The following is a 144,179-nucleotide window of genomic DNA, read 5'->3' as shown; positions in this document are numbered from 1 at the left end:
AGGACGGGATGCAGTGCAGGCGGCGATCGATAAGCTCGTGGAAAAGCAGAAGGAGCAAATCGAGAAGGAAAGAAATGAGTCGCGCCGCTGATGATGTTAATGGTAATTACTTCATATTTGGAATTGAATTTGCTGTTCTTAATTGAATCTGGAATTGCTCCTATGCCATATTTCCAAATCAAATTACTTAAGGGTAGCAATTTTTGCCTTTTTTTTCCTTGAGCTGTTGTTGGTAGTTATCTATTTTTTGGGGAAATTGGGGATTAAATGGGATTTGTACGTTATAGGTTTCTTGTGTCTAGCTTGTGTATTTTAATGTTGTTCATATTACACAGAATAAAGGTTTTGAATTTGTTGTTTATTTGTATGTTGGGGAAACATGATTTGTGGAGCATATAATGCGAAGGTAGAAGCATAACCTTGAAATGGATGAGGAACAGATGGAATTGAAGCTCTTTGGGTATATCTGTTTAAAAACTTGTCTGAATCTTCGACAAGTAGTGGCCATATGAATATGGATGGCATATCAAGGTGTTCTTCAACCTTTTTGGTCCCCCTTAGAATAAGTCAACTTAGTTAGCAACTCCATCTTTACACAAGTCAGGGTTATAGAGAATGGAGAAAAAAACAGACAGGAAATGGCACAGTAATCTCTATGGAAGATTCATTACCTTAATGGTTTATGCATATGCCGGTGTGTAGGGGAAGTTTGTCACAGTTAATGCATTTGTTATTTCGTATATTTACTTGTAGATGATTGAGAACTTAGCCCAATCACATAACTAATGTTGTTTGTTCAGTACACTAATAGTGAATAAAGCTTGTGGTTCTGTCTACTGTCAAACCTTGCTAATTGACAAAAATCAAGTCTGCTATTTTATCCTTGCTAGCTAGGTGCATCAAGTCAATTTGTATCCAGTATTGTCACCGTCCATATCTTTTACTGTTAATATTAGATGAAAGAGTTGTTGATGCTAGTTTATCTTGTCTAAAAAGGTTTAATCTATAGAGAAGCTTAACTATTAGTGTTTCTTAATGACTAGATGTAATCATGAGCCCCATTCCAATTGAGATCCAGTTACTGAAAAGGTTGCATCTATTCCAATCTTTTTAAACTTACATTCATTATTTTTACTCCCTCACGATCTCGTCAAGTTTGACTAGTAAGCTCAGACGTGAAATTTGTAAATTTGAGCTGTAGACGATGCTTGGTTCTATCTGAGCGTGAGAAGCAAGTTGATGAAAATGTTATATGACAACTGAAATGTATTACTAGTTGTATATATCCATGCTTCTGGCTGTAGATATTAAAGTTGGATTCAAATCAAATAGCCTCAGATATGTCTTGATAATGGCTGCTTTTTTTCTATGCAACCATGAACCTTGAGAATAATAGATTATGCATATTAGCTAGAAAAGTTGTCTGATATGATCTTCAGGATCATAATATAACTAAGCAAGACCAATGTTATGACTCAATGACTGATACGCCTCCTCGAGTGCTACAAATGTATCTGTTATCTTTCTTAAGTAATACTTCTTGGAGAGAGGGTGGGTGTAAGAATCGGGTTTTAGGTTGTTTATATTCTATTTTTATGCAAATGGAGTACATGTTAAAGAAAGGAAGGAGGAGAGCAATTTGGATATATGAACACAATTAAATGCTCTAAATCTAATGCCTTATGAATTAGTATGGATTCATATGATGCTGGAGTGAATTCCTCAGCTTATGTAGTTTTTCTTCTCTCTGGTTTCCAGTTAAAAATTTGTATGAATTTGCAATCAGGTTTTATGCTTAGGAATGAAGAGGCCATGCCATATAATTGATAATCTCATTTTTTTCAGATGTAGAAGCCTTCTGAGTGTTCACCGTTTTCTTCAACATTAAAAGCGTGCCACCAACATAACATTGGTTAATTTGGATAACTGCGTATGGTTTAAATGTGAAGTTGTAATATTTTCCAATATTGTTAGGCATAGTTTGGTAACTTTATAAAATTATCCTAAGTTAAATTATATCCATATAAATTATCTTAATAAATGTGGTAGGCATTAAGAAATATCAGTATTATTTTTTATGTTGTTTGATAGAGTTTCTAAAATAATAGATTAAAATAGATAATGATAATAGTATCCTTTAATTAATTTTCATAATAATTAAGGTTATATTTAAAATTAGAGAAAAAGGTAGCCTCCATCTCCACGCAGCCTTCTTCTCCATTACTTCACTTTCTCAACTCTCCATTACTCATTCCATCACTGATCACTCCACATTTTAATTCCACTCATGAAGTAGGTCTCCATCTTTATATTTAATACTAATACTATGAATATACGCAACCTTGAGTGGTACAAAGTAATCAATGAAAGCTTAATTGGGAATGAAGAACTTTAATGGAGTTAGGGTTATAGATACAAATCCTAGAATCAATTAATATGGGCTTTTATAGCTATATTCCGTTTTATATTACCGCTAAACTTATTTTCATTAATATATTAATTTCATATTTCGATTCATAATTTAAATTGATGAATACATAAGTTTTAAAAATAAAGTACTGTTATGTGTGATGCTCCAAATATTTATGTTTCGATGTGGTGAATGAATCGGAAAAGTTCTATTAAGTATTTTCCATTTTTATTTTGACAATTTACTAGGGGTGAGCAAAAAAACCGGAAACCGAATATCCGAAGATTATATGAACTTCTTACTTTTGCGATCGTCCTTTCTTCTAGAATAAAAAAAAGAGTGAACTACGCAAATGGTTCATGAACTATGCCTTTTGCACACCAATGGTCCCTGAACTTTAAAAATATCGTGGGTAGTCCCTGAACTAAGGTGTAATCACATTTATGGTACTTTTTCACTATTCATCACAATTTTACACCCAAAATGCCCCCAAGGCATGAAGGGCATTTTGGGACTTTCATATCTAGGTATTGAATTTGATATTTTCTTTATCTAGTACTAAATATGATATTTTCTTATAGTTTGAGTACCTAAAATGGTATTATTCACTTCAAGTACCTAAAATGATATTATTCACTTCACTTTTTCAGCATTTCTTCTTTCTCTCTTTCTCTAAAAAAAAAAAAAATAATAGTACTATGAAATTATTAAATATATTAATTATAAAAATCAAAATTATAAATTTAATTATAAAATAATTTTCACAAAATTTAATTTTGATTGTGATTTGATTATTTTTTTAATATTAAAAATTAATTTTTTTAATTAAAACTAAGCATTAATTTTCGAAAAAATTAAGAATTTTCGTGAAAATTCTTAATTTTTGATGATATATTCTCTTGATCTATTATAAGTTTTGATGATGTATTCTCTTAATTAATTTTTTTAATTAAACTAACCATTAATTTTTGAAAAAATTAAGAATTTTCGCAAAATTAATTTTTAGGAAGTGAAAAATGAATAAGCTTACTTGCATGTAAAATGTGTTGAAGTCGTTGTAGCCATCCCTACATACATGGTAAAAGAAAATTTTGATGCTTGAGTACGAATGCATATACAAGGCTCATCAATCAGCAAGGTTATTAAGTTATGATTATATCCCAATTCCCATGGTAAAAAAACAGTTACAATCATAGATTCTTGGCCAAAAATAAAACTTCCATAATTTCCCAAAACATCAAATACTTTGTGAATTACAAGAGTTTTCCCTCCACACCCAACTGACAACAATCAATCTTCATGTGAGTGAACAATAATAGATCAAGAGAATATATCATCAAAAATTAAGAATTTTCGCAAAAATTAAGAAATTTTCAAAAATTAATGCTTAGTTTTAATTAAAAAAAATTAATTTTTAATATTAAAAAAATAATCAAATCACAATCAAAATTAAAATTTGCAAAAATTATTTTATAATTAAATTTATAATTTTGATTTTATAATTAATATATTTAATAATTTCATAGTATTATTTTTTATTTTTATTTTTAGAGAAAGAGAGAAAGAAGAAATGTTGAAAAAGTGAAGTGAATAATATCATTTTAGGTACTTCAAGTGAATAATACCATTTTAGGTACTCAAACTATAAGAAAATATCATATTTAGTACTAGATAAAGAAAATATCAAATTCAATACGTAGATATGAAAGTCCCAAAATGCCCTTCATGCCTTGAGGGCATTTTGGGTGTAAAATTGTGATAAATAGTGAAAAAGTACCATAAATGTGATTACACCTTAGTTCAGGGACTACCCACGATATTTTTAAAGTTAAGGGACCATTGGTGTGCAAAAGGCATAGTTCAGAGACCATTTGCGTAGTTCACTCAAAAAAAAATGATGTGTATTTATTAGGTCAGTGTTAATTCACAACCAAGAAGGTCAGTGTTATAAATTGTATAGGTAAAATAGGGCTTATTCACGACTAAGATGCATATGGTCATTTAAAGTCAATTGTAGGCGAAATAAGGCAATTTGGGAATAATGAGCTTCGTCATTGTCTATCATTATATTAACGGCTCTTTTTGGGATATCCCAAGGAATTTGGTAATTTCTTGAGCTACTTTTGCTTGTTTTGAGATTGGAGAAATCTTAGCATTGAGTTTAAAACATACTATCATGTAATTATAAATCATCTAATATTTATAATTTGAAGTTTGTACAATATTTAGAGTTTGCATTTTATTACTCTCCGAAAGGTAAATAATATAGGTATCAGTTCTGTTAGCATGGTACGTAGCAAATACATCATCACTTATTTAATCGATTATTTTCTCGGAGGGAGGGTTCCAAACTAAAGCATTACTTATATTTTATAAAATTCTTCATGCACCACCTATTTTACTCGCCGGATTAATATATTATTAAAATTTCTATAAACTAAGGAATTTTTCAGAAGGAACTTGGCAACACGATTTCGATTAATCGATTAATAATTATCATACCATTACAACTCTCGTTCTCTCCACACTCAAAATTAAATACTTTCAGAAGCTCTGAGAATTCCTGGTCGATCAAAATAAATACTATGGCATAGCAGACGAGAATTTATATCAATAATTCCGCATAGTACTGTCAAAATTTGAAATATACGATCCAGTAGTAAAAAATCCCTATAAGATTCTTGAGTAGGACAACTAGTCAAGTCATGTCAATCGAGATACTATTATTTATTTTTAATTTGTCTTACTATATATACACATGCAAGGAAACGAGTCAGTGAAAATGATAAATATTGATAAAATTGAATATGTCATTTGATCATGGATAAGTGACGGGTGATTTCTTTTTCATTATTTTAATTGATATCTAATATTTCTAATATTGTTATTGCTGAACTTTATGTACTACTCCATCTGTCTCATAGTAGATGTCACACTTGGGAATTAGCACGAGATTTTAGGAGGTGTTGTTTTATGTGTTAAATGGAAAGAGAAAATAATATATTTATATTAATGTGAGAGAGAACTTTTTTCTAAAAAGGAAAGGTAACATCTTTTGTGGGACAAACTAAAAAGGAAAGTGTGACATCTATGATGGGACATGTGAGTATAAAAAAGGGCGATGACTGCATTATGTCATTTGGATGAAAGCTTGCTTCACAGCAATGATTGTACCGTTTGTTGTTACCTTAAATACATGACTAAAATCACCTTCATCTATCTTATTAGTAAAAGCAAAGTTATTTGTCGTAGCAATTCACCCTAACTCATAGTTCCATCACTTCACTCAATATATATACACTCACAATGAAGTGATTCCCTCAAAATGTAAATAAATGCAAATTTCAAATATTTATATTTTTGGTTTTGAGAGTCGGTGTTGAACCACCAACTCATACTTAGTTAATTTCAAATATTTTTTTAGTAATAAGAAACAATGTATTGTACTAATATCAAACTGTAAAGTTTAGGAACCATATTTTTTTAAAGAGCACACAAATGTTCAAGTTCAAATCTTTTTATGTAAATGTTGCTCCCCATCCCAAAAAAATTGTCACTTATTTTCATTTCCCTCTATCCTATAAAATTTATCATCTTTCACTTTAGTATTATCACTTTTGGTAGTGGACCACACATTATATTAACTCATTACAATTTCGGAGAACGTAAGTTAGAGATGTGAACGAACAAGAGATAAATGATTTTTACTTTAATAAATTTTAAAAAAAATCTCAAAACGAGATAGAAATGAATTACTATTATACTTTAGTAATGAGTAAGACTACAATATCATAAAACTCTTCTAAATAGATTTCATATCAGACAAATATATTTATAAATAATTATGTTATTTAGGATAGATAAAAAAATGAAATAGTATGTTTCCATATGCCTTCCTAACAATGTTCCTATTGTTAAATACCACACAATAGAATAATCCAAATCTATTGAGATCGAGATCAACGTTACAAATATAAAATATGTATATGGCTTGAACTAAAAGCAGAACGAAAGGAATAAAACAAGCGGAAATAAAAGTGAAAATAATAAAATAAAACAGACTAACAGTAAATCGAGTCAATAAAAGTTTTCTTTTTAGATTGAGACTAATGAACTTCATATAGTTTCAAAACTGAGCAAACAATTATCCTAATGTTAATTTTTTTAAAAAAAAGAAGAATTGTTTAAAAACTTGGAAAAATTTGCGGATTTGTGTTCACTAAATTTTACACTTATTTATATAGAGAAAACTTCAATACTTATCAATTCAAAACACCTTATAAAATGAATCGAAAATTAACAGAAGAGGAAAGACCAAAGGCCTTTTCTTTATTTACAAAAATCACTGTCTAAATAAATGTGTTATTAATTTAAGATGACTATGTTTCTAACATACATAGAGTGAATAATTAGCATTTCACAAATAGTGACAGAACTATGATTTGACGCCGCATCCACATAAAATGTTAAAAATAAAATTAAACATTAATAATACTCCATATATTAAATTTTAATGTTTCTATTCTGATTTTATGAGACATATTTGGTGACCTATTCGACGAGTAATACATATTATTAATAATAAAATAACAACAAAACTTTTATATTTATTTATAAATACTAAAATTGCTAATTTTTTATTTTATTTTATTTTATTTTTTCACACATTACGAAGGGCATATCCACCTATGGGCCTCCAATCGTTACGTGGCATTGCCCCTGAATTAGATATAATTATGTGTATTTAATACTCCATGTTACAAGAAATTGCAGAGTGAGTAATTGTGAAAAGAGCATCTTGAGCTCCAGCAAAATTGTGCACACCATTTAATGACTAGCTGCAAATTGTTTCAAAATAAATACTACAATGTACTATATTTTGGTCCAACTCAAGAGGAGGAAATGATCCTCGAAATTATTTTGGTTGGTAGACTCACCTCTCAAAATTAAAGGAAATAATGAGCACAGGTACTCTTTTCTGAACTTTCCCTTGCTAATTCATTAATTAAAATTCCATCCCTACCTACATCATTTATGCAAATTCAATCAAACTTTTTAACTTTTAGTATTTTAATTTAGTTTACAATTTCTACTAAATTTAGTTGACGATGTGATGATATAATATTAATTGGTAGGATATCTGGTGTGATGACATTGTCTAACAAATGTGATGACATTATATAACTGATATGATGATCTTGTATAACTGGAATAATGACAGTATATAACATGTGTGATCTAAATTAGGAGTAAGGTTAAATTTAGAATTTGTGATTATTAACTTGCAACATTAACCACATCTTGTTGTCGAGATAATATTACCCATGTGACATTGAATGAGTCCGAGATCTACATCTATGAATTGAAAGGTCATAATGACCAACTCTGCAATTAGTTGTTAGAATCAATAGGTCCTCAAATTGTTCATTTGAAAAAACTGAAACTCTTCTTATTAGATGATCATGATACTTCCTGAAACTGGAAATTCTTGATCAATGGAGGAACGCCCTTTTAGTTCAATAAGATACCAAAGTGGATGATTGACTCATTTCATACTAGATACGAGGATGGATATGCACAGTATTAAACATTTGCCATCCAAAATTAGATTCCTCTATCTTATACTTATTCCCTTTTTCTCTCTTATCTCCAATTTAAATCAATACTCCAATTATTTATTTTTCTTTTTTATACTGTTAAGTTTATTTTAAAATTTATATCATCTACAATTAAGACTTGGTTGTGAAAGAAACGAGAATTATATAACACACTAATACATAGGGTTAATTCATTAAAAAACTTATCTTTTAAGGACACAAAAATCGAGATGTAATTACTTCCGTTGAATTTTTTTAAAAATAACAATAATTTAGGACGCAAAAGAAAGCGTTCCAAAATAAAGGACAAATTACCTTAATCTTTTGCTTTTTTAGGACGTTTTCATTTGTATCCTTTAATTTAAATTGGGACACTAACAATAATGATACTTTTGAAGCGTTTGTAGCATATTTAGAAACACTATTAGCGTCCTCAATTGTATTAAAAAAATGTACTTAACATGTTTTATTGTTGTGGTGATTGCCTATAAAATAATGAAGTTTGATAAAATTTCAGTTTTTCTTACCTTTAAGAATTTGATGACAAATAACAAAGTTTCTAAAATTCGCTATTATTTCCATTTGATCAATTATGTTTTATTTTGTTTTTTATAAATATTTTTTAGATCCAAAACGTTGTCGTTTAGTCATTCACTTTGTTACTTCAATACCCATATGTCATTATTTATTAACATCATCAAAAATTAAAATTTACACATATGCACCAATTTAAAAACATAGTTTAAAATTTTATTTAATACCCATCCCTTTGATTAATATCTAAACATCTAATTATTTCGTAACTAATGCGACTACATTCGCGCGCAAAGGGTGAGCTCCAGTGCACTTAAACTTTGTTCTACATTATTCTATTGTGGTCACCAATATATATCTATTAATATTCCCTTAACAAAACTTTTTTTACATCAGCTGGTAATAAATATACGTTTCCTTATCAATAAATCCAAAATAGGGAATAAATTTATATCAATATTAATTGAAATAGAAATACGTGTATTTTTATTTCCTTTTTTTGAATTGAGTGATCACAAATTATTCACATGAGAATCTAAGAATTTAAATTTGTACTACTTTTTACCTAAAATATAGAATACATTCCAACGGAGCGATGCATAAACAATTTGAATTCGGACCTCAAACATAAATTTTTAACAAACGAAGTTCGAAAATTTGTTTCAATCACAAGTATTACTCCTAATAATATTACTTTTACATGCATTTCTATTAAAGATCATAGTTGAGTTTCATGCTTGTGAGTATGATGTAATGTTTGGTAATCTCTACAAAACTGAAAAAGTTCAAAAAAATTAGGAATCTGTCCGTCCGATAAAAATATGCATGCTTTCCACTTTCGTACATATCATACTTTAACTACATTTTCCCTCTTCTCTCATGTTTTATCCATTGTGTGTTAATTTATGTGTCATTTTAAACACGTATATTTTTATAAGACGGATGAAGTACTATAGAATTATGACCAGCTATACTTAAGGAGTTCATAGAGAAAAACTAAATGAAAACTGAACTCCAAAGGTACTAACTAACAAAATGTTTAGATGATAGAGTTAAGACAAACAATATGAAAAGGAGTCGTTGTTCGCTCGATTTCTGGTTGATGGTTGTAGTCAATACCCGAACCAATCCCCCTTGCAGATTAATGAAAAATCCTGCAAATTTCGCCGTCTTCATTAATCAGCAAGGATTCAATTTGAGGTGCGTTCTTGACTTCTTCCCTTCTCTCTGTAAAATACAAGTTTGTTAGAAATTATGAAGATGCAGATTAACTGTTCGATGAAATGCTTGAAAAAGATGACAACTTTACCAGCAACGTTTTTGGTCACGCAGCGTCATTTAGGAGAGCGGATTTGATCCTTTCAACCGTGCATTTGATGAGGCTGTTGACGGTGGCGACGGAGCCCAGAGAGAGCTTCGCGGTGGGGACGGAATCGACCAATATCTGGAAGGCGACGGTTAGCAACGAGCCGACTTCAGTGATTCCCCCGGTTTGGTGATCGCCACCGTCAGGTAGTATGGCGAACCCAGATGGCAGGAGGGCTACGTAGTCGGGATCTCCACCGCTCAACACGAGGTTCATCGCTATGATGTCCACGGGAGCGTAGATCACGTAGGAGCCCGTGGCGTCGCTGCAGCTCTCCTGCAGTATCAGCATATTGCTCTGGCTCGAGTTGGCGCTCTGCATTCGTATTTTGGATGGTTAACGCTTTGAGCAACGTTGAAACGAGAAAAACAAGCAACGTTGAAACGAGAAAAACAAGCAACGTTGAAACGAGAAAAACAAGCAACGTTGAAACGAGAAAAACAAGCAACGTTGATAAATCTTACGTTGACGCGAAGGAGAGAGACGGAGTTTCCTGGATCACGGCCGTTGGCAATGTGAGCCATTTCTTGAACAAGGCCACCATTTGAGAGAATATCCCACTTTTCAAGCAAGAAGAAGGCAATGTGTTTTAGGTGATAGGATAGTTCAATAGTTTATCTTTGATGAGAAGTTGAAGAAGTGATATCATACCTCATTTCGTGAATTCTCGTTGCGCAGGAACTCGAAGACTCGTTTTGGGGGCACAGGGAGCCAGAACGAGGTTGCAGCGCTGAGGACAATCCCTGGAGGTCTCCCCGGATCGTCCATGCTCTTCCTAGTCATCACTCTCACATCATCCGCTCCACTCCCCGAGAGCGTGGTCCACGTGTGTGCAGTCGAGGCGCCCACGCCGGTGCAGAAGCTCATCACCATCCTCTCAGCAAGCTTCAACATGCTCTTTCTCCCCTTTGGAGAAGATATCACTGCATCACATGGTAACACAATTAGTTTCTCTAAAACTCCAAAACATTTGATCATTTTCATTTTAATCTTTCTTGATAATTTCTCTGTACGTACCTCCTACATCCCCAGATGAAATGTTACTTGCCATCACACTAGCCAGTCGCTCACATTGCCGGTCTAGTATTGCCACCCATCTTCGGGCTCCAAAGGCAAGGCCGGAATTCACTAACAGTTTGTAGATATTATGCACTGCTCTATCATCAACCTCTACATGTTCAACCCATGTCACCTTGAAGAGAGTAGGAAAGCAAGCTTGTTAGGCTCAAATCAAAATCGGGTAAAATGGGAAGGAATCGCACGTACCTTTGAGTAGCCATTGGGCAATTCTTGGATCAAACAACCAGACGGCCTTCGCCTGCATTTTGATATGGTTGCAGGTCTTAAGTTATCCAAAGAGACATCCACCACTGCCCAAGTTCCATCGCCGTGTTGTTTGCAATATCTCACGAAGTGAGTCTCTCGAGTTGGGACCAACGGAGAAGGCACTTGGAACTCCGCAGTCATCTGAAATCAGAAGAAAAGATAAGATTTCTTGAAACATTTTCAAGTCATTTTATTCAGTAATATTTTGCCTCAAGTCCAATATTATCATACCACTTGCAAAGCTCCATTGTAGTTCCCTGCTACCCCAGTGGACAATATCTCCAGAGTCACTGCTCTAGAAACAATATTCGAAAACACACTCGACCATTGGTTCTGCAAACATAATACCAGACTTGGATCATAAAAACATTATGCAATTATCTATCTGGTTTAGATTTCAAAAAAATCATCACTTACTGTATCCATGAGGATCTCAACCAAGTTGATGTGGTTCATGATCACCACAGCCGACTCTCTCGAGGCTTCAGACTTCAATCCCAACGGCTTCGGCCCAATGCCTCGTGGGAACATCCTCACGTACTCGTCTTCATTCAACACATGTCCCATGCCATCGCTGTTCGGAAGCCATAAAGGCTCCCCAGTTTGGGCCATTCTGAGGAGTTCCTCCATGGCTGCCACAGCTAGCTCGATGATCATCGGCTTATCAGCCTCGGACGGTCCAGACACCAACCTCAGGAGATCAGAAGCTCCGAATATCTCCCCAGAAAAGCCCGTCGTTGTACCAAAACTGCTCACGCCAAGATCAACCGAACGAGACGCTCCTGATGAAATCGGAGGGTATGATTGCATTGGCTTTCCTACATACTTAGCAGCTAGCCCAGAAATCCTATCAATCTGTGAAGAGATTCATGCATAAAACACATTATTATTATCATCAAATTAATGCCAAATCCACCAACTCCTGTTGATGATTGACATTTAATTCAAGTAATTAAGTATCCATTTACACATTAACATTAATGAGTGGCCCCTCACTCTCTACCACAAGCTTTTATCAACATTAATTCCTTGAGCGAACACATTCAAGAGGACCATTCAATTCTCACCATGAAGTTAAACCGCGGACATTGTACAAAAGCTTTATTTCAACATTAATTTCCTGAACAAACACACTTAAAAATGACAATTCACCGAGAAATGTACGAATTTCAATAAACTCACCTCCTCCCTCAAGCGCACATTCTCGATCCTCAAGTGCTGCTCGTCGAACGGCATCTCTCCAACGGAGGCAGGCCCCCCACAGCTCGGGCATGCTGCGTTGCGGAGAGCCTCCTTGTACCTAATGTTTTCCGCTCGCAGCTTCTCGTTCTCGTTCCTCAGATGCGTATTCTCGTGCCTCTCGTGTTGTGACTGTGTTTAATTAATAACTCCACACCATTTCAGCCACACAAAAACATACATAGAGATAGAGAGAAATAGAGAAATGATAAAGATCATTACCTTCATTTGAGTTCGCTTATTTTGAAACCAAAACTTAACTTGCAATGGCTCTAACCCTAGTCGACGGCCGAGCTCCTTCCGCTGCTTATCATCTGGATGAGGGAACTCCTTGAAAAACCTAGCAACATATCACATACACACAATCACAAGAATTAGATAGATAAAAAAAAATTAACCTATTTTTTGTAAGAGATACATACGATTCCATTTCCTGGATCTGAAGCTGGGTGTGGCGGTGATAGCGCTTCTTCTTGTTGGGGTGGTCGTTGGGGTCTTCGTCATCGCCAGAGGCCGCCTCCATGTGGTTGGTGCCGGACTTGTTCTCGTAGCCGTCGTCTCGGATAAGGTCCAGCTCATTTTCTGGGGTTCCATTCCTCATTTCCAGTAAATGGTGGTGACTCTCAAACATATTTGATTGAAACATCTTTTTCTATATCAACTAAGCTTACTGAAATCCTTGCCAATTGTGGAAATAATTGAAATTAGAAAAAGATGGAATTTTGATTGAAAGATCGATGGAGAAATGAGCTAAGCTGTTAATAATGGCAGATCTTGGTATATTTTTAAATTTGCACGCTTGCAATTATAATCATATACAACTAGGAAAATAAATGGTTGACCTCTTGAGAGTTTATGGGAGTAAAAGGTGGTGATTTGACAGGGGAATTAATTCGAATTATGGATGCATAAATAAATACTACTCCATTACTTGGGAAAGTGAAGTTGAAGATTTTTTTGAACAATGTGAGGAGATGAAGAGAGAGTTAATTTACCAACCTTAACAACAAATGAGAGACGTGTTGGTTAATCTTCAACCATGTTCTTCAAAGCTTTAGCAAGGAAAACCCTATAGAGCTTTGTTCCTATCTCTCCCCTCTCTAGATATATAGTGAGATAAGGTCAAATGGGGTTTTGCATTTTATTAGTAGGATTTTATCTGTCAGTTTCAAAATAGCAAAGTTCCGGTTGGTTAATTATGTTTGGGCAATTGAGATAACATTGACTTTCGTCACTACTCTTTTTTGGGGTTTCTAACATAACTTTTTGAAGAACAAAAATTTAGAAAATTGGGAAAATTGAGGAGATTGACTTACTGTTTTAGAAGATGTTGATTTTGATAGCAAGAAGTAGTATAGCTAGGGTTAAAGGGTGGAAAGAAAAGGAGATGGTTTAAAGGTTTTTGATTGATGGTGGCGCCTTTCTTGTGAATAGAATTTAAGAAGAATAATTGGGATAGAGAGAGAGAGAGAGAGGTGAAGAAGAAAGGGGACCAAGTAGAGAAGAAATGGCAGCCCAAAGTTATTGCAGAGCGTGTAGAGAGGGTGCCAAGGCATTAATGGCGGGTAGAGAGATAGATAGAGATATTGAGAGACAATTAAATTTTTATTGCTGAGGAGAGAAAAGTGAACCGACTTCTTATCCCACTATCTTTAATAATCTCTTCTCCTACTCAATAAGTTTTTTTTTTCTTACAAAATGTGAACAAGATATTTCATTCTTTTTTCTTGAATTTTTGCCACTAGGGTTTCATACAATAGTATATGTGTACATTTATGCTTTGATAAACCAGGTTTATTAAGTTTTTTCAGTTCTCATTCACAGATTTTTTCTGTTTTTACAGCAACATCAGAAGAACTATACTAATAATTTTTACTGAAATTGTATGTAAATAATACTCCAGGCATTAATGACCAGGTATCACTTAATGGTATAACCGGTTTTGTAAATGTTCAAACATGGGGAAATTAAATTTTGATTACCACCACGTGGGAATACATTTAAACCAAAAATTGTAATTCACACACAATATAAACTCTAAATGTGAGTATATAAATTTCAGTCAGGTCATGTTGTGGCTATTAAAAATATAGGAACCGGCCATTTGAGTGATTCTCATCTGTACATAAATATATGGCGAATTATTAATGGTTTTTTAAGGTAATATATCAGTTTATTAATTTAGGCAGAAAAAAGGCTTCACAGAGAATGTGATGATCTAAGCACATAGAGATTTAAATTATTGTATTTAATTTGCGTGATGATATCAGTTTAGTATGTTGTACAATGGAATATTTTTTATGCTTAAGTAGTATTACATTGAAAAGAAAGAATATAATTAATTTTATTTTAGAAATAGATAGCATTTAAGTATGAATGATGCAATGAACCATATATAGTATAGGAATGGACGTTTTAGTAAGACTTAGCGTCTACAAATCATAGTCGTAGATACCCAAATAGGTTTTAATATTTAGGTGAACATACTTACATACCAGTAGTTTGCACCAAATAAGATAAAATATCCAACTAGAAATATTAAAATCAAGTACTCCCTCCGTCCCATGCTACTCGCACTTTTCATTTTAGGCCGTAAATTTGGGATTGATTTTTTTGTGTAATTAAAAAAGAATTTTAGGTGTAATGAGACATCACTTAATAAAAGAGCTCTTAACTTAAACTAACATATTAATTAAATGTATTAATTCTAACTTAAATTATAAATAGTGTAAGGACTTTGTGACGAGCCGAAAAGCAAACGTGCGAGTAGCACGAGACGGAGGGAGTACTATTTAAAACTTAAAATACAATGTAGAGGTGAACATAGGAGTTTGGGATGATACAATCTATAAATACAGTATGACTAATTCGAGTCCTTTTTTTTTCTACTAGTAGTTTTCCGTCAAAGTTCCTTCACTTTATATTGTAAAGTTAATAAATTCTTTATAATAAATAGTGATATAAATCTAAAATAACAATCGGAACACATAATTAAGCTCCTGGTATAAATTTTATATTGTATATTGTATCTCACTTTGATAGTTTTCATATTTAAGCTCCTGGTATAAATTAAATAATAAAACTTCAAACTAAATTTCATACTATATTAAACTCACATTAATTAAGGGTCAAGAATATACTAGGCAGATTAATGATACGAGTAAGACATTTTTAGAAACGAAATCTGATGTTCAAGACGGTCGGTCATTCTTTGCGTAGAACATTTATTATCTATCCTCATTAATTATTTAATACTCCATTTTATAGGAGTATAAAACACTTTTAGTGGTATAATATGTTTATACATAGGTGAGAATAGGGATGTCAATCGGGCCGGCCCATCGGGTTTCGGGCTGGCCTTACTCGGGTTGCGGGTCAATCGGGTGCAGGCTAATCGGGTTGTGAATTTGTTCGGGTTGTAAAAGGTCAACCCTAACCCTAAAAGCTCGGGTTTCGGGCTAGCCCAGCGGGTTAATCGGGTTGCTACCGATAAGATTAACATGCGATCCATCCAATAAATAATGATGAAAATTAGTTATATAAGATTGAAAGTTATTTTTTAGTTATCTATATTATAAAATTAATCAATGAAGTGTCGAATTATGAGTAAAAAGTAGAATAATAGAAATTTTATCGGGTTTTTAGGCCAGCCCATCGAGTTTTCGGGTTTGGCCCTAACAGGTCGCTGGTTAATCGGGTGCGGGCTAATCGAGTTTTAATTTTATCGGGCTACAAATTTCTAACCCTAACCCTATAAATTTGGCGGGCTATTCGGGCCAGCCCACGGGTTGCAGGCTACATTGACATCCCTATGTGAGAATATGAAGGAGTAATATAAAACTATAATATCTTATCCTCCCACCTTCTTTTACATCTATTTTTTGAGTGAATTATTTGAAATATTGGTTGATGTAATTTCTTCAATCTCAACAACAAACTAAAGATTGTTTCAGATGATGTGTAGTCATGTACCACTACATAATTCGAATCGTATAGTGTTAGTTTGGTTAATCAAATGTGTATATAAAATTGGAATCTTGAAGAGTAAATGAAATGAGGTGTGACAACTGAGACCATGCATTCATTACATACCTAAAGTGCTTAATTGGTTGGTGCTGACTTTCCCTTACCTTCTAGGAAGAAATATTATTTTTGTTTTAAACAGTATATCATTAAATATAGGACATTCTTTGTTTAATCATATATAGTCACAATGTATGAAGTAAGAGCAACGGTAAAATTTTGGAATACATGTTTATATTATCTGCAAATTAAAAAATTGTTAACTGTGTGGTGTTTATTCGTTTGTACTGTGCGAGCTTGTCGAATCACATAATGATATGAATGGCAATGGCTGATGGTACAAAGAATAAGAATTAAAAAGATTCTTTCTAAGTCCAATAATAAAAAAAAATTATCTTTTTCAACAAGAATAGAAATTAAAAGATACTCCCTCCTATTGGTCCCATGATTATATATTTTTTTATTTGTGCAAACCAAGTTGCATAAAATATGTGCCACTCAAATAAATGGACATCTTCCTTGGAACGGGGGAGTACTCTCTAAGTCCAATAATACAAAATTTATTGTTTTTTAATACAAATTTTAAGAAAGATAAAGAAATATGAGTTGCAAAATTAGTGGAATTAATACGCGTCTCATTTTTATGTAATATTAATTTTTTAATAAAATATGAATAAAATGAGTTGAAGAAACTTAAAGCCTATTTATAATAAAGTTAAATGAAATTTGTATTAACAGCCAAAATGACAAAATAATACTTGTATTAATGGATGAAACGAGTACTACATTTTTTTGTTAATTAAAACATAAAATATAAGCTTTATGTATGGTAGATGCTTATATAATATACTTAACAGTTATGTCTAATTAGGTGGTCTTTAGACTATCTTTTAGTATTGTGACTAGAAATTTGTTAAAATTTGAATTGTTTTAGTCTTCCAATAGGCACTGATTTTTGTAATTTTCAATGTTGTGAGACGATACATTATTGTTTTGTGGTTATTTGCAATATTTGTATCGAACAAAGTATTATAATAATTTATTTTATTTCATTTAAGTCAAGTTCTTTACAATGTCGATAAATGATTTATTGCAATCCTAAAAGAATACGAATTCGGTTGCCAAAATTATGATTAGAAAAGAATGATGAATGTTGTTCAAAACCTAATGTCTATTATTACCAAATATGCTCCTTCGGGAATTACCCTTTTGATGCTGATTGTTGGTAAGTGTCTCACTTTGGCTTCCTTAAATGAGACAATTCATCAGCTTAGAGGTCTCTGGACTATCTATGGGTATTGTGATGAAAATTTTGTTAAAATTTGAATTGTTTTAGCAACAAAATCCAACGAAATCCAACATCAATAGATTTATAGCAACAAAATCCAACGAAATCCAACAAAAAAAATACTATTTTTAAAATACTAAAAAATAATAATATTATAATATTATTTCTTAATGGGTAACACGCCCTGACACGAACACGGCACGAAATTTTCGTGTCCTTAACGGGTCGACCCGATAAGGATACGAACCCAATAAGTTTTGATCCAAATCCATTAATTTCGTGCGAATTTGTATCATGCCAAAAATTGTCAGCCCTAACTTAATGTCTATTATTACCAAACATGCTCCTCCAGTTTTCAGAGATAACTTCTGATGTTGATCAAGAAACATTTCTCAAGTTCTGTAACTATAATGATTTGTTGGTGAAGTGTCTCATTTTGGCTTCTTTAAATGTGACATTTCATCAAATAAGTGGAAAACCTTTTAACTGCAAAAGAGATTATTTGTATTATTGATATGTTCTTCGTTATGGACGATAGTGTTGCTTTGATGCATATTATTGATGTGTGTAAGCAATGACAAAGATGACATATGACATCAACAGAAAATGTCAACATGACGTTGTGTTGACATTTTCTGTTGACGTTATATGTCATCTGTTGACATCAAATCTTGAAATCTAATGGCCAGATCATAGTCTGAAGTAGTACAGTATATAGAGTTTATATTTGATTAAGTCCACATATACATATAAATTAAAACATAACCACATCAAATTTTTTATATGCATATTATAATTGTTTAATATATTATGTATATGTATAAATAGTTAACTTCCTGGTGACCAACACATGTGTGGTCTTGATCAAGATCTTGATGACATGTGTGGGGTCTTGCAAACAACATCTATGCAAGTACTTTTATCTAATTCCATAGTATGAGGCCTTCAATCCATAGTAAGAGGCCTTTAATTCCATAGTATGAGGCCTTCTCGACCAAAATTTTGAGTTGATTTTAATTCTGAATAATCCCCAACTACTTACCAAAATTACTTGTTTAAGTCCCACATTTAATTTGATTTTGTTTCTTGCGATGTATTGTTCTTCACTCTACAAGATTCTCATCTGATCTGATATAGGATATACAATGACAATGCATATATAGTGGTTGCTCGAGGCAAAGAATTTTATGAAAACTTTACAGTGTTAGGTTTGATGGTGGTTGGTTGTCTTCAATATGAGTTCCAGGATTTTAAATGAGCCTCTGATTAATTTCATGAATGAGCTCCTGGAATTTCCAGATTGATTCAGAGAGGGTTTAATTACTTAATTACCACATGAAATATATGCAACAATATAAATTTGAACTGAATTCTCAGCTCCATTAGAAATTAATTTTGATACATCGGTATCATTATTAATAAATACTCCATCCGTCCCATAATAGATGTCACACTTTCCTTTTTAGTTTGTCCTACAAAAGATGTCACATTTCCTTTTTTAAAAAAATTATCTCACATTAATATAAAAATATTATTTTCTCTTTCCACTTAACACACAAAACAACACCTCCTAAAGTTCCGTGTCAAACCTCAAGTGTGACATCTACTATGGGATGAAGGGAGTACTATATATAGAAGACTAAGGGAGGAAAAAGTAGAACAAGGGAATCACAAGTCCATATTGTTGAAGATCGTCGACTATTCATGTTCATTTAGATATGATCTGCTAGGATTTGTATTTTGGATCATTCTCAAAAAGTCTCAATGACTCAAAAAATTTCAAATTCATAGAGGATTTAGATATGGTATAAGTTTGCACCCAATTCGTATTTTAAGTTTTGCAAAATCTTACTATGTGTGTAGTGCTGCTCACACATTATTCGAGACATGTTAAACCAAAATTTATTTCAAAGATGCAACCAAAATTTCTTGGATTTCATCGCATGTGAAACTTTTACGTGATGAAACTAATTAAGTACATCATCTAATGGCCTAAACATAAACAATATATGCAGTGTTTAATTAAAACTCTCTTAAACACCACTCCCTACGACCTTCAATAACGTCTCAAAAAATTGGTACACACAAATCAATCAATGATTGTTTAGGCCATAAAGTAGTGGTATCACACTTATTTAAACTCAAATAAGTAAATGAAATACATGGGAAAGAAGACAAAAAAAGGCTTTTACCAATAAATAACTCGCAGATCCATCTATGTTATGACTAGTTTTTTTCTTTTGGCAGAGAGTGTTTTTTATTGAAGTCGTTATTGTAATGATAGATCTTTTAAAATTACTAAAATAGCGAGGTATAAAGTTTGCATAACACCACACCCCTTTTAATGTGAAACGAACTTAATTAGTAATTCTACTTGGTTAAATCTCGTAAACTAGAAATCTATCGGTCTCATAAAAATATAAATATTTGAGACGATATGAATTTTAATTTACAATTGGCAAATAATTAAAGAGGTTATAGAAAGAAAAAGTAATTACAATATTATTAATAGCGCACATGCCCATCTTATTAGAGAAAAATAAGTTATCAAAGATAGAAGTAATTAATTTTATGAGATGGTCCAAAAAAAAATAAATACTATATACTTTTGTGGGACAAAGCAGTATAATAATTTATTACTGAGATATTTATATGTTTTATTTTGGCCAAATTATTTCACTGCCTTATTTAATCGTCAATAAATCAATAAGTTCACCATGTTCATAAAAAATAATATAAAAATAATTAGAATTATCATTTTAATAATTTCTAATTACTCCTATATAGTATACTAGTACTCTACATTATTCTCTCTCACTTTACATTCTTTTCATTTTAACTATTTACCAACATTATTTTTACAAAATACGTGCGAAAAAAAAATGAGTCACTTAGACTAGGACAGGGGGAGTAGTAGTTACATGTAATGGTAAAACTTTAAAGTATGAAAATGTCCTTTGGGTAAAAAAATACTTCCTCTGTCCCACTCAAAATATTTATATTCTTGCGTGACACGAGATTTTATGTGGAATTATTAGATAGAATAAGTAGAGAAAAAAAATGTAGTTGAATATTTTAATGAGAAAATGAGAATAGAGATTTAATTTCAAATATAGAAATTAGACATTTTGAATGTGACAAACTAAAAAAGAAGATGAATATCTTGAATAGGACGGACGGAGCAAGTACCAAAGAGCAATGTTTAGGGACCAAAAAAATTCTCGCGAAGAAATAACGCTGCGCACAAAGAATTTCAGTATTTCACTAACCGTACGATTAGACTAAATTTCAGTTTTTACTACGATACAAATTTAGTTGAGAAAATATGCACACTAATCAAAATTTCGGAATTTACCCTACTCCACTAGTAAATTTTATGGTATTATTATTATCTTATCTTTAGGTAATGATTATTCCCAATTTCATGACGCATCAATCATAAACATTGACCCATATTCATATCTCCATTTCACATTAATATTTTACCCTCGGAAGAATCCATTCCCACTTTCCAACTTCATAGGAATTCACAACTATGTAAAACAAATTTCTTCAAGTAACCAAAAATGGTGGCTTTGTTGAATCTTGAAGATTAGATAACGTTCAAAACCCAAATTTTGAACGTTGCCAATCAAGATACGAATATGAGAAGCCAATCAATCTACAAGAAGGCTATATCCTTTCCCTCTGAAAAGTTCATATCAATAATGAAGTTTACCATTGGAATCTTTTGTCATCATTTCAATGAAATGTAACTAGTTCCTACTGAGATCAAATAGATGCAATAACTACATAAGTTTGATATGGTAAATTGGTAATTGGGAAAACAAATTTAAGCACTTGTTTACATTCTCACCTCAAACCAGCGAGCATGTTCCAGCAGTTGTAATGCTGCCATAAACAGGTTGTAAGAAGACACAAGATCAACTGTTGAGCACAACATGTGCTCAGTCAGCTCCTCAGCAACGTCCATTTCCAACGGCCTAGCGATCCACACTCTCATCAATTTGAGCATTTCCCCCTCAAATATTTTGTTCTATTTATAGAGAATCATATAATCCAGATAACAATGGATGTACTTGATCAACAGCAACCACGTCTGATTCAAAGGAATACGTTAAGGTAAAAAATTTGGCGCGCACTCAGCAGCTGGAGTAGCCACAGCTTCTCGGTGCTCCATAACTGCACCAATCCCCAATGCAACAAGACGGGTCAGGGCAGCCGCGGAGTCTAACAGTTATGTATTAATAAAATGCTCAAAAATCGGCAACATGTCTTCTGACTTGAATAGAGTTTGGAAATGTGCAATCAGATTATCGAATTTAGATTTGTACTCTGTTGGCTCAATAGGATCACGAACATAGGATTCACACTCAGAAACATTATCATTTCTCTGTTTTGTAGCTTAGCCTCCATTAACAAATAATAGTATAGATTGAATGTTGAAAATAAACTGGATTGGAGAAGTGAATGGGACACGCGCGAATCGCACCAAAAACCTAATTACTGCAGCAAAACCATAATACAGAGTTTCTCAGATACAGAAAGTTATAAACATTTTCACCATTAACAAGTCAGCAAGAAATAACACACCAAATCAGAAGAAAGGGAATATCAGGTTGTCAACTTGTCATTAGTCCTTTATAGATGAGAAATCAGCAAATTCAAAGAGAATCCCCAAACAATAACAATCCTGATTTTTAAAGCTGAAAATATGTAGTATTGTGTGTTTATATTGAAAAAATCTGAAACATAACCATGATCCAGAGTTTCTCAGATACAGAAAACAATATATATACATTTTCACCATTAAGAAGTTTACATAAATGATCATACACTAAATTAGAACAGGAAAGAAGGACAAAATCACACTGTTGCAGAGTTATATATAGATGAAAACTAAATCAGAAAATTCCTTGAAAAATCCCCCAAATCAATAATAAGCCTAGTGTTAAAGATTGAAATGTGTATTGTATGCATTTTTATACACATACGAACAAATTCAAGCACAGAGAAAGGACAACGCAACAATCGGTAACCTAATTGAATAATTTTAAAAATGACAGCCTGCATTTGCTTCATATCCATTGTTACAAGCATAATTGCAGATGAAGATATGAACGTACCATCGTTTCAGATATTGCAACACAAACAACGGAACTAACAAAGAGCAATTGATTATGAGATTTAGAATAGTGCAAAGAGAAAAACGAAACATGAAGAGAGAAGGATGAAAACCGAGAGTTGAAATAGTGGGAAGAGTGTTGCAGAGGGCGAGGAGGAGAGCAGGTTTGTACGCAGTCTGAGCTTGCGTGTGCGTCTTCACATTTTTATTTTATTTTATTTTAGTATTTTTCCCCTTTTTTATTATTTATATTTTTAGTGAAATTCAATTCACCCCACCGTTGAAATGTGCATATTAAATTATAATTTCCATGACAGCAGAGACTAAATTAAAACTCGAGGATTTAAATTTGGTAGAATAAACATTTCTATATTTTCTATTTTGGTGTTGTAGTTGAACAATGTTGTGTTGCAAATTTTGCCATGTTTTTAATGCAGAAAGTACATTAGTACTCCTATCCTTTCATAGTCACAAAATTGATGAATTGTACGATTGCAAACTAGAGATACATTTTATTTCGATATTATTTGCACATATATGGTCTTCAAATTTAAAAAATCCACACCTATCTAAATTTTGATGTACTACTGATAAAGAACTTTTGCACTTTAGATTTTTTTTAATCAAAATAATCTTCAGCTATGAAAGATTTTAGTAAATTTTCTTTACATGTCCCTCTTCTCTCCTCTTTAATTTTTTTACTTATTGTTCTCTCTTTTTTTATTTCCTTTTTCCTTTATTCCATCTGTTTCTAGTTTAGGGGAATATAGTTTTCCAAAATTGGGATTTTTTCCTTTAGATTTGCGGAATTGGTAAAAACTTGTAGCCTAAACTCATTTTAAAAAATGAATAGGCCAAACTCATTTCTAAAAACGCGTACGCATTTCGTCTACATGTTTTTCGAAATAAATTTTGACGGTACTACGTTTTATAGCCACGTAAATAAAACTTGAGCATAAAAAAGCATATTGACATGGCTGTTTAATTGGAAAAGGAAGGTACAGGTGTACGACTCGACTATCTTTAAGAAATTAGTGTTAAAGGTTAAAGTGAAAGATAAAATTAAAGAATAATTGATGTTTAAAGGTTAAAATGAAGATAGAATTAAAGGATTGATGCTTGTGTCGAGTAGATGGATGGATTCCTTCTCCAACACCCTATATAAAACTTGACCCAAAAAAAAGAGTAGAGAATCAATTATAATTAGCCATCTTTGTTATTTTACTGTGACCAAGTATTATACACCAAAAGAGGAAAATACGTTACACCTCTTGTTAACTAAAATTAACAGTAAGCCAACTACTTATTAATCAACAAATAGTGATAATAATTAGATTAAACACATGACATGATCGTTGGTGCAAATCTATGGGGATACAAAGATTGATGCGATCCATGCTTCTCCAAAACAAGGTTCGACAAGAGAAGCGACCGAATGGAATGGGCCGAAGTTTTGAGTGGGCTAAAACGAGTAGAAGAAATATATTTTGTGTGAAGTAGGGGTTGGGCCGAGGCCTGGTTGGGGAAGAGAGACTGTGACAATAGAGCCCATTGGGCTGTTTCTCATTTGGGTGGTTTTAGAAGAGAAGGTTAATGCTTAAATATTACTCTAACAGTAGTATTTGTTGGGTTACAAACCCATCCCACATCGGATGAGGGAGGGAAGTTGGAAGGTGTATATAATTCCTGTCCAACCCCAATTAGTTTGAGGCCTTTTGGGAGTGACCCAAAAACAAATCCGTGCGGGCTTGACCCAAAGCGGACAATATCAAAGTAATGTTGCAGTCGACGATCCTCACAAGTGGTATCAGAGCCCAGGTGGCTATGGGTTGTGCCTGGATGAGCCCCGGTTAGGGTCGGGCCCTGAAGGACTCAGAGTTAGAGTCGGGCCCAGGATGACCCAGGGGCCAGGGCTGGAACAACCCATGTTCGTGTCGACTGCGTTCCCGATGTGGTCTCGGTTTGAGGGGAGGTTTGTTGGGTTACAAACCCATCCCACATCGGATGAGGGAGGGAAGTTGGAAGGTGTATATAATTCATGTCCAACCCCAATTAGTTTGAGGCCTTTTGGGAGTAACCCAAAAACAAATCCGTGCGGGCTTGACCCAAAGCGGACAATATCAAACTAATGTTGCAGTCGACGATCCTAACAGTATTATCCTTAATCAAATGGTCAAGGTATCTCTGCCTTTGGGTATATGACAAACACGGATTTTGCATGTTTTTAAGGACTGGAGTTGACTTGTTTTAAATGTCATTCATGCAAATTATGTTCTTAAATTGCATATTTTATACAATTAGTATTTTTGACGTGTTTGTTGATAAATGATAGAAAAAGGTAGAAAAATGTGAAAAAAGGCCAAAGTGCAGCAGCGTCAGTTCAAGCCGATTTTTCCAGCAAATGTGAAGTCCTATCAGTGCTTAATGCATACCATTCTCTTCGTGAGACGTCACCACGGTTCGTGAACCGCCGGTTCACGGTTCGGAACCGGCGGTTCCGGTTCAAGAATTGGTGAAAGCTGAACCGGCTCGGCCAAGACCTCACGGTTCCGGTTCATGAACCGTGAACCGGTGGTTCACTTGAACCGGTTGAACCGTCGGTAGTTATCCGGTTCCGGGCCGGTTCGGGCGGTTCATCCGATTTTTTTTTTACATTGTAAATTGTAATTCAAGTTAAAAATGTAAAAAAACTTGCGTAAATAAAATTAGAATGAAGCGATGTACAAATGTAATTTTATTGATACAAATTACAACTTCAAAATTGCAAATTACAAGTTAAAATTTACGAATTACAACATAAAAATTAGAAATTACAACTTCAAAATTATAAATTACAAAAGACTTAAAGTCTTCATTAAAATTTACAAAATTACATATTCGAAATAAAGGGGAGAAAAAAGAAATAAAGGAAAAGGACTTGAGCTCAACTTAAATTTAAACTTAAATATAAAATTTAAGTTGAAATATAAGTTGAGATGCCTACGTATCCCCAATGCTCAATTGCATTTTGGAATCAAAGTCCACGTAGTTCTCTTACCTTGTTTACCTATTTGGCTTGATCGGAGGAATTGGCGCCTACTCTTCTTCGTCGGGGAAGTAGTCTTGGTCGGGTTGTACTACTTGATTGTCCCAATCCGGTTCTTGGTCTCTAATTTCGGCGGAGCACCAATCATCAAGTAACATGGTGGCTTCCATGTTTTGCCCGGTGAGTCTACTTTTTATGTCGTCCAAGACGTTGCCTCCAACACTAAAGGCGGACTCGACGGCGACAGTGGAAGCCGGAACCGAAAAGATCTCCTTGGCCATTGATGCAAGGATGGGAAAATCTTTCTCGTGTGATCCCCACCAATCTAGGACGTCGATTTGTTGGGGAACGGGACCTCCTTCTTCCTCATTGAATGAAAAGTGTGATTCAAAATATAAATCTAACTCACTTACCGAATGTGCCGTCCTTCCTCCGCTGCTAAAGCCGTATAGGTCCGCCAATTGGGATTGGGCGTCGGGGTCATCAACTTGGAAGAAGCCAAAGTTATGTGTTTGACGGGGGGGTCTAGGTCGAACTTGGTGGGTAGTGTTGTACTTGGCTTCGAAATCGTGAAAGAGAGCCCGCAAGTCGAACTCGAAATTTCTTTGGAGGCTTGGGATGTGGGGGAGGTTTATTTGGAATGTTTGGGCAAGGTTTATGTAGTTGTCGTCGTCCTCGTCAGTTTGCAAAGCTCGGAGTGGTTCAAGATCAATAGAAGCTAAATTGTTGTAATAAAATTCTAAAATTTTGAAAGTACCAACTAGTTTCCACTTTGGATCCAAAACTTTGGCAAGCAAAAAAACCGTTGGGATCTCATTGAAATACTTGAGCCATTTTTCAACCATGTAATATAAAACACGCATTAGCTCAAGATTGTTTGTGGAATTTTTCATTGCAGTTTTAAAACCAAGTGATATGATCATGCAATGTTCTAAAACACGAACGGATGTGCAATAATACATACCCGATAACTCAATAGTGGCATTTCGAAAACCTTTGAATAATTTAAATAAACTCATGCTTTGTTCCCAACAAGAAGACGTTAGATATAAATCATCAACAGGGTAAGTTCTATAAAAATCAACTAAATATTCTATATGCTCTAATGTAGATTGCAACATGTCATATGTAGAGTTTCATCTAGTAGACACGTCTAAAGTAAACTTTGTGTACCTTATTTTCTTCGAGTGGCAATACTTCTTCCACGCCTTGCCAATTTGAGGCTTCCAGTGGATTAAGGATACAGCTGTAGTAATAGGTTAAATATGTCTTTGCCATAAAGACAAAGCATCTTGTACACATAAGTTTAAAATATGACAAATACATCGTTGATGAAAATACTTACCACTTATCACCGGGGAGCAAGCCGCAATTAAATCGGATATACTTGCGGTGTTGGTGGTTGCGTTATCAAAATCAACTGAAAATATCTTGTTGCATAGCTCATACTCATTCAAAACTTGAATAATTAAAGAAGCAATTGCTTGTGCGGTGTGTGGGGAAGGAAATTGTCTAAAACCAATCAAACGTTTATTTAAAGACCAACTATTGTCTATAAAATGACAAGAAATACCCATGTAAGAATTTTGTTGGAAAGAATCTGTCCACACATCGGAGCAAATATTAACTTTGTGCCCCAAGGTGGATAGAAACTTTGCAATTTCCATTTTTTTATCAAAATACTGCCGGTTATTAGATCTTTGAGCAGTAGAGGGGGGAATTCTTTTTGCAGCAACATTAAAAGCTTGTTGCATATTCATTTCATATTTTCTGTCATTAAAAAAATTGAACGGCAAATGTTTCATTGCCGCCCATCTTACCATAGTATCGGTAACATTTTTGGGGTCATATTTAAATAGAGGCGTACCTGTTTGAGACGATGAGCCGGAAGGGAAGTTGATTTGGCTTTGGGACTTAGTATGCCCATATTTCACGGGGTGTTTTGACTTCAAATGGCGATGGAGAGTACCATATCCACCACCGACTCCAAATGGATAGACTTTATCGCAATAATTGCAATATGCTTTGAACTCACATGTCTCCACGGTAGTAGTGGTCGGATCATTAGGATTTGAAATTACAACCGGTACCTTCTTGTAATGTTTGGTGAAGATATCGGATTTCAACTTGGGAGGCATCTTCTTCTTTTGTCGTCCTGCGGAAGGAGGAGGAGCATCGGCCTCCTCATCATCATTTTCGCCTACATCGCCGGTGCTAGAAGGGGGGAATTGATGCGATCCATCATCGCCTTCGTCCGACGATAGATTCACATCATACTCGAACCGCGAAGCCGAATGTGAATGCCCCCTTTGTTGGTCGTCGTCGCCGAGGGCAAGTAACAAGGCCGCATTTCGATCTTCTTTCTCCTACGAGAATTATACGACTAAGTAAAAATACTAACATAAAAGTAAAACACATAGTCCATAGACACATATTTAATATAAATGAAATTAATACTAACATATAGAGAAATTTAATATAAATGAAATTAATACTAACATAATTGTAAACTTATAACATATAACATATTAAAACTTATAACATATTAAAACTTACTAACATATTAAAACTTAAAACATATTAAAACTTAAAACATATTAAAACTTACTAACTTATTAAAACTTATAACATATAACATAAAACATATTAAAACTTAGAAGTTTAGAACTTACTTGTACTCGAAGAGCGGCTCGCCTTCCCACCTCCTCCGCAACTTGTGCTCTAGTAGGGGCACGACGACGACGAGAGTCACTTTGATCTTGGGCAATTCCCTTGCCCCGATCACCACCACGACGAGATGAAGACATGATATTATGGAAATTGGAAGTAGAGAATAGAGAGTATTGTTTATGTGAATATGATAACGTGAACAAGAACAACGTGAGTAAATTATGAGTGCAAATAACGTAAACAACTTGAGAGAATGAGGATGGAGAATAGAGAAATTGAGATTGAGAGAGAAATTCTTATTAACACAAGAATGAGGTAAGTAGAAATGAAGAGGAGGAGGGTATTTATAGGGGAAACTTGTGATTAAAAAAAATAAAAAAAAAATCAAATTTTCAAAAATCACGGCGAAACCGCCGGTTTTCGGTGGAACCGGCGGTTTTGAGGACCGTTTGAAATTTCAAATTTTGAAAAATACGGCGGGAAACCGGCGGTTTTGTCGCCGGAACCGCCGGTTTTCGGTGGAACCGCCGGTTTTATCGGTGGAACCGGCGGTTTCCGTCCACGGTTTTAGTCAAAACCGGCGGCCGCGGGAGTGGTTTATGAAAAGGCTAGGGAGTAGGCCTGAAATTGTGTCGGAAACCGCCGAACCGCCGGTTCTGAACCGCCGGTTCCAGCGAAACCGGCGGTTCCGAACCGCCGGTTACGATTCGCCAAATATTGGAACCTGAACCGGCCCGTCGGAACCGGCGGTTCCGGTGCCGGTTCGAACCGCCGACGACGGTTCCGATTCCGGTTCGGAACCGCCGGTGACGGTTCCGGGCCGGTTCAGCCGGGCCGGTTCGGTTTGGTGATGTTAGACATCACCAAATCCGGCCGGCCACTTGGTTGGAACTTTGAGGCACGGCCCGCCCTATTAGGAACAAACATCTGATTTTAGAAAGTTAAACAAAAATTATTAATCCATGCGCTATTATCTCAAATTTAAGCATTTATTCACAAGAAAATTCAGTCCAAGGGAGACCAACTCACCCCAAAAAGTGCACCGTAATGTTGATTGTTTATAATATTATATTACTCCTTGGAATATTTCTTATGGCCAAAAAAGGTTCCAAAGAATTTCAAAATAACTTGAATTATCAAAATTATAAATTTATAGCGTAGTCAATTATAGCTCAGCCTAAATAGTCCATTTCAATAAAATCACAACAAATATAACTAAACATTTATACACCAACCTCTAGTCTAATACAATTTCAAAACTCATCACAAACGATTTCTTATCATATTTCTTATCATAGAGAGGTCTTATACATAGAGAGGTTCGTTAAATCCCTGCGTTATTTGCCCCGATACTAACTAACCGTCCTATACAATTTTCTTATCATATTTCTAGCTCGAACCAAGTGATTCGGCGTAGAAATGGTCATACTTACCATTCAAAGAGGTCTTATAATGAAGTAAGGATTATCCATTCATATATAAGAAAAAAAAACAAGATCACTGTTAAGTTGATTTGGGATAAGAATTGAGGATTTTAACACGCTCCTGCACGTGTGGGCTGTAATGTACATTGGACTTATTACACACTGTAGGGATCAGACTAGTTCGGATTCATTATTTACCAAGACCTCTTTGTTCTTCATACAAGAGAGCTCAGTCAAACTCTCAACCATGCGGCTGATTTAATCAAGATTACAAGCTAGCGTACAAGATATTATTATCTAGCTATTACAACTATAAATAGAAACCCTAGCTAGCTCCTTGATTCATAATAGCATGCACACTGAATATACTTGTTAGTAACACCAAACAAGATCCTCTCAGATCTAAAGAAATATCACAAGAAGAATAAGAGTCAAACAGAAAATCAGAATAGATCAAGGTGATGGCTCAACCACCTGCCTATAGAACCGATCTATTCACCAGAAATCAGACCCAAGGGAGCACCGTCGAATACAACCAGTGATTAACCTCACACCGTCGATATCAACACCACACTACTCCTTCACACCGGATCTAGAACCTCAGAACACAACCTCGCACCAGATCTCTCACACACAAAACCCTAGATCTCACAAACACACCAGCAACCGAAGTAGTTGTTTTCACCAGCAAAACCACCGGTCAATCACTCAAAGAAACCGTGATAAACCGAAGAGAAACTACCGGAGAAGTCATCGGAGAAGAAGAGAGAAGAGAGAAGAGAGAAGAGAGAAGAGAGAGAGAATTCACTGAATCGAGTGAGTAGAGAGAGAGAATAAAGTGGAAAGGTTGTCTCACACATAACAAACACACATCTCAATCCAACGGCCCCAAACCACAATCCGGGTGAGGATCCACGTGGCACAATCAAACGATAGAGAGGAAGAGATTTGGGCTCAGCCCAAATAATTCTGTATGGACCAGAATTAAATAACAGCCCAAATAAGGTCCACCAACAAATATTCAACACACACAAGAAACAAAGAGTTTATCATCGACTTAGCATACTCTAATATCATTCAGAAATAGGTCACTCACCCTCGAGAAGGCCTTATATGTGGTCGTTATCCAAAAATATTTATGGGGTATTTTTTTCTTTCTTAACCTAAAATCACACTCCAATTTTCGGTTAAATGAGATTTTAAAAACAATAATCCTCCATTCATTCCAATTTGGATAACATATAGGACCACTGTTGCGTATGTACTATTCATATATTCATAATTCATCAATGAAATATTTGCTTTCCAAATTGAATGAGAGCTCAAGCGGTTGACGTGAGTGACAGTAGGAATAAATGCACCTTCCTTAATTATAAAACATTGTTTCCACGAAGCAGAAAACCACAAACAGATTCACAAATACCACCAGAAATTATTTATTGGAGGATAACATCAATTAAAAGGCTTTAAAAAAATAAGTACCAAAGTATGTTGAAATCATTATAGCACCATAACGATCCAATGTAAGACGATTTTAGGTCAATTGATTTGGTTTAGATATTTTACACAACACTTTTTTGAGTAAATTTATCGTGAAAAATAGACTTGAGGCTTCCCATATCAACAAAATCGTATTGCTGTATTTAACTACACAAATATATTTGAATTAATAAAGAGTAAAAATATTCATTGTGTGACTTACAATATTGTTTTACCATCAATCCAAATTAAAAATATATTTTAATTTGTATCAGTTCTATTACCTCAAATATGGCTACTATCCCAATCTACCTAATATGACTATAATCCATCTGTACTATTCCAAAATAGCAATTTACCTCAAATTTTATTTAATTAATGCTTTCAATGTGTATTTATATTTTGGAATTTTATTAAATTAACGATTTAATTATTTACTGATATTTTGGAACTTTAAGTGGAGTAGTTGCTTTGCAACCAACCACAACAGTGATAGCGTTTTAGAGCATCCACAACCGTGCTCTTACCAGCGAGCACGGTTGTGGGCCCGGCGCCACTATTCCTGCCTGCTCTCTGACAAGAGCACAACACCCACAACTGTGCTCTTCCGCAAGGACGAGCACAATTCAATTTAAAATTCAATTAAACAAAAACATTTCCATAATATTAAAATTCATTAAAAAACCACAATAAATATTACAAATTACAAATAAAATAAAAAAGACATAATTAAAATCCTAAAAATTAAAAATTATATAATTAAACTCCTAAAAATTAAAAATTACATAATTAAAAGCTAAAAATACCCCCGTGGACGACTACTCATCCGGCGGCACTACCCCCAATTGTCTTTGGAGGCCCAATATCATGGCCTCGTGCGATCGAAGTTGTGAGGGGGTCATAGTGGACCTATCGGCCATATTGAGTTGGGCCAAAAGCTGCCACAACGAGTTGGTGGGGGGTGGAGGTGGCTCATATGGAACGGGAGCGGGAACTGGAGCATCGGCGGTTGCAGCCGTGGCTCGACGGCGGTTGGCCGCCGCCTTATTCCTTCCTTGCGGTCGGCGTTGGGAACCGCTCGGGCCGGCGTCGGGGCTACTCAAGTTAGCTCCGGCGAGTTGGCTAGCCACTTCTTCGGAGCCGGCGTCGGATAGGGATACCGACTTTGACCGTTTGGAGGAGCTGCTAGAGGAGGATGTTACGCCTCCCATATACTTCAGGTGCGTCCGCGTCTCCTGCCAAACGTTGAGGTACTTGAACGGCTTGTAGTTCATGGATTGGTAGGTGCTCATCGCGGCAGTGATGAAGTCGACCTCGTTCCGGCCGCTCCCCGCATTCCGCTCTTCCTGGAGGAAATAGCCATTAAACTTGCCAATTTCATCGTTGGCTCGGAAGATGGCGTTGCGCACCATACTCTCGTTGCGCTCGACTGTTCTCGACGGCCGGTTTTTATTGTACCGGCAAGCGATGCGCCACCAAAAGTGATCGCCGGATTGGTTCATGCCAACCATCGGATCTTCGGAGATTTCCAAGTACGCCTTGAACAATCTATCCATCTCCGTCGGAGTGTACGGTGTGCGAACACCGCGAGTAGGAGGAGTCGGAGTTTGGGAGGGGGCGGTCGGCCTAGGCTCCGGTGTCCACCCATATCGCCCTTCGGGGGCACCTTGGTCGTCGATTGGGTATGGCCGGTAGCCACCCGAACTTTGGGTTTGAGGAGGGGCTGAGTATTCCGCTTCCGGACTAGGAAACGGTGGTGAACCGAACCATTCGGGGTTCCAACCGGAGCCCGGGGGGTTATCGCCGTGGTCGGACATTGTTATGGTGTAGGAGTGGAAGAAAGATTGAGAATGGATATGGGAGAATGAAGATGAGAATGGATATGGGAGAATGAAGATGAGAATTGTGTAGTTTGGTGTGAATTTTTGGGTGTGAAAGTGGGGGTATTTATAGGCAGTGGCAGATCCAGGATTAAAAAACGGAGGGGGCGGAATAAAATAATAAAATATTAAATATAATACTTCAATATGTTTTTTTAGCAAAATGAAAGTCTATTACAATTCAAGTAGCTCTAGCATATGTTAACCGAGACAACTGATTTCTACGGGTATCCATATCTTGAAAACGTTTCAAGATTCTTTCATTAGAAACACTAGCAAAGATGGATCTTTCATTGTATACTACCAAACTGTCATTCAACCACGCATCTCCCATCCTATTCCGCAAGTCAGTCTTGACAAATTTCATTGCTGAAAATACTCTTTCAACAGATGCAGTCGCTACAGGTAAGATCAATACCAACTCAATCAGACGATAAACCAACGAAAAAACTTTATCTTTCTTGGTTTCAACAATCTTCTGAGATAGGCTAGCCAAATCTTCAATACCATTCAATCGTGCATCTCTTCTCACAACATCAACAAAAGTTTCAAGTTGTTTAAACAATTCAGTATGTTGAGTCGATGTGAAGTCCTTTGAGTAAAGAGTAACAAGATGAACAAGCTTATGAACATTAAAAGCAGCGAAATCATTTTTTTGATCGAGGCATGCCATACAACTTAGCAAGTCTGTGGATGCCTCAGAGAAATGATTTTCCATCTCTTGTGCAAGTAAGTCGACGACCTAATTGACACACAATAAAGATTAAATATCAAGATGATTCTAATTTAGTAAATGAATAAGATATTAAATTTCAAATTACCTGACAAAATATTTCAACGCGATAATGATGGTAGTTCTTGATGTTTGAACCATTCCTCTTACTAATCCGCTTTGGAGCATCATCATCCATGTTTGTTATTGAAATGTCATTTGCCCCACAAAAATCATTCACTTCTTGCAAGAAAGCATCCCATCCAAATTCTCGAAATGATCTCAAGCTTTCTTTCACATTCTCTATCAAGAAAATCGCATTTAAAATATCTTGGTCTCTTTGTTGCAAGGCACAAGACAATGGTTGAATAACCCCCAACAAATGTTTCATCAACATAAGGATGAATACAAATTCAAAAGTCTCCATTTTCTGTACGAGACCTACAGCTTTGCCCCTTGTTTCATATTCTTCTCCATCAACAAGTACGTTTTCAAGTACTTCGGTTACTGACTGCCACATGTTTGCAAGACGAATCACGGTGACATAATGAGATCCCCATCGAGTATCACATGGTCTCTTCAAAGAAGTTTCTTGATTTTGGCCTCTACCAGTACCGATTTCCCCATTCTCTATCATTTCAACTAGTCTATCGTGCTCAATTTGTCGAATCATATCAGCCCTTTTGCAAGAAGAACCACATGTTGTGACAATCGAGATAAGATAACTGAAAAAATCACAAACACATTGATTTTTCTTGCACACTGATATAAACGGGAAGTCCAAGGCCCGGGCTGACCCGACCACGACTCCCCTTAAGCTGCCCGGAAGGCCCGTCACGAGATCAATGAGACAAAGGCTTCGGGAAGGCGTTTCAAACTTCATTAGGAGGGGAATGGAGGAGGCAGATGGAATGCCCGGTCGGGCGAATCCACACCTCCAAAACGCCCGACCGGGCGTTTGTGCGCTGAGCATCGTCCACAGTCCAGAAAGTTCGCCCGACCGGGCGATTTCACCATCCCAGAACGCCCGACCGGGCGTTTGTGCGCTGAGCATCGTCCACAGTCCAGAAAGTTTGCCCGACCGGGCGATTTCACCATCCCAGAACGCCCGACCGGGCGTTTGAAGAAGCAGCGCCGAATCCAGAAAGTTCGCCCGACCGGGCGATTTCACTTTCCCAAAACGCCCGGCCGGGCGATTCAACTTTTACATCCGATTTTCCTTGTGTTTTTAGCCCTTTTCTTGGGTTTCCAACCCTAACTATAAATATCCTTTTTGTAAGACTTTAAGGGCAGACTTTGATGAATGTTATTATGAAGACTCCTTTGAGAGCATCTCCCATGTGAGATTTCTATCCAAATTCCTACATTGTAGGTTGCTTGTTTTATGTTCATTTGGCTAAATCAAGTATAGGTATGCATTTATGGTTGTGTAGTCATGAATGTGGAGCCAATGGAGTGTTTGCTTTGGGTGAAAGTAGCCTAGGGTTGCCCACATCTCTTTGTGGGAGGTCATAGGTCCTCAAAGAGGATTCCTCCTTCTTTACACTTTCTTCTCACCTTCTTTCTCTCCATCCAAAACCATTTTGAGTTTAGTTTTTGTGGCTAGCTCAACTTATCTTTACTTTATCTTTGAAAACACAAAAAAAATTGAAATCAAACACCGCTTTGGGTATTTCTTGGGCACATGGAAGGTTTCCCTCACAAGGAACCTTTATCATTTGGTATCTAGAGCCTAGGTGCCTACCAAGTGTTTGATTTTAAACCTCTATGAAATTTCATTTTCCTTGTTTTTCCTTATTTCTTTTGTTTTAGCCTTTGCTTGTTTATTGGTCAATTGTTGTAGGATTGAGCTGATTTTTGGTGTGCATGAACCTTGATATATGAACTATTGTCCTGAAAAATCTCAGCCAAAAATTCTATCATTTGATAGGTCAAATTAATGTGTGAAGTTGCTGCCCTGTTTTGTGCCCTAGTTTGACAGATTTGGGGAAAACGTAAAATCGAGGGTCTTCTCGAAAACCTGCTATATTGGGGATATTTTTCCCTCTTTCTAAACCCTTTAATCTTGTTATCTACCAAGTTTCATCAATTTTGGGGTTGGGTAGCCATATCAAAAAAATTTCCTAAAGATCAGCCAAGAGTTACATAAATTTTCAGCTCAACTAAGTTTGTTTGTTAGCTTCCTTAGGCATTGAACCTTACTTTCACATGCTTGATTGGCCTTACTTGCTTGGTTATATTGCCTATGTGTATACCTTGATTGATTTGTCTTAGCGCTTGCATTTTGGAAGTTGGATATTGAGAGTGAGTGAACCTAGCCCTCACTATATTCTAAGCCTTTTTCCGAGTGACATTGGTGAGTGAATTGGGGGTGGGATTACCAATTGGGAAGTGAGTTCTTACTAAAATCTCCCCTTCTTGTGTGTGTGAGTGTGGATTTTACTAACCCTTAGGACTAGATCCTAGTTTTTTTTTTATTTCTTATTGTAGGTACCATTGTGAATGCCACCTCGTACTAGATCCACCACGATGGGGGATCCGCAACCGGGTGCGAGCACGAGTCTTAGTGTGGCGGGGGATGAGTTGAAAAACTTGATGGAAAAAATTATGACGGATTTGAGGGATCTAAAAGAAGGCCAAACCACAATGCATGTCACTCAAGATGCTATGTTCGGGGATTTGAAGGAACTCAAGGTGAACCAAGCATCCATCCATGAAAACCAAACTTTTCTCCACGACGAGCTCAACGCTTTGAAGGCCGTGCGACTATCAAGGTCAAACACCCCTAGGAGCAATCACACACATCATGATGCCTCCGAGGGGAGTAATGGAGAGGAAGAGCCATATGGTTGGTACGATCATGGGGGGCGCGGGGGACAAGGAGGAGGACGGAATGGGAATAGGAATGGTAGGTTCGGGAACATGATGGGCGGAAGAGGAAATGGAAACATGGGGCACCATGGGTGGAATGGTAGGCATGGAAGATATAGAAACTATGAGGAGGAGATGGAGCCGCGGTATGATGATCCCACCAAGTCTATCAAGCACACATTTCCCAAGTTCCACGGCAAGTTTGATCCCGAGGCCTACTTGGAATGGGAGTCACAAATGAGCAAAATTTTCTCACTCCATAACTTTTTGGAAGGTGATAAGGTGAAGGTGGCAATAGCCGAGTTTCGTGGCAATGCGGATACATGGTGGAATGATACGATGAGGAGGAGAAGGATGGTTAGGGGAGGGGAAGTGGGTTCGTGGGCGGAGTTGTGTGAGCTCATGAGGACTACCTTTGTACCAAAGTCCTATTTCCTCCGACTTCGAGGGGAGTTTCAAGATTTGAAGCAAGGGACGAAGAGCGTAATGGAGTACTACTATGAACTCCTATCATTGATGAGCAAGGTAGGGGTGGAGGAGCGAGAAGAGGCGACTCAAGATCGATTTATCCATGGCCTTAACATCAACTTGAAGCACAAGGTGCAAGTGGAGGCATTGAGGGGAATTTCCTTGGACGAGGTGATTGGGTTTGCCGACACTTTTGAGAGGCAAAGTAAGGAGTTGGTTTCTAGCCGGGCTAAATGGGCGTCTAGCCAAACCGGAGGGACGGGGACTAGCAAGTGGAGTGCTCCCGGCAAGAAGGTGGAAAACATGGCCAATCCAAACACCCAAGGGAGGCCGATCGCGAAGGCTCTACCGGGTACTCAACCTATTAAAGCTATAGCCCCTATGGAAGACAAGAAGGTTCAATGTTTCAAGTGCAAGGGGTATGGCCATTATGCACGCGAGTGCCCAAACCAACGGGTAATGGTTATCGGGCAAGATGGTAGCGTGTATAGTGAGGAAGATGAAGAAGATGGGGAGGGTGTGGGCACTAAAGAAGTGAGCCCGGACACCGACATAGCTTTTTCTAGTGGCGAAGAAGAAGATACACCCTTAAGGGCTATGGTTGTACTCCGAATGCTCAATGTACAACCCAACCTTGAGGAGCATAAGGAGCAAAGGTGCAACATCTTTCATATGAAGTGTAAGGTGAAGTCCAAGACGTGCTTGGTCATCATAGATGGAGGGAGTTGTACAAATGTGGTGTGTGACCGGTTGGTGGCCAAGTTGGGATTGAAGGTACTTAAACACCCAAACCCCTACAAATTGCAATGGTTAGGGGACTCCGGAGAGTTGAGGGTGAAGGCTCAATGCAAAGTTCCATTGAAGATTGGAGAAGTTGAGGAAGACATCCTATGTGATATCATTCCTATGACGGCATGTCATGTTTTGCTAGGGAGGCCATGGGAGTTTGATAGAAGGGCCTACAAAAATGGCTTCACGAATGAGTATTTCTACATGCTCAACGGGTTGAAGGTTCGTTTGAAGCCATTGCTACCTAGTGCCGTGTTTGAGGCTAGCCAACATCTACAAAAGGAAAGAGAGAGAGATAGGGAAAAAAGGCTAGTAGAAGAATGTGAGCTAAAAAAGCCAAGTGAGAGTGGGGGTGGTGAGAGAAAAATAAAAGCGCCCAAAGGAGAGCACCCACAAACAAGAGGGGGAAAGGAATGTTTGATAGCTAGTAAAACCGACCTTGGGTGGGCACTAAACAATCACCCCTCCGTTCTCCTCGTGGTCCGTAAGGATTTGTGCTTAGCTACTAACCTTGACCCGTATCCTTTGATTGTCCAAAGTGTGTTGCAGGAATTTGAAGATGTATTCCCGGAAGAACTCCCGAGTGAACTCCCTCCCATGAGGGGGATCGAGCATCAAATTGACCTTTTGCCGGGATCATCACTCCCAAACCGGGCCGCATACAAGGCGAACCCCAAGGAGACACAAGAGCTACAAAGGCAAGTCGAGGAACTCCTTGCCAAAGGTCTAATTCGTGAATCTCTATCTCCTTGTGCCGTACCCGTCATTCTTGTACCTAAGAAGGACGGAAGTTGGAGGATGTGTGTAGATTGTAGGGCAATTAACAAAATCACCATCAAATATAGACACCCTATACCTAGGTTAGACGACATGTTAGAGGATCTTTGTGGCTCTATATGTTTTTCTAAAATTGATTTGGCTAGTGGATATCACCAAATTCGCATGAAAGAGGGAGATGAATGGAAAACCGCTTTCAAAACCAAATTTGGCTTATATGAATGGCTTGTGATGCCTTTTGGTTTGACTAATGCCCCTTCTACATTCATGCGTTTGATGAATCATGTACTTCGTCCTTTTATTGGGAAATTTGTGGTGGTATATTTTGATGATATCTTGATTTATAGTCGTAGTGTTGAAGAGCATGCTAGTCATCTTAGGAATGTGCTTGAAGTGTTGAGAATGCATACTTTATATGCCAAGTTGCCTAAATGCACTTTTTGTGTTGAGGAAGTTGTGTTTCTTGGTTTTGTTGTGGGAAAGGAAGGAGTGCGGGTAGATGAGGAAAAGGTGAAAGCCATTAGGGAATGGCCAACACCTAGGAATGTGAGTGAGGTTAGGTCCTTTCATGGCCTTGCTAGCTTCTATAGGAGGTTTGTTAGGGATTTTTCCACAAAAGCTTCACCCTTGAACCACCTTGTCAAAAAAAATGTTGAGTTTAAGTGGGGGGAGGAGCAAGAGAGAGCGTTTAGTACTTTGAAAAATGACCTCACGCATGCTCCCTTACTAGCACTCCCCAATTTTGATAAAACTTTTGAACTTGAGTGTGATGCAAGTGGTGTGGGGATCGGGGGAGTTCTCATGCAAGAGGGTAAGCCCATAGCTTACTTCTCGGAAAAACTAAATCAAGCCCAATTGAACTACCCCACATACGACAAGGAGTTGTATGCTATAGTCCGTTGCCTTGAGAATTGGCAACACTACTTGATGCACAAGGAGTTTGTGATACACACGGATCATGAGTCTATTAAGTTCTTAGGAGGTCAACATAAACTTGATAAAAGGCATGCTAAATGGAGTGTTTTCCTAGAGACTTTTCCCTATGTCATTAGGTACAAGAAGGGAAAGGACAATGTGGTTGCCGATGCTCTTTCTAGGAAGCCTTTTGAGACCTTGCATGATGGCACTTTACTTGTGAGTGATACCGTGTGTTTGAGAAAGCGTGTGCTTACTATGTGTGCCTCCAAATATGTTGGATTTGAGTTTATTAAAGACCTTTATGAGCATGATCATGACTTTTCTTCTATTTACGGAGCTTGTGAAAAAGGTGCTTTTGATAAATACTATAAGTTGGATGGCTATCTTTTTAGAGAGAATAGGTTGTGCATACCTTCATGCTCTTTGAGAAACTTGTTGATTAAGGAGGCTCACCTAGGGGGCCTAATGGGTCATTTTGGGTTGCTTAAAACTTTTGACATACTAAGTGAGCATTTCTTTTGGCCTTGCATGAAGAAGCATGTTGAAAAGTTTTGTAGTAGTTGCTTAGAGTGTAGGCAAGCCAAGTCTAAATCTAACAATTATGGTCTTTACACCCCTTTGCCTACTCCTACACATCCTTGGGTAGACTTGTCCATGGACTTTGTTCTAGGTCTCCCAATGTCTCCTCGGAAAAATGATAGCATCTTTGTGGTGGTGGATAGGTTTTCCAAAATGGCTCACTTCATTCCATGTCGGAAGACAAGTGATGCCAAATTCATTGCTAGTTTATTTTTCAAGGAGGTTGTAAGAATCCATGGGGTCCCGAGAACTATTGTAAGTGATAGAGACGTCAAATTTTTGAGTTTCTTTTGGAAAACGCTTTGGGGTAGGATGGGCACCAAACTTCTTTTCTCTACCACCGCACATCCCCAAACGGATGGTCAAACGGAAGTCGTAAACCGCTCATTGGGAACTCTTCTCCGTGCCTTGGTTTTTGAAAATAAAACTTCTTGGGAAGAATGTTTGCCTATAGCCGAATTTGCTTATAATAGGACCATACATTCCACCACCCAACAATCTCCTTTTGAGGTTGTCTATGGTTTCAATCCACTCACCCCGTTGGACTTGTCCACGGCCGATTTGCCTTTGTCTTATATGGTTGATGTAGGTGGGATGAAGAAGGCCAAGTTTGTACAAGACTTGCACACTCGAGTGCAAGAACGAATCCGCAAGATGGGGGAACAAGTAGCTCAAAGGGTGAACAAAGGGCGAAAGAAAATGTTGTTCAACCCCGGAGATTGGGTTTGGGTACACTTTCGGAAAATACGTTTTCCCGACAAAGCAAAATCCAAGCTTGCCCCGCGAGGGGATGGCCCATTTATGGTCCTAGAGCGTGTGAACGACAATGCCTACATCATTGATCTTCCCGGTGAGTATAACGTGAGTTGTACTTTTAATGTGGCTGACTTGAGCCCGTTTGATTTTGTAGGGGACGACCCAGATTTGAGGACAAATCCTTCTCAAGAGGGAGAGGATGATATAAACGGGAAGTCCAAGGCCCGGGCTGACCCGACCACGACTCCCCTTAAGCTGCCCGGAAGGCCCGTCACGAGATCAATGAGACAAAGGCTTCGGGAAGGCGTTTCAAACTTCATTAGGAGGGGAATGGAGGAGGCAGATGGAATGCCCGGTCGGGCGAATCCACACCTCCAAAACGCCCGACCGGGCGTTTGTGCGCTGAGCATCGTCCACAGTCCAGAAAGTTCGCCCGACCGGGCGATTTCACCATCCCAGAACGCCCGACCGGGCGTTTGTGCGCTGAGCATCGTCCACAGTCCAGAAAGTTTGCCCGACCGGGCGATTTCACCATCCCAGAACGCCCGACCGGGCGTTTGAAGAAGCAGCGCCGAATCCAGAAAGTTCGCCCGACCGGGCGATTTCACTTTCCCAAAACGCCCGGCCGGGCGATTCAACTTTTACATCCGATTTTCCTTGTGTTTTTAGCCCTTTTCTTGGGTTTCCAACCCTAACTATAAATATCCTTTTTGTAAGACTTTAAGGGCAGACTTTGATGAATGTTATTATGAAGACTCCTTTGAGAGCATCTCCCATGTGAGATTTCTATCCAAATTCCTACATTGTAGGTTGCTTGTTTTATGTTCATTTGGCTAAATCAAGTATAGGTATGCATTTATGGTTGTGTAGTCATGAATGTGGAGCCAATGGAGTGTTTGCTTTGGGTGAAAGTAGCCTAGGGTTGCCCACATCTCTTTGTGGGAGGTCATAGGTCCTCAAAGAGGATTCCTCCTTCTTTACACTTTCTTCTCACCTTCTTTCTCTCCATCCAAAACCATTTTGAGTTTAGTTTTTGTGGCTAGCTCAACTTATCTTTACTTTATCTTTGAAAACACAAAAAAAATTGAAATCAAACACCGCTTTGGGTATTTCTTGGGCACATGGAAGGTTTCCCTCACAAGGAACCTTTATCACACACGGCCACACATACCAATTGAAGTTGGTGGGCAAAACAATGGACATACCAAGCTGATGGATTTTCCTTTAAAATTAGTGCTTTCAATCCATTGCATTCACCTCGCATGTTTGATGCTCCATCGTATCCTTGGCCTCTCAATCTTGACAAAGATAACTTAAACTTAGCAAATACGGAGTCAGTTGCCTCTTTCAAACAAACTGATGTAGTTTTTTTGACATGAACCAAAGCTAAAAACCTTTCAATTATCTGGCCATCCTTGTTCACAAATCTTATGACAATTGCCATTTGCTCCTTTGTTGAGCAATCACGTGACTCATCAACTAGGATTGAAAAGTGTATGTCTCCAAGTTCTCCCAATATATCAAGTGTGGTTTCCACCGCACAAGCATTAGCCATATCTTTTTGGACTGATGGAGAAGTCATTTGGTTATTTCTAGGGGCATTTTTCAAAATCACTTTACCAACTTCATCATTCCTCAAACCATACCATTCTAATAACTCAAGAAAATTACCTTTGTTCAAAGACGTAGATGACTCGTCATATCCCCTATAAGGCAAAACTTGAATCAAAAGAAAATGAACTACATCAACAGTTGCAGTCAATCGAATTCGATATTCCTTTTCTTTTGTTGTCATACCTCTACTTACAACATAAGTCACACTTTGCCTTTGATTGACAAAATTTTCATATTCTATCCTTGCTTTGTTGTGTGCACTACTTTTATCCCCAACATGCGCCTTGAATTTTTCTAGTGCTTTTTTCCAATTAGAAAAACCACAACTAGTGAAGGCTTCATCTCCCGGTGCCACATAACCAAGCTTGAAAAGAAAACAGTAAAAGCAATATGCGGCATGTTTCGCTTCACTATATTCTAACCAATCATAATCTTTGTACCAAGCATCTATAAAACTCCTATTATCTTTTCCTTGATGCGTTTTTTGAAAAATATTACCCTTTGGTTGACAAGGGCCTTTTGTTACATATTCTCTACGAATACGATCCCGGATATTCACACCATATTCTGCAATTGGTTTTCGCAAACCAGGATCAGCCTTGATTTCACTTTCATTTATATCATCATTCTCCCTCAAATTTTCTTCAGCATTCTGTGCTTCTAGTTCTGGACAAGAATCCAAAATTCTTGGTCTTTTTCCAAAATATTTCTCCATACCTAATGAAACAAAAAAGGTATAATTATAAAATATTATAACAAAGTAACTATCATTTACTCACTTTATACTCTCCATGGGACCACACTTTGTCATTAGCATTTACCACATGCCACATGGAACCCACCCAATGTTTTATATATACACCACTAACCACTTCAGCACTTCTCATTTTATAGCCATTCCAAATTTCCAATCTCTTTAAAATTCAAATGCAGTTGTTGTATTTTTTTTCCTATTCCAAGTTTCAACTATGAGTTGCTGCTGCCTCTTTAATCTTCCAAGCTACTTTTTTTTCCTATTCCAAAAGGAAAATATTTAATCTTTCCTCAATGGCTAAATGCCTAAATCTACAAATTCAAAGACATGAATTTGAATTTTAAAACACAACACATCTTCAAATTTATGAAATTATGCATCTGGAATTTGAGAATGGTTGGGCTTCTTCTTGAGATGGAAATTGGAGAGGCAGCAGCCAGCAGTGGCGGACTTGTGGAGTTGTGGTTGTGGAGTCCGGAGGGTGGACGGCACGGAGGAAATCAGAGCTTCGCTGGGAGCAAACTCGTCACTCCCTCCGCCAGAGCGTATGGAATTTGGGGATTTCTTTAGGGCTGAAGTTTATTCATTATTATTATTTATTTATTAGAGTTTAATTTTATTGAAAAGGTAGGTACGATTGGGTTTTTAGTTCTTTTTTAATTGGGCTTGAGTTGAGTTTTAAAATTTTATTTCAATTGAGCTTGGGAGATAATGGTTATTTTTTTCGGTCAACTGGGCGACGTCGTAGACAAAGGAGGGGGAAGACCGCCTTCTCCTGCCCCCTGGATCAGCCACTGTTTATAGATGAAAATGTGTATTTTTGGGGGGAAAAAAATAAAAAAAAATTAAAAAGTGGTAAAAACGGTAATAAACGGATATATTTTTTTTGGGAAGTGAATTTTTCTTTATCGGTTTTTTTAATTAAAAACCGGTTTTTAATAAAAAAATTTCAAAGGCAACGGCTATGTCGTTGCCCAATCGCGTGCCGCCACGTCGCCAGCGGCGCGAGCACAGCGGCGGTGGAGCTTGTCCGTGCCAGCGTCACGGACGGACGAACGCTGTCTGTCCACCGCTGCGCATGCTCTTAATGCTCTGGCAGGATTTCTAGTACGAATTTCATACACAATTACTCATATTCAGAATATGGAGTTGCTCCATATTCATATCAAGATCCAAATAAAGTTTTTGGACTTAAAATACATAATAAAAAAAACTACTCTGCCAATTATGTTGATGGACATGTGCTGTGCTGCACGAATCAGATCTCATCAGTAGCGCAAATCTTTCTATTAATAAATCTATGTCTATTGGCCATCGTTTTCTCAAGAAAATAATTAATGATTCAACGAAAAAAGAGTAAGATATATGAAATAGAAACTGATACTGTATAGGAGTATAAATTTTCACGTAATTTTAATGTTTCCCATAGTTATTGATTTTTAATTGTTATTATGTGCTCATGGCTGGTTAAAATGGTAAACTAATATTCCCAATATCCACCAATAATTTTTTTATTATGTCATTTTTGTTCGTCCAATAATAAATGTCTTATTTGTTACTCCCCCATCCTCTAAATTTTGTCACAGTTTGACCGGACATGAGTTTTAAGAAATGTAATGGAAAGTGAGTTGAAAAAAGTTGGTAGGGTGTGGATCCTACTTTTAAAGTATTAGTTTTATAATAAAATGTGAGTGAGAATAAGTTAGTGGAATGTAGGGTCTACTACCAAAAATGGTAAAAAGTGAAATGTGACAAATTTTGTGGGACGGACGGAAATGGAAAAATGTGACAAAATTTCAGGGACGGATAGAGTATTATACTATTTTTTGTAATTGATCCCACATTTCACTAATTTTATTTCACTATAAAACTACTTATTCAACTAACATTTCCTATCCACTTTTTATTACTCCCAATCAAACTTGATTGGTCTTGTATTAGTGTACGGAATGAGTATTGTATTTGTAGAAGTGACGCAAACTAACTCAGTATTATTGGAGACAAATATTGACATAATTGAAGTATCCAAAACAATTATGAGTAGTTCACTTGATTTGGAGATAATTTTTAACTCAATATTATTGGAGAAAATGACATCACCAAATATCCAAAAAAATCGAGCGTTCACATATTTGGACTCATTTGCGAAATTTGAATTTTATGAAAAACTTATGTACTTAAGCACAATTACCGTAAGAAAATGAGTGGCCTTCGTTGTGGGAAAAAAGTGGTCGTCTCACTAAGGTGCATGCTAATTATTGACTTATTGTACATTGATGTACATAAGTGCCAAAAATTTTAATACCCAGAATACATGCAAAATCTTGAATGAGTTGAATTCATGAAATTAATCCCGTGAATGGGAATTTTTTTTTACTTCTGAATTTAGGTAAGACGCGACTTGGTTTAGCATCTTTAATGAGAGCATGAGACACGTACATATAAGAAACTTGTCTCTCCATACGACGCGAAAGCAACTCTCTGTCTTTCCTTTTATACCGCAATATTGCAGGTGAAGGGTTGGAAGAGAAAATGCTGACGTGACAAGGGTAAAATGGGGATATGCGGATTTAAAGGTATAGGCATTTCTTTTCGGCATGAAGATTAAAAAAAGATGTGTAATGTATTAAACAAAAATATAATAACGTAGAAGAGAGGAATAAGTAGAGACGATAAAGTAAGAGAGAGGGAAATGAAAGTGAGAAAAATTGTGTTGACTTTACTATAAAAGGAAATGACTTCATTACTATGCAATGTACCAAAATGATAAAATGACTCTACTACTATGGAACGGAGGGAGTAAGAGAGAACTAAAAATATTCAATTATTAAAAATTAAAGTTTTGCCTCTAGAGGGAATAGAGCCAAGGTGAGGCAGAAACTAACAATTAAATCTATTTCTCCAATCACTTAAATGAAAACATTTTGTTTTGGAAATGACGCGCTATCTACATTCGTCTTTCTTAAATACTCAAACACATAAATCCTTTTCATATTTCATCAACTTTGAGAATTTTTCCTGAAAATACACGACCAAACACGAAAACAAAAATTAATACTATATATATGGCATAACAAAGTATCGTATTCTAATTAAGACCTAGCTAAAAAGTTTAATTGGAAGTGTGACTGCTCGTGTTTTCAGAAGAACAAATATCAGAAATTCAAACTGCCGACAAGTTTGAGAATATCTTACATATTAAGGAAGGTAGTAGTAAAATCCAATGTTATTTTTGAAAAAACATATTGATTTCACAAATGTGTAGTAGAATTTTGTTTCCAAAAAGTATTGATGGAATCATGGGCCCAGGAATTAAATATAGGAAACTTGCAAAATCATAATAGTAGGATATTGGAATAAGTGACACTGAAGATAATATTTAATTAAAAATAAAAAGGTTAATTTAACTAGTTAAACATAAAATCAGTTATGGCAATTCCTTACTTTTAGCATTGAAATTATATAAGTTATGATATCTTAAATTTTTATCCTATTTTAATGTTAACAACTGTGTTTTTAGAAGACCAACATATACAAAACTTCATTTTTATCGTATTTTGATCACAATATGTTTTAATTATTACCATAGCTTTAATTAAATCAATATCCTCATAAATAAAATTCTTTTCGTAGCTCGAAATCTGTTGCTCACACAATAATGAGCAACGGCGATGTGCTAAAAAATCTTTCTTTCAACTCGTGAAGTTGTGATAATATTCGCTAAGAATTTTTTGAGTATGTGTGCTTGAATATTGATGTTGAGATCCTGCGTCTCTCTATCTCTCCCATCAATGACTCAACTCTTTCTCACTCTCTCTCTTCCTTGAGATCCGCCGTTTTGTCGATTATGCCACCATCCATAAGTTATATCTCACGATAATACTCCCTCCGTCCCCAAAGATTATGAGCTTTGGGTTCGACATGAGTTTTAATGCATTATTGGTAAAGTGAGAGAGAGATAGATAGAGAAAGTTTTTTAAGTATTGTTAGTGGAGAATTGATCACACCTCATTAGAGAGAAGAGAGTTTCCAAAATTGAAATGTTCATACTTTTTGGGAACGTACGAAAAAGAAAATAGTGCATACTCTTCAGGAACGGAAATAGTGCATACTCTTCAGGGACTGAGGGAGCATGAGTTTTCGATCTTGAAATCATGTACTAATAGTTAAATTATTGGAATGAAATCGTAAGTCATTGTCTAGGGTTTGGAGCTAGTTCAGGATCTAGGAGTTAAATTGTTTATCTTTTTTTCTAAAAAAAGGTAAAGTATGAATATTAGTATAAGGGCGCGTTATGGTGACACAAATTTTAAAGTGACAATATACCACCAACCTCATGCTGCCAGTGTGCGTTATGGTGACACCAATATTAAAGTGACAATGTACTACCAAACTCATGCTGCCACGTGACAGCACGAGACTGGTGGTACGTTGTAGCTTTAAGAAGGATTGTCACCTTAATACATCCCACGTGGCAGCATGAGGTTGGTAGTACATTGTCACTTTAAGAAAGATTGTACCTTAATACATCCATATCCGTTCCATGTTAATAGAGTTATTTTTCTATTTAGGAAAGTTCCAAGTTAATTGAGTAATTTCTATTTTTGGCAAAAAGTAATTCTCCCTTTTACTTTATTCTCTCTTCATCTCTCTTACTTTATTCTTTCTTACTTTTTTCACCAACCATTTAACACATTATTCTTAAACTCTGTGCTGAAAAGAAATGTCTCTATTAACAAAAAGAACGGGAAGGAGTGGTATATATTAATTGATTTGTAAAGTAATACTCCTATTGTAAGAATAGTATGGTAAATTAAATTGGCAACGGACCTAAAGGTGACTGCTACCATTATACTTTTGAAATGATGAATAATTTGTTTATCATTGGTATAGCATATAAGCTCTCCCTATAAATAAATAATTGGCTCCGGAACAACACAATAACATAATTAAAAAAAGATCCCATTGCTAGTTGAATCCTACCTTAGGAAAATCCTTAAATATCAATATCTTGCCGTACTTAACGTGTAATAAATATTTCAGGCCAGGTTAATAAATAACTAGCTATAGCAGGTAGAATAGAGATTAAAATACATTCACCCACCTCCTCTCTTCTCTTCTTTATAACCCCAACTCTCCTTAACCCCCACATTTCACTCCTCATACATCACCACCAATACTAAAACAAAATTACCAATGGACTTGATAGACATCCTTCTACTCTGCTTCTCCGCCCTATTCCTCCTCCTGTGGTGGCGGTACTGCTCCGCCACCACACGCGGAGAACCAAAAAATTTACCACCAGGGCAACCAGGGTGGCCCCTGGTGGGAAACCTATTCCAAGTCGTCCTCCACCGCCGCCCTTTCATCTTCATGGTGCGCGACTTACGCGCCAAATACGGCCCGATCTTCACCATGAAGATGGGCCAGAGAACCCTAGTCATCGTGACAAACTCCGACCTCATCCACGAGGCCCTCGTCAAAAAGGGCGAGCTCTTCGCGAGCCGCCCTCCCGACTCCCCCATCCGCCTTATCTTCAGCATGGGGAAATGCGCCATCAACTCGGCCGAGTACGGCCCCCTCTGGCGCTCCCTCCGCCGCAACTTTGTGACGGAGCTGATCAACCCGGCCCGGGTGAAGCAGTGCAGCTGGATCCGGAACTGGGCGGTGGAGTCCCACATGAAGCGGCTCGAGGAGGAGTCCGCCCGGGCCGGCCACGTGGAGGTGATGAGCCACTGTCGGCTCACCATGTGCAGCATCCTAATCTGCCTCTGCTTCGGCGTAAAAGTCTCCTACCGCCGCATCCGCCTCATCGAGGCCGTGCTGAAAGACGTCATGATGATGACCACGCCCAAGCTCCCGGACTTCCTCCCGCTGCTGATGCCGCTGTTCCGGCGCCAGGTGAGGGCCGCGCAGGAGCTGCGGCGGAAGCAGCTGGAGTGCCTGGTCCCGCTCATTCGGGACCGGAGGGATTTTGTGGAGAACGGCGGGAATGCGGCAGAGATGGCGAGCCCCAAGGGGGCCGCGTATATCGACTCGCTGTTCGGGTTGGAGGTGCCCGGGCGGGGGAGGCTCGGGGAGGAGGAGATGGTGACTTTGTGCTCGGAGGCGATTAACGCCGGCACCGACACCAGCGCCACTACTCTGGAGTGGGCTCTGCTGCATTTGGTTCAGAATCAGGAAATCCAAGAGAGGCTGTATAAGGAGATTGTGGGCTGCGTTGGGAAAAATGGAGTTGTGAGTGAAGCTGATGTTGAGAAAATGCCTTATCTTGGAGCCATTGTGAAGGAAACGTTTCGGCGTCATCCGCCTAGCCACTTTCTGCTTTCTCATGCAGGTGAAATATTTGTCTTTTTTATTATTATTAATTTTTAAGAAGACGTTTGATACCTAAAACGGTTTATGGGATGCAAGTTGCTAACCAGATTAATTTTGTGGAAGTATAATTAATGCATGATATGGGGTGTAGGCAGTTTGTCCCTCAAATTGGAATTGTTGTTGCACCAAATAAATAGATATAGGTGATGTGACAATAAAGACTTGTGTTTCTCATATATTGTTTGGTACCCATTGTGTGTTTTAGTATTTTACCAATATTAATTAGATTTCATTAATTACATCCAACTAGTTGTACTTATATTTATCTGGATCTTTACTTATATTTACTCAGAATTATTGTTCTGACTAAAAATTTAGTGATCCAGACATATTGTTACATGATATGTCCAGTCGATTAATATTATTACATTACTAAAAATATGTGACATTTGTGACACCAGTGACTAAGGAAATGGAGCTAGGCGGGTACATGATCCCGGTGAACGTGAACGTGGAGATCTACACGGCGTGGCTGACAGAGGACCCGGAGATGTGGGAGAGCCCAAGCGAATTCCGGCCGGAGAGGTTTCTAAAGGGGGAGGGCGTAGAGGTGGACATAACGGGGATGCGGGGTGTGAAGATGCTGCCATTCGGGGCGGGTCGGAGGATCTGCCCCGCGTGGAGCCTGGGGACGCTCCATGTCAACCTGCTGCTGGCGCTGATGGTCCATGCCTTCAAGTGGATCCCCATTCCGGATAACCCGCCTGACCCGGCGGAGACTTTCGCATTTACTGTGGTCATGAAGGATCCGCTCAAAGCCATAATTCTGGCCCGGACAAAGATTTGAATTCCTCATGCCACGTCATCCGGATCTCGATCTCTTTGATTGCTACTTGGTTTTTATTTGTTCTTTTTTTTTTTGCTCTATCAATGTTTGTTAGCTGGATCGTGAACCGTGGGGTGTATGATTTTGTGTAGAAAATTTTTGGAATCTCCTCTATGTTAACTTAAATTATGTTACTCCATAATATTTCCGTTCTATATGTCTACATTAATGTTAAAGTTATTAATTTTAGAGACTTTTTACATACTACATCTGTCCCCCAATATGTGTCCCACTTTGACCGGACCCGGGCTTTAGAAAATATGATAGAAAATGAGTTGAAAAAGCTAGTGGATTGTGGATCATACTTTCATATATTAGTTTTATAATAAAATATAGGTAAAAATGAGTTAGTGGAATGTATGGTCTACTACCAAAAAGAAGTAAAAAATTAAGTGGGACAATTAATATGAACTAACCAAAATGGAAAATGGGGACAGATAATGGGGGACGGGGTGAGTATTCCACTAAACATGCATGACCCAAAGCTTCACAAATTATACATGTACAAATACATAAAATGTACATGGGGTTGCAGCGGAAATTAGTTTGTAGGTTGAGCATTTTAAATATTTTTTATTAAATTAAAAATTATTTTATAACTAGTTTGTGGTATTATATTGATTATATTATTTGCAAATAAGTCAAGTCTCTATATTGGAAATTTTGTGATGTATCACAGATCACATAAATCACTCAATTACTAGTTTCTTTTAAAGAATATGAACATCATAACTCATATAAATCGGGACAATTTATCGTGAAAGACCGCAATATCACTCTCATGTTAAACTTATCATAGCTCAATAATGTGACACTTGGGTGACTATAGCATTGAGATAATGTAAAGTACTATATGTGATTAATTAGGCATTTTTTTATGTATTAAAAAGTGAGTTTTTCACAATCAATGAGATGGTGTGTTGGGTGGTGATAATTGGTCTGCGATTTTCTTTTTTCTACCCAGTTATTGAGCTCGTTGGTTTATTTCTCACACAATAATAGGTCTGAAGCCAAATGGTACTTGCATTGAAATTGAAAGAAACAATATAGAGGAGGTGTTTGATAAATAGGGGGGTCTGTCTGTGTAAAAGTTGAATCCCCACTAACCATTGCTATTCAATTTACCCAATGCAATTTAATCTTCCCATACCTAACCAACTTCCCCAACTGCAGGATTCTTATTATCTACTAGTATATTCTATCATATTTACTTTTTTCTAATTAAGAAATTATATCATTTACTATTTGGTTTTAATTACTAAAGGAAAAATGTTCATATCATAACTCTAAGCATTCATGTTTTGCGCCATATGTTCATATTAAAGTAATTGTTGTGGACCGAGTGTACGTGTCATGCATTTGATGATTCACAAATGTTGGATATCAGATAAAACTGAATGGCTAATTATGTGAAGAGTTAGAAATATTTTACCTACTATGTAAAGGTGGAAGTGGTTTTATAAGTTATATGCAATCAAGATTGAAGAAGCGATTAGAAGTTTTACGATTTACACTACAAATGTAAGCTTGCGGCAAAGAAGAATAATGAATGGTTTTTACATGCTAACGCGTGTATCGTCAAGTAAAATATATGTATGGTTGTTACAAATTTATGTACTATTATTCAGATGGCAATGACATATTCAGGAATTTTGACTACGGATTGAATTTTATGGCAAATAATTGCATGCTTAATAGTATATACTAAAATTAATATTCAAACATTTTTGTCAAATTTCTTGTTTTTCAAAACCCGAACTCTACCCGACTGTGCATATATAAGGACCTAGAGTTCAGTTCTACAAGTACCACATCATATTTTATACATCCTTACATCATTCTGAGAGTTCTATGAGTTGATAAAGGAAAAAACAAGACATTGATTTAAGGAAGACAGAAGTCAACAGAATTCTCTACAAAGACTTTTTAGTTTATTTTATGTTGAAGATGTATCTCGTGTAATGATTTTGGTTTATCTGTCTATTAATAGAAAATCGCTTTCCGATGTCTAAACCCCCTATGCAACGATGCTTGGACCAAGCCATTGAGGGTCGGGTCTCTGGCCGACGGCGCTGCGGCTTGTGGGCCAGTCGCCTTTGCCTTCCCTTTCCTCTTGGCCACTTTAGTGCCAATGGGACGACTCTCGGTTGACACTTCTGTGCCAAAACTCTCCTCTATAGGAGAGTTCAAGTCCACTGCATCTGCTCGTGTAGCTGCCGCCGGCACTGACCTTCGTCCTCTTCGGGTCAATGGTAGAGCCGTGCGTTCCCGGGGTACCCTCATCTTGGGTTTCCATGCCAGGCTGATAAACTTTGTCGCTATAGTTGGGATCTAGTGGCTTTGACAAATTTTGTAGAAGGTGGCTTGGAGAGCTGGAGTCATGGGTCTGCCACTAGACAGCATTAGGGGACCACCGGAGGCGGAACCGCCAGGGAACTCGGAGTTTCTTCGGAATTTGTTAGGTTTTAGAAATCATCGGGATTCATTTTTTGCTTTCTTGAGAAACATAAATGAGATGAGAAGAGATTGGAGTGAAAAGGTGGTGAAATGGAGTGAAAAAGAGGGTATTTATAGAGGAAAATATGAGAAAATATGTCGATAATCGAAGGATTCCTCCGGTGGAACGCCCTGCAATAGTGCCGATCGGCGCGCCCTATCTCAAGGGCGAGGTCGTCGGCGATTTTATCGTCCTATGTAGGGGTGGATCGGTATGGTATAGCGTACCAAGAATGTCATACCGCATACCGTACCGAAAACTGCGGTATGGCAAAATACCATACCGATACCATACCGAATTTTCAGTATACCGCAATTCGGTATACCAAAAATTCAGTATAGTTAATTTTTAATATCGTTACCTTACCGTTATTGTGGTATACCACACTTTTACGGCATACCGTAATACCATTATGCAAAAAAAATACTCCCTATGTCCCATAGTAGATGTCATACTTTCCTTTTAAGTTTGTCCCACAAAAGATGTCACATTTCCTTTTTAAAAAAAAGTTCCCTCTCACATTAATATAAATATATTATTTTCTCTCCCCACCTAATACACAAAACAACATTTCCTAAAATTCTGTGTCATTTCCCATGTGTGCCATCTATTATGGGACGAAGTGAGTATATTTTATACACAAAATGTTTAAAAGTAGGATTTTTGGAGATTTTTTCTTTTTTATTCTATTTTATATATAAATATATTAAATATAATATAGATAATATTTATATAGTTTTCAACATATACCGTATATCCGGTATACCACGGTATAGGAAAATTGATACTGTTACCGTACTGAAAATTGCGGTATACGGAAAATTAGTATTTTCTGTATTTTTTCAGTACGGTAAGTGCGGTATTTTGATATTTTTTTTCCCACCCCTAGTCCTGTGACGTGCTATAGCGCCAATAAATCTGCCGATCACATAGGGTGGATTTATCAGTGCTATTGTCGTATTACGAGTGCACTTATACTAACTCAATTCAAACCAAAATTTATCCATATTAATTTAATTTTCAAGTTACCACATCATATAATTTACATTATTATCACTTGAACAAAGTACAACAAAAGTAACATCCTAGATTTGTTACCATTCTTGACCAATTCTTAAGAGTTTAGAGTATGTACCCAATTCAATTGAAAGATTGTGACAGTTGCTATTAAGAATATTTATATCATTTGTCGTGCTTCATTTGATAATTGTGAAAGGTCATATATGCAACGTGTAAATTAGTCAATTAACCTGCAATTCTATCAAAGCGTATGTCAAGTGCCTCACCTTACGTGGTGTTTGTGTGCCAATCAAAGACACAATTTTTTATAAGTTGGATCAATATTCACTCTCCATTTTTTCTTTTGTTTATAGGAGTACTTAGAAGAAAAAACATTATATCAATTGAGTTGTACTTCAGTCCTATTTAACTAGTAATACTATTTCTTATATACAAACTCATGACAGCCAATATTTTGTACATTCTATATGGATATGTATATATGAGTTTTAATAATTTGTTGTATATTAAGTTATCATATTTCAAAGTTTTTGTGAATTTACATTTATATGTCATGGAGGATTTCAAGATGTTTATTATTTGAAATACTAGAGTTTAACCCATATTGAAATGCGATGGACTCATAGAATCAACTGACATTAGTGTATATATATTAGTATATACAAAAAACAATTAAAAAGTAGTAGCAAGGAAGAAACTACTTAAAAAACAAATTATAATTAGTTTTGAATCGAAATTATATATACTGTTAAAAATAAATTTGATTTTTGATTTTTCGGGTTTTATATACTATAACTGAACCATTAAATCAAAGTTTGCCAAAAAAATTAAATCTAATTAACGAAATCCAAAATCCAAAAAAGAATAAAATCATATTTAAAATTTAATTTGATTCAGACCTAATAGTATTCGTTATTCAATTTTTAAGTATTTTGCTCACCCTGCCATTGACTTACTATTTTTCTGGCTCTTATATATCCACAATTTATAACTTATAGTACAATAAATTTGTTCATATAAAATGTAAGTACAGTACTACTGCTACAGATACTATTCTCTCCGTCCCCTAAAAATAAGATTTTTGAAATAGCACGGGTTATAATATAAATTTTAAAAATAAGATAGATAGAAAGAAAAGTATGTTAGTAGAAAATTGGTTCCACCTCATAGAGAAAGGAAATTTCCTTATATAGAAAGTTTCTATTTTTAGGGAACGGACAAAAAATGAAAAAAATTCTATGAAGTATAAATTATAGTATTAAATTGAGTATAATTTTTGTATAGTTTCTAAATTTTATAATATTTTTTCATGTTTATAAAGAAATTTTCAATTGCTGATTTGTAGGCATCTTGATAAGTGGGATAGTTGGCTCAAGGATTTAAGACTACTTCATACCTTGCAGGCAGGCCTGCACTGACCATATATGTCAGTGGACCACATCCATTGGGTTCTTATTTCACCACTTTTAACACGAGATGTAATATCAGATTACAATATGCATACATATTTCAGCACTTGTAGTAAGTATCAAAGTAGAATATTTACATATAAATCAGCACGTTATATCGTATAGGATCAGCACACGACTCACTAAATGCACAGAACGACATACTACCAAGTCACACACACAACAATGATTGTCCTCGCCTTTTTAATCGAAATTACTTGTTAAATTTATTTTACATGTCCACATTTTTTTCACAGGCAACTTCTTCATCTGTCGTTACGGCCAAGTACTCGAGGGCTGTGACGACATCTTCGATCAGGGGTCGAGTGTCAGCTTCATCTTGCAGACACATCACCACCACAGCAAGGGCTTGAGACAGCCCCTTCAGGGGGAAAACCCCTTGTAGCAACGGATCAACTAGCAACGAGAACTTGTTTCGGTCCTTTAGTAGTGGTTTCGCCTAAAATTTCCACATTCAACCACGTTAGATGAGTTTGTCTTTGTCCCTTTCTAAGTTTTTAATTTACTGATAGGAAAGAATTTTGACTTAACCCAAGCAACTAGATTCTCCTCCTCAGGTGGCTTTTTGCTATCAATAGCTCTTCTTCCCGAAATGATCTCGAGAAGCACTACCCCGAAACTATAGACGTCTGACTTGGTCGTGAGCTTGCCCATCTGGGCATACTCCGGGGCAGAATAGCCATATGTCCCCATCACCCTTGTTGAGACCTCCTCTCTTTCCTCCGGCCCGAAACCCGACAGTTTAGGGTCGAATTCCCCATCTAATAGTATGTTGGACGCCTTGAAGTCCCGGAAAATAATGGGCGGGCATGCTGTATCGTGCAAGTACTCCAGCCCCCGAGCTGCACCCCTAGCTACCTTCATCCTAGTGAACCAATCCAATGCCTTCTTGTCCGGAGGTAAATCTGCATGCGAGAATCATCAAGAAACATACTCCATTTTGGAAACAAAAAAAACTGTTGACGGTGAGTTATATGATAGCTACCAAGAAGGTGATCTACTAAGGATCCATTTTGCATATACTCGTACACCAAAATCCTCTGTCGGCCATCAGCGCAGTATCCAATCAGGCTCACGAGGTTGGGGTGTTCAATGAGGCTCAATGCCAAGACCTCCGCGAGGAATTCTGTGTTGTCTTGATCCTTGTTACGATCAAGCTGCTTCACAGCCACTACCTGGGAGACGAAGCAGCATCAATCATTTAATGTGAGGATTTTGCTGAAAGAGAAGATAAGGGGCATACTTGCTTAGTTTTCTTGAGTGTAAACCCTCCCAAATCCTCCTTCGCCAACTAGCAGATCAGGATTGAAGTTCTCTGTCGCGGCCGCCAGTTCTTGGAAGGTGAATACCCTACCAGGAGCTACCATGCCATGCTTGGGCGGATCCTCTGCCATTTTCCTCAGCTTGTTAGCAGCTGTTCAGTTTCATCAAAAGCTTCAAATGAAGAGAAATTGAGGTTTTCATAACAAACAAAACATAAACTTTAGCTGTGATGGTGGTCCACGATTCCATCACAATCCTATATGAAAAATCATGACAAAAGTATGAGAATTTGCATCTATGATAGATACATGAATCTAACCAGCATTTAGCGTAACGGTTCTGGAAACAGCAGATGACAACGCATCCACGGCATTGTATTTGGTTGACTTGATCTGTTGGAGAGAACTTTTCGAAGCTTTAAGAACACTCCTCATCCTCATATTAGCTACTTCTTATCGTGTTATAAAACAGAATCTGTTTTCAGAATCAGCTCCTGATAATATCTAAAATGAACCCACCCTTCTTGAAGGATTCAACGATCATCACTAACGATGCAGATTGGTCTTCATTTTTTACCTTCTTTTGCTTATGAAATATGATGATCTAAAGATCAACACTTAAAAAGGGAAAGCTATTTATAGCAAATGACATGTAGCATGCCTTAAAAATAGGGACAGTTGAGAAAAAGATTGATCGGATATTAAAAGGAGAAAAATATAACCTCATGTTAGAACTTAATACATACCACGCTAAATTAGGTCGAGGGAGAGATGCTTAGGAGATGAAGTTGGATTCTCCATATCCAATTTCAAAAAATTGTCATCTATTTGGATAAATATAATTTTAAACCCTAAACCATAGCCATTTTATCAAAAATATCCTGAACAATACGAAGTTAAATTAAACACCAAATTATCGACTTCGCATAAAAATTACTATGCATCCATTTTTAAATTGGAAAATAAAACAAATCAAGATATTTGAGGCATAGAGCATTAGATTCCAAACATCCCACAATGCTGGATTATACATTTTAGTTTGTGTTTTGGTGTTATATACATTTGCAATGACAGTCTAAGTTCCATTGTTAACATAGACAGAATTACACACATCACCTGAAGACTGAAAAATGCAACCATAGCCAAGTAAAAGCAGTTTCCAATCTTTTATAATTTGAACAAACAAGAAACAGAGACGCAATATGAAAAATCCTATAAAAATCTAAAGTCCATGAAGAACACAAGCAAATTTATTAAACAAAACATTAAGGAACGGCCAAAATATCAAGTCAGATTCAATAGAAAAGGTAGTTGCAGAACTTGCATAAAACAATCATCTCAGACAACTAAAATTCATCTAATTAAGCTTATTGCTGAGATCAAATGATACGAGTTAACAGAAAAACGTATCTGCAACCATGCTTCTTGCTCTCTACTTAGCTAACCCTTCCTCAACCTCAGTCCACTTATCAGCATGCCTCGAGAACTTCTCCTTCATCGTCCCAATGATCTCCTTTGCCTCCTCTACCTTCCCAATGCTGATCAAACCATTCACAAGCAACTCCGTTGTTGCAATGCGAGGAACCCACCCTTTAGCAATGCATTCCTTAAAAATGTCCAATGCCGCATCAAAATCCTTCCCTTTGCATAAATACTGTGCCAAATAGAAGTAAGTCTCCGACCCCGGCTTCAATTTCCGATCGACCATCTCCTTGAACAAAGCCTTGGCCTCCTCCAATTTCTCCTCTTTGCAAAATCCGTAAATTAAATGGCCATATGTCATACAATTTGGTTTAATCTTCTTTTCCACAAGCTCCTCCAACAATTTCTTCGCCTCATCCGATTTTTTGAGCTTACACAAGCTCTGAATCTTAGCATTGTAGACGCCGAGCCCGTGCTTAACCCCAAACTTCTTCATCACCTCCGTAAGCTTCTCCAGGTCGCTCAGCTTCTCCTCCTTGTAGAAACCAGCAACCACAACGGAAAATGTGGTGGCGTTAGGCTGAATCCCCTTCCTCTCCATCTCCGCCAGAACAGAGTAAGCTGAATTCGAGCTGCCAGACTCGCAGAAGCCTTTCAAAACAGTGTTAAACGTGTCCAAATCCGGCTCAACCGAATACTTAGCAGGAAATTCCGAGAAAATCCTCTTCATCTCGCCATATTCTCTGGCCATGATACACGACATCAGCAGCGCGTTCAGAGATTTCACGGTATGCTCGACGCCGTGCTGAGGGATTTCGTCGAACAGCTTGATTGCGTCCTTGACAAGGCCAGATTGGCCGTAGAGAACGATGAAATGAGAAATAGAGCGCTCCGATTTGAGATCGGGGCGGGCTAGGCAATCGTTGATGAAGGAGCGGATACCTTCGTAGTAGTGCGATTTTTTGAGCTTGTTGATGGCCAGGGAGTAGGCGACGCGGTCGAGGTGCGTGTCGGGGGTGAGGGCGGCGGCGCGGCAAATGTCGAGGACGCGCTCTGGATTGCTCTCAAAGCGGAGGAGGGAGAGAGCGGCGCGCGATTTCTCTTTGCTGGTGAGGGGGGTTTTGGAGTCTGGGCTCAGGATCGAGGTGGAGAAGCGACGGGCGCGGTGGAGAAGCGGCGATGATCGGAGCTTGCTGCGTAACGCCATTGTTGATTTTGGTCTGGTTGAAGCCGAAAGAGAGTGTTAGGGTTTTAGGGTTTAGAGAGTGACGAAATGGAAGAACGGCTGTTATTTCAATTTCTGAGAGGAAACTGGAAAATGGGAAATAAAAAAGTCGAAAAATAAAAGAAATGGATCGGGAATTTGAACCCGACGTGAATCGAACACGCAACCTTCTGATCTGGAGTCAGACGCGCTACCATTGCGCCACGGATCCTTTGTGGGATTTTAACACTCTTATTTTTATATAATCAAAGTTATTCAAAAATAAAATACTGTATTATACAGGCGTAATATTATTCCCGCTATTTTTTATTGAAACTAGCAATGTTTTTTAGTGCATCTTTTGATGAATGATTTATCTCAAGAACAAATCATAAATCCTAAACCAATAATTTCACATATTAATAAATGAGATTAGATATTCCCCATTTTAGTGTATTTTTAAAAAATATGCACGCCTACTTTTAGATACTATCGCATCAACTTATTTTAATAATCTATTTACTCAAGTTATTCACAATTACATCACACATTATCCTTCTAAATTTCTATAGATATATCTAGGCGTGCACAAACCGAACCGAACCGCCGGTTCATAACCCGGAATCGGAACCGGCGGCGGCGGTTTGAACTGCCGGACGGTTCAGTTCAGGTTCACGATTTTCAGAAACCGGAACCGCCGGTTCAACGGTTCGAACCTCCGGTTCAAATAAAAACAAAATTTTATTTATTATTTATAAAAATTAATTTTTATATTTAAAAATTAATTTTCATAAAAAAATAAATACAAAAATTTCATGATATCCCATATTTATTTGTTGGGCATCTGAATTCTAAGAAGTCATTCTTGGTTGTTTCTCTTTTATAAAGACATCCTTGAATATTTTATGTTTCACTTTCGATGTATGACAAAATATGTTGAAGTATTTTCATTTATAACTATATGTTTAGATCATTCATTAATCATTTTCTAATGTAGGAGACAAAACTTTCTTTATTTTTTACATTTTATTATTTACTATTTTTATATTTATTTTTGTCATAATTTCTTTTCTAAGACAAATCTATAATTAATAATAGCATCAACTAGAATAGTTTAGTTATAATAGTTTAATTAAATTTGAATGTGGCATGTTGCTCATAATTTGTATATTTATAGAATGTGGACATGTTCAAATAATTGGATTTAAATGTAGGTATGTTACTCATTTTTCTAAATGCATTGATTAAAATGTGCAAAAAAACAACAATTAATATAATTTGTATAAGAATGATAAAAATAGACGATTAAAAAAGCAACCAATATTTAAACAACAATTAATATAATTTGTAATGTTGTAACTTGTAGCCTCGTTTAAATTTATATCAATAAAGTAATTTTCTTCGTGATTTTTTTAATTTTATTTAAGCACATTCATAGATAAATAAAGAAGAAAATGCAAAAAAAGAACCGCCGATCCGGCGGTTTTGAACCGTCGCCCGAACCAGCGGTTTTTTGAACCGAAACCGGAACCGCCTAAACCCTTGGCGGGCTTGTTTAGATTCATGATTTTTTTGATCCGTGAACTTCGGAACCGGCGGTTTTTTAACTGAGTGCATGCCTAGATATATTGTCTTAACCGACCATGAGAGATGTGACACTAATTTTATTTTAGAAACGTTTGTATTTGTATGGCGAAAGCTCTGGATAAGGACCACGTAGATATACTGTAGAACTATACAGATTGATCATTCTCTCTCTCTATCTCTCATCTAAATTCATACACATTTCTCTGTATTGAGTTATGCATTTCCCTTCCTCTTTCGCAATTCGATTTGATCTCCTTTTCTGATTGAAGAAGTGACAGTGAATCAGTGAGTGTACGCTCTTTACCACCCACCGATTTCCGTTAATTTTCTTCCGGCGGTGAGATGGCGCGGATGCTACTGAGCTCTGCGGCGATCGACGCCGGAGGAGTCGGAGAACTGTCCGCCTCCTGGTGGAACGAAATCAACGCCTCCGTACAATGGCAAGACGGAATATTCTTCACGCTTTGCGCTGTTTATGCCCTCCTTTCGTCCGTCGCCCTTGTGAGTCGATTGCATTTACTGTTTCGGCAACCTTACTTCTATATTGTATTCGTTTAGACAGCTGTTTGAATTTTTGTTTGAATTCGGTTTCTCCATTATCATGAGCTTTGGCAGCAGATGAATTCTAGTGTTTTTGGAGCAACTGAGCTCAGCTCATTTCATTCTTTAGTAATGTGGAGTTGTTATAATTATTTAGTAGTGTTCAGCTTTGATACACAGTAAGATGTTATATATGACTAATTTTGAGGGGCGTGGGTAGGAAATTCGTTGAAGGGGGCCGTGTTTTCCATATTTAGAGTTCGAGATTTTTAAAAGTCATTTGTCATGGGAAATAGTTGGTGGAAAGGGCTTGTGCTCTGCTAATTGGCGTAAAATACCAAATAGTTTGAGGGTGTTATAAGAAGAAAATAGAAAAAAGATGATTAGATGTTGGTTATTGTAGTAGAGTGGATTGGGCAAGATAAATTGTGATTATAATTGTGCTTTTATTATAGTTCAATCATGCACGCGATGGGGGCTTATGCTCTTGTTTAACTTATAAAATGGTTTAGGCTGGTCGAAGTAGTTTTCTGTCCCCTGCATATTCACGCTGTTCTCCACACCCCTTCCAAACCTGCTCATCTTCAACTCATCATCTTGACTTTTTTAAGCAACTCTTTCATCATACCTTTAACCGTTGTATAAGAACGGACCATTGTTTGGCAACAGTGTACAAATCTGTCAACATAAATAAAGTATGGCTAGATGTTGTAATGGAGCTTAGAATTTGTATCACGTTGCTTGCAAAAGTTACAACCTGAATTTATCTGTCAGAGGTTGTGACTGTCAGTCAATACCCTTTAGACAAAGGGTTAGTGAAAAGCGCTATGTAAAAGCACAATGGAAACAAGTTGAGGTGATTGAGTTACGACGTTGAAAGGAGGTATACAGTAGTTTCAAGATTCAGCAAGAAACTGTGAGATATAGTGGGTAAGTTTGTGTTTAAGCTATAATGAATGCTGTTAAAATTGACAGTTGAAACTGTTACATATTTTTTGGAGAAAGTCTACTTTTGTGAGAATGACTTGTTGCATGAAATGAATGTCTCTTACTGGGGTGCATTTACATTTGCAGATTCAATTGATAAGAATCGAATTAAGGGTGGCTGAATATGGATGGACTACTCAAAAGGTTTTCCACTTGATGAATTTTGTTGTAAATGGAGGTATTGGGAAAATAATCTCCGTGTCATTCTATCTATCGATTATCATTAGCTGCATTAATCGTTAAGCTACTCAATTGCAGTGCGTGCTGTTGTGTTTGGATTTCATAAGCAAGTATTTTTTCTGAATCCCAAGGTAAAATTGACTTCACTATCTGTTTATCTTATTCTTTAGTTCTAGATAAGGGTCTATTTCTCCAACTTAGAATCTTATTTTTGATTTTATGTCCTTGCTAGTAACTTACAGTGTCTTTAGCTACATTTTATATATTCAAAGGTAGGAGGAACCTTGATATTAAGAATGAGTCCCCAGGAACCTTTTTTGATAATGGAAATGCTATAGCAGAAACAAATGATATTTATTTAATACATGTATTTTATGATATTTCAGTTACCTTGTTCATATATTTCTAAGGATCTGTTCCGCCTGTATGTTTAGCTTTAGCTTTGTATTTATGTTTGTTGTCTTTCCTTGCACATGGTGTGATGTGCAGTTCTATTTAGTTAAGGATTAGTACATACTATAGGAATGTTGTTAATTAAAAATCAGAGTTTTATTTCCTCCTGAACTGCATTTGAGAAAGGTTTATTATTAGTCCCGCACTAGATAAGTTGCTGATGGACACTCTGTTTCCACTTAGTTGAAAGTATAAGGTGGTCAATTACGTGTATTCCTCCAGTGGGCATAGTCTACCTTTGCCTTGTGCACAGTTACTACTGAATTGCATTTGCTAAATAAACAGCATTATCGTGCAGACAGTTGCCGTATTAGTACCATTTTTAATTTTCTTTAGTTTATTTCTTATTTTCTCTCTTTGTTCATTATGAATCAGGCCCTAACTTTGGTACTCCTAGATCTTCCTGACCTGCTGTTCTTTTCTACATATACACTTCTTGTCCTTTTCTGGGCCGAAATATATCATCAGGTACACAAGCAGTGAAGTTAATTGAAATATCGTTCAACTGTTTTGGGCTGCTATAGTTTGTAAGAATTGTTGTTTACTTTAGATGCTTGAGAGTTCTGAATTCTGTTATGTGAGGTGAAGAATCAATGAAACCTTTGTCTCTGTAAATTGGTCAGGCTAGAAGCATGCCAACAGAGAAATTGAGAATCTTCTACATTTCTATCAATGGTGCAATCTACATAATACAGGTTAGTCAAAATTCACTGGCTTATATCTTACTTGCTGGTTGTATATGTCTGTGGTGTAAATACTGTCAAGAAAAACCAGCACCTTCTGTGTTTTGCATACAGTGCCTTTCCAGCCATCAACTGACTAAAACTTGAACTATCTTCCTCCTTTCGTCATCAGTTCGGTATCTGGCTGTACCTTGGATTAGATGAAAACGTCATTGTACAATTCATCAGAAAGATATTTATAGCAGGTTAATCTCCCTCCAGGTTTTTTGTTCAGTTGAAGGGTACCTTAACTAAAAAGGTTGAAGCCTTTGATTTATTAGGTTGCTTAAGACTGTCTTTTGATTCTAGTGGTAATTTCTGCTGATGTTTGTAGTGGTATCAGTCATAGCTGCTTTGGGCTTTGTAATATATGGAGGAAGGTGAACATAAAGTCTTCTTGCTCGCTGCTTATTGTATATAGCATAATTAATTTCTTCCAAATGATTTCCTGAAGTCTAATAACCGAACCTGTTTTCACTTTTGCACAAACTACATTTTTTTCTTTTTTCTTCTTCCAGGCTATTTTTCATGCTTAGACGCTTCCCCATTGAATCCAAAGGGAGGAGAAAGAAACTTCATGAGGTTTGTCCCTTTCCGTTGTATCTAACTGGAATACATTGTATAGTTGGTCTAGTTAGTCCATTGTAGGATATTCCTCTATCTAACAAGATTGGATTCAACGGTACATAAGGTTGTTGTGTCTCCTGGATCATATGATCTTCCCCCTCAAACATTGTTAGCTACCTATCTTAAAACTGAATAACACTTAAGCTATGTAGTCATATATATAGGGGTCAAGGGGAAACTTTTTCTTCTGCAGCAAGTGAATTTATCTGGACAATTATGATCTTTCAGATGAGTGGCACAAGGAACCGTTAAATGCCAATAAGCAAATATGAATTGCACTTGTCAATGACTCAATAGGATGTACTATTAGGTTTAACATCTGATTATTAAGTTTGATAATATTCCAAATATAGAAGGTCGGTCATTGGTTAGTGGTAACCCTCCTGCTTGAAATCTCTCTCTTTTTTTGTTACGAAATGATCTCGAAAATGAACCATTCAAAAGTGTTCCTAATATCTTCATCAAGATGTTATTACATAATAAGAGAATGAGTCTCAGTTTTAGTTTATGCTGTTATAATCATTGGGAAGTATGATGTACCTGATGTAATTCATCTTATCATCTTCGTTGAGTAAACGAGCCCAGCCTTCTCAATATTACCCATAGTATGTTATCTTTGCCCGGCAAAGATGTGAAGAATTCTAAAGGGCTTTCTACTAGTTTGGGTGTTATGTTTATATTCCTTCAATGTATAAGAGTTACAGGTTCTATTCACTTGCACGTCATCTTGACTATGGAATATGGTAGAAATTTAGGATCTGAAATATTTTGGTGACCCTTCAATGGTGAAGCAGTTTCCTCATTTCAGATTTTGTTGCATACAAATTTTGCTTGGTTCTAAAATAGAATTGTACTTAATTGTCTTTTTTTCATCTCATTGTAGTCTTAAATAGCTTATTTAATTTTACTCATTTAAATTGAAGTAGAGATCATGAATTTTTAGTTGTTATTCTTTAGAAACTAAAACATCGAGGATTGATCAACATGTCCAAGCTAATCATGTTTATTCTTGATTTCAACTTTTGCTTTGCAATAACTTGAATTCATTTTCAGGTTGGATCTGTTACAGCTATATGCTTCACTTGTTTTCTTCTAAGGTGCTTCATGGTAAGTTATCATCTTGAAGTTCGCTTTTCCTTTCCATGTAAAACTAAGAGCCTAATGTGTGTCTATGTATCTACTAAAGGGTGTCTCCATGAATCAAAATACATTTGTGCAACTACTTAATTTTATTCATCCGCTTAGTCTTTGTACTTTTCGTGTAAAATAATTCTCGTCATATATAAATGCATCCATGTCTGATATTGCATGGTTATTGTGGTGTGTTACCTACTTCTGCTCTGGCCTTGGTATTGTCTACTTAAAACTTATTACTTTCATGAAATGTGTTCTTGCTGTCGAAACATTTTTCTTTCTCTACTGTATATGAATGCGTCGAAATGTCTAATCTCAGATGATCTAAGAATTCACTTGCTAGTTTATGTGGTGATAACTTCTCTTTACAGTTGCATAACTTGATTTTCTATTTGAATGTGGTCTCTTTCACTGTAGGTATTGCTGTCGGCTTTCGATTCAGATGCATCATTGGACGTCATGTACCATCCAGTTCTGAATCTGATCTATTACATGGTACCAAAATTTCTCTAGGATGGCTTCATGTTGGCACTAGATGTATTCAAAGTTGTTCTAATGTACTTTATTCGCCAACAGCTCGTCGAGATCCTTCCTTCAGCTCTTGTCTTGTTCATTTTGCGCAAGCTACCGCCTAAAAGAATATCTGCTCAGTACCACGCTATCCACTGACGGCCTGAGACGCTCACAACATTCATGTCGTTGGTGGTGACATTTGGCTGAATCTGGTGCTACTGAAGACGAAGATGAAAATCAACGCCTTGAACGAGAAAAAGATGAAGGTGTGTCAAATATATTGGTTACATTTTGCGCTTTTTATCTCTAGTTTAGGATCTCTGTTGTCTTGTAGGAAATTATAGAAATAAGTTGAATGCTAGTGTATTGTTGTCGTAGTTATTATCCAATAAAAGCAAAACACAGAGCATCACATAAAGGTTTGTTGGTGTTATTCTGTATTGGTAAACCCTTACTTGAATTCAGTTTCAGATCACACCTCGATTTCGCTCTCTCTCACAATTAGAGTTCCGAAATTTCGTCCATTCAAGAGCCATGATTCTTAGGTCTCCCGGTCGGGTTTAACAGAATGGTTAGAGAGGAATGGAAGAAATTGGGCACAATCTGATGATGGACTTCACCAACTTATAAGGAGATGGAATAATCTGATTTTTGAAATATGGATTCTAGCAACAAGAAGCTCGAAGAAGATAAACTTCGAACTCAAAATAAAATTTGCGGGTGTGGTGATGAGATGGACCCAACTAAAACTCGTTGGAATCGAACATGCATTTGAATATGCACAAATATGAGCTTGTGGTGCCTGACCAGATCTTCCGCATAGGGAGTTTGATATTTGTCACATGATGCACCTGACCAGATCTTCCGCATCTTGAGAACAAGTTGATTCAAGTTTACTAGTAATCCATGCAAGGATAATTGAAAAGTTCCACATTAAGTTTTGAGACACTTGAACTATATTCTCGAGTCTTGGTTGCTTTGCATGCAATATCCTCAAGTACTTGAAGACTACTGTGACGCGAATTAGATCTCTAATTTGAGAAATTTATTTTCGCCAAGTATGATATGTTCATTGTTGGGATGATACTTTTTCGTGGAAGTCAATGAGACATAAAATAGACAAGGTAGATCTAGTATAGCTAAAGGTCAGTACCGGGATATCAAACACATGGAATAAGATTGCAACTGTCTATTATATACTAGGCGTCATATGCTATCTAGAGACACATGATTTTGGTTTGATTTATAAACAAGACAGAAAGAAATAAACAAATAACTCAAAATCATAGCATGTTTACCAAAAATTTCACAAAAGATGTTTAATACTCATAGACAAGTAAAACAACAAAAAGTGCTAGACACGAAGAAAAACAAAACAAAACCCAAGGTTGAATAATGCAGTCTTCAGTCTTCTCTTGCCTGGATTTGCAGAGCTCCGCTCCAATGGAAGATGAAAGAATAATATATGGAATATGGGATGGAAGAAGTATAGAGAGGGAGAGGATTGGAGGCTCTAAAATGGAAGAAGGTGTAGGGATGAAGAAGGATTAGAGGCTCTGAGATGAATATTACTATGAATTAGTTATATGGTATATATAGGCTTAAAAAAGATTTATAATTGGTAAAAAGTATCGAAAGATAGTAATTCGAATTCCTCAATTAATAGGAGAGATTTGACAATAATTTCTTTCCTTCCTTAATTTCTGCCTAATTTCCGCCAGCTTTTAACTGCACTGCGCGACATTCGTAGAATGACTATAACTTTCTCCACAGAACTCCGATTTAAATGTTCAAGTTACCCACGCGAAGCTCTTTTGAAGACGAAGAGAATGGTATGTATTAAGCACTGATTGGACTTCAAACTCGTTGGAAGATGGGCTCGAACAGAGACTGCTGCACCTTGGCCATTTTTGCACCTTTTTTTATCATTTTCTATCATTTATCAACAAACACGTCAAAATACCAAAATATATAATATACACAATTTAAGAACATAATTGGCATGATTGACATTTAAAATGACCCAATTCTTGACCTTAAAAACATGCAAAACCGTGTTTATCAACGTGTATAACATGATACATCATGAAATCCGAGTTTTTCTCTTTGAATGAAGAAGGGGAAGAAGTGATGATATCTTAATCTGAGGGAGAGAGTGGAGGTCCATGAAAAAAAAAGCGATTGAGAAGACTTGTGAGAGCAATAAATGGAGGCTTTCTTGAAAAAAGAGAAGAAACCATTGTCCACCCATCAATATGATCATGATTTCTATCTTTGAATGGTTGGAATCATTCCACTTGCTCACTCTCAACCCACTTTCGATTGTAGTAATTTGGTGTCTCACTCGATATATCATTTTCATTATACTACCAATTTATTGTTGCTTTTTTTAGATAAGATGGTATAGTAGATGATAAATTCTAAAATATGACATATAATTATTTTTAAATGTATTAACTATGATGTACTATTATATTTTAATTTATTTTATTGTTCTATAATAATGCAATTAACTTAATTAATATATAACCGTGATACATTGTGAATGAGCCAAAAATATTAGCTAGGAATTGATTTTTTTTCCTTTTTGCTTATTCTCACAGTTCCTAATATAATACTCTTTACATCTCTTGAAATATGAACTATTTCTATTTAAGTTTGTCTTTTAAATTATGAATCTTCAATTTTAAATATTTTTTTCTTTTTAATAAGGTGAAAGGGGGACGGAGGATGGAGGAAGTAAAGTTTTGCGTTTGCCCATCATGATAATATCCTTTTATCATCTATTTTTGGTAATTCAGTCACACACGTGTTCATATTGAATTTACACCCCCTTTTGTATATTTGATACATTCACATACATTAAGTTTTGTGAAAATTTGCTTAAACCTTCGCTTTTGTTTTTCTTTTGTACTGAACTTTCAAATAAGTCAATTATAGCTCTGGAAATTTGTTCAATTATCTAGAACACCAATATAAACATGGTTTAGTTTAGAGCTAATAAGTAGTTATTCTATAAAAATATTCGTTTCATGGTTTAGTTTAGAGCTAATAAGTAGTTATTCTATAAAAATATTCGTTTGATTGATGCATGAGCTTTATAAGACATGATATTAGAAATAGACCACTCATCCCTTAAAAGGTCTTATAAGGAGGAGGGTTATCCACACTTATATAGATTAGATGAGATCTTCACTAAGTCGATGTGGGACAGAATTTTTAGAGAATTTAACACATTATAAGACGAATAATTTAACGTAATACTCGACAATTTTTGTTGAGTATAATGAGAACAAATTTATCAGAAAAAGTAGTAGTATAAAATAGGAGTATTAAAAACTCACACAAACTATAATAAATCCTTACTAATTAACCATCGAACCCAGTTTGACTCCACACTGCATCTCGAACCCGGCTCAAGTCCCGCCCCTTGAGCGTTCGGCCCACGCCCTCGAACACCGAGTTGGCCGCCGTTTTTCGGCTACTCGCATACTGACGAGCAAGATACTCATGTGGCGGAACAACTTCCGAGTAATCAATCAATCCATCGTCCGAGTCGTGCAGCGACTCGACCGAGTCGACCCGGTATATCTTCGACCAATCCGGCACATTGACCGGGGCCGATGTCGCCACGTGGCGCCCACGTGGAGATTCCCCCATGTCCTCCCGCACCCTGATTTGGTGCACAATGCTAGGCGAAGATCCGTTGCTGACTCCGTCAAAGGCCAATGACAAGCCGCCAACCTGGCGCCCGCTAGTGCGAGGCGGCGCGTGGTGGCGCGTGTAGCCGCCGAAACCACCACAGCCGGCGCGTGAGATCCACGCGCCGTCGGAGGAGTGATTTTCCGAGCTGATCGCGTCGTCGATCATTGACCAAACCTCGTCTTCTTCTAATTCCGATGCACCGTTGACGGCTGCGCCGCCCTGATCGTAGCAGAAGCTTCCGAGAAACATCTCGCTGCGACTGCTCGTCAATTTTCTGCCCTTTGCCATTAGTCAAAATAACTAAACCAAAATCAAATCTTGATGCTTTTTTTGCCAAATTGATTGTCTAATCGATAGAATTGCTGTTGAGCTCGTCGGAATCTTTTTTTTTCCGGCGACTCAGAAAGCAAATCAGTGAGATTATATATTACTATATGTCTATATGAATGTGTGATTTTCTCCTATATACAGGGACTTGAGTGAGAAGGCTGCAATTGAATATATAACGTTTGATTGAAAGAGGAGACAGCGGCATTTCATTTGAATTTGGATTTCATTTTGTCCGAGTTTAATCAATGCCATAACCATAATAAGGACAAATCATGCATGGTAAGAAATTAAGAATGAGTAGAAGATCATAAAACTGTAAAATTATGAATTAATTATTCTAAACAAAAAGAAAAGATAAACTTGCCACTGGGAGTGATTGGAATCCACGACGGCAAGCCCATCGGTTACACGTGTATGAATGTTAAAATTTTGATCTATGTATAAAATTTAATTAATCATAAATTATAGTACTATTAGTAATTTTGGTGATACAGCTCTCACACAATCACACTCACGCACATTATATAATTTGAATGATGGAGGAACTATGTCTTACCAACTTAATTGTTTTATCAGGCGATGAAACATAACTTAATTGATAAGACGTTTCTCCTCCATCCACTAATTAGGTAATCTCAGGTTTTATATGAAAAAAATGAACCGGTTGTCATCAAATTAACTAATTTTACCTTAATTTAAAATTAATTAGTGTTTAATTATTAATTTAACTATTAACCATTATAACCGTTGTCGGCACATAAGTTTTTCTCTATAATTATGTAAGAATTACATCACATCACCTCAGATTCACCTCTACATAAATACTCCCTCCTTCCCACTTTAGGAGTCCCGGTTGAGTTTACCCAAGTTTCAAGAAATGTAAAAGAAAGTTGGTGAAAAAAGATATGGAAGGTGAGTCCTACTTTTTTATATTAATTTTATAATAAAATGTGAGTGAAAAAATGTTAGTGGAATGTATGGCCTAATACCATTTATGAAATATTTCAACCAGGACTTCTAAAGTGGGACACCCAGAAATGGTAAACCGGGACTCCTAAAATGGAACGGAGGGAGTAGTATTTTTAAAGGGGCAGTGCTCGAAGTAAATAGACTTTCATGGCTATAATGACTGGGAGAAGGATGGAAATATTATAAGCAAGAAAATTGATAAAAATCCCTTTTTGAGAGGAATATCCTATAGAAAAGGTACTGTAATAGATTTGAATTCCACTAAAAAATCTTTTAAAACTAATGGAGCTACTGTTATAGTGCTAATTTTTATCAAAGCAAATTGAAATAGATGTTGCGTAGACAGTGGAGTTTAAGATGTGGTGAGTTGAAAAAGATATGATTCTTTTTTACTTGGTCTACATTTCAAAATAATTTTTGCTATAAGTACCAAGTATACATAGCACTGAATTTTGAGTATTACTACTAATATTTTATCTGAATTAATTCTTCCTATTTAAAATAAGCAATAGTCTAAAAAAACATCCACTTCAATCCCTAATATCACTTAGTTCACTCTTATTTAAACACTCCTAGCTTCTAATCCATGATTTGAGTCTTTCTTTTGAAGCTCCAAATTCAGATTCAAATAATTTGAACATCATTTCAAATCGACAACGAGGTGATAGATAACATATAGAGAGATTCACATCATTTTATAAAATTTGGGAAATTGGATGTGTCCAATGGAGATAGGAACCATGTCACACTCCTTAACATTATGGTGAGTGCTGGATTGTTCTAGATGAACATATCATATAATTATCATGATTGAAAATTGGATGGCCTTGAAAACAACTTGTCTTCAATGAAATAATCGAAAGAGCTTATCATGTCAAGCTAAGGAGCAGCTACCTATCAAATCCAGAGGCCCCATCATCACTACACTGCTAAAACAAAATCCATCTCATTTTAGTTTTTGACACGATTTATCAACGTCTACATTCATTTTGATTTGTATAAAACCATATATTAATGCTCAAATATTATCCGTGACAACAAAATTGTTTCCTCTAAATGTCACGTCATCATAGAAAAAAAACACAATAAAACTAAATTTAAATTAGAGATCTTATAACTAATACTCTTTCTGTCCACCAATAATAAACTTTCCATTTGTTTTTTTTCAATTTTTGGTAATGGACTCGACATTCTACTACATTTCTTGCAATTCTGCCCCTTCGAAACTAATTGTGTTGCCTCTGCGGGCACTTTCTACTACATTTCTTAAAATCCGTGCTAGGGCAAAACTCCTCTTATATTGGTGGAGGGGGGAGTAAAATTTGCAAACTCTTCCACCTCGGAAAACAAGTAAATTTGCAAATATTATATGTGTATTTTCTTAGTTACATTAGTATGAGACCTTTCGAAAAATAATTAAAAAATAAATATGTGAGAGTTTCTTTAAAATTGATAATATCATACTAATATAAAGTTCGATTGTGCGTCATTGAACCCTCACAATTCTCTCATAAAATATGTTACTGTTATGTATGTGTGTGTTTGCGTACTCATTAACCCTGGAGAGTTTGGGAGTACTGTTTTTACAATTTAAAATTGATGTATTGTAGACTTGTTGTATTACAAAGAACGGAAGGCCAGTAAAAATCTAGAAATGAAAATAAATAAATCATGGACAAAGTTGGTCTTAAACGAGAGTAATCATGCAATGCTTAACTCACCTCTCGGATTAAAAAAGAAGCTAAACACTTAATTTACATTAATCAAATAAAGAATACTTCCTCGATTTCACTCTAAATGACACATTTTTTTTTATTTCCCACTCTAAATGACATACATTTGTAACAATAGAACATATTTTCTCTACTTTTTTCATCTCTTTTACTTTATCCTTTTCACTTTACTTACAAAAACACTACATAAAATCATGTGTCGAATAAGAAATGTTCCACTTAGAATGAGACTGAGACGGGGGAGTATAAAATATGGAGTGTATATTATTTCAAAAAAGATACTAAGATACTTATAAAATAACAAATCCAAAACATAAAACCATCCCTGAGTAAAAAAAACACATCCACTACAAAAATACTAATAGAAGTACATAAATCCTACAAAAAGTAGATAATTGTTCCTCTTATTTAGGCGACTTTCTCAAATCATATGCATAGGTTTCATCAATTGAGCTAATCTATCATCGTGATTGTTTTTTTTTTCAAAATATTGGACGTCTGTCCAACATCTATTTTTTGAATTATTAACACCATTTTCACTTCGCATATCCCTCTTTGTCCCTTCAAAAAAGATTTTATTTATTTTGATGTATTACACACTCACGCTATCAATCAAGATCACACACACGCTTGAAGAGAATTATATAGTTTTCTTATAGAGAGAAAATCAAAAGCTTTTATTGAGATGAATCAAGTGACTACGTTTTTTTTTAACTAAGCAGCTGCTATTAACTATTTATACAAGGCAAGAACAAGAAAGAGTGAATAAGTCTTCACTCAAGAATTGGTTACAACTGCTAAGTGTGACTTTAGCTCCAACGACTAGTAGCCGTTATAAACTGCCTTTTGAATCTGACTTCTTGCTCGAGTGAGATGCATTCCACAATACTTTCTCATGCACTTGCATGCTTCTTTATTCATCAATTCATAACAATCTCCACCTTGATGATAAACGAAGCATCTGATCAACATGTCACCAACTGCAATCCCACAAGCCTGCAACAGTATCTGAACTTCTCCTTGCTTAGGGCCTTAGTTAACATATCAGTGGGGTTGTGAGCCGTGTCAATCTTCAATAGCTTCACTCTCCCACATTCCACTTCGTCCCTTATGAAATGCAATCTGACATCTATGTGTTTACTACGCTCGTGAAACATCTGATGTCTTGCAAGACACAATGCCCCATTGCTGTCACAATGTATGGGAACTCCTTTCTGTTGTATCTCAAACTCATTCACAAGGCCTAGCAGCCATTTGCCTTCCTTCACAGCTGAGGTCAGTGCAATATATTCAGCCTCCGTGGTTGATAAAGCCACCACATTCTGCAAACTTGACTTCCAACATATAGCAGCTCCATAAAGAGTGAAAATATAACCTGTTTGTGATCTCCTGGTATCAATGCTTGCGGCATAATCTGAGTCACAATACCCTTGCAAAGCCTCTTCCTCAGCTCCACCTTGATTGGTGAATAGAATACCCAGCTTGCTTACACCTCCCAGATACCTTAAAGTCCATTTGAGAGCACTCCAGTGCTGTCTGCCATACGCTGTCATGTGTCTGCTTGTTGCACTTATTGCATGTGCAATATCAGGCCTTGTGCATATCATTAGGTACATCAAACTTCCAACAATATTCGAGTATGGAATAGCCTCCATTTCCTTCCTTTCCTCATCAGTATCAGCCTTTTGTTCTTTTGACAGCTTGAAGTGAATCCCAATTGGAGTAGCTGTGCTCTTCATGTTGCCTACTCTGAATTTCTTCAAGACTTTATCAATATACTCTGACTGGAACAGCCATAACTTGGTTCTGCCTTTGTCCCTGAGTATATCCATGCCAAGAATTCTCCTAGCAGATCCCAAATCCTTCATTTCAAACGTTGCCATCAACTGGCTCTTGACTCTCTTGATTTCATTCGGATCTGCCCCAGAAATAAGCATGTCGTCTACATATAGGAGAAGGTAGATAGGGGCCTTGTTTTTCTGCCTCTTGATGAAAACACAACTATCATACAAGGATCTGTCAAAACCCAACTTTGCCAAATTTTCACCAAACTTCAAATACCATTGGCGGCTGCTTTGTTTAAGACCATATATGCTTTTCTTGAGGAGACACACTTTCTCTTCAGATCCAGGGGCTTCAAAACCCTGTGGTTGTGCCATGTATATTGTTTCCTCAAGATCCCCGTTGAGAAAGGCTGTCTTTACATCTAATTGCTCCAAATCCCAACCTCTTCTTGCAGCTACTGCCATAAGGACCCTGATGGAGTTATGTTTCACAACTGGTGAATATACTTCATTGAAATCTACCCCCTCTTCTTGGTTGAACCCCTTTGCTACAAGCCTAGCTTTAAATCTCACTTTCTCTGTGGCTGCTGATTCTATTTTCTTTTTAAACACCCACTTACATCCAATGATTTTTCTAGATTTTACCTTCTCAACCAAGATCCAAGTCTTGTTGTTAATCAGAGACTCAAGCTCTTCTTTCATTGCTTGAACCCATTCATTCTTCTCAGGTCCACTGATAGCCTCATGAAAAGTGCTAGGCTCAGCATACTCCAGTTGCTCTGCCACATTTAGAGCATAGTACAACATCTCATAGTCCTCAAATCTTGCCGGTGGCTTACGATTGCTTCTTCTTGGCCTGTCCCGGCCTATCTGATACTCTGTTGGGGTGGTATCATGATGTTGCAGATCTTCATTCTCATCATCTAGCTCCCCTGTTACTCCATCGGTTTCAACATTTTCCTGACCCATTTCATCAGATGGTGCACTAAATACATCCATCTTGTCAGATCCATCATTCTCATTATCTTTGTTAAGAGCCTTCTGACTCAAAAGTGGCATTTCTTCTTCAATGAATACAACATCTCTGCTGACAATTATTTTCTGATTTTGAGGTTCAATACACCAGAGCCTATACCCCTTGACTCCCTTTTGATAGCCCAACATGATGCATCTCAAGGCTCTTGCACTTAGTTTGCCCTGTTTCATATGTGCAAAAGCCTTGCACCCAAAAGGCTTGAGCCTGGAGTAGTCAATCTTGGTCCCATACCATCTCACATCTGGTATAGAGCCTTTAATGGCTGAAGAGGGACACTTATTGATCAGATAAGCTGATGTGCTCACAGCCTCGGCCCAAAATTGCTTGCCTACACCAGATGATGACAGTAGGCATCTGACCCTTTCGAGGAGTGTGCGGTTCATTCTTTCTGCCACCCCATTTTGTTGGGGGTTGGCTGGAACAGTCCTATGCCTTGCAATCCCTTTCTCTTTGCAAAAGCCATCAAAGTCCTTTGACAAATACTCCAATCCATTGTCAGTTCTGAGTACCCGAGGATATGAACCTCTCTTATTTTTCATTTCTGTACACCAGTCTTTGAATGAGCTGAATGCCTCAGATTTCTCCTTCAATACAAACACCCATACTTTTCTAGAGTAGTCATCAATGATAGACATATAATATCTACCACCCCCTAGGCTCTTTACAGGTGAGGGACCCCATAGATCTGAGTGTACATAGTCTAGAGGTGAGGTAGAAGTATGAGATCCAGTTGGGAATGGCAACTTCTTTGACTTTCCCAACACAGTCTTCACACTTGGCCAATTTTTTCTGAGTATCTGCTTGAATCATCCCCTTCTTGACCAATTCTTTCAAAGTTCCCTCTGCCGGATGACCAAGCTTCAAATGCCAGGTCCTGAGATCATTAGAGATAACAGCATGAGACTCTTCTTGAATGACAGCAGCTTCAAGATAATACAAGCTACCCCTTCTGTGTCCCACCAACTTGAGCTGCTGCTTCTTGAAAACTTTCATTTCACCACCTTCAGACTGAAAACTATATCCCTTTTTTCTCCAGGGTACCTAGAGATACCAGGTTTCGTTTGACCTCAGGAATATATCTAACTTCAGATAATATCTTCATTGATCCATCATTGAGTCTGAGCTTGATGCTCCCAACTCCCTTTATCCTGCAGGCCTTGTTGTTACCCAATAAAACTGATCCCTCACATTCTTTGAGATCATAAAACCATTCCACATGTGGACATATATGGAATGAGCAACCAGAATCCAATATCCATGATCCTCTATCAAATTTATCAGTGACATTCATTACCTCAGCAGCTTCTTCACCATCACTGCTGACAAGATTTGTGTGTGGCTTACTTTCTGAGGCCATCTTCTTTTTCCAGCCATAACAATCCTTTTTTATGTGGCCGGGCTTTTTGCACCAATGACAGGATCTAGTCTCCTTGACTCCAGAGACATTATTCTTGGATTCTTCAGGCTTCTTGTAGAACTTCTTCTTGTTCCACTTCTTAACATTGAGGGACTCTGGTTGAGGCTCACCTTTCTTGGCACTGATTTTCTGTAATTCCTTAGCCATGAGAGCAGAGTAAACTTCATTATAGGAGATGGCTTTATCTCTCCCATAAAGAATAGCATCTCTCAATTGATCATGTGAATCAGGCAAGGCATTGAGCACCAAAATGGCCTTGTCTTCATCACTGATTTTTACATCTACCGCCTCAAGATCATCAATAGATTTACAGAAATCCTCAAGTTGCTCAACTATAGGTTTATCATCTGTAAAACTATACGAGTAAAGCCTTCTTTTCATATACAATCTATTGGCCAAGGACTTTGCCAAATAAACCTCATCAAGTTTCTTCAGAATACCTGATGCAGTAGTTTCCGCTTGAACTTCTCTCAATACCTTGTCTCCTAAACAAAGAATGACTGCGCTGTGAGCCTTCATCTGCATTTCATCCATCTTGGCTTGTGCTTTATCATCAAGCACCGGGACCTTGCCTTTTACCTCTGATTCAGCCGAAGTCAGAACTGCCGCAAGCCCTTGCTGCACAAGAACGGCTCTCATTTTCATCTTCCATAGCCCGTAGTCATTCTTCCCGGAGAACTTCTCTGCCTCAAGCCTTGCTGCCATCGTTTCCTTTCTTGATCGATCAATAGCACGTTCCCACAGACGGCGCCAATTGATGTATTACACACTCACGCTATCAATCAAGATCACACACACGCTTGAAGAGAATTATATAGTTTTCTTATAGAGAGAAAATCAAAAGCTTTTATTGAGATGAATCAAGTGACTACGTTTTTTTTTAACTAAGCAGCTGCTATTAACTATTTATACAAGGCAAGAACAAGAAAGAGTGAATAAGTCTTCACTCAAGAATTGGTTACAACTGCTAAGTGTGACTTTAGCTCCAACGGCTAGTAGCCGTTATAAACTGCCTTTTGAATCTGACTTCTTGCTCGAGTGAGATGCATTCCACAATACTTTCTCATGCACTTGCATGCTTCTTTATTCATCAATTCATAACATATTTATAAATAACATAATTTAAATGTGCACAATGCGCCAACTTTAATGCTAATGATTTCTGAGTCAAGTATTGCTTGTTTAGATCGAATATAATTGCAGTAAAATACACATTATAAAATTCTGATCGTTTTAATTTTGGCACGAGTTTAAAATGTGATGATTTTATTGGTTTCTATTTTTGGCTATACTGCTGTCAGTTGGTTGCATGTATATGTTTCTATCAATTTGGGCATAAATTGTAATCATGTGAAAATTACATAGATATATACAGTTAGTGTCATTTTTCCAATTTTATGAACAAAATATTACACGGACAAAAAGTTCATGTATAAAATAAAAAAAGGACCAAAATTAATTACTATGTTGGTATTACTTTAATAAGAAATGAAACGAGTGAAATTGCCGAAGATGTAAAACTTTTGTAATTGCTGTCAGTGTATCATATTTATAAGATTGTGATCAAAACTTACGACGCAATATTAAGTACGTATTTAACCATAAGTATGGCTTTTTACATGATATAAGATCAAAAATATGTCTCACTTTATCGTGTTATTATTGCTTTTAACACACAAGTTGAGTTTAGTTTAGTAATAGTCTCTATCAAAGTTCTTAGAGACTTTATTAAAGCAATATTAATCACACGCATTAAAATTGCATTTCACCTACAATTAACAAATTTCACTCTCACATTTACCTTTTTTCATCGCCACTTAACAGCTTACACTCATAACTTATGTCACTAAAATCGCTTTTCACTTAAAACTTTTCATGAAGTCATATTTCTTAATTTTTAAATTATTTTTTATTTCATGTAATTTGCAATTATACATATTTATATAATATTATGAAAATTATTAGAAAAATCACCGAATTTTGTCAATTTATGGTTAGTTTATTAACTTCAAAAAGTAACGAATCATACATATATTTTTTATAAAAGTAGGAGTAATAAATTAAAATATGAAACCATATGCATGGGTCCTACCATTCGTGCCCACACACGAGAAACATGACAGCCTAAGAGCATCCTTATCCGTGCTCTTGTCAGCGTAAGGATGTGGGCCCGGATCCACTTTTACTCCATGCTCTTAGGTAAGAGCACAACACTCACATCCGTACACTTCCGCAAGGACAAACTCAAGGGTCCCACCATTCTATTATTCAATTTAAATAAAAACATTTCCACAAAATTAAAATGCATTAAAAATATTCAGAATACTATTATAAATTATAAAAAAATTAAAAATTACATAATTAAAATCCTAAAAATTAAAAAATACATAATTAAAATCCTAAAAATTAAAAATTACATAATTAAATTCATAAAATTAAAAAACACACTACTTGTGGCCGAATTTCGTCCAAATGTGTTTGATTAGGTTTTCTTGTAGCTCAATATGGGCTCGGGTATCGCGCATTGTGTTCCTTGTTTCGATCCTCTCGCTCAAAATTAAAAGCACACCTCTCGCTCAAGGAGGGGCGGGGGTATTCGCGGTGACATAGGCTTCATAGGCGACACGATATTGTTCATAGTATTCTTGTTCTTCGCGCTCCGCTTCCGCAATGAGATTGGTGAAATCTATTCGAGAGGGTTTGAGTGAGAGAGGAAGATGTAGATAAGTTGTATGAAAAAATATGAATGAGAGATGAATGGGAGATGATTTGATGTGAAAAATGGATGATAAATGTGTGTATTTATAGATAATTTTGGGAATAAAAAAATAAAAAAAATTCCAGAAAAATGGAAAAAAAACTGCCATATTTTTGGGAATCTAAAAATAATTTTTTTTTTAAATTTTTGGTATTATTTTCAATTTAAAAAAAAAGAATTTCCAACGGAAATGTCGTTGGCTAATCAGATCGCGCTACGTCAGCTGCTCGCTGCCCAATCAGAACGCGCCAATCAGATGCATCGAGCAGCGCCGCGCTAGCGGCAAGAGCGCAGCGGCGAGCAGGCGATGCCGCGCAGCTGGCACGAACGGACCGGTGTCCACTCACCGCTGCGGATGCTTTAAACAGCCGCTTATTGAAAACAAATGGCTAGGGATGTCAATCGGGCCGGCCCATCAGGTTTCGGGCCGGCCCTACTCGGGTTGCGGGTCAATCGGGTGCGGGCTAATCGGGTTGTGAATTCTTTCGGGTTGTAAAAGTTCAACACTAACCCTAAAAGCTCGGGTTTTGGGCTAGCCCAACTGGTTAATCGAGTTGCTACCGATAAGATTAACATGCGAATAATCCAATAAAATGATGAAAATTAGTTATATTCATAAAATGTAAAATATTTAATTATGATAAATTTGATATATATGGTCAAACTCAATCATAAACATGATCAAATACTAATATTTGAGATATTTCGTGAAATTTTATTGCATGTTTTAGAAATTTAAATATTTTTTTAAGTGAATTTGAAGTTTTTAATTTATTTATTAATTATTATATTAATAAAAAATCAATATATAATTTGTATATTTAATATAAAATTGAAAGTTATTTTTTTAGTTATCTATATTATAAAATTAATCAATGAAGTGTCGAATTAAGAGTAAAAAATAGAATAATAGAAATTTTATCGGGTTTTCGGGTTTGGCCCTAACGGGTCGCGGGTTAATCGAGTGCGGGCTAATCGGGTTTTAATTTTATCGGGCTAGAAATCTACAGCCCTAACCCTATAAATTTAGCGGGCTATTCGGGTCAGTCCACGGATTACGGGCTATATTAACATCCCTACAAATGACCATTTATAGTAATATTTCCATGTCCCAATTTAGTTTGTTTTTATTTTATTTTATATTTACATGAAATTTAATTATTGTACTTAGAATCAAGATTAGAATCAGAATCTTACCTGCTGTGCATCGATTGATTCCCATGTGATCTCATTTTTAGCAGACGACATACTAATTAGTTTTCTGTCTTTGCACAACTGGTTTGGTGATCCAACTTTCTAATCAAGCTTTTTAATATTTTAGTTTTAATTAATTAATTAATGATATTTGCAATTTGCATTTCTTGTTTATAAGCAATAAACTACGTCGTAGTGTAAGTTTACGTCTCTTCCGGTATTTTGTTTTTGTAAAATTGAAGTCTCCCTATGTCATGAGCCAGAGTTTTTAAGAAAAAGATAACCAAATAAGAAATAAGATTAGCTTGACATTATCTTTAGTCACAAGTAAATTTGACAATCGAATGGCCCCGTTAACGATCGAGACTAGATGTGAGGTACAAGCCCATTGTCATGCTGTGAATGAAAATTTTGTTGTTCTTTAATTTATTATTTTATACTCTTATATTCGTCCTTTATATATGAAATCTTTTGAAATAATACGAGTTTTAACTTATAATTTGATTGTAGGGATTAGACCGTTCGGGATTCACTAATTATCGGGACCTCTTTTATTGATTGAGATATGAGATGGCTAATCTTAGAGATACAAGTCAGTTACAAACGTGGTGTCACTAATACATACTAACTCAGTACAAGATTTACAATCGAAAAGACCTAGACTAGTTTCAAGTGTATCACATCACTTGAGACTCCATCTCTTTCGATGTCCTGCACACTGAGTAAAGTAATTAGTAATAGAGACAAGATCCTGAAGGATCTAAGAACAAATCAGAACAGATTATATCAGAGAAACTGGCCACGGATGGCTTAGGTCACAGTAGTGACTGCACTAGGCCTCAGACCTCCCCAATCCTCACTGTAAGTCACAAAGGAGAGCACCGTTGAACGAACCACTCAGCCAGAGATCTGTGAAACCCTAGATCTCACCGGTCATCGCACACCACGACCATCTCAACAAGCGGACTTCCAAGCCTCAACTAGAACACGGCCTTGAACACAAGAAACCCTCACAAACACTCCAAGCACAACAAGGTAGGTCACACAAAAAGAACTGAACCCTAGGGTTTGAGAAGGAAACCGAAGAAGTTGCCTAACACTCAAACTACACCGATAGATCTCTTAAAAACTGAGAATCATCGGTGGAACCAAAAGCTTGAAGGAAATCACTGTCTAGATTCGTCGGAAAACTAGAGAGAAGGTAGAGAGAAGGCGGAGTAGTTTCTGAATGAGAGAGAGAGAGAGATGTATCGAATGAGTGAAGTGAAGAGTCGTCTCCTCACTTAACAAACACAACACAAATCCAACGGCTGGAGTGAAGGATCCGCATGGAGGTGCCAGGTGGCAACCATCCAACGAGTCTGGTAAGTAACCGGGCCAGCAATCGTTTGGGCCACAATATAATCACATGGGCTCAACAAATAATCATCCCAACCGATTAATATTAGAAGCCCAAAGCAAGTAGTCCAATATTCAACATTGGTAAAATAAGAGGAGATAAATTTTTTTTTTTGGAATATTGTTAGTAGATAATGAGCATATCTTATTAAAGAGAAATTTCTAATTTCAAGGAACATATCAAAATAGAAGTAGTTGTTATTTTTAAAGGACGAAGATACAATAGTAGTATGTATACTCGTGTAGTTATGCTACACGAAGAAATAAAATAAGATAAGTCACTACATGAGATTGAGAATATTCCACACACACTAAAAATAAACTAAAATGAGCCGACAGATCTAGGCGTTTTAATTCGTCCGCCGCCGGCTTATTGATACATAAATAACCGTAAATGTAGACATTATGTAGTCTAAAGAAATTAGTTATTTTGTAAATACCAATCAAATTTTAAAATTGAGATAGTAATTACAGCCTGGGTGCTTATCATTGTAATATTTTACAACCAAAATCATCATCTTTTGTCCCACCTTGTGAATCATGATTCAATTTTTAATAAGCATATCGTACGATTTTCAAGTTGATTTTATTAAATTTATCAATGCCAGAACCAACATAATAAGTTTGTTGTTATATCAAAGCTTTAATTTTTTTAAATATATTTCTAAATTCCCCTTCCTTTCTCACCACTTTCTGGCTCAACTTTTTTGCCAGCTATTTTTTTAACCTATATATCTCAAATGGAATTTGAACTTATATAATTTCGTTCCCTTGTTTGTATAATTTCAACATAATTTAATCAATGTGTCGTTTATTAACTACTAGGCACTTTAGTTTGTGTATAGATGATAGAATACACCCTTTTTTCTAGATTATCTATTATTCAGAAAAATACTTGTGAATTTCTAGAATAAAATAAAACAACTAAATATCATTTAAATCAAGAACTTGTAGTGCCATTTACATAATATATACAATAACATTTTCTATATAATTATATTTTAAATATCATGACACTATATAGTCGTAGATCGTACAAAACTTTAATTAAGATTAATTTCTTATTCATGAAGACAAAACATACTGTATTTGTTTTATTTCAATAGAGAGGACGGTGAAGATTAATTAGGTGAATTAGTTAGCAAGCAATTTCGATGGAGGAGCTTAAAAAGTTTAGTAGATTTATGGTCAAACAGTCAATTTTTATGTTTTGCAAGGCCAAGATTCTTACAACTGAACTGGTTATCATTATTGATTTTGTTACAATGTACTATAGTTATATTATTGTAAGTGGAAACTACCATTATTGGATGATTTGCAATAATTACACCCTAACCTTCGTCATGTCTGGAATTAAAAATGTAGAAAAATGAAAAAATAAAAAATTAAACGCCGTTGCCGGGGATCGAACCCGGGTCACCCGCGTGACAGGCGGGAATACTTACCACTATACTACAACGACTTGATGTTGTTTAGGATTGAATTATTGAATATAATCCAAAACCAAATTTGGAGTTTTTTCCTTTATGCATCAAAATGAATCCATGGATTTCACATGACAAAGAGGAGTTTTTTTTCGATCTAAGGAGAATCCTCCACAATTTAAATGCAAAAATATAAAGTTTTTTTTTTAAATTCAAAAATTTAAGTTGACTTATTGAAGTTTTGTTTTGGGCTACTAGGGTGTGTTTGTAACAACGGAAATGGTCCAATAAATTGAAAAAACGTCCTGTTTTTTGGGCATAAAAGTAATCCAAAATATTTCCGATCTCTCATCATGCCAATAAAAATTCGAATCATGATGCATCGAATATTATCTTTGTTGTTTCATAGCTGAAACATGACCTTTTCTTAATTTTACTAAATATTGGGAAAAAATTATAATTAAATAAAAAATATATTTTAAATTTATTAATAAAATTTTCATTAAAAATCTATGTACGCTAACGTTGGATTAATTAGCTCCAACAATCAACCACTAATTCAGAAATTAGAATATAAATAGAAATATAAAAATCAAATCCTAGTAATTAATCTACGCTGTCTTGGTGTAGTTGGTGTGCGTAAGTTATGATGTTTTAATTATTTATGTTTGAGACTTTGAGGTGTTGTAGACGTGGATGCCCCACAATTAGATTATTTATTGTCCTTCTTTTAGCTTAGGTTTTGGGTTTTGTTTGATTGTTGTTTAGATTATTTATTGTCCTTCTATTTCTGATGGATTGTTGATTGACTTGACACATCACGCGATAATGTATCCGGACTACTGATTTTTTTATTCACTTGAGTCATCATTGAAGGAATGAAGAACCATTATTAATCATATTAAAAAAAGATTTTATAATGGAGTGGATGATTTGATAGCAATTGGTTCAAATTTTCAAGAATTGAAAATTGATTTCCTACAACAAATTGTCAGCCAATACATGTTGGGCATAAACAAGAGAAATCCATGAGATTCGTGAAGCAATAATCCATACTAAAGTTCCAAAATATGAAAACTTCAATGCTTTTTTGCAGAACAAAATACAAGAGGGAGAGGGAGAGGGAGAGGGAGAGGGAGAGAGATTGATTGTTTATTCTTTAATAAGAGAAAATAAAGAACCATAATTAGAATATAGGTAGAGCCGTAGAGGCAATCTAAAATTATTTGGGTATAACGACACGATAAGATGAGATAAATATTTCATTGTCCAATTGTTCAATTAGATAAGTTCAATTTCATACGTCTAATGCATTCCTATTTGTATTTACTGACGTGGACTTAATTTTCTTAAGTGGTCAAAATATAACTGTTTGGTGCAAGTTTAAATGAAAATCCTAATTAAGAATTTGAGCATTTGAGCATCATATATATATTTTGGTTTTTCTTTAATTAATTATGCGAAAGTTTTCTGTCTTCTTCCTGAGCCAATACATTAAAATCTCTATTTGTAGAGATAATGTAAGTTCTTAGCAAATGATAAAAATGTAAGTTCTAAGCACTCAAAGGACGTCTAAGTTATGGTGTCAGAGCCTTTGCCCTAGCGGCAAGGAGCTTAGATATATTGTATGAGGTGCCGAGTTCAAACCCTCTTAACATCAGTTGTAATTTCCTCCATATAGGAGATAATTTTAAAAAAAAGTTATAGTGGTTGAAATGCAAATCACTTTATTTTTTACCAAAATCTTTCCAAAATTATAAAACAGTGACATTCAATCCGAAAGTAAGGTGTAAAGTAGAAACTTTATATAATGAGATTCAGTCTTAAAAAGCCACTAAGATGTAAAGATACAAACAAATCAAATGTTCAATATAGAAGTAAGACATAAAAAATGTAATACCATCTATGTTGGCGTTCAAAACTTGAAGATCATAATATTTTCTTGATATTAAATAAAATCCAACGTTTAGTCCAGAAATAAGACAAAAGTCTTCTTGATATTATTGATCATCAAAGCATCTCAATATAAATTTAAAGACCATCAACTGTTCTTAAAAATCAAACAAAATCCATACTTCAATCCATATTTAAGACAAAATCTTTTTGCGCGAATTCATTTGAACTGAACGCTTAACAAATACTCGAAGATCATTAAAATGTTTTCAAAAAGTCAATCCGAGAGATCATCAAGACGTACATCAAGTACACGTTGTTCAAGAAATCAAACAGAACTACCCAAGTTTATTTGCACTATCCCATTTATATAAAAAAAGTAAGTTCATTAGTTTTCTCTCATTTTTTAAGAAAAAGAAATTAAAAGTTGAAAAGCCATTTAAATAAACAAAAAAAGTAAAACCAATGTTTTAAAAACCGGACCGGCAAGCGAACCGGCGTCATTACTGATTCACTGGTTCAACCGGTTCACTGGTCGAACCATTGGTTGAACCGGAATACTGTTTATATATATATATATTTATTTATTTAGTAGTAAATAATAAAATTTAATCAAATGTTTTATCAATTAATATTATAATATTATACATTTAATAGTATTATTATAGAAAACAATTCTTGTACTAGTATATTAGAATATTTAATGACGTTAAGTTTAAATACAATAATACATTATAATACACAATATTAAAAACTAGTATTAAACTTTATGTGGTGTAGTGGTAGAATTGTTGGTAAGTTCACCGAGAGGTCTTGAGTTCGACCCCTATCAAGGCCAAAATTTTAGAATAAATTTTTTCCCAAAATTTTAGAATAAATTTTTTCCGGTTCCAGACCAGACCGGTCTGACCGGCCGATTTACCGGTCTGACCGGCCGATTTCGGCAGTTCATGGCGGTTGAACATGCCACTGGTATTATAGTGCTAACCGGACTGGACCACCTACTGGTTCGGGGTTGAATCGGTCGAACCGGCCGGTCCGGTCCGGTTTTTAAATCATTGAGTAAAACCGTGTATAAAACACTTCGCCAACAGCTAGCGAGATGTCAACTAGCAGTCTCTGAACTTTCTCATCTGCAAACAGCATTCCCTCTTTCCCCAATCAAATCCATTCAAATTTGCTTCCATCTCTTTATTCTCCACCTCCGAATCGATAGATACCAATTCTCGCTAATTCCCTTGAAATTCATCTCATAAAGTTGCAATCTTGTCTCGATCAATAACAAAAGCAAAACCCCCCAAAAATGGGCGGTTGTTTCAGCAAGAAAAACCACTCGAGCCCCGACACCAATGGCTACAGATCCACTGCAGGAGCCAACGCAGGGTACCAGCAAATCAACCACGATTACCAAAAACCGGCGGCGCACAACCAACCTCCGCCGCAGACGCATCACGCGCCGCCGCCTCCAGCTCCGCATAAACCCGCGCCTCAACCCGAGCCCGTAGCAGCGGCAGCAGCTCAGAGATTGGAGCCGAACAACATTCTGGGTAAGCCATTCGAGGATTTGAAGTCGAAATACTCGATTGGGAAGGAATTGGGGAGGGGCCAATTTGGGGTAACTTACATGTGCACTGAGATAGCGACGGGGCATAGCTACGCCTGCAAATCGATTCTGAAGAGGAAATTGGTGAGCAAGAGTGACAAGGAGGATATGAAGAGGGAGGTGCACATTATGCAGCATTTGAGTGGGCAGCACAACATTGTGGAGTTCAAGGGAGCTTTTGAGGATCGGCAGACAGTGCATCTCATCATGGAGGTGTGCCGTGGGGGTGAGCTTTTCGACAGCATTATCGCGCAGGGGCACTACTCAGAGAAGGCTGCCTCCGATCTCTGCCGGCAGATTGTGAATGTGGTGCAGAATTGCCATTTTATGGGGGTGATGCATAGGGATCTCAAGCCCGAGAATTTCTTGCTTTCGAGCAAGGATGACAAGGCAACGCTCAAGGCCACTGATTTTGGACTCTCTGTCTTCATTGAGGAGGGTTAGTTTGTAGTGTTTTGGTTTTTGAAATGGATAATTACTGGCTTGATGATGATAATATGTTTGCTTTTAGTATGAATCGTTGGGTTTCGATGTTCCATATCGAATAAGTAATGAATGTTTAACCAGCACGTGTGTAGGCTAGGTTTAATGGACTCTTCTAGCAATCTGGGTTAACCAGTTTGTTAATGATTCTAAGTAGTTCATAGTGGTGACTTTGTAGTGTTACGAGTCCCCAACATTGTGGGCCCGGGAAGTTTTACAAGGTTGTTATGCTCATATAATTTGTTCTCTGTAGTTTGAGAAGTGTTGATGGTAGGGCATTTTGATGGAAAAAGGCATTTAGGTGATGGTCTAATTGATATTAGTAGTTCTTGAAATAGTAAAGTTTCCTATTTCACTTTCACCTTAGATGAAAAACGGTTTCGAAGCTGATCAGGTTGATAGAAATGATACAGGGTTCCCTGTTAAATGTTTAAGTCAGGTTTGAATATGTGTGTAGATGATAACATAGATTGTTCACACCTGCTGATGAGTGGTATTGTTGTAGGAACTTTCATGCTGTTGCATCTTAAGTCTTAACAGCACTATCATCATAGAAGCTTAAAATAGATCTTTTAGCTATTAAGAAATTTAGATCAAAACACAACTTATAGAATCTCACGTAGCATATCAATACGAGTCCAGTCCGTGGTAGTTAATGGGAAAATCAACTTTTTTCAGTAATATAACTAATGTAAATGATTTGATGGTGAGCTGTGAAGCTTTTATAACTCTTTCAGAAGTCCTCTTGAAGACACATGGATTAAAATAGTGGTTTTGTAAGCTTAGCTGACTTGTCAAGAATCGATGATCTGCATTAATTACTCTATACTAAATAAGTTTCAGCCTTATAAAGCCAAAAAACAAATAACCAAATATACACCCAACATATTCCTAAATGATAAATATCCTTTATTTGCTAAAAATGACTTTTAACTAAAATCGAAATACTACAACCCCCCTCAAGCTGGACTGTACAAATCGTATGAGCTCAGCTTCTCTACATTTTTCCCAAAAAGTGGTTTGTGCAGGCCTTTAGTTTAACATACCATCAGCATGTTCAACTGGCACGTCGACAACACAAATAGTCCCATTTTCATTTTTTACTTTTATAAAATGGCTGTTGTCATGCACTGGATTGTGAAATAGCCACTTTGTTATCACAATACTGACACACTTTCAAAATAATCTTTAAGTTAGTTCTTCTAGCAACAACTTAAACCATATAACGTCACACACTCCGTGAGCTACTGACTTCAATTCGACTTGTGAACTACTCTGAGCCAGGACACCATAGCGTTTAAAAACACAATTTTTACATTAAATTGATGTAATTCCTACTCTTGTCATGTCCATCTTGACCAAAGTTTTACTTTTGCCTTAGAACCAGGTTCTGGATACCATGAAGCTAACGCGGAGGACAAATGACAACTTAAGAGACAATGACTTAAAAATTCAATTCCAACTGACTTAAAAAATAATCAGTGTTGCCAAAATCTATTGGCAATTATTTAAGGATTCCTTGTAAGCATCATTTGAGTGCACGTATATGATTTATTCCTTTTATCGAAGTCATCTACCTGACATTTAAGTATTTCCTTGCTTATGTTTCATTTACTCATGTCGATATCTTATATTTTGAGAACTAATTATTGTCAACTTGATGGCTAAATTTCAGGGAAGGTGTATCGTGATATTGTTGGTAGTGCGTACTATGTTGCCCCAGAAGTTCTGCGGCGAAGTTATGGAAAGGAGATAGATGTATGGAGCGCTGGTGTAATTTTGTACATCCTCCTTAGTGGTGTACCTCCATTTTGGGCAGGTTAGGCTAATTTACTTTCTCCATGAAGTACTCCTAAGTCATATCTGCCAGATTTCTTAGTGTCATGATCATCTGCTGCAGAGACTGAAAAAGGCATATTTGATGCTATACTAAATGAAGAAGTTGATTTTGACAGCCAACCTTGGCCTTCAATTTCAAGCAGTGCCAAAGATCTTGTTCGAAAAATGCTGAACAAGGACCCCCATAGAAGAATAACTTCTGCACAAGTACTTGGTACTCATCTCCTTCTCTTTCTAGTTATTGATGTATGTTTGTATATTTTCTGAACATCTTATATGTACTTTTATCATCTTTAAAATGAACTCTCACAGTATCTTTTCATTTTTGGTTTTGTTAATTGCTACTCCACTTTCTTTGCCGAACAAAAGCTTGATTTCCCACTTTTTATGATTTTATTGCAATTCAAACAAACCAGCCATTCATTAATCGGAGTCAGCTAGAACATGGTTTTGGAATCAACTCACTGTTAACCTAGCTGTAAATATGTTATAACAGCAGTATATAAGAAAAGGCCCTCATGAACAAACTCCTGTAAAGTGAAAAATAATTGGAGTCTATCTTGGGCCAAAACCTATACTAACATATTAACATAGCAACATTTGACTCAAATGACTTTACTGTTATTAATGCACGTTTGTGCTATTTTTAGTCAGTTTTGTTTTTTCAGAGTTTTTCACAGTTAAAAAGAATCTGAGATTTTGGTATTTTCTGTTACAAGTTCTTAGTGATGCGATTTTCATTTAATATGGAACCTCTATTGTCTTTTTTTTTTGTGTATAAAGAGCACCCTTGGATTAAGGGACAAGCTTCTGACAAGCCAATAGATAGTGCGGTACTCTCTAGGATGAAGCAGTTCAGGGCCATGAATAAGCTGAAGAAACTTGCGCTAAAGGTAATTCCATTCATGCTTTTATACTCCTATTTGGTATGAAGCATACAATTATTGGATGAGCCGTTTAGTGGTTTTAATAAAGAATCTTATTAGTTCACCGATAAAAATGGTTTAAAAGTTTTGAACAGCTAATTTTTGTCTAAAGCTATTGCCATTTTAGCCTAGTTGGTTAGCTGCAAGCCATTGTCAAGTGATAAGATTTGATCACAATGCGTTTTATTTGCAACTCTATTGGGAAGAATGTATTCATTTCTAACTATGGAATATTTTGATGGGATTTTCTGGTCAAGCATATATAATTGCATGTATAACTTTCTTTATGGCTATTCTCTTACCATCATCTATCGAATCTGAAACCTCCCCAGGTCATTGCTCAAAGTTTATCGGAAGAAGAAATTAAAGGTCTTAAAGCAATGTTCGCAAATATGGACACGGATAATAGCGGCACAATCACCTATGAAGAACTTAAAACTGGTTTGGCTCGTCTTGGTTCTAAACTGTCGGAAACAGAAGTGCAACAACTAATGGAAGCTGTAAGTATACACATCTCATTTGGGACAATTTCATCTAACACTGGGCTCGACTGTGTGGTACATTTAACAATTGATATTGGTAATGCCAGGCGGATGTAGATGGTAATGGGACTATCGACTACATTGAATTTATCACTGCTACAATGCACAGGCATAAGCTCGAACGAGATGAGCATTTGTTCAAAGCATTTCAGTTTTTTGATAAGGATAACAGCGGGTAAGATCTAATTTCTCTCTCTTTATTGCTATGCCTTAAGATCCAACTTTCTATTTTAGAAACTCTCGATTTTCTTGCCTCCATAATTGGGCTATGTAGGCCTTACATGCATTATCATTAACTAACTCGTCATTCTACTTAAAAATGCACCTCAGCTATATCACAATGGACGAACTAGAAACTGCTATGAAAGACTATGGCATGGGAGACGGAGCTACCATCAAAGAAATCATTTCGGAGGTGGATACCGATAATGTAAGTTAGTAATGTGTTCGGTACCTTTCATTTTATTTCAGAATACATATAGATGTTACATACGTTGGTACTTACAGGATGGGAAAATTAACTACGAGGAATTCTGTGCAATGATGAGAAGTGGAACGACACAACCAGTAAAGCTCTTCTAGAGGATCGAAATGGATGTTTGTTGTGCAGGTCATTTTCAAACTCGAAATATTTCTGCTGAGGATATGAGAGTGTTTGATAAGGGTTGCGGGACAACATTTCCTTCACAGGCGAGTGGTGAGATTTATGAGGCATTTTAGTTCGAAACTGAAACTTGTTTTTTTCAGATGAGCGATAATTTATGTTGTTCACTCTTTGTATAATGTTGATTTGTATGAGTAATTATGTGTTCGATGAAGATGATCTTCGTGGTGTGATCTTTTACTGTTTGGTGAAAAGATATGAAGTTTTCTTTCTTAAAAGAGATTGTTTGTGCCTCAACTTTGCATGTATGTTTTACAAATGCTATATTTGGTGAACTGCAGTAAAAAAATGATACCATGAAAATGAAAATGTTACAATTACTCATTTTATTCCAATTTATGCAGAATCTAACAGGAACATAGGCGAAACAATTACTCAGTTTATTCATCTCAGATGTTCCTAAAATCTAGAAACTGAAATTACAAACAAAAAACAAAGCTTTGTGTCTGCCTTTCTTGATAGTCACGGTTGCCGATATTCTATGAAAATCCGAGCAGAATAGAGACCCAGGGTACGGGAACGAAGTAACAGAAAAGAGAAATTCAGTTTTTATGGATGCATATAATGAGATATCAAAGGTACTTTTCCCAAGTTACGATTACTTACCTCAGTCTCTTCAAATGACTTTACTGTTTACAAGAGTTTACCCTCAAGAGTTGCGATAACCAATAAGTAAATAATCAAAACAAGAAGAAAATAGAGAGGAGATCCATTTAGTTTAAGTTATCCAATGGAATAACTTACTATAACAACCCCAAAATCACATGTCCAAGTTTATGCTAATACAAATATAACATCACCTACTTAATGTTGTTTATTTTGGAAGATGTGATTGAGATATACTCTCTTTGTTTACCGTTATGTGTCTCGCTTTGTTTACACATGTCGGGAATAAACTTGAAGTATCCAAGATCAAAGTTCAGATTTTTCAGTTTTATCTCAAGTATATAGCATGTAATTTCTGACATTTCTAGCATCAATAAAATTTGATTTGTAGATTGAGAAAAAGGAATCTATGCACATGACTCTTGCTGGAAATTGGTGGATACTTAATAGGAGAATTGTTTTGGAAGATGCTCTTGTTCTATGCTAGTACTTGCATCCTACAAAAAATATGATATTTCTGGGATGACACGGGATTTTAAAATAATTTATTTAATATGTTAACGGCCAAATTGGACTGACAATTGTAATAACATATTCATCTCAAATGGTTTGATCACTTCACACTGAACTCTCTTCTGAAATTTCACCACCACCAACTTTCATACCAAAGAAATGACAGTTTTTGGTGCTGTGCTTTCTCTTAGGATACAATTGACAATATTTTACGTTGTTCTCGTTTTAGCCTTGTTGGTCGCTCTCAACAAATCATTGAAGTCGTGCACAAGGAGTTGGAGCCATTGCAAAAAATTCTGGAAAGATTAGACAAGACGAGCCCGAGCAGGAGCAGGAGCAGGAGCAGGAGCAGGAGCAGGTGAATGGTTTGGATGGAAGGATCAAAGAGGCATTATGGAAATTTGAAGACTCACTGGAATACCTTCTCATTCAACACATTCCTTCACAATTTCAAAGTATTCCAGAGTTAGTCTCCATTGATCTCCAGAGTTTGAAAAATGATGTTGATTCCTTGGTCCAGACTCTCAAGGATATGGAGGAGGCGTACATTTATGAAGTAGAGAATATGGCTGAAGATGAACCTATTTCCTCAATAATAGGTTTTCATGGAACCAACTCAAAGATGATTGGATTATCAGACCAATTCCTACAAGTCAAGACCCATCTTATGGAACGCCAATTCAATCGCGTGTACGCGCTTTACGGAATGGCAGGTGTTGGGAAGACCACTCTTGATATGCAAATCTATGAAGATCCACTCTTGAGCTGGAGGACTACAATCCTTTAGCTTTAACTTGTGTCAGGCAATTACAACCAGGAGATCTTAATGCACTTGATGTTATTGTCTCTTCTTCTTATTATGAGAAACCGAAAACTATCAAATTTCGAAGGTTAGTCCTCCAACTGCACATCAAATCATGTCTTTGTCTTAACATATATTTCAAGATAGCTGTGAGATTTCAAATTCCAAGATAGACCGAATTTAAATTTTGATGTTATATAAGATCAAGTTAAGTGTTTGAGATTGCTATAACTTCCGAATATTAATGTAGTATCAATTACCAGGCATGAACGCACCAGGCGACAGAAATGGTGAGACACTACGTTTTGTATCAAAATCAGTCATTGTATTATTGGGTTGTTACATGAATTTAAGAACTGTAACTTAGTTTGGATTCTGTTGGGTATTACTATAAGCTGTGTAAATGATATTGGAATCAAAACTGTATTGGTTTAGAACAAGGAAAACATATGAATTAATGTTTCTTGTTCATTTTTAACATCTAATTCATTGCTGCAGGGAAGTTGAGGATATAGAAGAAGACTATGATTTTGAAGGTAGAGTACATGTGAATGTTGTGGAGCAATTAAGAGAATAGTAGCTTTGTACCAATGATCGTCTTTTAAATGCTTACTGCAAAATTGGAACTAATATTGTTGAGCATATAGGAAACGGTGATGATGAGGATACAAATGAGGAAGAGGATGATGGTGAATATACGTCTGATCTTGAGGATACAGAGGGTGAGGATTTTGATGAAGAAATTTCCAATCGAGGAGAGGATGATGGAGGTATTAGTATATATGTGAATGACGAGGAGCAATAGCTTTGTATAATGATCCATCTTTTAAATTTTTATTGAATTTTTTACTAATGTTGAGGATGTAGGCGATGGTGTTGATGAAGATACAAATGACGAGCCTGAGGAAGAGAATGATGGTGAATATACGTTTGATCATGAGGATACAAAGGACGAGGATTTTGATGAAGAAATTGCTAATCGAGGAGAGGATGATGAAGGTATTAGTATATATGTGAATCATGAGGAGAAATTATGATAGTGGCTTTGCATAATGATCATCTTTTAAATTTGGCACTTATCCATGAGGAATAATTTTGAAAGAAGAATGTGCATCGAGTTAATGAAACAGCTACAACAAGTCAAATCTAAGCAAGAAACCAGCTTCCACACCCCATAAAAACGAAAAAACAAAACAAAATTGCAGCAGCATAATTGAAAAGCAAAAAAATTAATAGTAACAACTTTTCAGCATTTCATCAAGTTTCACTGAACAAAGACACCAGAATTATTCGCACAGAAAATTAGTCATCAAACAATAAAATCAACATTATTCCCAAACTTCTCATGAAACAGTAAATTGACGCCCCATTATTCCAAAATTTTCAATAGAAATAATTAGTTAGCGGCAATAAACTAATCAAATCACCATGAAAATAAAGAGGAGATAAATTTATAGCTTCGCACCTTTTTCACTACCCTTAGCTACGGTATGGTGTTTCCCGGAAAATTGTGAAGAGAAAGAGAAATTCAATCTAGACTACCCTTAGCTACGCCTAGACTACTAGATTAAAGTAACAGAGAAGAGAAATTCAATCTTGTAGCACCCCGGAAAATTGTGACTTTTTATTTTTTATTTGATGTCTTTTTTTATTAATATGGATGTTGAATAAGAATTTCTTTTGTGGAAATTGAGTCTCTATGTATTTGAGTTAATTATGTAAAATTAGTTGTTGTGGGTTATGTGAGTTAATGTGATTAAGCTTCCAATGTGTGAATTAAATTAAGTGGGATCATGCATATCCTCCTAGCCATATTATTTGAAATTTTCGGCCCTCCTATCCATTGGAAATAATACTTTCTTTCTTGGATTTAATTAATTGCTTTGGGATATTTATCTAAATTAAATCCAAACCAAATTATCCCTATGCTATTCTACATAATTTTCGCCCATATGCCTTTCAATTACTTGTGGGATTAATTTATTTGTTACCTATTTTGTGGGAGTCTTTTCCTACAAGAAATTACCAATTTAAATCCTATTCCTATTTAATTGAGGATTTAAATATATTTTATTTAAAATACTCCCCTAGTACACGTCCCTTTTCCCTATTTTCACTCCACAATTTGTTTTATTTTTTATTTTTGTTTATTTAAGTGGAGAATTAATCCTAGAATATAAAAAGGGAGAAACCCAAACCCTAGCCCCATTATTTCAACGCCTTTTTCTCTCCCTCTCATCTCTCCCACACGTTTTTTCCTCTCTTCCTCTCCTTCTCCACCAATTCTTCACCAATCCTTTGTTCTTGCATCAATTTGGAGTTGGAAATTCAAGATTCATCGAAGAATCGCATCAATTATCTTTTCTACCGATTGTTTTTGAACAAGAAAGGTATATTTGAATTCTCTTTCTCATCTTTTCCATTGAATCCTCGTTCTTGATTCCCTCTTGCATATAGTGAGTGTAGGAATCATAGATCGCATAATTAATCGGTGGGAATTTATGTTTTGTTTGAGGAGATTTGTGAATATGCGATTTTGAATGAATATGTGTGAAGTTTGAATGATTCATTGGTGAATGATGTGTGATTATATGAGAACATGATTATGAGAACCTTTTTAAGTATGATTGTGTGTTATAAGCATGAAAAATTGTATTTGGATGATTGAGGAAGAAACCCTAATTTTGAATTTGTGAGCCTGAAATCTGTGACGTTCGAACAGCGGTTTCTGATGTGTAATTGACCTATCAAATGATCGAATTTTGATATGAAAATTTTACCGAGTAAACTTCAAGGTGTTTTCTATGTGGTGTGTAAATTTCAGCCTCTTTTGACGAAAGATGAATTTTTAATAAATTTTTGAAGTCGACTGCGCAATTCTGCCAGAAACTTGTATTCTTGCCTAGAAAGTTTCGTTTTCTATTTGACCGACCAAATGACCTCATTTTGATGTGAATTTTGAACTGGATGAAATTCGAAGTGTCTTCTGTGTTTTGTGAAAATTTCAGCCTCATTGGGCATCGGATGAATGTTTGGTGAATTTTTCAAATGAACTGCGCAGCGCTGCCAGAATTTTTATGTTCCTACCAGAGAGTTGCATTAATGTTTTGACTGACCAATCGACATGATTTGAGTGAGAAATTTTAACTGGATGAACTTGAATGTGTCTACTGTGTTGTGACCAAATTTTAGCTTTATATGAGGTCGGATGGATTTTTGGTGATTTTTACAAACAAACCGCGCAGTTCTGCCAAATTTGTTGTTATGTGGAAATATCACTTGTTGCCAAGTTTTAATGAATTATATGATGCATGTATGATTTGGGAAGGCATCCTGTGACGTGATTATGTGTGACACGTTGAGAAATATTATTGCATGTTGTTCCTTAGGTTGATGAATGTTGGGATGGTTAAATTAAGGGAATGATAAAAGGAACGATAGGACATGCATGGTAATGTGAATGTTGTGATGATTGGCAAGAGTTATTGTGTGTACGTGAGCACAATGAATGAGGGTTGCCTTAAGTGGATATTGAATTGATTAAACCAACGAGGTGAGCTTTCTTTTACTAAACTCTTTTATGTTTCAAAAATATGATTGTGGAGCTATAAGGGTGGTTTAAAGTGTTATGTCATGCCATGATTGTTTTAATGTTGAGATTGTTGCCTGACGCCTAGTTCGTTTGAGCTTGCTCCGTTAGGCTATAGGGCTATGTTGAGATTGTGTTTGATGCCTAGTTCGTTTGAGCTTGCTCCGTTAGGCTATAGAGCTATGTTGAGATTGTGCTTGATGCCTAGTTTGTGAGTTCGCTCCATTAGGCTATATGGCTATGATAAACGAATTCGGGTCTGAGTAGGGCCGCAAACCCTATCAGGCTGTGTACACAGGCGGGATCGGGAGCCGTCCTTGCAAGTCGGCCGGTCTCGTGGGCGAATAGTGTGACCACACTTTCGTCGCACTATGGTAAGAGGATGTGAATGATTGATTGATTGATGAGAAAGTGGGGAGATTGTTTTGTCTAGCCAGACTATGAAAATGTTTTTGTGTTCTCGATGATATTTCTTAACTACATGTAAAACTCGAGTTCACTGGTATGGATGACATAACTGTTATAAAATGTTTTCGGCATGAGCCCATTGAGTACAACAAGTACTCAGCCCTGCATTTCTTTTTAAAATTTTGCAGGTTGAGCGGGATGTTGCGATGGATGTTGAGTGAGCTTTAGGAATTCCCGGATGCGTCGTGTCTTCATACATGGGCGTCATCCTATGACTTTCCTTTGATACTTGTTTTTCCGCTGCCGTATTTCGAATCGTTCTTGTTAAAGTCTTTCGTTTTTCCCCACACGACGTTATGACATTATTTACCTTGAGACATTAATCCGTTGTTTAACTATTCGATAGACCAAAATATTTCTTTTTGAAGTTAATTGGGTTTCATATTCAATCTCGTCCTTTATTGTTGTCTTTCATTGCGTCCCCATTTTCTTCCCCGCTCCTTAGTCCCTCCCCTCGTCACATTTTTCTCGTCTTCATTATCCTTAGTAAGGGCGGTTGTGATAAATCTTCACGAATGCATAAAATAAATATCAAAGGTACTTTTCCGAATCTCTCATCCTTATGCTCTTTTTTTTAAGGATCAACAATGGTTACCCAGTGCTCTCTCTCATCTCAATCTCAATTCTCTATATATATGCATGCACCACATCAAACTTTTCAAATCTACTTTCTACACTTTAGAATTCGGTTCAAAGATCTTTTACTGCCACCCTTCATAGATTCCTTTCTTTTGATATTTTCAGAAAATAGTTTCAATTATTTATTTTGTGTTATGACTTATGAATTGTTTTGATATTTTTGATAATTTCTATTTTCCACTTTATCTCTATTCACGTGAATTACATCTACATTTATATTATTTGATAGTATATTATAAACATTAGAACAATATATTATTTGATTTAATATTAAAAGGCAAAAAAATAAGCCTAGATTCGTGGGTCTCTCGACCGCGTCGACTCATCGACCCACGACCCGAATTTTCACCTAATCGACCCGGTGCGCCCCGCGACCCTAACATCACTGATAGATACTAACTAAAAACACAATATGAATCCAAGAGAAATATATAAGTAGGAATAAAACAGGCAATTTCATAGATTCATCTTCCATTCATAGCTAATTAAATAACTACTACTGTTTCTACCAAGTGTTCCCAAATAAGGAGTTGGGTTACATTTCGCACCCAAAATCAGATCTTCAATAAAATAGAGTAACAAATATAGCTTTGAAAACGTGATTAGCCAATCATCAATGTAACTACCAAGTGCTAGATCAACAAATTTATGCATAATCAATCAGTAACATAGGCGAAACAATCACTCATTTTATTCATCTCGGGTGTTTCTACATCTCCTTTTTGTATAGATTACACACCTAACTCCAGAAACTGAAATGACAAATCAATAACAAAGCTAATAAATAAACAAATGAAGAAAAATCGGACTAAACCTGAGAAAAATACGGCTTCACAGCAATTTGTTTCCTGCGACGCAGGCATCGCGGAACCCTCGCAACCCGCGGACTGAAACACGGAATTCTCTCTCCAGATAAATCCGAGGAATGCAGCGGCGGAATCGCCGATTGCGAGCTCAAATCGAGTTGAGACAGAGCACGAAGAGCTCGCGCTCCGTTTTCTCTGGATCTAGCGGAGATTTTGGAGTATCTCAATGAAGCAAGGGCAGCTGGCTTCAGATACGTGTAAAATGATGGGGTCAGCGTGTTGGACGTTGTGGCGCAGCTTCCAGTCCTCGTTTTCATGGCGTTGGTTTAGAGAGAGGAACGTCAAGCTCGAAACCCTAGAGAGAGAGAGCAGTGAAATGAAGGATTGGGTTGGGAAGAGCGGGAGAGAGAGGCATGGGGTTTAAATACTAGGCGGGAAAATGGTGGTTGCGACTTGCTGACGTCAGCTTTTTGACTCGGCTGATTTTTTGGGGCTGGGCCTTCGTAAGCCCAATGCCTTGACTAGATGGGTTGCTCGGATCGTTTTTCATGTGGCCCATACAAAATTATTCACGCTATAGAGTATAGAAAATGCAATTAATCGGAAATTAAGGATTTGAATTGATAAAACTTGAGATTATGCACATTCAATAACCAATCAAACCTATAAAACTAGGAGTTTATTAGTGGTTTCGAACAACACACGATGAGCTTTGCTGGGAATATCATCCTAACTGGCTCAACTCAGGCAAGAATTTCTGTATATTGTGATAATGCTTGCGATGTGGCCTCAATTGCACTCTCATTCCCAACTTAGTTTTTAATTTTTTATTATTATTATTATTATTGTTGTATATGAAGGCAAGTATCTCCCAAAAGTTATGCACTCTCTGCCCATTGCATGTCATCGGGTATTTCTAGTGGAACAAATTTTAGATTAGGCGAAAATTTTTGTATTAAAGGAAAAGTTACATTTAGTGTATATAATTGAGTCATAGAAGTGATTGATGGTGATGCGTGATGCTTTTATAGAGTTTGATGACTTATTTGGTACTACTACTATTTTGCTTTTTATAACTCTTATTTTTGGACTATTGGTCCACTCTTGTTAGTCATTTTAGTTAATAACAATTGAAGTTTTAAACTTTTGTATTCAAGTGTCTCTTTTTGAAGAGGACTAAAACAAGGGTGCGGACATTTGTCAGTAACTCATATACCTATGTTATTTTTGAGAAAATTTATACGGACACACGGTACATCCATTTAATTATGATTCACCTTTTTTTATAATAATATATAGTATTCTGATTAGAGATAGAAGGTCAATCGGGTTAGCCCATGCCAACTCAATTTGCTTGCACACAGACACAAGGCCACCCTTTTGTCTATATGTTAAGTGAGAACTTCGTGATACTTATAAAATTAGATTCTGAATCACAATTAAATTTTAATGGTTGTGGAGAGTGTTGTTTATTATAATTAATATTTTATATACATCTTTATTATTTAATGTTGTCGCATCACGCAAGGGTTATTTCACAACAAATTAATGCATAGCAAGGTTAATTTATCAAATTATTTAATACATACGGTAAACTTTTTAAAATTACTGACTTGATAATTCGTGTATCAACATAATCACATTAAAATTTCAACACAAATTTGTGTTGACATTTTAATGTGATAGTGTTGACAATTTTAATATAAATGTCAACACAGTGTATTAAAATATCAACTAATTTTATGTTGACATTTCAGTATCATTGTGTTGACATTTTTAATACAATGCATTGATGAGTTAGCAGAGTTAGCAACTTAAGAAATGTAGCAACGGATCACACCTCCATAACCCACTACTTGTACAATTATTTATTGTTCTCCTAATTCATCAACGCATTGTATCAACATAATCACATTAACATGTCAACACAAATTTGTATTGACATTTTAATGTGATAGTGTTGACATTTTTAATATAAATGTCAACACAGTGTATTAAAATATCAATTAATTTTATGTTGACATTTCAGTATCATTGTGTTGACATTTTAATACAATGCATTGATGAGTTAACAGAGTTAGCAACTTAAGAAATGTAGCAACGGATCACACCTCCATAACCCACTACTTGTACAATTATTTATTGTTCTCCTAAAATAAATTATTACTGTATCATATCAATTTTCAATTATACTCACTTACAATAAAAAAACTCAGTAAATCTAGCTGAAAGGTGGAGTATATTTTTTCCAAAGACCGATATAATTTGATACGTAATAGGACAATGTACATTGTACAAAGTTTTAATACACAGTAATTTAGCTGCATGTGCTACTGATCAGTATCATAATTTACGTACCTACATCCATCAATCAAGTACACTTTTTAGGTAACTTTTATTTGCATTGAAATCCTGTGGAATTATGGACTAACCATTTGAGCCTGAGATTATTTTGGCTGGGTCGTTTTAACCGATAGCCCATTCTCGATGTAATGAGTTCATCTTGACTTGACCCATTACTTAATGAAGAGTTACCCCGAAGGCTGCCACGTGTCACCCTCACTCGGATCTTGGCGCTGAGCCGTTGGATTTGAGATGCGTTTCTCTTGAGTCTATTTGTGACTCTTTGACTCTTCACTCTCTTATTCTAATTTCAACTCTCTCTCTCTCTCTTCGAGCTCTTGCTCCAGCTTCTCTCTAGAAATCTCTCTCTCACACCGAAACTCTAGCCGATTTTCTTCTCCGATGACTCCTTTCTCTGTTTTGTAGTGAGGATCGAGTGGTATCTCTCAACCTCTGAGTTGATCTGGAGATTGTGTGAGTTCGAACGGTTGAGTTCGTCTTCTTGTTGTTTCTGGGAAGTTATCCGGTGGTTTTTCTTAGATCCGTGAGTTCTGAGGGTTCTTGAGACCGTGTGGTTGTGATTCTGAGTGATTGGCTGTGTTGGGTGGCTTTGTGTGGTAGTAATCGGGTAACCTTAGCTCGGGGTTAGGTTCTGTCCATGGTGCTCCCTTGAGGCTTGTTGGATAAGACGGAGGAGGTCTTTGGCCCTTGTGAAGTCGTGGTTGCGACCTGAGCCATCCTCTGTACTTGGTGTTCCAAGTTTCATTGTTTACAGTGTATTCTTGCTTAGATCCATTTAGGATCTGTTCCGTTAGTACTAACAAGTTTGGTGAGTGTGCAGGTGAATTGCGGTGAGAAGTCCGGTGCTATTGCAAGTGGTTATAATCTGTAATAAATTAGGGTTCTCTGTAAATTCTTGTATTCTCTGTTTGGTTCTTGTTTGTAATATTTGGTGTTGTAACTTGGCTCGTACTTCTGAGACTAGCCATCTCAGACATTGCCTTATAAAAAGAAGTCCCGGTAATTAGTGAACCTAAGTGATCTGATCCCTACAGTGGTATCAGAGCCATGGGGGGATCACTTGGGCACGTCGGGTCCCTAAAACTAAGGAGTCGGGCTCGTCAGAGTAAAGCGTGGCCTCCGGTATAGGCCCAGAGGTAAGACGGTTACTCCTTAGCGAAGGGTATCCGCTCTGGTAAATTGGCTAACACCTTAAAACTTTTTTACAGCTTTCTAGTCTAGGATTGGGCAGTTGTTTCTGGTAGTTACCACTGGTCGTGGTCTAGGAATATGTGCTCTTGTCTTGTGATATGTTTTCTTGATGCAATTCTGCTTAACTCGCTTCCGTTGACTGCTCTGTGATTGCTTTCTCCTTTGTCTTGTTTCAAAGTGTGTATTCCAGAGCCTATTTCTGTGTCTTGAGTGAATTACCTATCCACCCTGTACTGGTAACCGCCTTGAGTGACCCCCTGCGCCCCCATACACTGGGTGATTGCGAACTAGGAAATCCTCTTGCCGGGCTACACGTGACAGATAGGGAGGAACTCAGTTGTGACCATTTTTGTGTGGTGTCTGGAATCACTTTGAACTATTTTTTTTTGGGAGCTTGCTTTCCTGTGTGTGTGAGATCTGTGTTGTGCTTACCGTGCATCTGTGTTCTCTCATGAGAAATCCCTACATATCTGTTTTAAGTGGACTCTCAAAGTGTTGTGTGTTCAAGTCCACCTTCAGTGACAGTAGGGTTTTGTGCTGTGTTTTCTGTATTGCTGGAACTGTTATATGTGTAAATTTTTTCTTAAAGATGACACAACCAGTAGGTATTGTACCATTTAATGGAAAAAATAATTTTGTTATCTGGAAACAGAAAATAAAATGTATCTTAATTCAACAAAAAGTTTTCAAGACAGTTGAGGGAACTCTTCCTGGTACTAAACCTGCTGATAAAGTTGATGAGATGAATGAATTGGCCAGATCAACTATTACTTTAAATCTTTCTGATTCTGTGATTAGAAAAGTTGGATCTATTGAATCTGCTTCTGAGCTTTGGCAAAAACTTGATACTCTGTATATTGAAACTTCAATGTCCTCCAGAATGTGTTTGCTTGAAAAACTTTTCAAATTTAAACTGGATCTTTCCAAGGACATTGATGACAACATTGATATTTTCTAGAAACTTGTTCAGGATATCAAAAGATCTGGTGATAAAACTATTGATGAATATACTAGTATTGCTTTGATGAATGCTATCCCTGACTCTTATAATGATGTTAACGCTGCTATAAAGTATGGTAGGGATAGTGCTCCTCTGGACCTGATCATCAGTTCTTTAAAATCTAAGGAAATTGAAATTAAGGAACACAATGCCTTTAAATCTGCTCAGTCTAAAGCCCTTAATGTTAGGGGCAGGTCTCAAACCAGAGGGGGAAATGACAACAATAAATCCAATGGTCAGGGACAGAAGAAAGGAAAGGGAAGATCTAGGTCTAACAGTAGGAATCCTAATGCTAATAGAAAGTGTTTCAACTGTGGAGAGGTAGGTCATTACAAGAAAGAGTGTCCTAACCCTAAGAAGCAGAAACATGGTAATAATAGTCTGGATCCTATTGCTAACCTAGCTAAGAATAATGACCCTGAAGGAGTTTGCTTCATGACTCATGATATTCTGTCTGTAAATTCTTCCATGGGTTGCTCTTTTACTGAAAATGAGTGGCTGATTGATTCTAGATGCACTTATCACATATCTCCTTTCAAATCTGTGTTTTCTGATTTTAAACCTGTGGAAAACACTTTTGTTTCTATGGCAAATGACAAGAAGTGTCAAATTCTTGGCATTGATACTGTGTGTTTAAAATTCAGTAATGGCTATGTGCTAAACTTGAACAATGTGAGATATGTGCCTGATCTGTGTTACAATTTGCTTTTCTGTACCTGCTTAGAGCTTGATGGGCTAGAGGGTAAGTGGGGGCAGGGAGTCATGAAGATCTGTAAGGGTGCTATGTGCTTATTTAAAGCTGTAAAAAGGTGCAATCTCTATGTGTGTTCTGCTCAACCTTTGGCCTGTGTGAATAATGTCTCAAGCCTGGCTAGGGTTAATAAAGCCATGTTGTGGCATAATAGACTTGGTCATATGAGTGAAAAAGGTCTAAATATTTTGAAGAAAAATGAGTTGCTTTCTGAAAATGATTTTCAAAATAACCTTCCATTTTGTGACACTTGTGTCTTGGGCAAACAACATAGGGTGTCTTTCCCTACACCTGTTACTGAAAATATCAGTCACAGTGTGATAGAATACCTGCATATGGATGTGTGGGGTCCAGCCTCTGTTTCAACTCATTCAGGGTCAGTCTATTTTCTGTCCATAATTGATGATTTTTCTAGAAAAGTTTAGTGTTTTTTAATGAAAAATAAGTCTAGGTCAGTCAAAAGTTTTTTGCATGGAAAAATTTCATTGAAAATCAAACTGGAAAGTCTATTAAAGTGATTAGGACAGACAATGGTCTTGAGTTTTGTAATTTCCAAATGAACTCCATGTGTTCTCAGTTTTGTATTAAGAGACACAAGACTACCCCCTATACCCCTCAGCAAAATGGAGTTGCTGAAAGAATGAACAGAACCCTCCTAGAGAAAGTTAGATGTCTCTTGTCAAAGAGTGGCCTGTCCAAAAAATTCTGGGGTGAAGCCCTACTGACCTCAGCCTACCTTGTAAATAGGTCTCCCTCAGTTCCCCTAAAGGGAAAGTGTCCTGAGTCTGTTTTCACTGGTAAGAAAATTTCTTTGTCTCATCTAAGGGTGTTTGGCTGTAGTGCCTTTGTTCACCAAAACTGACAAGTTAGAACCCAGATCCAAGAAAAGTGTATTTCTTGGATACCCTGAGGGTGTCAAGGGTTATAGGATTTGGAATAGAAGTGAGCCTGGTTTCAGGGTCATTATAAGCAGAGATGACATCTTCAATGAAGATGAATTTCCCTGTCTTAGACCTGCCCCTGATCCCACTTCTCTAAGTGTGGACAATGAGACTCCTAGTGAGGTGGAGTCCACTGATAATCTCACTGAGGTGGAGGTATCTGAGGATACTCCAAGTGAGGTGGAGCAATTTTGGATTCCAAATCCTATCACCCCTGACCCTAACCCTGAACCTGAACCTGAACCTGAACCTGAGCCTGAACCTGTTTTACTTGATGATCAAGTTGTTAACCCTGGTCCAGACTTGAGTGATTACCTCCTGGCTAGAGATAGAGTCAGGAGGCACATTGTTGAACCTAATAGGTATTCTGGTTTAGTCAACTTGATAACTTTAGCTTTTAATGTGCATGAATCTGATGGTGATGAGCCTCAGTCTTTTAAACAGGCTCTTAAATCTAAGTTTTGGCATGAATGGCAAAAAGTCATGGAAGATGAGATGTTATCCTTGAAAATTAATTGTACCTGGTTACTTGTTCCCTTACCTGCTGGTGCCTTTGTTGTTGACTGCTGATGGTTGTATAAAATAAAGAATGAGGTAGAAGGACTTAGGTATAAAGCCTGACTTGTGGCCAAAGGGTTTACTCAACAAGAGGGGGTAGATTATACTGAAATATTTGCTCCTGTGGTTAAATTTACTACTGTTAGACTTATGTTTGCTTTGTGTGCTCACTTTGACCGGGAACTTAAACAAATGGATGTAAAAACTGCTTTCCTGCATGGTGATTTAGATAAGCCTATCTATATGAAACAGCCTGAGGGATTTGTAGATCCTAAGTATCCCAATCATGTTTGCCTGTTGAAGAAAGCCTTTTATGGTTTGAAGCAATCTCCCAGACAATGGAATATCAAGTTTAATTCATGCATGCATAAGCTTGGGTTTGTTAGAAGTACTTTTGATGATTGTCTGTATGTGAAAAATCTTGATAAGGTTCCTGTGTTCTTATTGCTATATGTTGATGATATGCTGATAATGGGACCCTGCCTCAAATCCATCAAGTCTGTGCAAACTGCTTTATGTGATGACTTTGATATGAAGGATCTTGGTGATGCACAAAAGATCTTGGGTATTAATATCCATAGGAACAGAAAGGATTATGTACTTGTGCTTCATCAAGAATCATATGTGCATAAAATCCTGCATAAGTTTAAAATGTCTGCTGCTAAAACTGCTTCTGTGCCTATAGGCTTTGTGATGTACTTAATGGTCAGTACTAGGCCAGATATTGCTTATGCTGTCTCTTGCTTGAGTAGATACATGTCAAACCGTGGACCTGTGCACTGGGAAGCCTTGAAATGGCTCTTGAGATATCTGAAACATACTTCTAAGTGTGGTCTGTGTTTTTCAAAGAGTGCTGATGGTATAAATTTATGTGGTTTTGTTGATTCCAATTATGCTAATGACAGGGACAAGAGAAAGTCCACCACTTCGTATATGTTTACTGTTTGTGGTTCCTGTATAAGTTGGAAGTCTCAATTGCAGCACATAGTAGCCCTCTCCACTACATAGTCAGAATATATAGCCATCACAGAGGCTATGAAGGAAGCAATCTGGTTAAAGGGAGTTCTTTCTGAAATTAAATTCTTAAAGTCTGTTCCTGCTCTATATTCTGATAGTCAGTCTGCTATTCAATTATGCAAAAATCATGTTTTCCATGATAGAACTAAGCATATAGATGTTAGGTTCCATTTCATTAGAGATGTGGTTGAAAAACAAGAAATTATGTTGCATAAAGTGCATACTGATAAGAACCCTGCTGATATGGGAACAAAGTGTTTGCCTACTGATAAACTTCTTACTTGCATTAAAAGATTGCATTTTGATTGTGGTTAGCATGTGCATGTGCATGTCCCGGGGGAAGACCTTGTTGACCTCTAGACCTTGGTCTATTGAAGTCTTAAGGCAAGATAAAGACCTACTTGACTAATGAGCTTTGTCTCTTTGGTGTCTTGTTAGGCAACCTGGTTAGTTCTTGACTAATGAGCTTTGTCTCTTTGGTGTCTTGATCCTATCTTGTAGGCTGTGATGAAGCAACACGATGACCAAGGCTCTCCTCCGTTTACCAAAGGTAGTCCAAGGTGGAGTATGTGGAATTATGGACTAACCATTTGGGCCTGAGATTATTTCGGCTGGGCCGTTTTAACTGATAGCCCATTCTCGGTGTAATGAGTCCATCTTGACTTGGCCCATTACTTAATGAAGAGTTACCCCGATGGCTGCCTCGTGTCACCCTCACTCGGATCTTCGCGCTGAGTCGTTGGATTTGAGGTGTGTTTCTCTTGAGTCTATTTGTGACTCTTTGACTCTTCACTCTCTTATTCTAATCTCAACTCTCTCTCTCTCTCTCTTCGAGCTCTTGCTCCAGCTTCTCTTTAGAAATCTCTCTCTCTCTCTCACCGAAACTCTGGCCGATTTTCTTCTCCGATGACTCCTTTCTCTGTTTTATAGTGAGGATCGAGTGGTATCTCCCAACCTCTGAGTTGATCTAGAGATTGTGTGAGTTCGAACGGTTGAGTTCGTCTTCTTGTTGTTTCTGGGAAGTTATCCGGTGGTTTTTCTTAGATCCGTGAGTTCTGAGGGTTCTTGAGACCGTGTGGTTGTGATTCTGAGTGATTGGCTGTGTTGGGTGGCTTTGTGTGGTAGTAATCGGGTAACCCTAGCTCGGGGTTAGGTTCTGACCACGGTGCTCCCTTGAGGCTTGTTGGATAAGACGGAGGAGGTCTTTGGCCCTTGTGAAGTCGTGGTTGCGACCTGAGCCATCCTCAGTACTTGGTGTTCCAAGTTTCATTGTTTACAGTGTATTCTTGCTTAGATCCATTTAGGATCTGTTCCGTTAGTACTAACAAGTTTGGTGAGTGTGCAGGTGAATTGCGGTGAGAAGTCCGGTGCTATTGCAAGTGGTTATAATCTTGTAATAGATTAGGGTTCTCTGTAAATACTTGTATTCTCTGTTTGGTTCTTGTTTGTAATATTTGATGTTGTAACTTGGCTCGTACTTCTGAGACTAGCCATCTCAGACATTGCCTTATAAAAAGAGGTCCCGGTAATTAGTGAACCTAAGTGATCTGATCCCTACAAATCTAATACTAGCTCCGTCCCCAAATATTGTCCCACTTTGATCCGGTACGGGTTTTAAGAAATGTAATGGAAATTGAGTTTAAAAAGTTAGTGGATTGTGGACCCTACTTTTATATATTAGTTTTATAATAAAATATGAGTAGGAATGAGTTAGTGGAATATGAGGTCCACTACCAAAAAATAGTAAAAAGTGAAATGGAACAAGCTTTGGGGGACGGACGGAAATAGCAAAATGGGATAAACTTTCAGGGACGGAGGTAGTAACGTGATTTAGATCATACTCTATACTTCATCCGTCCCATTTCAAGGGATTACCTATTTTTCGGCACGTGTTTGGATAAAATAATAATAAATAGTTAAAATTGAGAGAAAATAAAATAAGAGAATAATGTAGATACAACTATCTTTTATACTCCCTCCGTCCCATTAGATATGCAACATTTGCTTTTCGAAACGGGATTTTATGTAGTGTTGCTTTGTGAGTTAATGAAGAGAGAGTAAAGTAAGAGAAAAAAAAGTAGAGAAAATATTGTTATCATTTTTAGAAACGTTTCATTTTTAATGGGACAGACCAAAAAGGAAAACGTTTCATTTCTAATGGGACTGAATGAGTATTATTCTCTCTCTTTCTTTACTTTCTGTTCACTTTAACTAATTATTATCATTTTCGCAAAAGAACAGCCAAAAAGAAATCAATCACTTGAGCTGGGACGAAGGGAGTATTTGACATGACCACAAATTTGTATACAAACCCGACAGTATGGATGATCCGGATGAGGGAACCCGTTTGCTCTCTACTGTAGCCCGGCCGATCCCAGATATCCTGATCACCTTGCGGGAGGAGGCCGCCAGTAAGGCTGACTTGATTGCGCTCCGGTCAGAATTGGAGTCGGGGGGCGCACCGGAAGTCACTTTTGTGGATGGATTGCTTTACTACAAGCGCCGCGTGTATGTGAGCAAGGATTTGGCGGTGAAGGGAATACTGCTCCACGAGTATCACGCTACCCCATCAGCGGGTCACCCGGGCGTCGACCAAACATTTAAGCGTTTGGCATCGATGTTTTATTGGAAGGGGATGCAAAAGGATGTGAAAAAGTTCGTTGATTCCTGCTTTGACTGTCAAACAACCAATTACTCTACACTGAAACCGGCAGGGTTGCTGCAGCCCCTACCAATTCCTTCACAAGTTTGAGAGGATGTTTCTATGGACTTTATCATTAGTCTTCCATAATCGATGGGCTATACTGCGATTTTGGTGGCGGTGGATCGCCTGACTAAGTATGCCCACTTTGCGCTGTTACCTCGGAATTACAATGCGTTGAAGGTGGCGACAGTGTTCATTGATACAGTGGTCAAGCATCACGGGTTTCCGAAGACGTTGGTGTCGGATAGGGACCCGGTTTTCTTGAATGCGGTGTGGGAGGATCTGTTGCGCTTAAGTGGCACGAAGCTTCATTTCTCGACCGCCTATCACCCGCAGTCGGATGGGCAAACGGAGGTTCAGAACCGTGGATTGCAACATTACCCTAGGTCGTTTGTGGCGGACAGGCCATCTAAATGGGTTAATTTCCTGCCTTGGGCGGAATTGGCGTTGAACTGCTTCCATCACGAGGGCTGAGCCACCGTCTTTAATTGCGGCGTCACCGTCGGCAATGACGCCGCCAGATGAGGCGGATTTGATAAGACAGCGTGGGGAGCTTATTGTGAAGCTCAGAAAGAACTTGGAGCGAGCACAACAACGGATGAGAGCAAGTGTTAATAAGCATCGCCGTGACATGGAATTCGAGGTGGGCGAAATAGTGCTATTGAAACTACAGTTTTACATGCAGCATTCGGTCACACGACCGTTTTCCACGAAGCTGACTAGACGATTCTATGGTCCGTTTGAGGTGTTGGAACGAATAGGTCAGGTGACATATCGTCTGAAGCTGCCAGAAGGAAGTAGGGTGCACGACGTGTTTCATGTGAGCTTACTAAAGCCATTCGTTGCCGGTGAAGACTGCGGAATAGAGGTGTTACCGTCCTGGTTTGCGCATGGGCGGCCAGTTGCTCGACCCTCGAGAGTGTTAGATCGGCGGACGGTGTGGCATGAAGGAACGACGGTGGAGGAGTTACTGCTTGAATGGGGTGAAGATGGAGGTGAGCTGCCGACTTGAGCCGATTGACTTCGTGCGCAGGCATTTTCCGGAGCTGCGCCTTGAGGACAAGGACACTGCTAAGGAGGGGGGAGTTGTTACGATACAACCCTCGGCTAGGCTGAAGGAGACGACAAGTGCTGTGCATGGGGAAGTGTTGGACGTCGACACGCGAGATCAAGGCGACAAGGAGCCGGAGAGAACCATCGCCAAGGACCGTTCGCGTAGTCGGAGAAGCCAGCCGGAACACTTCGGCGAGTTTGTCAAACATTGACGCGGAGACACTTAGAGAAGCTTAGTTATTTTAATTATTTTATTTATGTTTAATGACTTTAGTATTTTAGGATTTAATACGTTATTTTTATTATTTTTGCGTCGAGTGATTTATAAGCTCCTTTCCGGGTTTTCTTCGTTGATTCTTTCCCGGATAGTAGGTCGAATCAACCCCAGGGTCCTAGTATAAATAGGCGTGTATTTTATTTCATTCCATACGAATATAATATTTTTCACGCTACTTTTATTTTCTTCAATCACAAACCCTAATTCTTGTCGTGCTTGATCGACGGGCAAGCGTTCCCGCGACTTCACGGAGGAATTGATCTCGGTTAGGGAGTAAATCCTTAACAGATATGCTATTTCATTCAAAACCATTGATATGCATATGTATTGGACGGTAATATTATTGATGGAGTAATAGAATGATCCAAGTGATTAAAATTTAGCAATTTATGTTGAAAACACTATACACATTAAGCACTAGAATTTGGCGATCATTTTTTCTTCTTTGACGTAGAGCTCTCAACTTTCCTAGTCTTTTTAGAATTAGAATCATGTCGGATCCAAGTATACCCACTCGGAATCTCAAACGGATCCATGTCGGTCTTCGACGGTGGCGATGAGAACGTGGCACTGCTCTCTTCTTCACGCCCTGGACTTGAAGGCGGAGTGTGGAAATCATCTTCCTCCGATAGTAGCTCCACAAATTTTGTAAATGTTATTACCACTCTTACTGTTGGAACCACGGGTATCGATACCTGATTCAACAAAATAATGAAAATCACTCTCAAATGCAAATCTAGTCTGAAAATTGAGGCACAAAATTAATACAAATTCATATGGTTTAGATATAATTTTTTTTGATTCTGCTAGGTCAGTAAAATTTATAGTGATTTCAGTTGTTTCGTTACATTAATTTATAAATAAATATTTGTATTAGTATATTTTACATGTGGATGTATGGAATTACTCACCTTGACCGGAAAAGTTCTAGGTGGGAAGGTGGTTTTGAGCACCTCCCTCATCCGTTTAACGGCGGTGAGCTTCTTTGACAGAATATCCAACAAGCGGTGGAGCTCATCTGTCTCCAACGGGAACTTCTCCGTTAGCCAAAGCATAGGTCTCAGATTCTTCTTAAACGCCGCCTCTGTGGCCTTCTGCGGCTCAGTCGAGGGCAGCGCTTCCACCGCCGGCAGCTTGCACTCGCGGAAGGTGAGCACGACGTTGCGCATCTCGTAGACCCTTGACTTCCACTTCCCGACGTGCTCGGTCCTGTCCTGGCGCCTCCAGTTCTTGCAGCTGACGAGCTCAGCTTTCGACACGTCGACGCCCGGCCGTGTGACGCTCTTGGGGTTGCAGTCCTTGGCGATCTGCGCCTCCGTCAGCGGCGTCCCCATCCTCTGGTATTCCGCCACGTGGACTTGCTTCTTGTCGTGCTTCACCACCAAGAGGGACCCTTGGGGCACGTCCGGCCGGTCCACGTCGTTGATGAACAAGAAACTGTGGTTGCGCCGCTTGAAGTTCAGGCCGTCGAACCCGGCCAGGGTCGTGTCAGCGCGGAGGTTCCCGGCGCGCTTCCAGATCTTGTACGTGTCAGAGGGCGCCACCCTGCATCAGAATTAATTATATTGTGTACTACAAATTTTGTTTTGCAAAGGCATGATTCTTTCAAACCGGCATGTTTACGAGGCATATTTTTATCATATTCTGCCCATATTATTCAATATCGAATTTAAGAATTGGGACCCTGAGTTGACATCATTTTTTTATAGAATTCAAACTAAGCCACATGTACTTCACGGCTATCAAAATCTGTCGAAAAAAATTCTACTCCATTTGGTTAAGGTTGGGAAAATTGCACAATTTCAGATGATTTTTAAGACCAATTTTAAAATCGGTAGAAAATACTACTACCTCCATCCCCAAAAAATTGTCTCACTTTGACCCGACACGGGTTTTAAGAAATGTAATGAAAAGTTAGTTGAAAAAGTTAATGAATTGTGGGTCCTACTTTTATATATTAGTTTTATAATAAAATGTGAGTATGAATGAGTTAGTGGAATATGGATCCACTACCAAAAATGGTAAAAAGTGAAATGAGACAAATTTTGGGGGACGGACGAAAATGGAAAAATGAGACAAATTTTCAGGGACGGAGGTAGTATAATTTACCCAATGTTTTTATTTTTAAAAATCAGTATCTCTAAATAAAAATAATGTGTAGAAGTTTCCTTAATTAAAATTGTATACTTTTAAGCGACGAACCAAAATGAAAGTACTTGTTAGTGTTTTTAAGGGACGGAGGTAACTCTACCTGTCGATGAAGGGTATGATGGAGCTCTCGAAGTGAAAGGATATCTCCATGTAGAAGTCCCGCATGCGGCGTAGGGCGGCGACAAGGCGCGGCAGGCGGCGGCGCCACTTGGACCAGTTGTTAAGGTGGCCGTGGTAGACGAGGATGGGCACGATCTCCTTGCAGCGGCGGAGGAGGGCCTCCTGGAGGGCATGCCACCCGACGGAGTTTTGGAGGTAGATGTTGGCCCCTGCGGCGGCCATGATGCGGGCGGATTCGACATCGTTGAGGCGGACAGCGATGTGGAGGGGCGACTCCTTGAGGGGGTTGTCGCGGCGGTCGAGGACGGCCGAGATTTTCTCCGCGAGGTGCTCCTCGGCTATGGATTCGGCCTCGGTGTTGATGGTGTTGGCGTCGGAGAGCTTGGGAAGGGTGGAGACGATTTTGGTGAGGGCGGCGTGGTCTCGGGTGGCCACGGCGTAATGGGCCGGACTGTTGGCGTAGTCTTGTGGCTCCACGGGGGCGGTCACGAATGTAGGGGGCTTGGTTGATGACTTAGACATTTTGATGATTTTTTTTTCTATTGTGCAGTGGGTAAGAGAAATGAGAGAAGAAAGGAAATTGGACAGAAAAAGTTTGTTACGATTTTCTTGGATCCAAAATACAAGAGGCGGATAAGTTAGATTTTGACCGTAGCATATTAAAAAGGGACCACCGATGAAACTATAGAAATTGCACAAAATAGAATGATATATATACCATGTCAAGGATTACATATTATGGCTATGAGAGGCAGAATATTCCATTACTTTTACGTAGTACTCCCTCCGTCCCGTGCTACTCGCACGTTTGCTTTTCGGCTCGTCACAAAGTCCTTACACTATTTATAATTTAAGTTAGAATTAATGCATTTAATTAATATGTTAGTTTAAGTTAAAAGCTCTTTTATTAAGTGATGTCTCATTACACCTAAAATTCTTTTTTAATTACAAAAAAAAACAATCCCAAATTTACGGCCTAAAATGAAAAGTGCGAGTAGCATGGGACGGAGGGAGTACTAAACTACTTTTTATTAGGAGTGAATGCACAATAACAAAAGTGAATGACATGATGATGACAATAATAGATGGACTCACTCCTAATTGTGATAATCTCTCAACTTTGCTCTTATGGGGAAACCAATTGGAGTTGATCTCAAATTCATTGTTATGTAAAAGAAATCCACATAATAGAGTGCCCGAGATTGATGAATAAACTGCCTGTGCATTTGGATATTTCCCACTCTCATATTCACTCGTATATTTGTAGAGAGAGAATGGTGGGAATAATTGGAGTAGGATAATCTTAATCACCCTCAACTCGTTCAACCCATGATTGGAGATGAGGTGAGTTGGGTTATATCTATTAGACTTTTATATCAAGAGCACCATTGGTTAATAATGTTAAAAGGCCCAAAAAAAAAGCAATCCAACAAAATAACTAAAGGCCCAAAACTAATAAGCCTTAATTTTTGTCTTCTTTTCCTTCTTAATTCAAATTTCTATTTCAGAGAAAAATGGTGTGGCGGCATGGTTGGAGTTGGAGAATTGGAGCGCAGGGCTCGCTCCGGGCCGTATAAAGGGGGGCTGGGGTCTGGTGGCGGCAAAGCCCCCGCCTTGTCCCTTTGTGGTTCCCTTTGACATCATCGACACAGGTGGCAGTTAAGTTTGTTAAGTGAAGATGGGTGCAAGTGATCCTAAGTGCATGCGATTTTCCCCAGGATGCATGCAGTTATGAGCAAGTATATAAGCTCACTACTGTTGTCATTCAGTTGCACAACAGAATACTTATACACACATTGAGAGAGGGACGTGAAAGCAGCTAGATTAAGTCAAGAAGAGGGACTAGGAAGTGATCTTTGTGATCGGGAAGAAGCTGCGTGTTTAATGCTCAATATCTTGTTGGTTAGTTGATGTTTCTATCGCATTTTAGAGATGATCGACTGTTTAGATGTGATATGGTGCGCATGATTGTCTAGCTTATTCTGCCTTCATCCCCATTAATCGGCACTGTTTGACTTGGTATGAGTTTTTATAACTGTAGTGGAAAGTTGGTAGAAAAAGTTAGTGAAATGTGAGTCCTACTTTTATATATTAATTTTATAATAAAATGTGTCTGGAATGAGTTAGTGGAATATAGAGTCAATTACCAAAAGTCGTAAAAAGTAAGAGTGTCAATTAATTGAGGACGGACACAAAAGAAAAGTGGTGTCAATTAATGAGGCATGAAGGACGTATCTCTCTTTGTAATGCTCGGATCATTATCAATAATATTAGCTCGAGTTCTCCGGTGGAAGTGGGCACAATTGGCCGTACCACGTATATCGCGTGTGCTATTCTTGATTTCATTTTGCGTTTGAATCCATTGTTGATTAATCAAAGTTGGTTTTACACTTTTTTCTGAGTTTTAGTGTGTGGAGGAGGAGGATGTCATGGCGGTGAAGAGTGTTTAGGAAAGACACCCTCATCTAGAGCAGAACGTAAGTTTTCATATTTTTTCTTTCTGGGTCTTAGTGTGTGTGGAGGAGGTGGGTGGCGGAGGAGAAGGATGTCATGGCGGTGGCGGCGCTCGAGGAGGTGGATGAGATGGCGGTGGAGGCTGTGCGGAGGCAAAGTCCATGGCGGTGGCTGCAGAGGCAATGGAGTCCATGATTTTTTTGGCCATTTAGGAATTCTTTTTTTTTTCTTTCCTTTTTTATCTTTATGGAGAGATGGAGTGGAGATGGTGGCGGAGGCCATGGGTGGCTGAAGAGGCAATGGAGTCCATGCTATTTTTGGCCATTTAGGAAATTGTTTTTTTTTTCTTTCCTTTTTTTATCTTTATGGGGAGATGGAGTGGAGATGGTTGCAGAGGCCATGGTTTTTGAATGAATTTTTGATATTCTATGTGTGTTTCTTTAAATGCATTGATCAGTTTTCTAATTTTTTTCACAATGATCTTGTTTTCTAATTCATGAGAATGGATCCAACTCTCCAACTCAAACAATACATGTTTGGGACAAATCATTTCACGAAGTGTATTGCACCTAATCTGAGGCAGTTTTAGCTTCAATTAAAGCATACATAACTAGTAGGGATTGAAAAGTTCCACATACATGGACACTAGGTCTCATCACACGGAAAAAATAGTGTTCACTATGATCATCGCAAAAGTTTTCCAGACTATGAATTCCTTTTCGAAAGTGTAAATCTCGAGATTATGTTTGAAAAGTACAAAGCTATTATATTATATACTGGCCCGATCTATACGAACCAGGTGACTTTGTTGTTGCTAAAGTATTTATTGAATATGAATGGTGGAAGCACAGATTTTGTCATTACATGACAACATCGTGTTATCTATATTAAGGGTTTTCGTGTAAAATTGGTAAAGTAAGAGAAATGAGGAAAAAATAATAGATAAGTAGTGTTAGTGGATTCCACATCATTAATAGTATTTAAATGTTTAAGACTTTCACTTTCCATGTCTAAAAAGTATTCCAATTTTGGTGGACGGACCAAAACGGCAAAATTTGTCTATTTTTTAAGGACAGAGAGAGTATGATTTGAAAAAAGAGTAGGATTAGTTAATCATTTTTTAAAAATAATAATATAATTAATTTGCACTTCCAAAACAAAAATAAAAATTAAGTACTCAGCTTAAAATAACATGACGTCTCATCACTTAAAAAAGAAGCTTTTACAATATAGTACTACTAATATTGTATCAACTTTAATAAAATGTGCTTCCTCCAATCAATTACACCAAAGTTTAATTTATTTTTAAGTATGATTCACACTAAAAAGTAATTTTACTCTAATTATTTATTCCAAATTCAAATCCAAAATAATCTACTCCAAAAATGGAGAGAATTGGGGGAAGACATGTTGGGACAGACCGTAAGGAAAGAAAGAGAAAAAATCGTTGTTTCTATTGGATTGGTCGAAAATGGTATCCAATCAAAATTGTAGAATCTTGACTTGTCCATAGAGTTTCAAGTAGTTGGAGCCTATAACTTGTCGAAGTGATCCCTCATGTCGGTTGAGAGCGAAAAGGGGAAGCATATTTCAGCGAAGAATTAGAAATAGTAAGAAATTGTTATAATCTTCTACTTTGGGGATTGAGATGTCACTTAAATATGAATTTTCGTATACCGAAGTATACCATGGTATACCAAAAATATTACCGGTATAAAGAATATTACTGATACATACGAATATTACATGTATATATTACCAAATATAACGAATATTAACGAAAATGAATATTAATGTAAATACTACCGGTGTATACCGATAGTCTAAAATATGTATCGAAATCAATAAAATTAACGGTATATATCGTATATATAGATTAAATTATAATATAATTTAATATGGTATTAAAATAATAAATATATCCATTAATATGTTATAAATCATTTATATATTTTTGGTATAAAGTTATACGGAACGGTTGGCATAATGGTATAGTGTACCGAAGTAGGGAAATCAAAATTCAGTACAATATACCGAAAATATTGATACGGTAACGATAGTGATATCACTCATACCGAAAGTTAGGTATATCAGAATTCGGTATACCTAAACTTTCAATACGGTAACGGTATGAAATACCGATATTTCGGTACGGTCTAAGGCAAAGCATTTTCGGTGCGATATACAGTTCCGACTAAACCCTAACACTGATGCAGCTATCGCTCCAATGCTCGTCGGCTTATAAGAGAATATTAAAGCGTTCAGAACTAGTAGTGATTAAAAAGTTCCACATACGTGGAATCTGGTTCTCATACATGGATGAGGGGATGTCATGTTGGTGGTGGAGGAGGAGGCGGTGGCGGCGGTTGAGGAGGTGGAGGGTGTGGCGGCGGCGGTGGATTGGATATGGTGGCGGAGGCCATTGTGTTTGAATGGATTTTTTGTGTTTAATGTGTGTGTCTTAATGAGCTTAGATCAGTGTTCTCGTTTTGATGTTTTTTTTTTGTCTTTAGATGAGTTTTAGTGTGAGGATGGGGAGGATTGGAGGAGGATGGGTTTTATGTGCTTTGATTAGTGGAGATGGGTTTTATGTGCTTTGTAGATTCATCATTGTTCTCGTTTGTTTGTTTTTTTGGTCTTTATATGGGTTTTATGCGCTTTAATCAATGGAGATGGGTTTTGTGTGCTTTTATACTGTCACCGTCCCCCATTAATTGACACTGTTTGATTTGATATGAGTTTTAAGAAATGTAGTGCAAAGAGGGTGAAAAAAGTTATTGGAATGTGAGTCCTACTTTTATATATTAATTTTATAATAAAATGTGAGTGAAATGTAAGTTTCATTACCAAAAATAGTAAAAAGTAAGGGTGTCAATTAATTAGTGACATACGAAAAAGGAAAGTAGTGCCAATTAGTGTGGGATGGAGGGGTATCTCTCTTTGTAATTCTCGGATCAATATCCATAATATTAACTTGAGTTCTCCGGTGGAAGTGTGCACAATTGGCTGAACCACGTATATCGTGTGTGCTATTCTTGATAATCATACACATCATTTTTAATGTGGACCCGATCTATACGAACTAGGTGACTTTGGTGTTGCTAAAGTATTTATTGAATCTAAATGGTGGAAGCACGAATTTCCACGTATATTAGCTCGAGTTCTCTGGTGGAAGTGGACACAATTGGTCCAACCCCGTATATCGCATGTGTTATTCTTGATTTCATTTTGTGTTTGAATCCATTGTTGATCAATCGAAGTTGGTTTTACACTTTTTTATAAGTTTTAGTGTGTGGAGGAGGAGGATGCCATGACGGTGAAAATAAAGGGGAAAATTTTAGGGATTTTTTTAGCTTTATAGGGAGATTGAGTGGAGATGGTGGCTGAGGCTATAACATCTTCACCTCGGCCGCTGTAATTATAACATCTGCACCTTTCTATTTAACTCACATACCTCCTTCTTCACTCTCACTCTCACTCTCGACCTTCCATGGATAAAAGAGACGACGTACTCAATGACCACAATGTCATTCCACTGGATCAAGGCCGAAGCACAAAGTAGAGAGAACATGAGCCAACTAGCTGCTGCTGAACATGCTCTAGCTGAGCATGCCCGTGTTGCCTCACAGAACGATACCATTGGAGTGTGCACCTATGAATAGATTAAGGGCGTTGAAGCCCTCGTGGGATGCCATCCGCATTGGACCAGCACTGTGATCGTGCAGCATGACACTAAACAAGATGAGCGCGAGCATGTTTTAGCACTTGCTACTACTTTGACGGCGGGCAATCCTAACATCACTCTTATAATCGAGTGATACAAGGGTTCCTAACATCACTCTTATAATAGAGTGATACAAGAGTTTAGTAGTATTTCTTATGTCCTGTTTAATTACTACTACTACTTAAATTCTCATGTTGTTGCTAGTGTGTGTTGTTTTTCAACCAATCTACATGTATTATTGTGGTTGTTGTAGTAGATTTATTTTGTGCTATCTAATTAACCATGTTTGGTACATGTTACGATTATCATCGCATATATTATTAATACCATTTGGGTGATGTGATATTATGTAGATAATGTATATTACTAGTATTAATTTTTATGTTTTTATTTCCAAATAACTGTGCATTGATCAGTTTTCAAATTTTCATGATTATCTTGTTTTCTAATTTAGGAAAGAATAATATAGAGAAGAGTATTTTCTACATTATTTTCTCTATTATTTTACTTTTACTCTATTGCAACTGTTTATTACATCCATCCGTCTCCAAAATATAGACTAGTTTTACTATTTTTCGGTCGTCCCCCAAATTGGATATGTTTAAATATGGAAAGTTTTTAATAAACAATAATCATACGCATCATTTTTAATGTGGACCCCACAACCCACTAACACTCTTTCGACTATCTTTTCCCCTTCTATCTCTTACTTTTTCCTACCTCTATTTTACTTTACCAATTGCACATTAAAACTCATGTCATTTACAAAATAGTCTATTTTTTGGGACAGATAGAGTATCATTTTTCCAAAACGAGTACTGAAAATGAAACGTATCTACTACAAAGGAACAAAAGGAGTACTAGTTTTAAAATAAAATGTGAATGAGAATTAGCAGAATGTGAGATCTGCTGCCAAAATGATAAAAGTGAAAACTTTATGGACGGATTACAATAGCAAAATGTGACAAACTTTTAGGAACAGGTGAATAAATTTTATTTACATTTCTTTTTTAAAAGGCTAGTATAAAATTTCCAAGATCCCATTATCGTACTCCTATTGAATTTACAATTCGATGTAAAATTAGTACACCCGTCGTCCCAAGTTAGTTGGAGCATTTCTTTTGGACACGAGATTTAAGAAATTGATTTGTTAAAAGTTAAAGTAAAGAGAGTAAAGTAAGAGAGGAATAAAGTAAGAGAGATGAAGAGAGATGAAGAGAGAGTAAAGTAAGAGATACCTAAAAAGAAAATGATTCAACTACATTGGGAAAAACTAAAAATGAATACGACTCAACTACCTTGGGACGGAGGGAATAGTATATTTTTGCATAAATAACATCAATTCAAATAATACTCTCTGCGTCCCACTTAAAATGAAACATTTGGGAATCGGCACGGGATTTTATGTAGTGTTGTTTTGTGAGTTAATGAAGACAGAGTAAAGTAAGAGAGATGAAAAAGTAGAGATAGAGTTATTTCTATTTTAGGAAACATTTCATTATTAATGAGACAACCAAAAAAGGAAAACGTTTCATTTTTAGTGGGACAGAGAGAGTATAAATCAAACTTAATATAACCATGTCAGGCCACCAACTATGTTTGAATTGGGAGAAAATTTTTGGTGGGGGCATCAATTTTACAATCCCATTTATCACGACCGAGTGGGCCCCACGGCAATCCCGTCCCGAAGCAGTGTTCTACGCACGTGCACCCTTGTGCGCACTTCTTGAATGTGTGCGGTGCACTCATATTTTTGGGGGTTGCAAGTCGTGGGCCACAATTTGAATCATTTTTCATTTCTTTTCTTTTTCATATTTTTTAATGTTGTTTATTTTTAAAAATGTGTATCATTTGTTATTATTAGTACTTAAAATTTATTTTATATCTATATTTTCAATATATATATCTATATCACATAATTTACATGTATTTATATGTGTATTTTCATTTTTACACAGTTGGAGTAATTTTTAATTTCATACTCTTTCTGTTCACATATTAAAAGGACAATGTGGTGGTAGTACCTAAATAAAAGGCCTCATATGAATTATAGTGTTCCATAGGAGTGAGAGCTAAAGAACTTATTTGTACTAAGATACTAAGATTTTATGTTCTGTCCTTTTATTGATTCCAAAAGAAAGATTTTGTTCTCAACTTTGTTGATGTGCGTTTAAAACAACTGATTAGCCTTTCCCTTTTCCTTTCAACATCTCTCCTTTGACAACGCTGCAGCTATTTGGGGGACAAATCTTCCCACAACTTTGTGCTTCAAATATTCAAAGTACTTTTAATAAAATGAATTTTATTGGATGAGAGGATTGAAAGACAAGTTTTCTGTTAGTTAATGTTCTAAAATTAGACTTAGGTTAATAACTTTTATTATTACTATTATTTATTTTATATTGATTGAATAAGTTTTTGTTGTTGCATGGGGATCGGTTATGTAAATGAACTAAAAGTAAAAAAGAACTACTACAGTATTACATTTATTTGTTTGCAATGTTTCACTAAATCTGCTATATTCCGATTATGTTTTCTGTCAATGATCCATCGACGATGCTAATTTTTGGTTTCTTTTGTTAATTATTTTCAATATAACATCAAAGAAACAAAGTAATACTCCAATAACTTGATAGATGTGAAATGGTACCAAGAATTGTTCAATCACTTCAAACTAGCTCAAGAATATGTTAGTTAACTACTCAAGTTTAATTTGGTCGAAATCAATCCAGACTATCATACAAAGTTTAAAGAATCCAAATCAAATTTATCACTTAGCTCCTTCATAGGTTTATAAAATGCTGGGTAAAAGGCTGCTGCTTTATCCCCTACCAATATCATCATAAAAATGCTGGGTAAAAGGCTGCTATATACGAAAATTGCAACTTATTAATATGACAACCGTTTATTTTATACTAACAAATATGCTTCGATTCCATTCAAAAAAGTGTAGATAGAGAGTCCCTACATCACCTACTATTACTTCGATTTAAATGTTTTACACCTTCAAATTGGATGACCAAAAAGTAGTACAATTCCAACAATTACACTTTCGGCACTTATGCATTAAATATATAGAAACATATATATGTACAAATTAAAACTATAATCTGCAAATTATTAGCCATTAAAAGTATCATCATCTTGTGGCTGTAGATTTAGACTTCTTCATTTTCCTATTCTTGTCTTCCGAACTACTCCAACGGTACCCACTTGGAATGACGAATGGATCCTCGGCCGCCTGCTCGCCACTGCCGCCTTTTGATGGCCGAGGCGGCAAGTGAACGCTGCTTTCACCACCGCCACAAGTAGTCTCATCTAGAAGTTGAGTTGGACTAGACAGAGGAGTGTAGAAATGTTCAATTGGCTGTAGCTCCATAAACTTTGTGAATGTTATCACTACTCTCACCGTTGGAATCACCGGTATCGCAACCTGATCAAACAAGTAGTTCAAATTTATCTCATTAAATTAATACTAGTAATAAATATACTACATTGATTTCTTTCTCTCTGTCATACTTACCAAAATCTACAGAGTTCAGTTCAAATATCATTAACTATATGTTAAGATTACACTTTCCAGCTTGTACTATGAATCATATAATCCATGTGACAATATTAAATACTGTCAGTTCAATTGGATATGGACCCACAGATGACACATTCAAATAGTGTAAGTAAAATATGAAAATGTCCGATATGATTAAATCTTAGTACTTCCTAAATCTAATGATTAGAGAATCAAAACATAGTAGGCCAAAAGCAATCGATAATAGTATAACAATCTGTCTCATATGAGTTAGAAATAAAATACTACTCCCTCCGTCCCGAGCTACTCGCTCATTTCCTTTTCGGCACGGAGATTAAGGAATGAGTGTATAGGAAAGTCAAAAATGACGGCTATAGGTGAAAATTTTTACTAAAAATGGAAAGAGTGCAAGTAACTTGGGACGCCCAAAAAGGAAATACGTGCTAGTAGTGCGGGAGTACTAAATTAATGAAAAAGAGGAAATACTACTTGTTATAGTTACCTTAACCGGAAATGTAGACGGCGGTAACGTCGTGGTTAAGAGCTCTCGCATTCTTCTAACGGTCTTAATCTTATTTGACAAAATGTCGAGTAACGGCAGCACCTCCTCTGTTTTCAAGGGGAACTGTTCCGTCAGCCACACCGTCGGCCGCAGGCTCTTCGCGAACTCCTTCTCCTTCGTCCTCGGCGGCGCCACCAGCCTGTCCGCCGTGCACGCTCTCCTCCTCGAAACACCAGGGAATATGTCCACACTCTTCCGAGACACCGACACGAATTCCCTATCATCCCCGACGAAGCTACTGTGCCGCCGCTGGTAATCGCCGGACACGCTGAATCTCGGATTCTCCGCCACGATGAAACCGTCGTCGGAAGCCTCGTCGATCTCCAGAGGTAAAATACACGTTTGTGGGAGAGGATCGCCTCTGTTTTCGGCTGCAGCGGCGGCGATTTTGCGAGATCGGAATGTTAGGTGCACATTGTGCATTTCGTAAACCCTAGCTTTCCATTCTCCGACGGATTCGGTTTTCTCCTGCCGCCGCCAGTTGGTGCGGCCGATCAATTCGGCTCTGGTGACGTCTATTCCGGGGCGGTAGACGCTGGTTTGATTGCAGAAGTTGGAGATCTCGGCGTCGGAGAGAGGATTTCCGGCGTTCTCGAAGACGTTCGAGATCAATTTCTTATCGTGATTGAGGGTGATGAGCGAGCCTTGCGGCGCAGAAACGTCGTCGTTTAGGAAGAGGAAGCTCTGATTGACGCGCTGGATTTTGAGGCCGTCGTAGCCGGCGAGTGAGGTGTCGGCGCGTAGGTTGCCGTCGCGCTTCCAGATCTTATAGGTGTCGGAGGGGGCGATTTTTCCGACGAACGGCACGACGGAGCTGTCGAAGTGGAAGGAGATCTCCATGTAGAAATCGCGCATGCGGCGGAGCGCGGCGACGAGGCGGGGGAGGCGGCGACGCCACTTGGACCAGGCGGTGAGGTGGTGGCGCTGGACGAGGACGGGGACGATCGCCGGGCAGCGGCGGAGGAGCGCCTCCTGGAGGGGGTTCCACCCGGCGGCATTCTGGAGGGAGATGTCGGCTCCGGCGGCGGCGAGGGCGTGGGCGGCGGCGACGTCGTTGAGGCGGACGGCAAGGTGGAGCGGGGTCTCCCGGAGGCGGTTGTCGCGGCGGTCGAGGGCGGCGGAGATGCGGTCGGCGAGGCGGTCCTCGGCTAGGGAGTCGGATTCGGTGTGGATGCGGGAGGGATCGGAGAGTTTGGGCAAGGGGGAAATGAGGTTGATGAGGGCGGCGTGATCACCTGTGGCCACGGCGTAGTGGGCGGGGCTGTCGGCGTAGTCTTGTGGCCGTACGACGGCCGAGGATTTGGACATTGTGAGAAATGGGCAGTTTAGTTTGCTTTGCTTGAAACGGCACCGCTATTACTGGTGGAGTTGAAGTTATGAATGCAGCAAATTGGTGATGCAGTTATGAAGGAGGGGGGAATATTTATTGCGAGAGCTGTTAGAGCATCCGCAGCGGTGAGCAGGATGGCGTCCGTCCGACCGTGTCAGCGGAATGGCATCGCTGCGCTCTTGCCGCTGGCGCGGCGCTGTTCGATGCATCGAGCACGTCCGTGCCAGCGAGCAGCGTACGTGACAGCCTCCCATTGACCAACGACATAGCCGTTGGCAATTAAAAAATTTTTTTTAAAAAAATCGGATTTTAATTAAAAAATTCGATAAAAAAATAAATAACTTCCCACTTCCCAAAAAATTATATCCGTTTTCTACCCACTTTTAATTTATTTTTCAGATTTTTTTTCCAAAAAATACACATTTTCATCTATAAATACCCTCACTTCCACACCAAAAAATTCACACCACACTACACAATTCTAATCTAAATTCTCTCATTTCCATTCTCAATTCTCAAGCTTTCTTTCACTCTTACTCTTACAACAAAACAAAGTCCGGCCACGGCGATCACCCCTCCGGCTCCCACGGTTGGAACCCCGATTGGTTCGGTTCACAACCATTTCCTAATCCGGAAACGGAATATTCGGCTCCTCCTCAAACCCAAGGTTCGCAAGTTCCGGGTGGCTACCGGCCTTACCCGATCGACGACCAAGATGCCCCTGAAGGGCAATACGGGTGGACACCCAAGCCATCCGTGCCTAGAGCGGGAGGGAGCGGCCCCTCTCAAACTCCTCCTCTTCCTACTCGCGGTGTCCGCACCGCGTACACTCCGGGGGAGATGGAGCAATTGTTCAAAGCGTTCTTGTCAATCTCCGAAGATCCGGAGGTTGGCACGAACCAATCTGGTGACCATTATTGGTGGCGCATCTGTCGCCGGTACATTCAAAACTGGCCGGCTGGAACAATCGAGCGCAACGAGAGTATGATGCGCAATGCCATATATAGAGCCAACGAAGAAATCTAAAAGTTCCAGGGGTATTACCTCCAGGAAGAGCGGTCGGTGGGGAGCGGCCGGAGCGAGCTTGACATCATCAGTACCGCCTTGGCGACCTACCAATCCATGAATTATAAGCTGTTCAATTACCTCAACATTTGGCAGGAGACGCGGTCGCATCCGAAGTTAGGGGAGGCGTAACATCCTCCTCTAGCTCCTCCTCCAAACGGTCGAGGTCGGTATCCTTATCCGGCGCCGGCTTCGAAGATGTGGCTAGCCAACTTGCTGGAGCTAACTTGGGTAGCCCCGATGTCGGGCCGAGCGGTTCCCAACGCCAGCAGTAAGCAGGAAGAAGGCGGCGGCCAACCGTCGTCGCGCCGCGACTCCATCCACCCTTGCTCCCGCTCCCTATGTGCCACCTCAACCCCCCACAAACTTGTTGTAGAGGATTTTGGCTCAACTCAATTTGGCCGATAGGTCAAATATGACCCCCGAGCAAATTCGATCGCATGTGGCGATGATACAAGGTCTCCAAAGAACATTGGGGGTAGAGCCGGATGAATAGTCATCCACGGGGTAATTTTTATTTTTTAGGTGTTTAATTATGTAATTTTTAATTTTTAGGATTTTAATTATGTAATTTTTAATTTTTTTGTAATTGGTAATATTATTCTGGGTATTTTTAATGCATTTTAGTTTTGTAAAAATGTTTTTATTTAAATTAAATAATATAATGGTGGGACCCTTGAGCTTGTCCTTGCGGAAGAGCACGGATATGAGTGTTGTCCTCTTGCCTAAGAGCAGGGAGTAAAAGTGGGATCGAGCCCACATCCGTGCTCGTTGGTAAGAGCACGTATGTGGATGCTCTTAGAGCATCCACAACGGTAGAGCGCAGCCGTCCGTCCGTTCGTGCAAGCGGCGCGGCACCCGCTGCGCTCTTGCAGATGACACGGCGCTGCTCGATGCATCGAGCATGTTCGTGCCAGCGAGCAGCCCACGTGTCAGCCGTCCATTGGCCAACGGCATTGCCGTTGGCAATTTGATTTTTTATTTTTTTAAAAAAAATCGGATCTTAATAAAAAAATCTAATTAAATATAAAAAAAATATTTTCCCACTTTCCAAAAAATTATATCCGTTTTCTACCCAGTTTTAATTTATTTTTCAATTTTTTCCCCCAAAAATACACATTTTCGTCTATAAATACCCTCACTTCCACACTAAAAATTCACACCACACTACACAATTCTCATCTAAATTCTCTCAATTCTATTCTTACAATTCTCAATCTTTCTTTCACTCACAACAAAAAAATGTCCGGCTCCGGTGATCACCCCTCCGGCTCCCACGGTTGGAACCCCGATTGGTTCGGTTCACAACCATTTCCTAGTCCGGAAACAGAATATTCGGCCCCTCCTCAATCCCCAAGGTTCGCAAGTTCCGAGTGGCTACCGGCCTTACCCGATCGACGACCAAGATGCCTCTGAAAGGCAATACGGGTGGAAACCCGTACCACCCGTACCTAGAGTGGGAGGAAGCGGTCCCTCCCAAACTCCTCATCTTCCTACTCGTGGTGTCCGCACCCCGTACACTCCGGGGGAGATGAAACAATTATTCAAAGCGTACTTGTCAATCTCCGAAGATCCGGAGGTTGGTACGAACCAATCCGGTGACCATTATTGGCGGCGCATCTGTCGCCGGTACAATCAAAATCGGCCGGCTGGAACAATCGAGCGCAACGTGAGTATGGTGCGCAATGCCATATACAGAGCCAACGAAGAAATCCAAAAGTTCCAAGGGTATTACCTCTAGGAAGAACGGTTGACGGGGAACGGTCGTAGCTAGTTTGACATCATCAGTTCCGCCTTGGCGACCTACCAATCCATGAACTACAAGTCGTTCAAGTACCTCAACATTTGGCAGGAGACGCTTGCGCATCCGAAGTATAGGGGAGGCGATATCATCCTCCTCTAGCTCCTCCTCCAAACGGTCGAGGTTGGTATCCCTATCCGACGCCAGCTCCGAGGATGTGGCTAGCCAACTTGCCGGAGCTAATTTGGAGAGCCCCGACGCCGGCCCGAGCGGTTCCCAACGCCGGCCGCAAGGAAGGAAGAAGGCGGCGGCCAACCGCCGTCGCGCCACAACTCCATCCGGCCCCGCTCCCGCTCCCTATGTGCCACCTCAACCCCCACCAACTCGTTGTGGGGGATTTTGGTCCAACTCAATTTGGCCGATCGGTCAACTATGACCCCCGAGCAACTTCGATCGCATGTGGCGATGATACAGGTTCTCCAAAGAACATTGGGGGTAGAGTTGGATGAATAGTCATCCACGGGGGTAATTTTTATTTTTTAGGTGTTTAATTATGTAATTTTTAATTTTTAGGATTTTAATTATGTAATTTTTAATTTTTTTTGTAATTTGTAATATTATTTCGGGTATTTTTAATGCATTTTAATTTTGTGGAAATGTTTTTATTTAAATTGAATAATAGAATTATGAGACTTTTGAGCTTGTCTTTACGGAAGAGCACGGATGTGAGTGTTGTGCTCTTGCCTAAGACTAAGAAGTAAAAGTGGGACCGGATCCACATCCGTGCTCGTTAGCAAGAGTACGGATGTGGATGCTATTACATTTGGGGGCTATTTTTGCTTTGTGAAAAGAGCATTGTGAAACAGTCATAAATTTTCTTGGCGCGGCTTTTCGTAAATCTTTAACTGTGCAGGTCATGAATTTTTGTCGCTTATATATACTATGCTGTATTTCTGAATGGAGTAAAATTTAAATGTTAAATAGTGTAGTACTACGTTTTTTCCTTACGATGTCAAATTAGAAAGGGATAATACCAAATTAAATAATGATGTTTTGTCAAATTTGATATGTATAAGGTTTGAAAATAAAATACTACTACTACTTTATCAAATACTAATATAATTTTTGAATTTTTAAAAAATTATATAATTTCAATTTTTTGGTGTTATACGATTTTTGATTTTTTGGATATAGCTTTATTCGTACTTTTTTTCTAAAAGAAATTTGATTTTCGATTCGAATTTGAGAAAAAACAAACCGAATATTCATCCCAAAATTAACCGAAACCAAATACTCACCCTTACGTAAGAGCATCTCCAATAGCACTGGACGTCAAATAGCCCTCAAATAGCCTTCACACTGCCACATCATCAGCACTACAATTCTCCTGCCACATCAGCTTGCCACATCAACTGGACATCAAATAGCCCTCACATAGCCTTCACACTACCTATCCACATCACTAATAACAATTATATAATTTAATTTACAATCGTAGCAACATACGGAATTTAATTTACGAGACAAATACGAAAAAATTGAATAATACTATTAAAATTTTTTCATTTCGTTTTTAAATCAACGGAATTGAAATAATTATAATCAATACTCTTAATTAATTCAAAAGGGTATCAGCCCAACCATAAACTACTACGCTAAGCCCTAATTATGGCCTAAACTACACCCGTATTACGATGCTACCTCTCTACTATCATATAAGGGCATCAGCAGTGGGGCGCCCTAAGGCGCGCCCTATGACACGCCACGTCATCAGTTTTATCTTCCTACCTCCCCACCTGCTGTGGGGCGCCCTAAGGCGGGCACTATGGCGTGCCACATCATCATTTATTTAATATTTATAAAATCCATACGAATTTAAAAAAACTAATAAATTAAAATACGAATTTCAAAAACTTCATTTCATTTAATAAAAATTAATACATTACAATGCGAATTAAAAAAAAAACGCAAACTCAGCGACGGCGGTTACGAGCCAACACTTCTTCAATCATGTCGCTCATGAGCTGCGCATGATCCTGTTGGTTGCGCATTGAGGCCTGTCCAGATAGAACCTCATTGAAGCCTAACGGTAACCCTCTATCAGGTGTCTCGGTCGACGTGCTGGACGAGCTAGATGCACGGTCATCTTCATTCCAATCGGTGATGCTTCCGCCTTCATTCTCGACTATCATGTTGTGCATGATCATGCACGCATATATGACATCGACGATGACTTCCTTGTACCAGGAACGAGCCGGCCCTTTCACAATTGCCCACCGTGATTGGAGCACACCAAATGCCCGCTCGACATCCTTCCGCGCCGACTCCTGCTTTTGCGCAAATAAAACCCTCTTCTCACCAATTGGGCAGCTGATCGTCTTTAGGAAAACTGGCCACCGTGGGTAGATGCCATCGGCCAAGTAGTACCCCATATGGTATTGGCGTCTGTTGGCAGTGAACTCGATGGCCGGGCCGTTGCCGTTACATTGCTCGGTGAAGAGGGTGGACGAGTTGAGGACGTTAATGTCGTTGTTCGACCCGACTACGCCAAAGTAAGCATGCCAGATCCAGAGTCGATGGTCAGCGACGGCTTCGAGGATCATCGTCGGGTGGTTGTCCTTGTATCCACTTGTGAATTGGCCTCTCCACGCCGTCGGACAATTCTTCCACTGCCAGTGCATACAGTCGATGCTCCCGAGCATCCCAGGAAACCCGTGCGCCATCTCGTGCATCTGCATCAGACCCTGGCAATCAGTGGCAGTCGGCTTGCGCAAATATGTGTCGCCATAGGCCTCTACTATCCCCCGACTAAAGCGCTTCAGACACTCGCGGCCTGTAGAATCCCCGCAGTGGAGGTACTTGTCAAAAAGGTCCGCCGTGGTGCCGTATGCCAACTGACAAATAGCAGTCGTGCACTTTTGCAATGGTGTATGGCCGGGTTTGCTGATGCCGTCCTCCCGAAACGTGAAGTATTCATCACGCGAAGACAATGTCCGAACAATGCTGAGAAAAAGGTACCGCGACATTCTAAACTGGCGGCGGAAAAAAGTCGGGCCCCATCATGGTTGATCGGCAAAATAGTCTTCAACCAGACGTCTGTGAGCTTCCGGGTGGTCGCGTCGGACATACGTCCTATGTCGAATAGGCCTATGGACTTGCTCAGTCGCCGCTGCCGCCGCCTCCTCCTCGCGCTGCATTGCCGCATAGCATGCCGCCATGGCCTCTTCAACGGCTGCATCTAATGCTTCTGACGTCGAACTACCGGACTCAGACGAACTAGAACTATTGGTGTCGTCGCCGAGATTCATTTTGGTTGGATGTTGAGAGAGAATATGTAAAGAGATAGTCGATATGTTCGTATGTACAAATGAATGAGAAACGAGATTTAAATAGAAAATCAAAAACGCGTGCCATCGTCCGCGTAGCCCACAGTGGGGTAGACGATGGCGCGGCCGATGGCCTATCGTCCGCGCCCTATACTCCGCGCCCTTAGTATAGGGCGCGACGATGGCGGGCGCGGACGATGCACGCCATCGGGCGTGCCATCGTCCGCCCCATTGCGGATGGCCTAATTCACATTTGCATTTGACACACTCAAGTAAATGATCTTGTATTACCTAGATAGTAGTGAATGATCTTATATTATAGAGATAGTGGAGTAATAATCGGTTAACATGGAGTTAATTGTTTTTAATTCAAGTAGTCATGAATGAATTTGCTAATACTCCATATAATTTTACCTTGCTTAATTTGTTGCAAATGGAAACAAGCAACTCTAAAGCCAGTCATTATCTTTTACACCAAACTCCAAACAATTCATTCAAAATCATTTTCAATAAATGTTACTCCCTATTAATCAGTAAATCTACTCTAAAACCAGTGCGGATACAAACCAGTCATGATGCTATTGAATTGTTGGAAGTGTGAAATTGTTTGAAATTGTGGGTCATTAGTTGTTTGGAGGAAGCGAGTGTTGTTAAAATAGAACATTACAAATTACATACAAATGAGAAGAAATACTTTCTGCGTAAATCATGTTGAATTATACTGTGGAGTGATGATAAGACAGAGCATCCCCTAATTTTTTTTAATTATTATTATTGTTCAAAGCTGTTATGCATCGAAAGCCACCTTTAAAGAGCAATGTTGAGGGATGCAATGTTATCAAACCTAACTCGTCAACAACGGAGGTTAATGCATCTGCTGACAATCTGAACAAGGACAAAGGTATAACATTCTTAATTAATACTGTGCTCTGCAATGACATAATTGGCAGCTTAGTATGCAACTGTATTTGCTAGTTGAACTGTAGTCCATCAAGAAAAAACCAATATGCTAGTATACGATCAAAATTAGATGGTTTACAAATAGGGCATTTGTTTGAGTCTTATTAAATTATGCTGACATAAAAGGTCCCATCGAATGACATGTGTGGCATTTAACCATGACACATGACTCATCTAATCCAACTGATTGTGTAGCAGTTACCTTTTATTCTCCACTATATTTGCTCTTTAGTTTTGTTTTAACCTATCAAGATGTTTCTATACATACTCTGATTTTCTTATTGTCTGTAACATGATCTGTTTCTTGTGTCTGAATGACATATCTAGGTGTTTATGTAATAGTTTATGTTGTTGTTGTCTGGTTTATACAACAAGTTGATATATTTCCTAAATCAATTGTTGCAAAGAATTAATTTTTTAATTGGTTTAGCGATCTATTATTCCTTTAATTTGAGTTTTCTAACTACCAGATTAGGAAAAATGGCGAAATAAGAAAGCTTAATTTATGAAGGGCGGTACTCGAAGAAAATATATGTAGTACTTTACATAAACTGCAATGCTATATGGCATGTTTATTTCCAAACATAATTCTGCTGCTGTAAACCTGGCTATACTATAAATGATTTGTTAGTCCAATGTGTTGATTATGCTCAAAAATGATTTTTTTGACGATTATGTGCTGTCAGGGAAAGCTGTGAAGGAGTTTTCTGGAAAGGTTCTAGCATTGGAAGGTGTAGATACTAGGAGCAAGTGTACAATACAAAATGTGAAGAAGCCACTGTCATTGAATGCGTTGCATGCACAATTTCAATAAGTAAACAGGCAGAAGCAACAAAGACATCAAAACTATCCGGTGGTACAGTTGGATGCAAAGGTAATAGATGAGGAGTTATATGAGTTAGTTCCTGAAAACACCTGAATCACGTCTAAAAATCTGTGTTTTTCAGATGTGGACAAGGAAGCAAGTGCCAAGAAAACTAAAGGTAGTGGTGTTGAGCACGAAAAGAATAGTTCTGATAGCATCCCTGAATCAAACAAGATTGCGAACAAAGAAGGTATTTAGGTTTTTAGCATGAAAAATAATTTACTGAATTTGTATACATTTGAAGCAATATAGTTTGAAATTTTTTTCTGTTGGTTTATGTTGATTTGTAGATGTTTGTGGTAAACAAACCGTTGAAGATACAACTGTCAAGAACAGCAATAACAAGGGGTCCTCTTGTATGTCGGGTATGGTATAAGAATGATCTATCTATGACGTAATTAAACTTTTTTGTATACTTTAAATTTATGTAGGTTGGGAAAAAATAAGTTAACAATAAAAAATGTGTCTTTAGAACAAGTTTCCGGCAGAGAGATGGTTGAACAGACCATCACAAAAGGTATTTTGGCGACATATAAATCTAGTTTGACCTATATGTTGATACTAATTGACATACTTCACTAGTCTCAATGATGGTTGTCGTTTCTTTGTTGGACCACTTTTTTTGTAGATGTTGTTGGTGAGAAAATAGATAGAGATATGGTTGGCGGTGAAGCTTCCGAGAAGGGGTCCTCTGGTGTGTCAGGTATGATATAGCAATGATTTACTTTTGACATATTCCAATATTATAACAACAACTAAAGTCAATGATTATTGTATTATAAAAAGGTACAAAGCGTCTACGTGAAGATGTTCTAGATCGAACTGCTAGCCCAATGAGCAAGATCAGTGAAAAAAGAGGTAAAGGAAAGGTTGTTGTCCATAAAGATACAAGTGAGAATGTAGTTGGAGCAGAAGTCAAAAAGTGTAAAAAGAAAAAGGAGTTTGAAACAATGAAGTTGAAGATTAGTCCTACTTACATTATAAAGGTGATGCAGTCGTTAAACGAGCGACAACGTGCAGCAGTAGATGAAATGGGCTTTGGGCAGCTAATACATTTTGGTATAACTGAAATTCCCGGAAAAATGGCGTACGATCTTCTTTTGGCATTCAATAATGTCACATGTACACTCGCACTCTGCAGTCAGCCTTTACAAATGTTCCCAGAAGATGTATATGTCACATTAGGACTGCCTATAGGCGGGACCGTAATTAGAAGGGTACCTAGGCAGACTAAGCAGCCCTTTATGGATGAAGTAGCACGTAGAGTGTGCAAAGAAAGGACGCAAATGCTTCCAGATGACTTGATCACCGAGATGCATACGGATAAATCAGGGGGTCAATGGTTTAGAAAGTTGTTTGTCCTGATAGTTGACACCGTACTGATTGGTCCTTGTGGGGATGGTCGCTGCAGAACTCAGATAGCGCATATTTACGATGACATATCTATTGTCAAGGACTATAATTGGTGTGCCTATACACTCGACTCACTGGTTGTAGGTCACCAAAACTGGAGCAGGAACAAGAAAAATCCTTTCAGTGGACCAGCAGCTTTCTGAGTAGTGAGTATAGTCTTAACTTATGAAAAAATGTAAATATCTTCAAACTAATACCATATTGTTCAATGAATGCAGGCTTTCTATGTCGACCGTGTGTTCCACCAGACACTCCTAGTGTCTAGAGTCTTCCCAACTGTGTCAGGGTGAACCAGTGAGCTGCTACGCTTAAGACAGAAGATGGAGGTCCAAACTGGGTGTATTGGGCGGGGAAGTGTGATTGAAAGAGGAGATCCAGAAAAGTTGCCACGACCCACTAAAATTGTAGTTTTTGAAGTTGAGAACAAATCGGTTGAGAACCCTTTATCAAAGGCAATGGTGGCATTGGCTGAGACGGAAGAGGAGGCAACTAAGGGGATTCAAAATCTTCTCAACAGGATAAACGATGTTGCTGCATTAAGTGAAAATATTGAATCTTTTTGTATTGCAGCAACCACTGCCTACAAGATGCTGGGTGTGGTTCCCAAAAAGGGCAATGAAGACGAGCACACCTTTGCAAATTTGACACAAGCATTGGCTGAAGAGGAACTAGACACTCCAGAAATTCTCGTTGCCGTGGAGAATATGTTGAAGGTTACCAATATACTGAAGAAGCTGGCCGAGGTTGGGCCAACATTTGACATTGGGTTCTCCTTTGGAGGAAGTAATGTAAGTTGCTATTATAATTTTACTTATATGTTGCTATTATATGTCGTTGTTGATGTGTTTCTATTTTTGGTTAGGGTAATAGACTTAGTTTTGGAAAACATGGCCTAAACGATGTTGTTGTATGACCTTTAATGTCTGTTAGTAGTATGTCTGGTAATATTATGATCTAAACGATGCTGTTGTATGACCTTTAATGTCTGTTAGTAGTATTTCTGGTAATATTATAACCTAAACGATGCTGTTGTATGACCTTTAATGTCTGTTAGTATTATGGCTAGTAATATTATGACCTAAACGATGTTGTTGTATGACCTTTAATGTCTGTTAGTATTATGTCTGGTAATATTATGTCCTAAACGATGTTGTTGTATGACCTTTAATGTCTGTTAGTATTATGTCTGGTAATATTATGTCCTAAACGATGCTTTTGTATGACCTTTAATGTATGTTAGTATTATGTCTGGTAATATTATGACCTAAACGATGTTGTTGTATGACCTTTTATACCTGTTAATATTATGTTTTGGAAAACACTATCGTCAAGACATATTTGATGTTCTAATATGATGTAAGATGCGTGTCAGATTTTTTTACTAGCAAAATATGATGTCATCACAGGATCAGACTGGAAATAATATTGGAATGTACCAAGCACACGATACTGATAAAGAAGCTAATATCATCGATCATGACGCTATTGGAATGAATAAAAGCCCGGATGATACAAAGTCATTTTTAAGTATTGGCTGTTCAGCAAGAGCTGGGGTTGGAACGAAGGTACATTTTGTGTACTGTAAAATCTTCTAGCAAAAGTGTTGTTTTTTGTTATTTTTCTGGGGATGTGATTTTGGGCTGAATTTAACATGAAATAAGTACTAGGAGGATGCTATCAATGTCGACGAAATTGTAAAATCAGCTATAGAAGCTTACATGGAATGTGGTGATGATGATGATGATGATGTAGTATGTTTGGCTTCTATGGTGAACAACTCAGGGACTAGGTCTGGGAACCAGATAGTGAGCACAATAATTGATGAGGTAAGTACTGAAATGATATTACAACTTATCCTCTTGATTTTTTATGTTAAGTGTGTGAAATGATCAGATTATAAATTTTGTTTAGGGTAAACCAATACTAGTTGAACCTGAGGTGAAAAATCCAGTTGATGCACCCATGGATTTTGAGGACAACGAAGCCAATTTTGTGACGCCTTTTTCAAAGAAAACGAAACCTAAAATGGGCAACGAATTAGGCATCTATGGTACTGACAGTGTAAGTGACATATAATGAGTTGTTGTGCTGCTAGTCATGACGCATTTATGGCTTTATATGTTCTCTGAGATGACTGACCAAACCTACATTGTCTTATACTTACGTGGGTAGCCGAAAGATGATGTGGAGAATTGGAAGCTGAAAGTGAGAGGAAGAGCTGAGATGAAGTTAAGTAATGCAATGCGTTCCCCATACTATGAACGAGCAGTGAAGGTGTCAAACAAGCTTAATCAAGATGAAAGAATGATTTATTATTGGCTTATGACAACATACAATACTAATGAGTAAATTGCTCTAAAATCTGTTGAGGAACTCATTAATAGTTTCCAATAAAGTTGAGTCACTTGTTGCACAATTGTCTGTTAGGGACAAGCTTGTGTATGATGATGATTGTTGGTTTCTGGGATTACAAGATAACAAAACCGGGCGTAATACAACCCAAAAGAAGGAATACAAAAATGAACTGAAGTTACAACGAAAATGAAACAACTAAACCAGTATGCTATGACAGCCGAGTCGAGGAGGCCTCTTCCCGCAAGACGAGATACGCCCCGGTAGTGCTCTCGGTTTGGCGTGTCATCCCCAAAGGTAAAACGGCTACGTCTCTTCTGATGCAGCACCGCAATCAGCAGAGCTACGGCGAACGGGATGGAGGAGAGGGCAGAGCTTCGACAGAAAAACTATGCAGGGAGAGAGAGAGAGCTTATGATGCAGAATGCTTTTTGAATTGTGTAGTGATGCATGGAATGGCTGGCCTATTTATAGGTTCAGTCCACTGCAGGGGGTCAACAGCCATGATGGCTGTCATCATGGCAATTCGTAACCGACGTCGGTTACAGACGTGTGGCAGGAGTGTGCCATCCGTGTGTGGAGCGTGTGGATTTCTCACGTGGCACCCGTGACTGTGCCTCGCTTGACGACGTGTCAAGCCACATGGATTGCTGACTCGGCGGTGGTCCAAAAAGAATAGTTTGGGCCAAGCACCAAGCCCAAAGACCAATTGCCAAGATCCAAGTCCAAGATCAAGATCAAGATCAAGATCGAGATCGAGATCGAGATCGAGATCGAGATCGAGATCGAGATCGGGCTCGGGCCCGAGGCCCGAGGCCCGCGGCCCGCGACCGCGAGCACGAGCACGAGCACGTGCACGGGCACGGGCACGGGCTCGGGCTCGGACGGGCGGGCGGCGGCGGCGGCGCGCGCGTGTGCGCGCGTGTGGGCTCTTTCACCCATCTTGGTCCACTATAATTATTAAGTAACATAAAGTCACTTAATTTATACACATTAAAGATGTGTTAATCCTCCAATGTGGGATAATTAACACTTAGTTAATTATTCCCTAAGCTCCAACTCTAAGCTTTAATTAAAAGCTAATTATGCCCAACTTTAATCCACTATTTCTCACTCACCGGAAATTGGATTTGAGAAAGTGAATATACTACATTTACCTACGTAAAATGTAGAACGACGCTATGTCATTTAATTTCACAAAATTAAATGTCTCGTCACATTTATTATTTGGTCAAAATCCATTGACCGGGCATATTTAATCCATGATTTTTACAATCCCCCACATGAGTGGAAATAGCCAAATGCATATGCATGCAGACACAAGCTCAACCCTCGAGAGGTATATAAGCATAAGGATAGGTAGTTGTTGACTTTGAACCCTCCATAGTCGACACCATCGGATACACAGGCGGCTTAGTAGCGCGATGCTTTGAACTAATCCCCCACGGCGTGCACCGAGACAATGGTGTTAACACTTAAACACCTCAACCTCATCCGTTCTCACGTTTTGTGTCCATTGCGGTCTTGGACACCACTTTGGATTCATAAGTGCGTTTTTTATGAAGCGACCACACTTCGCACTTACATAGGTGATTCTTAGTCAAGTACCTTGCCATACTTGGTCTCTTTGAGAATTCCATCTCTTTGAGATCCTTAAGAACCATTAAAAGTCATAGACTTAGCCTTTACCACGAGGCAAGTTCTCCAACACTCTATTGCTCTCTAGGGAATAGATATAGTTTGAGTGTTTTTCCATGAACTCTCATAGCTTAGTTGTCCCTTTGAACCAAGTTCTTGGGATCTCCAGTCATCATGGTTGGGTTACCACTATGACAATTCTTTAGTTTGTGGATTTCAAACCCATTCCCTCTAGCAACTTATTCATTTGATCACGGTTTAACCCTTTGGTTAGCGGATCCGCTAGATTATCTATTGACTTCACATAGTCAATTGTAATCACCCCTGTTGTGATCAAATGTCTCACGGTGTTATGTCGTCGACGTATATGTCGAGACTTACCGTTATAGAAACCATTGTTTGCCCTTCCAATGGCCGCTTGGCTATCGCAGTGAATCAGCACTGGTGACACTGGCTTAGACCAACATGGAATGTCTTCAAGGAAGTTCTTAAGCCACACGGCTTCCTCACCAGCCTTATCCAAGGCAATGAACTCCGATTCCATTGTTGATCGGGCTATACATGTCTGTTTTGTGGATTTCCACGATACAGCACCACCCCCAATAGTGAAGACATATCCACTTGTTGAAAGTGAGTCTCTACTATCGGATATCCAATTGGCATCACAGTACCCTTCAAGTACCGGGGGGTATCTCGAGAAGTGTAGCCCAAGATTTTGAGTGTGTTTTAAATATCTCAAAACCCTCACAAGAGCTCTCCAATGCTCTTTGCTTGGATTGCTCGTGTAACGACTTAACTTGTTCACGGCACAAGCAATGTCAGGTCGAGTGCAATTAGTCAAGTACATAATGCACCCGATGACCCGTGCATACTCTTCTTGTGCAACGGGCTCGCCTTTGTTTTTGCTCAAGTGAACGTCGAGTTCAATTGGAGTCTTAACCGGCGCGCCATCATAGGCTTTGAATTTATTCAATATCTTCTCAACATAATGTGATTGTGTTAAGATGATTCCATCATTCGTTCTTAGAATCTTCATTCCAAGAATTACATCGGCTAGACCCATGTCTTTCATGTCAAAGTTTCTCTTTAACATGGCCTTTGTATCGTTAATTACTTGAGTGTTGCTACCCAAGATTAACATATCATCAACGTAGAGACACACTATAACATGACCGTTATTAGTGCTCTTGATGTAGACACATTTGTCGCACTCGTTGATTTTAAACCCATTTGATAACATCACATTATCAAACTTCAAGTGCCATTGCAATGGCGCTTGTTTCAATCCATATAGGGATTTCACGAGCTTGCATACCTTTTTCTCTTGTCCAGGTACTACAAACCCTTCGGGTTGTTCCATATAGATTTCATCTTCTAGTTCACCATTTAGAAACGCGGTCTTTACATCCATTTGATGAATCTCAAGATTGTGCAATGCAGCAATAGCGAGAAGCACTCGTATAGATGTAATCCTTGTTACAGGTGAATAGGTATCGAAGAAGTCATGTCCTTCTTTTTGTTTAAAACCCTTTACTACTAATCGGGCTTTATACTTATCAACTGTTCCATCGGCCTTAAACTTTCTTTTAAGAACCCATTTGCATCCTAAAGGTTTAGCACCTTCGGGCAAATCAACCAACACCCATGTGTGGTTTAGCAAAATTGAATCAATTTCGCTTTGAACAGCTTCTCTCCAATGCAGCCCGTCTGGGCCAGCAAAGGCTACTTTTATCGATGTTGGTTCTTCATCCAACATGAAAGCAATGTAGTCAGGACCAAAAGTTTTTGGTGTTCTGACTCTATTACCACGTCTTAGTACTGTATCTTTTGGATCGGGCCTTGCACGCTTGCGCGATTCAGGTTCCGCATCTGTTGATTTAGAACTAGTGGCTTCTTCTTCCACTTGTTTAGAACTAGTGGCTTCTTCAATTCTTGTCTCAGAATTGGTTGATACCTTTTCCTTATCTTTGCAAGGAAAGGTATTTTCGAGAAATACAGCATTCCTCGACTCAATTGTTGTTCCTACTGTGATGGTCGATATTTCAGACTTGTGAACAACAAATCGATATGCACTACTGTTAAGTGCATATCCAATGAAGATGCAATCAACCGTCTTAGGTCCGATTGTAACTTCTTTGGGCGGAGGAACCATCACCTTTGCCAAACACCCCCACACTTTGAGGTATTTGTAGGATGGCTTTCTTCCCTTCCACAACTCATAAGGAGTAACATCTTTTCCTTTGAGAGGGATTTTATTCAAGATATAGTTTGCTGTCAAAACAGCTTCCCCCCACATGTTATGTGGTAATCCTGAACTGAGTAGCAGTGCATTCATCATCTCTTTTAGAGTTCGATTCTTGCGTTCTGCAACACCATTAGATTGTGGTGAATATGGAGCAGTTGTTTGATGAATTATACCACTTGCGTTGCATAACTCCTCAAACGGGGCTACATATTCGCCTCCTCTATCGCTTCGAATCATTTTGATTTTACAACCAAGTTGATTCTCAACTTCATTCTTATAATTTTTGAACGCCTCTATTGCTTCATCTTTGCTTCTTAAAAGATAAATGTAGCAATATCTTGTGCAATCATCTATGAAAGTGATAAAGTACTTTTTACCACCTCTAGTTTGCAACATCTTTAAATCACATACATCCGTGTGAATTAATTCAAGGGGTTTTGTGCTTCGTTCAACCGAGTGAAACGGCAACTTAGTCATTTTTGCTTCAAGACAAATTTCACATTTATCTTGGATATCCAATTCATTAGCCTTTAGTAAATCTAAATTTACTAATCTTTTAATGGCTTTTGAATTTACATGTCCCAATCTACTATGCCACAAATTTGAACACTCAGTCAAGTAAGAGGAAGTAGATGCTTTATTATTATTAGCCAATGGCTTTGCAACACTTCGAGTTGCTACACTAAGCTTGAAAAGCCCATCGGTTACATAACCTTTTCCGATGGATTTTCCAAACTTATACAAGACAAACCTATCGGACTCAAATACAAGTTTAAACCCTTTATTAACTAGTATTGATCCTGACACTAGGTTCTTGCGGATGTCCGGGACATGCAGCACATCCTTCAAAGTGATAGTTAGGCCAGACGTCATCATGAGAATCACGTTGCCAACGCCGAGGACTTCGGACGATGCTTGATTCCCCATGTTGATCTTCCTCCCTTCAACAGCAGTGTAGGAGGCAAACTTGCTCCTGTCGGAGCAAACATGAGCAGTAGCGCCGGTGTCGATGTACCAGCCTCCCTTGTTATCAACAAGGTTAACCTCTTCAGTGACCACTGCAATGAGGTCGTTCTCATCCCAGTCCTTGAACTCCTTCTCAACGACGTGGGCAGCCGGCTTTCTCTTCTTGCTGCGGCAGCCTTTAGCAAAGTGGCCTGGTTTGCCACACTTGTAGCAGTCGCCTTCAAACTTCTTTGAAGGCTGCTTTCCCTTCCCTTTGTCGTTTGGACGGTTTGGGCGAGGGCGTTTGTTGGAGGGACCGCCCCGCTCCAACAGATTGGCTTTGGCTTCATTTGGGGTGAAGCCCTTAGCCTTTTGATCACTTTTGCGCACGTCGGCCTCAATGCGCAACTTCACGATCAAGTCTTCAAGGGTCATCTGCTTTCGCTTGTGCTTGAGATAACTCTTGAAGTCCTTCCAACTAGGAGGGAGCTTGTCGATGATCGTGCACCTTAGGAATTTATCGGGCAAGGTCATCCCTTCAGCCACTAATGAGTGGATGATCATTTGGAGCTCTTGGACTTGCTCCATGACGGGTCGAGAGTCGACCATTTTGTAGTCCATAAACTTGGATGCTACAACTTGTTCCGTCCCTGCAGCATTATCTATGCTATACTTCTTTTCTAGGTTTTCCCACATTTGTTTAGATGTGGTTACATTGGAGTATACATTGTACAAACTATCATCTAAAGCACTTAGAATGAAATTTTTACAAAGGTAATCTCCTTTCCTCCAAGCTTCATAATCTGCCATGACTTCGAGCCTAGTCTCTTGGTCGCTTGGTGCGGGCGGCTCGTTCTCCGTGAGGAAGTTGGCGACGCCCAATGTTGTCAAGTAGAACAACATCTTTTGATACCACCGCTTGAAGTCAGATCCTCCAAACTTTGGTGGTTTCTCGGCAGGTGGCATCATTCTTGGTGCCAAAGGTGCCGCAGTTGGTCCTTGGAAGGAACCAATTCCGTTGCCCCCGAAGGAGCCAACAACTTGGTTGGGCATAGAGCCCCCACCAATCATGTTGGGCATAGAGCCCGCCATGGTCGTACCAGCCCCGAAGGGACTAGCACCCGCATGAGACCCGAAGGTCCCAGCATTCGTGTGAGACCCGAAGGCCCCAGCACTCGATCCGTTAAAGGACCCGAAGGAACCACTAAAAGTGGAACCAACCGAACCACCAAAGGTGGAACCAGTGGACGCCCCGAAAGGGTTGTCCCAAACCCAAGGGACAGAGGATGAAGCGGCTGGGAAGCCGGGAGTTGGCATCATCGAGGGAATCGATGAAGTGTTGACCGGTCCAGTGGTCGCCATGGTGGAGGGAATGGCGGCGGTGGCGTTGGCAGCAGCGGTGTTGGATTCCGTCGACATCTCCAGCAAAAGGTGTTAATGTTTCGGAAGTTTTAGTTCAGTTTAGAAGTCCAAATTCCTTCAAAGGCAAGTTATCTCGTCTTGCGATTGTTGGATTCTGGGATTACAAGATAACAAAACCGGGCGTAATACAACCCAAAAGAAGGAATACAAAAATGAACTGAAGTTACAACGAAAATGAAACAACTAAACCAGTATGCTATGACAGCCGAGTCGAGGAGGCCTCTTCCCGCAAGACGAGATACGCCCCGGTAGTGCTCTCGGTTTGGCGTGTCGTCCCCAAAGGTAAAACGGCTACGTCTCTTCTGATGCAGCACCGCAATCAGCAGAGCTCCGGCGAACGGGATGGAGGAGAGGGCAGAGCTTCGACAGAAAAACTATGCAGGGAGAGGGAGAGAGCTTATGATGCAGAATGCTTTTTGAATTGTGTAGTGATGCATGGAATGGCTGGCCTATTTATAGGCTCAGTCCACTGCAGGGGGTCAACAGCCATGATGGCTGTCATCATGGCAATTCGTAACCGACGTCGGTTACAGACGTGTGGCAGGAGTGTGCCATCCGTGTGTGGAGCGTGTGGATTTCTCACGTGGCACCCGTGACTGTGCCTCGCTTGACGACGTGTCAAGCCACTTGGATTGTTGACTCGGCGGTGGTCCAAAAAGAATAGTTTGGGCCAAGCACCAAGCCCAAAGACCAATTGCCAAGATCCAAGATCGAGATCGAGATCGAGATCGGGCTCGGGCCCGGGCCCGCGGCCCGCGACCGCGAGCACGAGCACGGGCACGGGCACGGGCTCGGGCTCGGGCGGGCGGGCGGCGGCGGCGGCGCGCGCGTGTGCGCGCGTGTGGGCTCTTTCACCCATCTTGGTCCACTATAATTATTAAGTAACATAAAGTCACTTAATTTATACACATTAAA

The 144,179-nt window shown here is 38.0% G+C and overlaps 11 protein-coding genes, 1 long non-coding RNA gene, 2 other non-coding genes and 1 pseudogene across 20 annotated transcripts in view; 4 read left to right on the top strand and 11 right to left on the bottom strand.

Annotated features, from left to right (window-relative positions):
• Window positions 1–802, top strand: part of LOC121783209 — a 1,383-nt gene extending 581 nt beyond the window's left edge. The window contains exon 1 of the mRNA XM_042181210.1: window positions 1–802. This exon is cut by the window's left edge and continues 581 nt beyond it. Within this exon, the coding sequence (XP_042037144.1) occupies window positions 1–91 (91 nt within the window). The 3' untranslated portion in view covers window positions 92–802.
• Window positions 803–9,527: 8,725 nt separating this feature from the next.
• Window positions 9,528–14,017, bottom strand: LOC121784515 (homeobox-leucine zipper protein MERISTEM L1-like). Of its 5 annotated transcripts, XM_042182669.1 has the most exons (13): window positions 13,789–14,017; window positions 13,472–13,572; window positions 12,895–13,150; window positions 12,695–12,812; window positions 12,416–12,604; window positions 11,651–12,088; window positions 11,465–11,566; window positions 11,174–11,374; window positions 10,925–11,099; window positions 10,559–10,830; window positions 10,372–10,467; window positions 9,851–10,222; window positions 9,528–9,768 (listed from the first exon to the last, which is right to left on the bottom strand). In XM_042182669.1, the coding sequence occupies exons 3-12, from the start codon at window positions 13,116–13,118 to the stop codon at window positions 9,866–9,868; spliced, it is 2,172 nt and encodes a 723-aa protein (XP_042038603.1). In that variant the 5' UTR covers window positions 13,119–13,150; window positions 13,472–13,572; window positions 13,789–14,017; the 3' UTR covers window positions 9,528–9,768; window positions 9,851–9,865. The 5 variants fall into 5 exon arrangements, with proteins under 5 accessions (XP_042038603.1, XP_042038601.1, XP_042038602.1 ...); XM_042182667.1 differs by having other exon boundaries at window positions 13,472–14,017; XM_042182668.1 differs by having other exon boundaries at window positions 12,895–13,142; window positions 13,472–14,017.
• Window positions 14,018–21,456: 7,439 nt separating this feature from the next.
• LOC121783913 lies at window positions 21,457–23,071 on the bottom strand. Its single transcript, XR_006046668.1, has 2 exons — window positions 22,910–23,071; window positions 21,457–22,289 (listed from the first exon to the last, which is right to left on the bottom strand). It is a non-coding gene; the product is annotated as an uncharacterized LOC121783913 (long non-coding RNA).
• Window positions 23,072–33,567: 10,496 nt separating this feature from the next.
• LOC121784086 lies at window positions 33,568–34,735 on the bottom strand. Its single transcript, XM_042182266.1, has 2 exons — window positions 34,208–34,735; window positions 33,568–34,128 (listed from the first exon to the last, which is right to left on the bottom strand). Exons 1-2 carry the CDS (start codon window positions 34,733–34,735, stop codon window positions 33,568–33,570), a joined length of 1,089 nt encoding a protein of 362 aa, XP_042038200.1.
• A 7,656-nt stretch (window positions 34,736–42,391) lies between these two features.
• LOC121784085 (zinc finger MYM-type protein 1-like) lies at window positions 42,392–43,585 on the bottom strand. The gene has a single exon (XM_042182265.1). It carries the CDS (start codon window positions 43,583–43,585, stop codon window positions 42,392–42,394), a length of 1,194 nt encoding a protein of 397 aa, XP_042038199.1.
• A 5,148-nt stretch (window positions 43,586–48,733) lies between these two features.
• LOC121783638 (cytochrome P450 77A3-like) lies at window positions 48,734–51,089 on the top strand. Its single transcript, XM_042181773.1, has 2 exons — window positions 48,734–49,961; window positions 50,404–51,089. Exons 1-2 carry the CDS (start codon window positions 48,821–48,823, stop codon window positions 50,787–50,789), a joined length of 1,527 nt encoding a protein of 508 aa, XP_042037707.1. The 5' UTR covers window positions 48,734–48,820; the 3' UTR covers window positions 50,790–51,089.
• A 4,778-nt stretch (window positions 51,090–55,867) lies between these two features.
• Window positions 55,868–58,062, bottom strand: LOC121784726 (annotated as a pseudogene).
• Window positions 58,063–58,313: 251 nt separating this feature from the next.
• LOC121784725 (pentatricopeptide repeat-containing protein At1g61870, mitochondrial-like) lies at window positions 58,314–59,808 on the bottom strand. The gene has a single exon (XM_042182938.1). The coding sequence runs from the start codon at window positions 59,703–59,705 to the stop codon at window positions 58,509–58,511; it is 1,197 nt and encodes a 398-aa protein (XP_042038872.1). The 5' UTR covers window positions 59,706–59,808; the 3' UTR covers window positions 58,314–58,508.
• Window positions 59,809–59,862: 54 nt separating this feature from the next.
• Window positions 59,863–59,934, bottom strand: TRNAW-CCA. Its single transcript has one exon. It is a non-coding gene; the product is annotated as a tRNA-Trp (tRNA).
• Window positions 59,935–61,396: 1,462 nt separating this feature from the next.
• LOC121783294 (tobamovirus multiplication protein 1-like) lies at window positions 61,397–67,951 on the top strand. 3 transcript variants are annotated; one of them, XR_006046559.1, is made up of 12 exons: window positions 61,397–61,790; window positions 62,904–62,994; window positions 63,075–63,127; window positions 63,825–63,917; window positions 64,073–64,144; window positions 64,305–64,377; window positions 64,506–64,551; window positions 64,690–64,753; window positions 65,852–65,905; window positions 66,350–66,427; window positions 66,509–66,711; window positions 66,917–67,951. XR_006046559.1 is itself a non-coding variant. In XM_042181322.1 (11 exons), exons 1-11 carry the CDS (start codon window positions 61,632–61,634, stop codon window positions 66,599–66,601), a joined length of 876 nt encoding a protein of 291 aa, XP_042037256.1. In that variant the 5' UTR covers window positions 61,397–61,631; the 3' UTR covers window positions 66,602–66,863. The 3 variants fall into 3 exon arrangements, 1 of the variants encoding a protein (XP_042037256.1); XR_006046558.1 differs by having other exon boundaries at window positions 66,911–67,951; XM_042181322.1 differs by lacking the exon at window positions 66,917–67,951 and having other exon boundaries at window positions 66,509–66,863.
• A 371-nt stretch (window positions 67,952–68,322) lies between these two features.
• Window positions 68,323–70,711, bottom strand: LOC121783296. Its single transcript, XM_042181323.1, has 2 exons — window positions 69,812–70,711; window positions 68,323–68,377 (listed from the first exon to the last, which is right to left on the bottom strand). Exon 1 carries the CDS (start codon window positions 70,436–70,438, stop codon window positions 69,815–69,817), a length of 624 nt encoding a protein of 207 aa, XP_042037257.1. The 5' UTR covers window positions 70,439–70,711; the 3' UTR covers window positions 68,323–68,377; window positions 69,812–69,814.
• A 13,448-nt stretch (window positions 70,712–84,159) lies between these two features.
• On the bottom strand, window positions 84,160–84,231 carry TRNAD-GUC. The gene has a single exon. It is a non-coding gene; the product is annotated as a tRNA-Asp (tRNA).
• A 2,969-nt stretch (window positions 84,232–87,200) lies between these two features.
• Window positions 87,201–92,361, top strand: LOC121784967 (calcium-dependent protein kinase 2-like). Its single transcript, XM_042183259.1, has 8 exons — window positions 87,201–88,128; window positions 89,848–89,991; window positions 90,073–90,225; window positions 90,795–90,904; window positions 91,270–91,437; window positions 91,527–91,654; window positions 91,810–91,909; window positions 91,987–92,361. The coding sequence occupies exons 1-8, from the start codon at window positions 87,390–87,392 to the stop codon at window positions 92,059–92,061; spliced, it is 1,617 nt and encodes a 538-aa protein (XP_042039193.1). The 5' UTR covers window positions 87,201–87,389; the 3' UTR covers window positions 92,062–92,361.
• Window positions 92,362–111,853: 19,492 nt separating this feature from the next.
• On the bottom strand, window positions 111,854–114,215 carry LOC121784084 (ankyrin repeat domain-containing protein 13B-like). Its single transcript, XM_042182263.1, has 3 exons — window positions 113,674–114,215; window positions 112,334–112,967; window positions 111,854–112,117 (listed from the first exon to the last, which is right to left on the bottom strand). The coding sequence occupies exons 1-3, from the start codon at window positions 114,213–114,215 to the stop codon at window positions 111,854–111,856; spliced, it is 1,440 nt and encodes a 479-aa protein (XP_042038197.1).
• Window positions 114,216–122,804: 8,589 nt separating this feature from the next.
• LOC121783449 (ankyrin repeat domain-containing protein 13C-A-like) lies at window positions 122,805–125,335 on the bottom strand. The gene is made up of 2 exons (XM_042181518.1): window positions 123,903–125,335; window positions 122,805–123,304 (listed from the first exon to the last, which is right to left on the bottom strand). The coding sequence occupies exons 1-2, from the start codon at window positions 125,268–125,270 to the stop codon at window positions 123,011–123,013; spliced, it is 1,662 nt and encodes a 553-aa protein (XP_042037452.1). The 5' UTR covers window positions 125,271–125,335; the 3' UTR covers window positions 122,805–123,010.
• Window positions 125,336–144,179: the final 18,844 nt, after the last annotated feature.

Source organism: Salvia splendens, chromosome 21 (assembly GCF_004379255.2).
Source record: "Salvia splendens isolate huo1 chromosome 21, SspV2, whole genome shotgun sequence".
NCBI lineage: Eukaryota > Viridiplantae > Streptophyta > Magnoliopsida > Lamiales > Lamiaceae > Salvia > Salvia splendens.
This window is presented reverse-complemented; position numbering and strand designations above follow the sequence as displayed.

Excerpts from the sequence above, each read along its gene's own strand:
- LOC121783449 (XM_042181518.1), bottom strand. The coding sequence starts at position 125,270 with ATGTCCAAATCCTCGGCCGTCGTACGGCCACAAGACTACGCCGACAGC. Across the intron at positions 123,305-123,902 it reads CGTCTACATTTCCGGTTAAG|GTTGCGATACCGGTGATTCC; the intron begins GTAACTATAACA and ends TTGTTTGATCAG.
- LOC121784084 (XM_042182263.1), bottom strand. The coding sequence starts at position 114,215 with ATGTCTAAGTCATCAACCAAGCCCCCTACATTCGTGACCGCCCCCGTG. Across the intron at positions 112,968-113,673 it reads ATCATACCCTTCATCGACAG|GGTGGCGCCCTCTGACACGT; the intron begins GTAGAGTTACCT and ends ATTCTGATGCAG. Across the intron at positions 112,118-112,333 it reads CTAGAACTTTTCCGGTCAAG|GTATCGATACCCGTGGTTCC; the intron begins GTGAGTAATTCC and ends TTGTTGAATCAG.
- LOC121784967 (XM_042183259.1), top strand. The coding sequence starts at position 87,390 with ATGGGCGGTTGTTTCAGCAAGAAAAACCACTCGAGCCCCGACACCAAT. Across the intron at positions 90,226-90,794 it reads AACTTCTGCACAAGTACTTG|AGCACCCTTGGATTAAGGGA; the intron begins GTACTCATCTCC and ends TTGTGTATAAAG. Across the intron at positions 91,438-91,526 it reads TGCAACAACTAATGGAAGCT|GCGGATGTAGATGGTAATGG; the intron begins GTAAGTATACAC and ends TGGTAATGCCAG.
- LOC121784515 (XM_042182667.1), bottom strand. The coding sequence starts at position 13,118 with ATGTTTCAATCAAATATGTTTGAGAGTCACCACCATTTACTGGAAATG. Across the intron at positions 11,567-11,650 it reads TTGAGATCCTCATGGATACA|AACCAATGGTCGAGTGTGTT; the intron begins GTAAGTGATGAT and ends TTATGTTTGCAG. Across the intron at positions 10,468-10,558 it reads ACGAGAATTCACGAAATGAG|TGGGATATTCTCTCAAATGG; the intron begins GTATGATATCAC and ends TTGCTTGAAAAG.
- LOC121783638 (XM_042181773.1), top strand. The coding sequence starts at position 48,821 with ATGGACTTGATAGACATCCTTCTACTCTGCTTCTCCGCCCTATTCCTC. Across the intron at positions 49,962-50,403 it reads CTTTCTGCTTTCTCATGCAG|TGACTAAGGAAATGGAGCTA; the intron begins GTGAAATATTTG and ends TTGTGACACCAG.
- LOC121783294 (XM_042181322.1), top strand. The coding sequence starts at position 61,632 with ATGGCGCGGATGCTACTGAGCTCTGCGGCGATCGACGCCGGAGGAGTC. Across the intron at positions 64,145-64,304 it reads GTGCAATCTACATAATACAG|TTCGGTATCTGGCTGTACCT; the intron begins GTTAGTCAAAAT and ends TTTCGTCATCAG. Across the intron at positions 65,906-66,349 it reads TTCTTCTAAGGTGCTTCATG|GTATTGCTGTCGGCTTTCGA; the intron begins GTAAGTTATCAT and ends CTTTCACTGTAG.
- LOC121784086 (XM_042182266.1), bottom strand. The coding sequence starts at position 34,735 with ATGATAGAGAATGGGGAAATCGGTACTGGTAGAGGCCAAAATCAAGAA. Across the intron at positions 34,129-34,207 it reads GCGTTGAAATATTTTGTCAG|GTCGTCGACTTACTTGCACA; the intron begins GTAATTTGAAAT and ends TGTGTCAATTAG.
- LOC121783296 (XM_042181323.1), bottom strand. The coding sequence starts at position 70,438 with ATGGCAAAGGGCAGAAAATTGACGAGCAGTCGCAGCGAGATGTTTCTC.
- LOC121784085 (XM_042182265.1), bottom strand. The coding sequence starts at position 43,585 with ATGGAGAAATATTTTGGAAAAAGACCAAGAATTTTGGATTCTTGTCCA.
- LOC121784725 (XM_042182938.1), bottom strand. The coding sequence starts at position 59,705 with ATGGCGTTACGCAGCAAGCTCCGATCATCGCCGCTTCTCCACCGCGCC.